The following is a 144,179-nucleotide window of genomic DNA, read 5'->3' as shown; positions in this document are numbered from 1 at the left end:
ATAAAATGTAGAAGAAGAGAAAGCCAGTGAAATCCAATGACTGATAGGGGTGAGGCAGAAACATGGGTCAAAAAGGACATTGGATACTGGACAATTAATGATGTATTTAAAGAAAATGTAGACTGAGAAAGTTTGTATGTGCAATGATGATATTTCATGGTTTTAACCATTACAGTTTTGTGCATAATTCTTAAACTAGTTTCATCATCCAGCTCTCTGCTAATTACTAGTACTACATTTCTAATTAGCTCATCCTAGATGCTTTGCTGTCACTTCAATCTCAATAGAATATATTGAGTAATATATAGTGAGTACTAGAAATTATACTAAAACTTAGAATGTCCATGATTTAAGAGATCATAAAACTCATGAAATCCAGTTCTTCTTCACTGACTGAACATTAGAAGCAGCTAAGGAGTAATGTTTCAAAATACTGATGTTTGTAATCTGCTACATGAGATTTGGATATAAGTGGTCTGGCCATGTATCTATTTATATTTAAGTTTTCCAAGTCACATGAAATGTAGTCATATTTAAAACCCCTAAAACAATTTGTGACTTTTATTTTTATTGTAAAAATTATGCTGATATTCAACAAGATTTGGATCCCATTGAGAAGTTTCCATTTTATGGTGGATCATGGTGCTGACTCTTCTTCCCCTGCATCTGACTCCCCTTCTTCCTTCTGTAACCATTATTAAAAAAATGTTCTTTTTAGTTATTCATGATGGTGAAGTATATTTTGACAAATTTATTCAAACATGGAATGCATCTTATTAGGATCCCAGTCTTGTGGTTATACATGATGTGGAGATTCACTCTAACCATTCTTTTTGCATGTGTACAATGACTCTCATCAGTGAGGTGCCAAGTATTGTTTAAAAAGTAAAAAAAAAAAAAATGTGAAAATGACTACAGCATGTCTACTGTTTGTATATGAAATGGTCGTATTTCATGGTTTTCATGGTTTTAATCATTACATTTTGGTGCATAATTCTTAAATTATGTCCCTCCTCCAGCTCTCTCTTCTAATTCCCAGTTCCACATTTGTAATTTGCTTGTCCAGAATGCTCTGCTGTCACTACAAACTCAATAGTTCTAAATTAATTTATCTTCCTTCCAAATATTCATTACTAGTTACACAAGGATAAAATGAGCTATTAACATACATCTTTAGTCATGCAAAACCATCCACATATTCATTCAAATTTAAATGATTTGAGTCATTGTTGCCTGTCACCTCTGATATGAGTCTACCTTCTAGGTTTTCCATGGTACTCTGTATTCAACAGGCATGTTACTGATTAATATTTCCATAGGTTTTTCTCTCAGAAGCATGATCATGAATTCAGGACTATTTTCCCCTTCATCCTTTCCCCTTCATCTTCTTCTTTTGCCCTTCATCTTTATTTTTCATTCACTATATGTATACAAACATCTAAACTGGGATAATTTTTCTTTAGCTGACATAGAGAAGTGGAGAGTGAGGGATGGGAAAGCATCCTCCTTACTCCTAATTTTGTTATTTTCCTCACCCCCCAAATCTAGTGGGGTTTCTGTAACCATTATCTGCTTTATATATATTGAGCTTGAAGTGACAATAGAATATTATCTTAGGTGGCCTCTCACACTGCATTACTATAGATTTGAGGACAAGAAAAAGTCTAAAGACTGCCTATTCCTTTCTTTTTATTAAATCTCATCTTACAATGATGAATATATTGCTTGATTTGGAGGACTCAGGTGGAAATAACAGAAAGAAAAAATTCTAAAAATATTTCACTTTTTAGAGCTTTATTTTAACCTCTTTCTGTTTTACATTCTCAAAATTAAAATAAGGATATTTGTGCTTAGCTCTCATGATTACTACAAAGATTAAATAAAAATAATTGATCAGCATCACTTATTAACTGTTAACATTATTATTTTTTCTGATGGTCTCAGATTTCACCATCTAATCAACTGGTAGTTGTTTGTCACGAAAAGAATCAGGCAAAGAACATGCACGTTTAGGAAGAAAAATATTAGCTATGAGTAGGGTTGCTATAGAATTGTCATTAAAATATATTTCCTATAATATTAGCAAATAATGACTCTCAGAAGGTCTGGGAGGGGCAAGTGATCCTGGAAAATACATCTTCAAAAACAACCCTGGAGGACTTGTCAGATGTCATGATTAATTGCTGTTTTTGAAGCAGAAGTAAAAGCATCACAAAACCGTGAACAAACACCAGACATCCAAATAAGCTCCCATCCAGCACAGTTCCACGCTAGCCAAGGTACTCAGCTGTAAACTGGAGGTACTTGCTTGCCTTCTAAACTCATCAAAAAGCTTAGCCAACCAGTAAATGATAACAATAAACAGTTAACCATGCATGAAACAAGAAATCACAGTTTTCTACTTGTATGCATGCTTAAGGTAGGAGAGATGCCAGTCAATGAGCTTAAAAAAAAAAAAGTCTGAGGCAACAACAAGATGACTATTTGGAATCTCTGTCAAGACCTAGGAAAATATGTCTAGTGCCTTACATAGTGGAGGGGAGCTGTGGCTCCTGGAGGTCCTATGAGATGAGCTTCCTGCAGTAAGCAGGGCAATTAACCTAAAGCAGATTCTGGTTGTTAAGTGTGGTAGAAGGGTCTCTGGTCAGCCAGAGACTTCCTTGGTTCACCCTTTTGAACCACTTTTTCACACAAATATGAGTTTCCTGGGTTCAGCATCTTCCTCACAGAAGAGTTCTGAAGATCTCACTTCTGCCATCCTGATTGCACAGCTGAATTGAGAGGACTGAAGGAATTTGAGGGTGGATTGGCCTTGCAGAGAGCTATGTTCACCTGGGGAAAGGAGAGGAGATGTGCTTTCGTAGTTCCTTCAGATTCTGCCTTTTTCTCACAGTTTAATTATTTACTGAAAGTGAGAAACAAAATCATGTGTTTTAGCCCTTGATTAAAAAGAGGATAATGTTTTGTTAGAAAAGTCAGCTGCAGAGATTCAGTCTGAATGTGGCGGCTGCTGCTGCTGAAAGGTTTTGATTTAGCTAATCACAGAGGTCTTTCTGGAATACTAACTAAGGATCCCAAGCAGAACAAATTCATTCCTGATGAAGTCTTGCAGCCGACAACGTGGAATAATTTGAATCACAGACCTGTGAAATTTGATCAGGATGGAATTAAACGACTTTCCGAAGTGATTTGCCAAGTCTGTTTTAACCAAAGTGCTGCGGTGAACCTCAGTAGCTGGTGAGGGACAATTTTCATTGGCAATCTCACCTGTGGTTCTGCTACTACGAGAAATTGTGAGATGCATAACATGGAGGTCATTCTTACTTGTCTGAGTCAAATTTGAAGATATGCTGCAAACTCACATCTTCAATTTACTATCTTTTATGACCCCATAATTTACTAAGATGTCTAGATACTTCCAGGACTATTTATGCTAGATCCACCTCTTGGAGATGATTGTTTCTTGATGTGTTTTCATTGTTTGAAATATAATTTATTTTTTTCCTCATAAAATTTGCATCGTTTACATTTTAAATGGTACAAACTACATGCAGATGGAGAAACACTCGAAACTAGCACAAAACCCAGTCTAATCTTGAATTACAATGCCCCCAATGTAGGAATTATCTTTAAGTTTAATCTTGATGAAATATATTGAAACATTCACTTTTGTTCTTAGTGCTTATTGATCAAGTGTTATCAGTTTGGCCTTTTGAGGATAAGGTGGGGCTAAGGTGAGGGTGGAAATAAGAGAATGAAGGCAAAGTGAGACAGAGGCTGAAGTTCTATAATATCAGCTGTGAATTCTGCTGTTTAAATGAAAGAGTTTGTACCATGATGGTCGAAAGATGTAAGGATCTTTGCAAGAAAATGGTATAAATCATTATTAAACCATTTTTATCATAAAAGAACATCTGAAAAAATATTTTTATGTTATATTCTACTACTGTTTTTTTAGATACTAGGCATAATAAGGGAAGTTTTTAGAGAATGATACATTATACATACAAATCAAATTTTAAGAGGTTAATATTACAGATATTTTCAAAGGAAAGAATGATATGAAAGGGAAATATTTAGGGGCAACTGTGAAACTTAGTGGCAGTGTGTTTATCCAGCATGTGTGAAGCCTTGGTTCAATAATCAGCATGGGAAAAAGAAATTACTGAGTTTCAGAGAAATAAAGTAAGTAAGATGATTCAGGAAAATATAGCATTCAAATTACTATATTTTTGCAACAAACATTTTACTGATTAATCATAAATGTCATCAAGTGTGGTAACAAGGGGAATATTATTGCTAGAGCTAGGCACCAAGCAAATGGTTGGGTTCTCCTTGCAATAAGAAGGTTTTCACTTTAATGTACTTGCACAGTAGGATGGTACATCTGTTCTTGGTGGTGTTTAGGGGGACATTATTGGTAGAGACTGAAGGGTGCCAAAGCCTACAAGTGTGATATTAACCTACAAATACATATGAATATGGCCATGATTTATGTTTCAAACATTTTCCAAATTCAAAGAGAATTCCTTTTTAACTGAGCATTGCTCTTCTAAAGTATTTCTGAGTGGAATGAGGTTCACTCCTCCTTTGTTCATTAGGCAATACTGTATTTTAATAATAAGGAAATTAGGCCAATTCATGTGATGTATTTTCTTCCACATCATGTAAAAAGAAATTATAGCACACAAGTTAGACTAATTCCATACTTTAGTTGAATTCACACATTAGTTTCCCTATTTTTCCCTGAGGTTGAAATGATACAGATGAAGAAACAAAAGCTTCTTCCTATCATAAGTCTATTCTATGACTATCCTCTATGGATTTAAATATTTTTAACATCTCTGATCGAATATTATACACACACACACACACACACACACACACACCTCTGGTCTATAGTATTCTGTTATTCTGAACTAAGACATAATTACATTTAACAAATCATAATTTTCTTGCTATAATTTCATATATTGTATGTACATATTTCACAAACCATAGTTGTTTGTAAAATATAAGACACATACAAGAAGTGCTTAATGAAGAAGTATGTGTTGCTGACTCACAGAATACACTACAATCTTCTTGAATCTGGAAAATGTTTGAAACATTTTGAAACTGAATTCTAATATCAGCATTACTTTAAGGGAGAGAGGAATACCTTTAGCACGCTTAGTAGCAACTATTTGTATGTTGTTATGTATTGAATATGTGTCGCCTCCAAAATTCATATTTTGAAAACCCAAACAGCCATGAGATTATATTTGGAGGTAATTAGCTTATGAGGGTGGAGCTTTCACAAATGGAATTAGCACCCTTATAAAAGAGACCCTAAGAAGTCTCTCTCTCTTTCTTTTTCTCTCTCTTCCATGAGAGGATATGGCAAAAAGAAAGCTGTCTGAAAATCAAGAACGGGGCCCTTACCAAACACTGGATCTGCTAGTGCTTTGGTTTTTGATATCTCAGGCTCCAGACAGGTGAGAAATCAATGTCCTATGTTTACGTCTCACAGTGTATGGTATTCTGTTATAGTGGCCTGAACTAAGTAGGATTATACACAGCCATTATTTTTCTCAGCTACTTTATTCAAAAATAAACTGTGAAAAAGTAGAAAAAAATAAAAATCTTATTTGGAAGCAAATTGCAAGACAATCCAAGTGCTACTTATATTAAATTATGCATATTATGTCTCTGAATTATTTGAACAAATATGGCAAATCACTTGGTATCTCCTCCTTTTAAGAATATCTAACTGGGCATGAAGATGATAATCCTTATGTTATTGGAGTACTGCTAATATTTGCATTAAATGTCATACATGCTGATAACATCTTTTGATCCATAATAATGGCAAACATCTGTGGAGAACATTTTTTTTTTTAATATTCTCATGTTGAGTGCATGAGATGAATGTTATTAGAAAAAACTGGATCCCTGCAAAAACAACTAGTAAACATTTGAGAAATTTCTATACACTGTACAAATTCCTGACTTAGACCACATCATTTCCCTCAAACCTGATAAAAGTGTCCATTTCATGGAGTGTATCTAAACTCTTCTCTTTGTTTTTTCTAGTGAATTTTTAAAATGTTCATTAGCTCTGTATTCAACAACAGCTCCTCAGTAGCTTCCTGTGAGTTTGTCTTTGGTTTTTCTCCTACTGAATCATGCCTTCATTTCCTGTTTTGAGTCTTCTTTGCCCTTCTGCTCCATAAATGTTGACCACTGTCAAGTTTCCATTCTTTTTCTATGATTTCTTCTTCAGATGTTTCATATGGCTTCAAATTTTACTACTAAGTTGTAGTTTTTTATACTCATTTCTTTTGCATGAAGGCTCTGTTAAGATTTCTGGTTGAAATTTCAGTTCCCTAGTCTTAGGCTCCATTTATGCCTCCTATGTATTATTTTGGCTTCCAATTTTTCCTAAACATTTGGACTTGGGAAATATATTTTACTTGGTGTATTTGCTTCCCTCTTCAAACACCAACTACCTCTCTGATTTGAATATCTCAGCTCCAAATCAATACTTTGAATATATTCAACAGACAACTTAATAGTTTTACATTAATGTCAAAATGTTACAGCAATTTAACTTATACATAGAGCTCTTGCCTTAAATCTCTCTCAATCTGATCTTTTTCTATAATTCTTTGTTTCCATGAATTATATCACTATGCACATTGTTTCACAAGTCAAAGACATAGAAGTTCTCTTTTCATTACCCACATAGGCAATGCAATCCAGCCACACTGCTGACTTAATAAAAGCTATCATTGTCTTTCTTTGTATTACCACACAACTTCCTATTTTCTCCATATAGGTATTTTTTTTTCTTCTTTAATCTGCTTTCTTTATTGCAACTAGAGAAAATCCTCATTTTCTTTGTTTATCTGAAATTCTATGTATTCTTAAAATCTTAGCTGTGGTTGAATGTTTTTTTCAAACTCTTCCATGATTCCCACTAGCCCTGAAATAATATTTTAGTTTTTAAAGTAGCAATATGATGGAAAATGTATGTGCATTGCTCATACCCACTGAACAGAGAAATCAAAGGCTTAAAAACAGAAATAATATGTCTGAAGTCATCTACCTAGTTGGTAGCAACAGGGTTTTGAAACCAGATTTCTGTCACTTAAAATTCATCCTTGTCTAAATTACTATGATGTTTAGTGTTCAGTCTTGCCTCTTAATATTAGTGCTACACCGTGGTACTCATCTTGTACTTCCATTTGCTCATATTCCCACCTGAAGTAGAAACTCCTTGATAGAGCAACTGGGGCTTCATTCAGTCACTTATCAAGTGCTTTTGGCTAAGTACTGGGCTGTCATGTAAGATTTAATAAATAGCAATTTCCAGCATAAAACGTGACATTTGGATGATCTTAGTAATAATAGACTAGGAATATAATCTGCTTTCATTTTAACATTATTAATAATCTCCACTAGACTTTGCCCTTCTAGATTTCAGTCACTGGAATCTTAGAAAGTAACTTTTAGTTGTTTGTAATATAATTCAGGTTTTGAAGATTCAAATTCTTTCAAAGAAATATCCTTATAAAATAAATACTCAGAGGTACAATTAATTTTTACAAACCCTTTAATATGTTATATAATGTTTAAAATAAATGGTACATTTAATAGTACATATTATAGCAACTCACTGACTAAATTCAGAAATAATTAAATAAATGGATGTCAGTATTTGTAAGATAATGGGCACAACTTTATTGTGAATAATAGAATGTAGGTTCAAATGCTCAACAAAAAGCACTCTTGCTAAACCTAGAGGAGACATGAAATCGTAGGGCCTGCTAAGTATTCTGGAAGGCCTAAGCTGCTCTTCCTTATCCCTTTGCCCATGGGAACGTAAAACAGATGAGATTATTTAAATATTAAGGGAAAATAAAGGGGTATAAATTAGTCTAGCACACTTGATATATCTAGACTGTGAATCTGTCTAGGAATCTCAGTATATTCTCAGTGGCCAAATCATCCATGCCTCATATCAAAAAAAAAAAAAAAAAGGAATAAAAGAAAGAAGAAGAAAAAGAAAAAAAGGAGTCAGTGCTTACCAAGTAATTAGTATAGCTATGCTGTCAGTGTGTCACTAGTGGGCACCTATGTAAAGTGATCAGCCTGTCTGGGTCATGAGTGTGCTTGACTATGTCATATAGCTAGACCATTAACGTATCTAAATTGGTCACTATGTTTGGGAGATGTGTTTGCCTGAAGTCATCAGTAAGTTCTGTTCTTGCCAGATGTTGGCTGTGCCTTTGTATCTTAAATTGAGGGTAAGTAGAATCTCTGGTGTCAACTGGAATCTTGTCAATTTATTGTACCACATAAGCAAGATGACTGATATCACCACTCTGGTCGTGTAGAGAAATTGCTAAATTCTCAAAGCAAAAGGAATCAGCACCCTAACATCCAGTCTGTATCCTAAGATCACCTAAGAACAGGATTATAAATCACCATGATCAGAAGGCTGATGGTGGAAAAGCAAAGGGTAGTCAGGCACAGTTTCACATAATTGTAATCCCAGGAACTCATTAGGCTGAGGCGCAAGGATGGCAAGTTCAAAGCCAGTCTCAGCAATTTAATGAAACCCTCTCTCCAAAAATAAAAGCAAAAAGGACTACGGATGTAACTCAATGATAAAGCATCACTGAGTTCACTCTCCAGTACAAAATAATAATAATAATAATAATAATAATAATAATAATAATAATAATAAAAAATAATAATAATATCATCAACAAAGTGTAGATGTTATCAGCCTTGACTTTAAATCTTCCTCTGTGTGAAAATTGAGTAGTGGCTGTAGGGAGACCTGCACAAAGGATCTTATAATTTTCTAGGCAAAAGATTATATTATCATGAACTATTACAATGGCAAAAGGGTTGGGGAAAATTTTATGTATTCAGTAAATATTGAGAATTGCAATGAATGATATTTAATTTTTTGTAGGGACTGAATAAAACAGATGACTCAGTCTTGGTATGAGTAACTAAGTAGATGATAAAACAATTTAAGATAGGAAATATTAGAAGAAGAAAATGAGTAGAAATGGTTAGGGGTGGAGTGTTTATGAATGTTATACTTCCTAAACAGGCAGTTATCTATCAAAGTCTTAAAGTGAGGAGACGGATTTGGGCTGAAAGATCAACTTTATTTACTTATTTTTTCAGTGCTTAATATTGAAACAGGTGTCTGGAACACATTCGCGAGCTCTCTACCACTGAGCTACCTTCCCAGGCAACATTAGCTTTTAAAGAAGTTGGTATAAAGAGGGTGCCATCAAAGCCATAGAAATGGGAAGGGAGTGCCCATAGAGAATACAAAGAATGAAAGATAGGAGGGGGATTAGCTTGTCTATAATTTGTTACTGGCACACTGTACCCTACAAGTTCTTGGTACTCATCAAATCCCAATTAAAAATTGATAAAAGATGAATAAATGCCTCTAACTTTAAAGGTCTTTTCAGAGCAAAGACATATTTTCACATATCAAAAATGTGGAGTTTGGCATGTGCTTCCCATCTGATGTAGTCTTTCCCTGCTATGTAGAAGTTCATGGTGATGACCTGATTTCTTTCTACAGCTTTAAGGTAAGGGCATTTACACTCTTTCCCCCTTGTCCTAGGCTATAAAATCCTGGGGAGAATAGATGCTTCCAGGAGTGGCCACTCAGAGAAAATTTGTCCAATTAAAAATAATAAGCTTATGATAAGCTAATTATATAATTTTAGTAAGAGCTTTCTAAATATATAAGTGCCTGAGAAAATCCTCTGCTTTTTGGACACTGGAGTGGAGATAGAGAAAAATGGAAATAAAAAAATCAAAATTCCTGGAAGACAAAAGAAAATTAAATTATGTGAAACAGAAATGACAATTAGGTAGGTCCCTTAGACTTGAAACAAAATGTCAATCATTGCATTTGACCTACTTATCTTATAGTGTTATTGAAATAACACTATAAGATAATATGAATGAAATGTGAATGAATCTCTCTTTAGTTAGAAGCCAATGCTTCATTGCACATCAATTTTAATCACAGTTCCTATTACCTACACATTAAGTCTTTTAAAATGCTAGAACCTATTCTTTGAACTCTGTCAGGTTTTATATGCCATCTCGGGAAATTTGTGTCTTACTAGTTGCTCCATCTGGGATAATCAAACCCTCCCCATGTGATAGTAACCTTTCTGACCTGATTATGCAACAGACGTCCTCCTTTAAGAAACAGTCTGTCCCTAAAGCATGGCTAAGGAGGTGGCTGAGACACATCACCTATTGAAGGTAAGTTTTCCTCAGTGAATTCACCTGCTCAGAGTCTCTCAATCTCTTGGGTGCACTGCAGTACAACTCTGAAATGGTAGGTGACATTCTACTGCTCATTGTATTTTCACACAATGCAGCCTTTGATCATGTTGTCACTTCACATGAAGAGATTCAGGTAGACAGTAGATTGACTTCTGCTGTGTTCTAAGAAATGAACAAAGATGCTCTCTCTGGGAATGTCAGATCTTGAATTTTTTAACCTGATGGAGCAATATTTCACCCAGCCACAAAGCTACCATACACTCTATATTTTCCAATTGCCTTTAGACTTGCTAAACACATTCACAGGCCCGAATGAGCAATAGGAAATACGTGGTAGGTGAAATGCAGTCTTTTCCACACTGCCCCTTTTATTATTGTGTTACAAAAACCCAGGCTTAAAATAGATTGAGGTAGATTTATCTTTTAATGAAAATCGCTGGGAGGTTTAAAGTCAAATATTCTTATCTTTTTCTCATGTCTCCAGTGCAGAGCTGACCTTGCAGTACCATCCTAGAGGGAGCTACAGTGATTATTGCAGACTGACTTGCTTCAGAAGGGACATTTAAAAGAAATGATGGAGCCAGCATGCCTCTTTTAAAGCTCCATTGTCTGAGGCTGTGGGTGTCAACTATTCTAGAAAGCAAGGACAAAAAGTGCAGGGGCATTGTGTGAAACAGAAAGGAGTAAGTTCTTAGGACATTGTTAGGAAGCTGGCCTCAAGCGCTCAAGAGGCCATCTGCAGCACTTATTTGGTGGCATCAGTGGTAATGTGAACTGAAAGCTGGAGGCAGGGCAGGTCTGTATCACACACCACACAATGTATACTCCCACTTCCTCCACGCAACATGGGGGGAGACTCAGCACAACAGTGGAGCCTCTGCAGACAGCAACATAAATGGCTCTTTCTGTAGTCATTGTGGTCTCAGGATACCGGAAATATGTTCTCAGAAACCTGTGTAGAATAAGAGTAATTTTACCAGTCACTTAGTTTTTCTTCTTAAATAGCCCAGTAAAGGAAATTACAACTTTATGCTTTTTGTTTGTTTGTTTTTAGACCTTTCTTGCATGAATTTCAAAATTTATAATGGAGAACAATTGAGAATTTGTGTTGGGACAAATGATGAGTCTTTTATGTTCTTTTGTGTATTTTTATTTTTTCATAAATTCTACATATTTCTTTTTTTAATCTGTATCTATGTAAAATATCACGTGTGATGTTTCATTAAGAAAAATAAAGATAAATAGGCAAGGACGTTTAAGGAAAGATTTATTGCCAGTCAACATTTAACAAATATCTGCCAAAAAAAAAAAGAAAGAAAATTAAATTGGGGAAATATAGTAATGAGAAATTTTTGTCAAAAAATTGTAACATTTTTGCCTAAATAGGCTCAACATGAACAAGAACTCTCTTTATCAAAATTAGAAATAGATGGGGGTATTTCAATAATCTTTTCCAAAACTGAATAACTCTTAGAAGTAATCCCTTTCCAAGTTGAATAGGTAATAGAATAATTAGGATGACTAGTATGTTGTATGTTACAGGGAACACAACTAATATCACACTGATTTTCTGAACTTCATGAACAGAGAAGCATCTCAGTGTAGCTGGTAGTAAATACAATTCTGTCAGAATAGACTTTTATATTTGATGTATATTACTATAAAATCACCTTACTGTAAGTGAATTTCATGTTCAATGGCCAAAGCATATCTAAAACATTTATTAGGACAAGTACATTTTATCTATACCCTTAAATAACAGTGTCAATGAATTTGTATGCCACTTAGCATTTAAGGAATTTTATAAATTGGGGGAACAAATATATCACTATAAATGTATGCTTATAATTGGAGAAACAGATATATCTGCTATAAAAGTATGTTTATCTGGAACTTACTCATTATACTACAATCTACCCATTACCCTCATTTAATGCTCATATTTTTCATTGATTCACAGAACCACTTAGCATCAAGGGAATTGTCTTGTATCTACATATGGTTTTAAGTAGTATGGTAATTTTAACAATAGTAATTACTCCAATCTGAGAGCATAAATATCTTTCCATTTATTTATTGTCCACTTTAAATTCTTTCATTAATGTTTCTTAGATCTCAGTGCACAGACTTTCACCTCCCAGGTTGAATTTATTCCTAAGTATTTCTTTTTTAAATATTATTATAAATGGGATTCTTCTCTTGTTTACTATTTCAGTCTGATTGTTATTTGTGTATAAAAATGTCACAAACTTTTTATGCTAAATTTATATTTGGCAAATTTACTGAATTCATTTATTAGATCTAACAGGTTTTGGGAGGACACTGAGCAATTTTCTACATACAGGATCATCCCATCTGCGAATAGAGATGATTTTACTTCATTTCTGATTTGGAGCTCTTTTATTTATTTATCTTGTCTAATTGCACTTGATAGTATTTTTAGTACTATACTGAATGGATATGACTGAACAATTATGTTGAGGAACTATCTTTTTTATATACAAACTATTATAAATTTTTGCAAAGAAGAATTTGAAATTTGTTATAGTTTGTATATATAGTGTGTGTGTGTGTGTATCCTCTAGTGCTTCCTCTGCTAGAAGTGTGATCTCCTGTGTGATGATGTGAGAAGTGATACTGTTGAGGACCACAACCAAGTCAAGATGGCGCCTGGCACTTTGCCAGGAGGAGTGGTTTGTGAAGTAACACCAGCGAGTCATTAAGATGATGAGGATTCCATAATGACTGACTGCTGTATCTAGATGATGTTAATTAAGTTAAGCTGAGTGTAATTAGTTTAGTATATATACCTCTGCTGTCCCATAATAAAGCAGCTCCTGCTGTTTCAACATTCACAAGTTGTTTGTCACCCCCAGTTATTTTGCCCAGCCAGACTGAGGCATGATACAACTTTTAACAAGATGCATGGCCTAATTACAAGTATGATTAAGTCATTGAAGGTGCTTCCTTTGGAAGGAATTAATGCTAGTCTCCCTGAGTTAATCAGTTTTTATGAGAGTGAGTTGTTATAAAACAAATAATGTGACTTCTGAATCCCTCTCTGATTTTCTGTCTCACCATGTTATCATTTCTATATGCATCCCATCATTGCAATGCAATCCCCAGTGATGGAAAGCAGAGTCCACATCCTGCCCTCGGCCTTCCAAAACTGTGAGCTATGTAGAACCCCTTTCTTTTAAAATAATTTTTATCTCAGGAATTTTATTATGGCAATAGAAAATGGAATAATATAAACTTTGTTGAGTCTATTTTTTGCTGTGTCAAAAGGTATGATCATATGCTTTTTGTCTTTCAGTATGTAAAGGTGATATATCACATTCCTTGATTTGAGAATGTTAAATCAGTCTTGTATGTTAGGGATATATCCCATTTCACCATGATATATAATCTTTTTGATGTGTTGCTGAATTTGATGTAGTAATACTTTATTGAAGATTTTGACATCAATGTTGATCAGAAATATTGGTCTATAATTTTCTTTCCTATGGTGTCTTTGCTTGGCTTAGTTTCAAGGTGATGTTGGTTGACTGAAATGTCGTAAGAAGTATTCCCTCTAGTTCTACTGTCTTTTAGAAGAGTTTAAGAAGTATTGGCTTTAAGTTTTCCAGGAAGATCTGATAGAACTCAGCTGCTAAATCATGCAGTCTTTGGATTTTCTTTGTTAATGAGAATGTAAGTATCTCAATATCTTTTGGTTTGGGTCTGTGTAGGCTTTCTATTTATTCTGTATTTCACATTGACAAATTGTAAGTTTTTCCTAGGAATTCATCCATTTCCTTTAGATTAAACAATTTTTGGTATGTATTTGTTCATAATGGTTCCTTATAATCTCTTCATTTCTGAGTTATCAGCTATAAGGTTTCCACAATGATTTCTAATTTTTATGTATTTGAGTCTTTCTTCTTTTTCTAAAGCTAATTTAGCTAGGTGTTCATTACTTTTGTTTAGATTTTTCAGAAAACAGTTTTTAGTTTTATTGATTTCTTTCTGATTATTTAATTTTTTATTTAATTTCTTTCTGTTATGATTATCTTACTTTTATTTCTGTTAATTTAGGTTTGGTTTGTTATTTTTTTGTATTTCCTTAGGTCTGATGTTAAGCTATTTAATTTTGATATTTTATTGTATTAAATGTAGATACCTATGGCAGTGGATTTTCTTTTGAGGACCACCTTTACTACATCTTGCAGGTTTTGGTAAGTTGGATTTTCATTGTAATTTCTATCAAGGTACTTTAAATCTCTCACTGTTTTGTTTGTTGTTGTTGTTTTTCTTTTTGTCTTTTGGCTATTGGTTGTTTAGGAAAATTTTATTGAATTTTCACACGTTTGTGGACTTTTAAATTCTTCTGTTGTTAATTTTTAGTTTCATGCCATTGTGTTCAGAAACAATATATAACATGATTTTAGTCCTCCTAAATGCATTAAGAATTGTTTTGTGGGGCTGGGGTTGTGACTCAGTGGTTGAGCACTTGCCTAGAATGTATGAGGCACTGAATTTGATTCTTAATATTGCATATAAATAAATAAAATAAAGGTCCCGTGGCAACTAATTATATATGCGTGTATGCGTGTGTGTGTGTATATGTATATATATAAAATTTTCTTTCATATGGTGTCATTGCTTGGCTTAGTTTCAAGGTGATGTTGGTTGACTGAAATGTCTCAAGAAGTATTTCCATTTATTTATTGTCCACTTTAAATTATTTCATTAATATTTGAATTATGGACAATTATACACACACACACACACACATAAACACACACATGCACTGTGCAAGTGCATGTCATTTACCAGATGGTCTATCCTGAACAATGTTCCATGTGCACTAGAGAATAATATTTATATTCTGCTGATGTTGAATCAAAAGTTCTATATACTTTGGTTAGGTCCATTGTATCTAAAGTACAGTTCAAGTCCAGTATTTTATAGTCAATTTTCTGTCTGTTTGATGTGTGCATTGTTGAAGGTGAGATATTGAAGTCTCCTACTATTGTTGCATTGTTCTTTATTTTTCTCTTTAATATTTGCTTTACATATTTAGATGCTTTGACATTGTATGTACAGGAGTTTAGGACAACTAAACTGGTCTGTCTCATTGATGAAATGAGTTTTATCATTAAATAATGATAACATTTGTCTCTTATCACCAATTTTTTATCTGAAGTCTGCTTTATCTGATGTAAGTTTAGCTATTCCTGCTGCCTTTCAGTAGCCTTGTGCATGTAATATTTTCCATTCCTTTACTTTCAACCTATATATGTATCCTTGAGGCTAAAGTGGGATTCATATAGGCAGAATATAATTGAACCTTATTTTATTATCCATTCAGTAACTCTGTGCCTTTGGATTGGAGAATTTAATTCATTTTCATTTGAGGTAATTATTGCTATAGTAGGACTTACCACTGCCATTTAGTAATTTTTCTGATTGTTGCATATATCCTTTATTTATTTTTCCTCTCTTGTTTATGTTTGTGATTTCCTGAGTATATGCAGTGCTAGTATTTTTTTCTTTTATAATTCATGTTTTTACAATTGTTCTTTGCGTTTTGGTTACCATGAGGCTTATAAAAGTATTTTGTAAGAGGCTGTTTTACTCTGATAAAAAAGTTAATTTTGGTCACCAATAAAAACCCTCCCCCTCACAATTTATATTTTTGATGTCATAATCTTTATCTTATTATAGTATGTATTTCTCAACAACGTATTGTAGATAGTTATTTTTTATTTTTGACTTTTCATATTTATACTAGAGGTGTATTTGATTTACACAGTGCCATAACACTACTGGGTTACTCAGGATTTGACTATATATTTACCTTTACCTGTGGATTTTATACTTTCATATGTTAGCATGTCAGTAATTAGTGGCCTTTTGTTTGCACTTGAAGAACTCTCTTACCATTTCTTGTGAGGTTCTTTAATGGTAATGAATTTCTTCAAATTTTTCTATTCAAGACACCACTCTAACAAATTTAATTGTGCCATGAAGATTATGCCTATAACTGGACTTGCTTGAAAATGTCTACTTTACTCAAATTAGTTGAAAACTATGAAGACGTTTCATAGTAAAAAAACATCCAGAATAATTCAATTAGAACTTGAACCTAATCAAAATCATCACTGTAGGACCTGGTTTTACACATGTGCAAATGGTGTGAAATGCAGCATGCTCTCCACCAAGCTACAAAGGAGACTTCTGTCCCATTCTTCAGTTTAAAAGATTTTGCAAAATGTTGGAAGACTCCTATGTTTTAGTGAGGAAAACAAAGGAGTTTCTGGTTAGGCGAACAAACTTAATTTAGTCATATTCATATGGTGAAGCCTAGTGACCATCAGGATGTCTGCTTTTGCTATTTGTTCTTTTTTTTTAATAAAGTTCTTTTTTTTAAGATAGGAGAGAGAGAGAATTTTTTTTAATATTTATTTTTCAGTTTTCATAACATCTTTATTTTATTTTTATGTGGTGCTGAGGATCGAACCCAGCACCACACGCATGCCAGGCGAGCATGTTACCACTTGAGCCACATCCCCAGCCCATAAATAAAGTTCTTTATGTTAAGCAAACTGACTGCTTAGTACCCTTATGTTTTTGAACCTATGATGGGGCATTTTATAATCCTATATTAAAGAAAGAACAAGTGAAAGAATACTAATACCTTGAATATAAGAAATTTATGAAAATCAAAATGAAGTCTGAATCAAACATATTTAATTGAAAGTTTTATTTATTTATTTGTTTGCTTGTTTATTTATTTATTTATTTTTGTGGTGCTGGGGATTGAACCCAGGGCCTTGTGCATGTGAGGGAAGCACTCTACAACTGAGCTATGTCCTCAGCCCAAAAGTTTTACTTTTTAAGGTTGCACTGAATTCCAATGTGTAAAGTTAATGAGTTTTAGTCATAAATAATAGTTTTTTTTTGAAGTAGGCACAAGATTTTTTAATGTTAATTCCTTTATAAGCTATCAAAATTATGGTTCTGAATATTGTTTTAACCCTGAGTCCTGTTATATCTTGCCTTAAAAAACTAATTTTCTTGATATCCACTATGTGTTAGACACTGTTTCAAATGCAATAGAAGAGTAGTGACTAATAAAACAAGACTTCCTGCCTTATTGAAACTAACCTCTTAGTAAAGAAAAATAGACAACAAGTATAAAGTAAATGGCAGTCATGAATGTTGGGAGGGGAAAATAAGCCAGAAAGAGAGGTGTGTTTAAATGTTATATAATATAGTTGGAAAGGGCCACCAAGAGGGTGACATTTGACAAAAGTACAGAAGTTGAAGAGGAAAGGAGCCCTGAAGATACACAGTGGCAGAGGGAACTCTAGGGATAGGGCAGATCAGTACAAAGGTTCTGGCTCATAACAGCAGGAAGCCAGTACAGCTGGGGTGGAGTGAAGGGGGACAACACTTGACTGGTTCAGGGTTGCAGCCTGGGAACAGACACTGTTAGGACTACATTATGTTGAGTGAGATGAGAGGGGTGGCACTTTCACTAAAAAAAAATCCCACTACTCTCATTTACATTTTTTTCTTGATATCAGGGTTGATTTGATGGTTTCTCTTTTTTGAGGATGAGTTTAAAATAAGGCTAATCTTATCCTTGCAACTTTAGCTTCTTCCTTGAGCCAGGAAGAAGAGTTTTGTTACATTTTGTCACCTAACTGTCCATATTATCAAAAAACATATGTAATAGAGGTCTAAATTGCACCAAAAGACCTAAATGTGTTTTCCATTTTTAAAATGTCTAGGTAGGATCAGCTACACAGAAGGCTGAAGGAAAGTGTGGGGTCATATGGAATGTGAGACCCGACGTGCAAGTGTCCAGAGCCAGATCCCATCTGTGGTGGACCACTTGAAGTCTTATTCTTTAGAAAAACCTGGAGACCATTGAAAAGGCATTGACAGCTCAGAATAAGGAGCCTGGTACTTCCTGCCCACTGAGCAATAGAGGCCTGAATTTTATAACAAGGTATTGGCAGGTGCCCTTCTCTTTTGGCACTGCTTTATTCAGTATGCACAAGCAGAGCCTGTCTCAAACAGGAGTTCATGATGTGTACTTCAGATATAATGATATGTGTCATGGATCATTTGCAGGTGGTTTCTTTCTATCTTTTTTTAATTCTTTGTTTCTTCTTTGTGTCCTTCCTCCTTTCCTCCACCTCTCTCCCTCTCTTATTTATTTATTTATTGGTCATTATTGAAAATAAAGAAGATTAGATTTAATACACTTTGAAATTCTTTCAAAGGTGCCTAAATGTGTGACCAATGAGACTACTCAGTAAGAGGATAACCAGCTTAATAGAGGCATACATTTTTTAGGAACTTATAATCAATTTTTTTGAAAATGGATAAACACATCCTGAAGACTTATTTTGCTTTTTTCCAATTATTATACTACATAATAGAGTTACTGTTTTTTATTATATATGGCAAGTGATATCATATTTTGTGGCCAAGGTGTCTAAAAATTTTACTTATTGCCTGACTAGAGCTAACTTGTTTTCTTGTCTCTAACTACAAAGATTTTCTTTGTGGAATTTCTGGTATGATTTACTGATTTGGCTTATAATCAAAGTATTTTAAATTCCTTTGATCAAATTTTGGATTATAGTAATTTGTGTTATTCCAACTAGTTGATGGTGCACTAAAGAAATAGTTCAGCAACTTGCATTGAGAATACAGATGTGACTGACAGAAAGGCTCTGGTCAATACAACTTGACAGTTAATAATTAGGGCATTTCACCTTATTATTATACTATTTATTAAATTTCAAATACAATAAGCAAAAACTGATTTCAAACTTCAAGCACTTTCAACATTAATGACCTTTTTCTTTTTTTTAGAACCAAAGACATCATCAATTGTCAGACACTATCAATTGGGTGAAATGGAAACAAAAACAAACCTTCCAAACAGCCCTATGTTGTTGATCAATGTCTGATTTAACACCTCTGATTTTAAATTATTTGAATATGTATGTCTTGGAGTTGGCAAAACACAGTAATTAAATTACTTATCCACATAAAGATATTGAGAACCTACTGTATGCTAGGTATTGTGATAAGCAGTCTGGTCATAAAGTCTTGAACTAATAAAATCCAACCTATGACCCTAAGCTATTAAAAACTATGAAACATACAATTAAATAAGTGATAATGATAAAAATTTTCACGGAATTCTGATGAGGTGATGTAGCCTAATAGTTCAGCTAAAACTCAAATGTTAAATAGATGTAATCCACATAACATGGGAGCAGGGAATCAAGAGCGATGTTCTAATAGAAATAGACCAGGATGGTGCACTTAATAGTCTGAAAAAAAAATTCTATGGCTAAAACATACTTTTGGCCCTGATAAAGTTAATGGAACCCTATCCCAAAATATGGCACCTTGACATTGGAGAAAACGGTAGAAGCAGGAAAGCAGCTCTCCTTTCTCTCACTTTTTTTTTTTTTTTAAATCAGGCTATAAAATCTAGGAAAGCCATTCTGATTTCTCCTGACTTTTTCTCTTGAGGCAGGTCATAAAACCTTCTTTCAAGAGATACCCTCTCTGTACTCAGAGGAAAAGAACCTCCTTACTTCTGAAAATACAGGGCTATAGAGAAGAATCTGAACCAGCAGATTGTGCTAGGTCTTCTTATCCCTGCTCTCTACCACCATTAAAACACACACTTTTTTATAATCATGCTTCCCCTGACTGATCACACATTATTAAACCTGAGTATAAAAATGCACATATTTTCCCGTTTCTTTGAGTATTTATTTCTAAAGCCTCTTATGGCATATAAAACTATTATTAAACAATTTGTATACAGTTTTTCTCTTGATAATTTGCCTTTTCTTATAGTGGTCTCGGCCATAAACTTACCAATGAATGGGGGAATGTACTCTTTATTCTCCTCTAGCCCATAACTTTAAGCATCAAGAATTGTGATAAAGTATATGAGAAGACATGAATACCTGAAGGATTGATGAGCACAGAATAAGAGAAAACTACATTTAGATCTATAATAGCTATCATTTAATACAGTCAGAGTTCTTGTCACCCTGAGAGCATTTTCTCCTAAAATATTTTATTTACAGGCAATGGATTGAAATGTTTGTGGTGAGGGAAAATGTTTACCTGGAGGATCAACCTGTAATTAAGAGAACTTTATGACTTGAGATATACAGGTGTGCACATGAAGTATGTCTTGCTACATGCAGAGAAACTAGCTTTGCTGGAGCTTGGTTCTTGTCTGAGAATTATTCTTTATTTGAATATTTAAAAGAAAACACTTTAAAATTTATATTCATACAATTGGATACTAAATAATAGTGAAAATGTATCAAATGGTGATACATGCAACAATATAATAAATAAAAATATGTTTTTAAAGATTTCGTGGAAAATTCAAGTGCCCTCTATAAATATGTTAATATGTTAATATTTTTGTATTCTAATAGTTTTGGGAAACAAGATTCTTTCAACAATTTTCAATATCTAGCATACTCTGCATATTACAATTTTTTTCAAAATTAGAATTATTTTCTATAAATTGTTATAACTCATCATTTCTCTCAGAATCTATGAGGATATTGTTATTCTCTACAGTTATCAGATGCAATAAAAATCAGAGATTTTGCCTTAAATGAGAAAGGGGACCAAGACTAAGCCTTTTGCCTTATAGCCATCATCTTTGGCCTACGTTAACATAAACCTTTAACCAGGGTTACAGGATGTAAAACTTATCCTACAATTTATCAAAGAAAGAATATGTTGAATTGTGTCTCCAAGTTGTCTTCTAAATCTTGTTCAGGAAAATTTAGGAATTCAGTATTTTGGAAGGCATGTAACAGAATCTCATTTTTTAATGCCCCCCCCACACTTTTAAAGTTATGATTTGACATAACAAGTCCCTTTGGTTGAGAGTTTTATCTTTTTTGAAGCTAAGCTTTCTTCTATTTAGATGGTTAAATAAGGACTTCCTCAGCTTTCTCTGCCTTCTCAGTGCAGAAGAATGTCTGTGTTGTCAGTGTTAACTCTCTGAGTGTCCTTTTATCTTTCCTGCTACTCTTCAATTGCCTATTAAGTCACATTTAATTTTTTACCTTTATCTTTTTCTAGTGCATCAATTATTGTGCCTAATAGTAGCCATTCAGTCCTACGATCCGATCCTTCTGTTTACTCTTTTCCCTACGTCAATGACCTGTACCATCTGAATTTATAGTTATTATTTGTAACGATGCAACACCAATTTAAGCTAGCAGCTGTCTGTTTCGCCCAGCAACATTGGTTAAATGGATTCCCCATTTCCAACTAGGTGACATCATATTGTTTAATTTTTCTGCCACCTTTAGCATTGCCACAGGTTTAATTCTATTGAAACACACACTGTAAGAAAAATTTTTAAGTTGGGTTTTTATTAGAGACTAATATCTGGGAAATAGGTGGAGAGGAAGAATGACTGGGCAAAATGTGTGGGAGTCAGCTTTTCATCCAGGGCATGTGTTGGTAAGATGTGGGCTCCAAAGGGCTGAGGCAGCCCTGCCCCCATGGACTGGCTGGTGGCAGCACACATGGGCTCTCTCTTGGGCTGACTCTGCTCACTACCTGCAGCATTCCTGAGCAGATGTTCCATGTTCCTGGCATCTCTAACATCTTTGGGTCTTCAATGCAGCTTTAGTTACACTCTCACAGCTTCATGTATCACATGCTCAGGGCCTGCCTGCTTCTAGCTGTGATACCTATTACCTTACTTTACAGGACTACCTTTAAAATATTGGTGCAAGAATCTGACTAAATGACATTCATTCCTTGTGCCTACAAAACTAGCACCACATGGATGATGCCTTGGTCTACTGCCAGCAGTAATAGTAACTTGACCTAGTTGGACCATGACTGCAGCAACCTCTGAGTTCCTGTATAGTGGAGTGTTTTGAAAAGAATCCTGAGAAACAACTTTTAAGATGAACCTATGTGAGCAGGGTGCCCCACCAGCTGTTTTATTCTCAAAGAAAAGTCTTACAAATGAGTTTATATTTTCACACACTTGAGCCTGAGGTTGGAAGAGTTGGACCAATTTCTCAATTTCTGAGAAGTCCTCAAGACATCTTTCCTATTGTCTTTGATAAAAAAAATAGTAGTTATTTTCTCTTTAATGGTACTAATTTTTTTCAGCAATCATACCTTCCTTGGCCCCAAATTTACAAGCACTATTCTGGTCAAATTATTATTATTATTATTATTATTATTATTATTATTATTACTCTGAATTCTCACTATAAACTTCACTAAACACTGCCAGCAATACCCAATCCACATTTTGAAAGCTGTACTTCTTTAATATGTGTTCCACCAAAGTAATTAATCTATAACCTTTAAATTTGCCCTCATGCAAAGTCTCAGGATATGGGCAAAATGAGGACAAGTTCTTTACCAGAATGAGCACATGTGGCTTCTAGTCCAATTCCAGATAGAGTTCTCCTTCTCATCTAAACCTACAGTCTTAACTATCTGCATTCCTATCAGCATTCTGGTCTTCTGAGCCCCAGCAGAATTGTCCATTAAGCTCCACTTACAGAATTCTAAGGATTATCTAGCCTGAAGATCCAAACTTCTCTAAACTTTTCCTGTAAACCAATTCCAAAGACTTGTGAACCACATGCTTATATATCATCCCAGCAAAAACCTTATTTCTCAGTACCAGTTTTCTGTGTTGGTCATCTTCTCATCTCTGTGACTCAAATATCAGACATAGACAAAGGAGAAAAATTTTATTTGGGGTCATGGTTCCAGAAATTTCAGTCCACTGTTAATAGACTCCATTGATTTGGTCATGGAAGAGGGTATGTGAAGGAAAGCTGCTGACCTAAAAGCATCCACAAAGCAGAGAGAGATGAAGAGAGACAGAAGGGGGCAGGAGGAAAGGACCAGAAACAACAATACCCTTCCAGGGCATACCCCCAGTAACCTACTTCTGCCAGCCACACTTTATCACATAGTTGTTACCTCCCCTCCCCAGTAGTCCACTAATTTATCAATGGGTTAATCCACTGATGAGGACATATTGTTTCCCAAAAGTCCCATCTCTGACTATTTGCTGCTTTGAGTACTAAGCCTTCAACACATGACACTTTGTGGGACATTTCAGATTCAAACTATAACAGAAGCGAAAGTCAAATTCTATCAGAGATCCTCAACTAACCCTGTGAAAACATAAAGGGAGCTCCAGAACTATCATCTAACATAGTGGTCTCATATCATCTCAAGATAGTGGAACTTTTATATTCTTAACCTCAATTAGTTCTTAAATGTGAGATGTTCTGATGTTGGTGTGGCTCTGAATAAGGCAGATATTTTCAGCTGAGGTAAAATCTGAAGTATTGATTACTAAATCTGTCTGGTATAGCTGAGATAACACATCCCATGCCCTGAGCTGATTATTCAGTTCTGCCATTCTCTTTCATTCCAGACTCATATTTCCAACTATCATCTTTTTAAAATATATTTTTTAATTGTAGTCAGATACAGTACCTTTATTTTATTTATTTATTTTTATGTGGCACTGAGGATTGAACTCAATGCCTCACATGTGCTAGGTAAGTGCTGTACCCCTGAGCTCCAACCCTAGCCCCTCCAACTATCATCTTGATGTCTTCATTCTCCTAGAATTCTCAGGATCAACACTGATTAGTCTTTAACCTGACCCAGGTACAGTCCTGTGGGACAGCAGCTATGGGAAATCTTCACAGTAAACAGAGTTAGTGATATTCTTGGTCATTAACTTTATATTGAAGTGGCAAATTATTTTTACTGGTTTGATGTATAAGGGTATAAAGAGACAAAAATCAGGGTGACCTTATTTTGGAGTATTATATGCAGATATATAAGAGATAGAACAAAAAATTTTGGATTATTTTGTGTTTCACAAGAATGTCTTATAGAGAAATTTTAATAAGGAGGGAAATCTTAACCACCAAGTGGACAAGATCACTTATTCTGCAAGATATCAGTCAGCTTTCATCTCAGCTAATAGGCTGTCTGTACAATGGGTTCAGTAACAGGCTGTGTAAGGTGGCAGGGTGTATGCATGGACTCAATAGTATGGGTTCCCTTTTATTGAAGCTGATTATCTGCTACCATTACTGAATGGACAAACTACAGTTATAAAACTAACTAATTTAGCTTTCTGGAAATTTGACTGACTTCTAGCACGTTGGTGAATTTGTTATAAACTGGAATTAATGGTGAGAGTATGCTTAGGCAATTAATGTAATAGAAGGATAATATCAAACACCTCATACATCACTTTGCTTTCCTCAACCTCACCAATGAGTCCAGTCATTAACTCAGTGAACAAGATTGTGTAGACAGTGTCTCATGTCAAGCATTCATTGCTTCTCTTAGCAATGCTTGGATGATTTTTTGACACATGGTAAGTGATACATTCTGGGAACTAACTAAGAATTTACATGTACAGAAATTGAGAGACTGAATGACTTGTGGGGAAATTCTTATTGAAGATATGATTTAATGGATAATATTTTCAATCTTTCTTCCCTTGTATCCTAAGGTCTGTATCTCACTGTGAACTGAAGTTCAGGTGAGATTGAATACCCATTATTTACAGAAACAGTCAATTTGAAAACATATTTTTATGTAGGCTTTCTATCCTTTCCCGTTATACTTTGTCTAGTTCCTCACTGCCAAATAATTTTCATGTAAACCCATTCAAACTGAGTTTTAAGAGTAACCTATAGTATAAGAATGCACACTTTTCTATGAATAGATTGCTTGATTTTTCTATCTTCTTCAGATGTCCATATATCTACCACGATTTACAAAAGATAAAAATAAATAAGACCTTTAGAGTGGAAAAGAGAGAAGAAAAAGATTAAAGAAAAATCTTCCAGAAGCACATTTTGGAGAAGAATATAAAAAGGGAAACCTACAGAGGAGAGACAAGTAATATTAAAAGGTTTCCAAATAATATTTTGAACATTTTGTCAGTTTGATTTGCAGGTTCTGGAGTCACACTAAAAGAAAACTTTAAAAAATAATGATAATTTAGAAACTGCTGTTAAAGTGATGAAAAGAAATCATTTAATCAACTTGTTATTTAGAGTCAAGTACAAGACATTTTCTTTTATGGTTCATTTCTTCAAGCTAGTAACACAAAGTAAATATTAAGACAGTGATATTTGGCATTAGAGGTATTACACAATGGTTAATTTCAGAAGTATTCATTTAATTGGTTTTTGTACAAAGTCCTTGGCTTAAGGAAGGCTTCAGTTTTATTTAAACTTATAATTCAGTAATGAATCTGAGAAATTATGGTCAGGATTGGTAGTGGTGATTTCCATAAGTAGAAATTGTAAGCTATTTTAATTTTCTTGGATAATAAAACTTTTCAGACTCTACTGTTTAGATTAATTAATAAATAAATATATCTGGTTTCTAATATTTGGCTTTTTGTGTTAATAAAAAACTGTTTTCTTATTACCAGGATATGGTTTGTCTTGATTTTATCATCCAACTACAAACATGCTCTGCTTGGCCCATGTCCTCTGTCAGGATATTTCATGATTGCAGAGGAGGTACCATTGTAGTTTATCAGGAAAAAGGGGTGTCATTTCACCAGACTGAGATCTTTCCTGAAATATTTCTGTTTTATGTCCTGACAAGTCTGTGGCTGAATTCATTCATGGATGATCAGAGGTCTTATGTTGCTTGTTATTCCAACAACTGAACTAAAGCTCATAGATGTAAATATTGCTTACTCCTGGTGAGTACATATCATCAGTCATTAATGAATACTTGCTGAATTATATTAAAAATGTCCTTTAACATTCAGTTCAGTAGCCACTGGTCCGAAGATGCTTTTTTTGACTATATATTTCTAATGGACAAGACTGCTGATTTCATCCACCAGTTCTTCTGTGTTCCTGGATCTCTGGGCACACTAGAGTAAAGTACTTGTCACCAAATAATATTTTAAAAATTTCTTGTATGTCTCATCTGTTCAAATTTTGACAACCATGATAAAAGGTATTCCAAATGTTTAATATTTTTAGGTAGTATTACTTGTTACTTTATATATTAAGTAAGTGTAAATATTTTATAAGATGAATAATTTCTAAATTTTGCATGTCATCAAGATTTGCCAATACATACATACAACATTAGTTTATAAACTCGCATAAGAGAAACATGCCATAGGGTCTATAGAATGAAATACAATGAATACACATGTAAATGCCTAGTATTTTGATAAACATGAGGACCGAGAACTACAAATATAGACAATTATTAGAACATCACACAAGAACACTAGGCAAATTACGCTGATAATCATAGAAAAACAGGAAGGATATTTTTTCTCTCACTAAAGCTCATATTTAATCTTTAAAGTTCTCAGTAAATATGTCTTAAAGTCAAATAAATTCCCATTTTTTTAAAGAAAAATCTTGGCCTATTAGGAGAGACATTAATAAATTTTCTCCATATATTGTATGGTCAATACCCAAGAGTTGAACTAGTACTTACCCTGTTAGTGTTCTATTCCTGAGAGGAACATGATCTATTTGAACAGAATGGCCTTAGGCCCAACCATAGAGATTAACTAATGTAGAATCCAAAGCAGCACAACTCCATTGGTCGCGATCTTTCCTGGAAAACATCTGCTACCAGCTGAGTGTGTTTACATTTTGGCAGTACTAGCAGATGTGCTAGTTGTCAGCCCATCTGTGCGGTGTTGGGAGACTGGGGCTAAGGAACCTGGGAGGGGCAGGCAGCAGTGAGTGAGCTTACTATAATATCCTCAGTTGTTCCAGAAAGTGAAAATTAGTACCTTAGAGCAATTTTTTTCTTCCTGTGCCAATGACTTAAAGCTAACTGATTTATGTGTATTGCCTAGAATGAGCAATAGAGTTTAGCAGTGGGACCTCTACTAGAAATGTAGCCATGGTAAGATCAATATTTTAGAAAAGTAAATAATTGTTTCTGTAAAAAAATATTAAAAATTTGGAGAGTAAATGTCAGTTTTAATATTTGTAAATATAAAATATACGGTCTATGGGAAAAGAAAACACTGAGTGAAATAAGCATCAGTTTTTGTAAGTGAAACTCTTATTTTGCTCTCTTGTATTTTTGTTATCTTAAATATTATCCAAAGCAAGTTCTTTAAAACATATTTTCATAGCTAACAGAAAAGTTACTTAGAGAAATTTTCAAGAGAAATCTACAGTTCTCATTTACTGAACACATTTTTTATTTTTTTCCTGGAACACATCGTGGATTGCTATATTTTTTCTTTTACTTGAAAAATTACATTAGCAATTGAGACAGAAATCACCAATTTGGAAACAGTGAATATATAAATAAATAAACAAATTACCATATATTTACATTGATATTTAATTTTTTCACAGTGTGGTTACTGGTGTTCTAGAAATTAAGCAACTAAGTGACTGAAATCTTTTCTCTCTTATATAGGGGAAATCATTAAACTGTCCTCTTAATTTGAAGATTAGGCAGCCCCCAGGCCTAGAAAGAAAGAGAAACCCCAGTTTAAAGAGAAATCAGTATTAAATGATGAACTTAGCTATCTTCAGAAGTCAAACCTTAAGACATTTCTATAAAAAAGTTTCTAGTGGAAATGAATGAAACTCTCAAGTTCAATCAAAATGTTTGATAGGAACTTCAACTTTAAGATGACTCTAATATAATGATTTTTTTAATACATAAAATAAAATTTCACATAAGGAAAATACAGGGTGCATGAAAAACATATACACAAGTTTGAAGCAAGAAATGGCAATATTTATTTAACACTGTTTAGGGGAGAGTCACTGACCTGGCAGGCATAGATATTCTTATCATTAAAAATAATTGTGCTGTTTTGAGGCAGTGATCATTAATACTTTCCCAAGTCTAAGTTACATATTCTCTCTCTATATGTACCTATACTTCTAGTTTCTGCTCATTAAATAATAATCTGTTGGGTAACTTAGTTTGCCAAGGAAATTCTTGCCAGTTAAGAGGAGGCGGCATCAAATGTGGCAGTTAAGAGAATGGGCCCTGAAGTTAGTGGGCTCTAGTTTTGGTTGTCTCCCTTTTGAGCTGCATGACCTTGAATAAATCACACAACCTCTTATAAAATTGGGATACCTGCAGCATTCCTGTCATAGTTTTGTTATTGAAATTAAATCTGTTACTATATGTAAATAATTCAGAATCTATTTGATCAGAGTGTGGAAAATTTTAGTTTTGTTAACATAGAAGAGAAAGATGTGCATTGGTCTCATAAATTGTTGGATTATTATGAGTATGTAGTCAGTCTATTTTACACTAAAAGTATAAACCTTAATACATTGAATTAGTTTGATTCAGTCACTTAGAGCTAAAAAAAATTCTTCAAAAATTTAGAAAAACTTATTTCAATAAATTGGCAGAATTTGTGCTTAATTAAATGAGCACAAATTATTTTGTATTTAATACCTGTATTTTAAATCAATACAGGCAAATACAAGAACAAGGAAATTTATTTTTATACAAGACACTAACAATAAATACATTATAAAAAGTGTCTGCCTAGTTTTTAATTCCAGGAAAAAATTGCAAAAAATACTGTATAATTACACTTCTTAAAACATGCATTGAAGGTGTAAAAATTGAATTTGTTTGGTCATTCTTACTTAGAAAAATTAATTTTGTAATTGCCCTATTTCTTAAAGTTTGCAGTATGCTATAGTGCCTTTTTAATCCCTGAAGACAAATTGGAATTGTGTGAGAAAATATCATTCCTTTGGAAAGCCTGTTGAACAACAGCACACTATAGAGAAAAATCACAGAATATCTAATCACAATTTCAGAGAACAACATACCTACATCTATTCAAAATAATAAATATTTAGTGACTGCTGGGGTGACTCAGAAGTAGAGTGTATTCCTAGCACGCATGAGGTACTGATTTTAATCTCTGACACCACAAAAATAAATAAATGGATAGATTTTTTAAATAAATAAATAAATATTGTATATAATATTTGATGGTAGGAAAAAAATTAATATTGCCTTTTTGGGGAAGTATTGAGAGTGGAACTCAGGGGCACTTTCCGACTCAGCTATATCTCCTTCCTTATTCCTTTTTATTTATTTATTTATTTATTTTGAAACAGGCTCTTGTTAAATTGCTGAGGCTGGCTTTGAACTTGTGATACTCTTGCCTCATTCTTTCAAGTAGTTGGGATTACAAACATGTGCCAGCATACTTGGCTTAACATTGCCTTTTTGAAAAATAGCCGAAAGTCACCATAACTCACCAAAATCCTGAAAGATGCTCTGTAACATCAGAAAATGGAGTTCTATGATGAGATATGATTATACTCCAAGAACAGAGAGGAATAATCCACTGTTTATGGATCTTTGAAGGTAAAATATAATAACACAAATATAAAAATAGCATCTATGCTAATTTTTCATTGTTAATAATTACTTATTGGTCTATAGCAAATTTCAAAATCACAGAATGCTGAATTTACAGTTAAAATTTTCTTTAGAAAATAGTGTAGTAAATGAAAACATGGCATTGGCACATATGAAAAGCCATGAAAGAAGATTTAAATATATAGTCTTTCAAAATCATCCCTTGGAAGGCCACCTGCAAAGAACTGCAATTTGCAGATGAAATCACAAGTCAAGAGGCAGTCCTTGAATATATATGTATAAGGAGTCATTGTCCTCTTCAGCCCTAAAGCTGAAATGACTCAGTTACTTTAGTCAGTGGGAGTATAATTTGGATATAAATGACCATCATCTGTGTAATGCTCCTCCAAAAACCAAAACCAAAATGTACTATACAATAAATTGTTAATGATTTTCTTATGTTCTTGTTTCTACTGATTTTATTCATATTTCTATGCAAACACTTTGAAATAAAATGGTTAGCCTAATTTTCAATGACTGAGGCTAAAGGGAAAGGAAGTCAAAAACATCAATAAAAAATTACTAAAGGATATTGACATATTAAGTAGAACCAAGGTCTTTGATATAAAAGCAAGAGAAAAAAATTGAAAAAAGAAATTTAATTTATTTTACAATTTTACAAATGATAAAACAATAATACCCAGTTGCTATACACAAATGATAGGGAAACAGTGTTTAACAGAATGAACCTGACAGAAAAAAAAACCTCATCTCTTAATTCCACAAATAAATGATATAAGAAATTCTCAGTAGCAATTATCCTGTGCAGCAACACTATCTCTGTAAACTGACTTTTTTCCTGCTATATACATTTGAAACACTTGTGCTTTCGCCTACACAAAGAAACAGCATTTATTAAAAGGTGCTACTTAAATGAGACACACAAGGCCTGGAGTCAAAATCTGAAAACTGCAATTCAAATACACTGCCAGCTTGAAGACTTTTATTATTTTTTTTTTTCATTTTTAAAAAAGTGTGGACATACTAGTCCCTTATTTTAACTCTAAGTATGAACATAGAATTCAGTTTTAAAGTAGGTCTCTCTTAAAGCAGTTTAGTCACTGAAGTTTCAAAAGAACTTCTTTATTCCCAAGTGGTCTAATATCTCCAGGGTAGTTCACAGTGCAGACCCTGAAGATGTTAACATAACACAAATCTAGTGTGTACATTTTACAGACTCAGTGTGTATACACACAGATACACATATATAACATTGTATATATGTTACACACATGTCTATTTGTACTATATAGATATATCTATAGCACATATATAATAAAATATCTATTTCTAGGTGGGCTTTATTTGGATTTTTTAAAAAATCAAATACAAACAACAACCCTCACTCATTTTTTTTAAAACATTGGTATATTAATAATGTTTGATGGGGAAACTTCCAAACTTGAAGAGATAACAACTAACTATACATAACTCTTCCCTCACCCCTTCCACAATTACAGATAGTCCTTATAATAACCACATGAAAACAATTCTTTCATGAACCAAATACAACATTATGTGCATTATGACTAACTGGCTCAATTAGAAATAAATTACTTAGTTCACCCTTTTCCTGTGTAATAGCTTAGTAACTAGTCGGTATGTACACTACCCCTAGCATTATTTAAATTAATCACTTCTATAAGCATACATGTAGAAATTCCCATTAATAATTGATATACAATTCATATGATATACAATACATGAAGACATTTGAATGCCCAGCACCTTCTTTCAGTTAGGAAAACTTCCACAGTAGTTTCATCAGTCTTGTGGGCTGAATCATTTAGATTTGCCCAGAAAATCTGTTACTGACTCACTTTTTATTTCAGCAATATAACATTAACCATAGAACAGGCTGGGTAATAATGATGCAATGTTTCCATGGCCTATTCATGTTAACAGCACAGTAACATTATGTTACCTAAACAGGAATATTTCACAATCAGCTGCCTGAGCATTGCCAGGTACATGGTTAAATCATGAAAAATAAGTTAAAAAAAATTAAAGCTGTAAGTGTAAGACAGTTTCAAAAGAAAGAAAACCCCCTATATTTCAAGTATGTATTTATAATTTGATTTTGCTCTGATCCCATTTGCCCCCTTGTTGTTTAAATTTCAGCTCTTTGTTAGTCTTGCTGTTAGCCTTCAATGATCTCCTTGCCCTATCCTTATAAGAAGGCCGCAGTAGATATCAAAGGGGGAAGACAGATGGATAGGTATATACAATAGGGAATGAAATAGACTTGTACAGTTGCCTTGTTTGAACACTGAATACCTTAATTGAATTCATTCTTGAGTATTGAAAGTTCCCTGAGATGAACAAAAATAGTCTCAGTCAATACTGAAGCCCTTTTTTTTATGCTGAACATTTTCAGAACTGGGCAAGTATTTAGAGAACAGAAAGTGTAGGATAATAAAGCAGAGCGAAGAAGCTAAAAAGGCACTACCCAATACATCTATGAGATAAACATCAATGCACAGAAACAGTGAATGGCTGACATGTGTTTGCTGTGGCCTTAAAATTGTTTAAGTACATTTGTTGAAAATGCAGTAAAAATGGCAAGGTACCTTGCTGTTGCTTTTTAAGACAAACTTTGAATGAATATCAAGTTGGAAGATTTACTTGTGACTTCTACATTTCTACTGAATTCAAGATAAAGGCTACTGTAACAATTTATTATGTGCAAATAGTCCAAACTGAGATACAATTTTACTTTTCATTTATTAAATAAATCATACTTTATGAAAAGATTCTACTTTTCATGTTAGATAAAGCATACTTTTCAAGTTTACCTTCAAAGCGTATGCAGTTTAAAAAAAAATTCAATAGATAAGAGGTTTAATGATAAAAGTACATTAAAGTTCTATTCATTTTTAGCTATGAATCTCCCATATGTATTCCATTTTACTTTCTTAGGGACACAAGAATCCTAGGAAAATACAGTCTTCTGTATCCCAATGTTCTACCTTATTTTTTTAAATAATAGCACATATCATTAAAAATATTAAAAATCATACTATTCTGAATATCTATACTGTGATAACATGAATATACATATATATTTGTGTGTGTCTGTATATATATATATATATATATATATATATATAATTCATGCTTTTATTCATCTCTCACATTGCCTTCTCTAAGAAAGAAACAAAACAAACCTATTCCTCATGCTATTTCTTCTTTCCTCAGATGCCTTCCCCAAGAAACAAGAAGTCATGTAAGTTGGTTCATGCCAAAGAAGAAGTGAGAAAAAAGTGCTTCTGCTTTCTGAAGAAACAATTTACCATCAGAATTACCTACTGGTGCAGTATAAATTATAAGAAAACTAACTTACTGACCCATTCTGTTATATTTTATACTTTTAAAAAAATCACCTTATGAAAAACTTTAGTTTCTTTAAAAACACATTTAGGGGTAATGTGATTAAATTTACAGAAAACTATTGGTCAATTGAATTCACTTTAAGTACATAACACTGACACAGTTTCATTGTTAAACCTCTTAACATTAATCATCTCTGCTATTAATCATGATATTTTTGCACTAAGTATGATACAAAGAGCATAACAATCTTTGCCTTTGAATCACAGGGGAATATTAAACAACTAGAAGTCACATTTCTGCTATATCAAACTTTATTCTAAACTTATGCTTTTATTATACGGTTTCTTTATTTTCTTGCTTATTCTTGATGCCCCTCTTTATTCTAAAGAGCAAAATGTTTCCACAGAATTATTATGAAATGAAGAGAATATGGCAGATTTCCCTCCAATAAAAATAAAATTTGACTTTGGAAATTTAAAAATATTTAGAGACAACTTTCACGTTAGTAGCATAATACTATATTCATCTTAATAATGTATTACTTTCATGAGAGGAGAATGGTATGTTGTGTAGAAAAATGAGTATAATCTTTGGTACCTAAAGTGCTTTTTTTTTTCCTGTTAATTTTACCATTTTAGATGATCTGGAATGTCTTTCCTTTAAAATGGTCCACTATCACTGAGTGGTACAGTTTAGCTGGTACCTTCTACACCACTGGAAATTAATCTGGAGGTCTAGAGTTGTGCAAAATAAAACTTAAAAAATAGAAACAGTGTGATTGTTTTTGAAAATTATGAGAACTTTAGTAATGATTATTTGACATTTATTTCTCATTCATTTGTATTTCCTATTTCTTTATCTCAGAAAGGATTTCTGAGCATCGCAGTATCTAAATCAAAAGAGACTTCAGAAGACATCCCCCCACCCCCCAAAAAATTTAAAAAAACACAATCAAAAACATAACATTCATGATCAGACTCAGAGTCCTGACTGAAGGCATTTACTTGAGTTGTCTAATCTTATGGATTTCACTGCTCAAATTGTTCCATCTTGATTTCTGCTGATAAGGATGATTTAATTTCCCAAGGGCTGAGTTGTGTTCCTGGGTTCCTCTTCTCATGTGCTTTGCGTTGCAGCGGCAGCCCAAAATTGACGAACATATTTGCTTTGCTAATTAATGACAAATGCATTGTTTGATCTTGTAAACACTACTGATTATACATTCAGACTGTATTCTTAGTGGAAGTGGCACTTACTAGGACCCTTGAAGTCAAAATATTTAATTTTTAGAGCACTTTGCAGGTATTTCATCAGCTGGTAGTGGATTTCACATGAACTTCCTTTATCATCCTTTCAGTTAATTGGTGAATGCTGAAACCCAGCCTTGTTTTGGATCCTGTTTTCAAATCTTCAGAATCATCTTCAGAACAGAAGTGCATATTCGGTTTGTTTGTATGTTTTAAAATGTGCTTTATTGCTTTATACACTTTCCTGTTGTCAATTTTAGAGCTCCTCTATTATGTAGCACATTTAACGTTTTGAATTCTAATGGCATTCTGTGAGGACTTGCATTGGAAAAGTACCTATATTTTAAGTCATCATAGTAATGATATTTGACAGCTTTTCCATTTAAATCCTTAGGGAATGGCCAGAATCCATACAGGTGAATTTCATCACAGAATCTTGTGGCGAGTGTATACATGAGCAGACCTGTGCTGGGTCTTTTGATGGGAACTTTGTTTGTTAGCCAGTAACTGGAAGAAAAAAAAAAATACAAGTGTTTAGAGAGACAGGCAACATATTCTCAAGCAAGTACTTTCTATATAGAAAATTTTAAAAGCCCTTCATTTACCAATATTTTGAATGATTACTGAAAAAAGTAGCATTTATGTATTTAGAAACTTATACTTTTATTCTACAGTTTCTTTATTTTCTTGCTTATTCTTGATGCCCCTCTTCTAGCTGGAGAACCTAAAATCTAGGTAACTATTATTCTAGAATCACACATTCAAAAGGAACTACTAGCAAACAATATACTGAATAGAATTTTGTCAGAAAAGGTTAAATATTGCTGGGAATAGGCACAATTTTGGGGTAGAGAATTATCTTTTTAGGAAAAATAATTTGAAACAATCACCTATAGATTTCAAAATATCTAAAAATCCAATCAAAAAATACTTTATCTGCACTATGCCAACTGATTTTTTCAACTCCAATTATAAAAATCATACTTTAGTAAAGCATTCTAAAGCAAATTAAAAGTATTTTCTTAATGGAAGTAAGAATATCAAAAAAACACAAATAAAATATAGTAGTAGAATCACTGATAAATACCACTTAGGCAGTTTAACATCTTGTAAGTGTAAATGTAGGTAAAATGTATTTCAATGTTGATAAATATTTTATAGTACCAACTTATGGAGGCAAAGTATTCAAAATATTCAGATCAATCACTTATACCAAACTTTATTGGCTTGAAAAACATGGAAACTCTCAAATTAATCAGTACTTCTGGAAGACAGGGAGTTTCCAGTATTTCTTGGTATATTCATTTTCTTAAAGACAGTGTCTACTGTGAAAACAGCTGAAAGGGGAAGAGTGTGGGTTTTCTTCTCTTACTTCAAAAGTTGACTACTTATACATACAACAAACTTAATAAACAATTTGTTTGTTAAATTTTTGTTTTCACTATTGTGTCTTCAGTGGGGGAAATACATATCCTGCATATAAATGTAAATGTAAGAATACATTAGATGCTGGTAATTGTTATATTTCATATACTTGACTTTAATTTCACAGAATATACTTTTTCTGGTTTTAAAACAATTCTTGGGGCTGGGGCTGTAGCTCAGTGGTAGAGTGCTTGCCGTGCAGGTGTGAGGCCCTGGGTTCAATTCTCAGTACCACATAAAAACAAATAAATTGATCGATAGATAAATATATCATGTTCATCTACAACTTAAAAAATTCTTATGAAGCTTACAAGAGAAATCAAATATATCTTGAGTATTAAATAAGAACAATTTTGAAATGTTATTTTACACCAATTTTTTTTTATAAAAAATACTTTCAAACTTTGAAACATCCCAGAGAAAACATATTTAGTTATTATGATACTTTGTTTTATCACCCCTTTTATTCCAACCAGGATTGAACTTACATGTTTTCTATTTTTTTTCTCTTTTGAGAATGCAATGGGCTAAATATTTTGAGCTTTGAAAAATTTATTATGGACATTTTTTTAATCACAAAATTGTTTTGAGAAAGTCTGTTCTCAGTAAAGATTTATAAGAAATGTTTAGAGAGGAACAACTGAAAATTTTCTTATCTAAAGGTAGCTGAGTAAATAAAGTATATTATATGTTGAAGGTTAAATGAATGAAGAAATCACAGACAGAAATTCCATGCAAGGAGCATAGTTAAGGTCTAGTTTGAAGACTTTGAAGAGACCAATGTGGTCAGAAGATCCTCTGGCACTAAAATGTTGGTGTTCTTAACATGAAATCGTTATAGAAAAGTTTTACCAGTGATTTGTGTATGGTTACAAATGTCCAGTGATGAAGTTGGTTAGTTAAAAAGTGCATCCATTTATAAATTTGTAAGGTAAGCTAAGTCATTTCAAATGTAGAAAAAATAAAATTGATTATCACCATCATGGAATGTCAATGTTGGAGATAATCTGCAGTATTATAATTATGCTAAATTATTTCCAAGGGGGAAAAACTATTATCAGGAAATAACATGGTGCCTTATTATTTGTATGGAACTGTAAGGTCTTATTATCATTAGATTCTTTCCATTTCTTAATTGTAGAAATTTCCTAGAAGTCCTTGTAACTGTGGCTGGATATTGACAAACACCAAAGCAACTTTTATGTGGAATACAAGATGGTAACTACAATGTCACACAGAAATATTCAAGGCAAAGTATCCATTTAAATTCTTCACACCAGTGTCAGAAATGTGCAATCACTCAGCCTTTTTCGATCCATGGCATCTCATGAGATATCACAATCAGAAAGCCAGCAAAGTGTCTTGAAAATGAAACTCTGGTGGCAAAGCACGCTATTTTAAAATAACAAGTAGAGGGGCTTTATAAACATGGAGTATTGTTCCAAATATATTGGTCTGTACATTTATTGCAGGAGATTATTAATTTAGCTTTAGACACACTAACATAAGAAGAAAGCAAATTTTATGATGCTTGGCTTACAACAGTTTGTATAATTTCAATGTAAATCACTCTAATTCAGTACAATGTGTTCTAGTTTTAATCTCAATTTTATGTCTTTTACATGGTTTAAAATTTAGAAATATTTCAGTAAATAATGTAGCCATATATGTATTTATGTTATGTAAATTGGTTTTGGAACTATTAAAACAATATAGGTTCCTTGTAAATAATTTAAAAGAAGAAATGTATGAAGAAGAAAATATAACTATAATACAACTACTTCGAGATAATTGCTGCTACAGCATCTCTGTCATTTCACTTCTCCAGCTGATTTGAATCTTACTATGTGTTTTAGTCATTCATAGATATATACAGGATGCTTTTCCACCAACTAGGCTGTTTTATTTCTGCTAGTATTGCCTTCATTTTCTGTCTCCCTTTTTTCCTGCCCTCTCTTTTTTTCTTTCTTCTTTCCTTCCTTTGTTCCCTCCCTTCTTTTCTTTTGCTTTATTATTATAATAGCCTCTCCTGATGGATGAAACCAATTTGCTTTGAATTTTGTGTGTCAGTAGAACACTTATAACTTTTTTTAAAAATGTGATATCCTCCATAGAACTTATTATTCCCAGCATGGAATCTCTGTCCTTGCTAAGCCAGATGATTTATCTACTCTTCCTCCAATGTGATAATCCCAGCTCGTATTCAAACAAACTCAAAACTTGGAATGCCTCTACCTTCCAAATCACTGTTTATGGTCAGAGAACATGGGTTTGGATCCCTTCTGTGATGGTTATTAGTCCTTGGAAAAGTTGCTTCACTTCCTTGGACCTCAGTCAATGGCATTTTATGTAGAAGATTTTTGCAATAATGTAAAAGAGATAGTAAATGTGAATAAATACAGCATAAACTTGACATGTCGTGACAGTTGAGTTCTGACATGTCCTATAACAACCCATTCATCAATCCCACACATAAATCCCACTTCTCCCTTGAAGTATATCTTGGAAGAGAATTGTGGTGATACCACTGAACCTCAAAGAACACGTTTCCTTTGTTCAGAAACATAAGCATTTGTTTCTATGTCTTGGGGTTTCCTCCAGCTATAAGATTTGTTTTTTCAACTGGGAATTGAACCCAGAGGTGATTTGTCACTGAACCACATCCCCAGCCCCCTCTTTTTTCTTTCTTTTTTTTTCTTTTTTTTTAAATTTTGAGACAGGGTCACAGTAAGTTGCTTAGGGCCTTGCTAAGTTGCTGAGGCTGGCTTTGATCTTGCAATTTTCTTTCCCCAGCTTCCCAAACCATTGGGATTACAGGTGTGTGCCATTAAAAAAAAAAAATCTTATTGTGGTTTAAAATCTTCTTTCTTCACAAAACTGTAAGAGAGTCTTATTCCTCCTCTGCTTCCACCTCATCCTGCTGTTCCTTTATTTTCTTTTAGGTTTTAATATAAGGCAAAGCCAAGAAGGTACTTAATAAATCTTAATCTTAATAAATTTAATAAATCTTGATTTTTAAAGACAGACTGTATCTCATCATAAAATCAAATAGTAATCACCTGATGAGTCAAAGTATCAGATGGTTTCAAGCAAGCACAATTTTAGAAAGAAAAGCAAAAAATGCTACTTTTCACAATACCGATTAGATTGGTGAGAATTTATACTCAAAATATTGGTAAGGGGCTGGGGATGTAGCTCAGGTCGTAGCGCGCTCTCCTGGCATCCGTGCGACCCGGGTTCGATCCTCAGCACCACATACAAACAAAGATGTTGTGCCCGCCAAAGAACTAAAAAATAAATGTTAAATGTTAAAAAATTCTCTCTCTCTCTCTCTCTCTCTTTAAAAAAATATTGGTAAGAATGAACTATTAATTTCAATTTGTATTTATATAAGGAAGCCTAAAACTTTATAAATAAGGTAATTTTCCCTTGTAAAATATAAATGTTCTTCAAAAAATATGAAAATTCCTAAGAAAATTCAGATATAGAGGAAGATATCTTACCTTGCTAGCAGTTATAATTCAATGTAATATTACATGTAAGTTTCTCTTCATGAGCTAAGAAAATCTTTCTGGTATATGAGATGAAGCAAAAAACATAATAAATATGTGTGTTCTTAATTCATAGGAGTCTCCTTTATTTCTCTTCTTGTGTTTATCTCCCACAACTGAACTTTATCTTTGGTTGTATACAAAATTCTGTCAAAGTTAATAACATAGTTTCTGACTCTAATACATCTACAGAAACTTGAGATATGACAAAAGAATTATATTTATACATTTCACCTTTACAGGAGATGTCCACATCTGCTCAACTCTACACTCCACCTCCAGAAAGCTAACAGGTCCCATCTATTTCATAAGAATGGCATCATGGAGAAACAAACCAAAAAAAAAAAAAAAAGTAATAATTCTGTGAGATTTCACCTTCTTTATTTGCCAATATATTTGTTCATATAAGGAGTATAAGTGGATCAATTCTATAAAATAAAATGTAAGTCAGTTATTCCTCAGTATACTGAAATGCAATGTCTCTGCTATCTTCTTCCAAACTGTCAAAATAACCATTTAGTTGGGTACTGCACCATTTGACACTGGGCAAATGGTGTAATCCTAGTAGCTTGAGAGACTGAGACAGGAGGATTACAAATACAGCCAGTCTCAGCAACTTTGCAAGGCCCCAAGCAACTTAGGGAGACCCTGTCTCAAAATAAAAAATTAAGAGGGCTGTCCATGTGGCTCATTAGATCAGTGCTTTTCAGTTCAATCCCTAGCATCAAATAAGTAAATAAGTAGCCATTTAATTACATTCCTAGTCTGCAGTATACTAGACAAGATGAATGAATTTTTAAGTCCATTAAATAATACTGTTTGGAAATTATTTTGGTAAAATTCATGATACATTTAAATATTATTAGATGGCCATGCTACCACAAAAAAAGAAAAGATTGACAATCAGTTCTTTAAGAAAGATAGAAGCTCCAGTAATCTGTTTACTAAGAATAATCCAGTCAATCATGAATTAATCCTTACATTATGCCTGAAAAGCAAGAATAGATAGATCCAAAATATTTTTCTGATGTAAGGAAACAAAGGGAAATGGCATATTTATTGTGACTTGGAAAACTAACAGTAAACTCAGGGATAAAATGATAATAATAATTAATTGAAGTGTACCAGACATATTTCCTCTGTACATATGTTCCTTTCCTTTCTTTTCTTTTACATTTACTTCTCAGCACAAGCTCATGAGTAGCTGTTATTTCACAGAGGAGGAAACTGAGGCTTGGTGGACAGGGAAGGTTAAATAAGCAGAATATGCTTCTAGAAATTGCAAGTCACAGGACCAGAATGTAAGTTTACACCTATCTGCTTGTAATGATTTCAATTTTCATTAACAAGAATTTGGACTCTTCAGCTTCTTGAGAACATTCAGTTTGAAATAGCAAGTCTTTTGCTACCATTTTCACATACAGTTCATTGGGTAAATAATAAAGATCCGTGTAGCATTATGATGATTAACAGACCAGCATCAATAGTAATGCTCTTTATATATAGGGCTTTTTTGACATTTTTATTTCAAAGGTAAATATGACCTGACTAATACAAAGGACCCGTTTTTCCCAATGTACACACTCAGAAAGTGTTTGAAGTCAGATGAGGATTTTTTGGTTTCAACATATAATTTGCTTAACCACATTGCAAATGCCAGGGGCAGTGACATTGTATCAAAGCATAAGAATTTCCCTGTAGATATGAATAGTGTTCCTTAAAGTATTTTGAAGTGTCATTGAAATGAAAGCAGACATTTGTAACCTCACAAGTCATTTATCAATATTTTCCTGTATGCCCTTTGTATGCAGAGCTCTGTATTAAGTAGGAGATAAAAAGAAAATAGGCAGAAGCCCTCCATATAATGTACACAAAGTTTTATCAAACTTTAGAAGCCAGATTCATCAAAAGTAGAGGATTCAAGGAATGGAGAAAGGACTAGGGATATTATTTTACACTCAGTAATCTGTATATAGTCTATATTAGAATGTGAATTCTATAGAACAGTCTATTCATAGACAATCTCTACATTGTATTTGGTAAATATGTAAGCTATTTGATATTTACCATAAGGAACCAAGCTTTGCTCTTAGCTCTGATAACACTCCTCTTTTTTTTTTTTTGATGTTACTGTGAACATTGTCAGGTTGACAGCAGATAAAGGGTTAAGAAATATCAGATAGGCCTATAGTCTACTGGTTTTACAAAGTGCCTCATTTTTATTAGTTAACACATAATTCTCATTATTGTAATATTAATAATTTTTTCATTATCATAGTTTCGAAGTACCTTTACATGATCCTCATAAAATGTTTTGATGTACACTATAGTATACACATATATTCTCTGTACTTCACAGAGTGTAAATTTGTTGTTCAAGAAGTGGAATCACTTATCAATCTGTTCTGCCACTAAATTGTATATTGACAAGCTGCAAAGGGCTTAAGAGCAGACACTGGGTAGTGGGAAGAAAGGGTTACCAATTTGTAACATTTTGGTTTCTGTGGTGTGTGTATGCCTCCCTCACACTGCTGATTTCAAACTACTAACCTGACCTCAGTGCGCACTTCCTTGGGAAGAGACACACAATCAACTGTAGCAAACTAGTACATGTCAGCTTTAGCCCACCACTGACAGGAAAGAGATAGGAAATCTTGCTTCCGACCCATAGCACTACAAATTTTGAACGACTACAAAAAAAAAATCAACATTAAGTAAATTTTCCATACAAAAAATTTCCACGTATTAGTTGTTTACCTCATTTGTAAAGAGAGAAAATGAGGTGGATGGTATAACTATCTTCTTTATAAACATAGTTTTACTATATATTCATAGAAAGTTTTAATATTATCACCTAAAGTAAATGGAGGAGATGCATGACATTTCTGTTTTTTTTTTTTTCTGATAATGGTTAGCACAATGCTCAATACACAAGAGGTACTTAATATACAATTATTTATTCTAGTTGACATTTTAGAGATTCATAGTGTTAGTAAAATGGAACACACACAATATTCAGTTGTAGGAAAACATTGGAAAAGGTAGAGTCTGGGCTGGCTCTAGTTGTAACTAAACATGTAATGTTGATCAAGCCTTCAAAGCATATTCAGTTCCATTTTACCCCAAAATAAGATGAGTTTCTTAGTATGGTGTCACCACATCTAAAACTTTCATTTATAAAGAGTCATAAGGAATCCAAATTTATATTGTGGGAGTTTGGAGTTTATGCAACTATACCTGGAGTCTAATCTTTTTCTTTAAATATTTTTTTAGATGTCTATAGACTTTTATTTTATTTATTTATATGTGGTGCTAAGACTCGATCCCAGTGCCTCACACATGCTAGGCAAGCACTCTACCACAGAGCCACAACCCCAATCCCAGGAGTCTAATATTTATGTATTGCTCCTACTACCTAATTACTCCTATTTTATCTGACATAATGTGCAATATTTTTCCTCAGTCAAATTATATAGGTATTTGATAAAATCATTCCTACTGCAAAACTTTCAACAGTATTTCCAGCTTCTTATAGCGCTTGTAACTAAAGGTCATTAAATATTCTCCACTCAAAAATACATGACAAATTAATTTTTTATTTTTCTAAAAATTGAAAAATGTTTCATTACAACTTCAAGTATAAAGATAATGAGAGAGATTGATGTCACAGGACTATTGAATCTTTTTGAGAAGTGAGAGAAGTTAAATAAAAATACCCACAAGGAATCCTCTATACTTCATTTACATGTCAGAATCCTGAAGGGAACTAAAATGGATCTCTCCAAACTACATAAATGACTTAAGTTATCATATTTTGGCTAGATTTTGATAAAAGTTTTTTTTTTCAATAGTCATCATTCACAGATGGATTCTAACTATATTTAAGAAAATATCTTTGGGGAGTTCTCAAAGATAATTTCAAAAAGACGAAACTGGTAAATGGCAGCTCCAGCAAAACATAAAATAGATGTCAAAACCACAAGTTTTAATGACCTTCTCTTTTAGCCCAGTTTATTCTTAAGAGAAAACTAAAACTCATAATCTAAACTACCAGAATAAGGAAGTAGTGACGTACAAAAAAAAAGAACTTCTGGAAACAGAATAGGCAGGATTTTTTAGAGCATGCTGAGGGAGTTAAATGGGACTCACGCTAAAGTGTCTTGTGCACATGACTCTTGTGATATAGGTTCACTTTTTAAAAATCAGAGATTCTAGAGACTTTATATTTTTCCTATTAAGATTGAAAGGAAATCGTGTAATCATTCCTCATAGGGCATGGAGGCCTACAAAGACAAAAAAAAGGGGGGGGATTGAGATGTAGGAAACCCAAAAGCTTAAAAAATAGATTAGACACTGGAAGCTGGAAATGATGGAGATGTATACACACATGCACCCTGTTCCTTACATTAACATTTAGTCCATGCTGCTGATTTCAAGCTACTAACCTGACCTCAGTGCACATTTCCTTGAGAAGAGAGGCAAAATAAACTGTAGCAAACCAGTACAGCCAGCTCCAGCACACCCCTGTCAGTAAAGAGATAGGAAATCTTGCTCCTTCCTGACTCTTAGCATTACAAATTTTGGACAAGAAATTCAGAAAGTAAACTTTTCTTACAAAAATTTGCACATATCAAACTTTGAGATTACACTTCCACATTATCCAGTTAACAAAAGGATACTGTCTTAATAAAAGTCTATTTTATTATGAAAACAAAGTATAAACAACTCTTCAAATGGCCTGATGATCTCTTTTTTTTTTTTGTTCAGTTTTGACTACTTACAAATAGACCTGCCCAATTTACATTAATAAGTCAGTTTACATTAACCTCTCAGATAGGAATAATGCAAAATTCCTGCTAACAAACTGTGCAAACTAAATATCAGCCAAACCCAGAGTTATCAAAACCAAGTAAAAGAATAGAATTCTGATAGCCATAAGCAAATTCTGAGTAATTCCTTATGGCTTTCCAGCAAGTATAAGACTAATAGCATTTGAGAGGATAGATGAATGTAGACATTATTATCTATTTCTTTCCGACCATAAAGGATCAGGTGCTGAAGGGACTGCCTATTTAGACAATTGTCTTGTCCTTTGCACAATTTTATGACTCAATTTCAGGGCTTTCCATGAACATATAACTTGAGAAAGGGGCTTCCAGCTGAGGAAAAATCCCTTAAAGGAATGATGCTGAGGCCAGAGATGCAGGTCTTGAGATCTAAATTATATTACAAAGCTGCCTGTCACTAGAAATACAGTAAATTCTGCTCAACAAATTTATTAGGGGATAGTTTAAGTTGTTATCACAAAAAAACTTTGATATAAAATATGACTCAGCAAGTCAAATATTAGTAAAGACATATTTTCCTGCCCCCAAGTCAATCTTTATTTGATGTTATGTCAATCTAATAGAACCAATATTAATCTTCCTTATATTTCTCCTTTTTAGTCAATGCTGGTATCTTTGACATATTTTATGTAGAATCATTTAATTTATAAATAACATTTCTAAAATCGTATCTGAATAAAAATTATAGAGAATTTTTTGAAAGTAATGTTCTTCTGAAGAAAAAAATTAAACATGCAGCTGAAAATACAATTGCATTATGGAATATGCCATGTTTTACAATGAAAAATAACAAAAATGAAATAGTACTGCAACAATCAGACACTATGTAACAATCAGACACTATGTAACACTATTATTTTTCCCATTATTACATTTCTCATAATATTCAGTTAAAATGTATTGTTGAAAAATAAAGTTTGGCACTTTTATCATGCTATTTACAAAAGCTAAAATAGATCATAGACCTAAATTTAAGGGCTTAAACTCTTAACAGGAAAATGCAGGATTGAAGCATTTTGTCTTTAGGCAAAATCTTCCTAAATATGACAATAAAAAATCAAACAACAAAAGAAAAAAAAGATAAATTGGAATATTCAAAATTAAAAAAAAATTTCGCATGCTATTATAAAAAGGAGAAAGCTCATGGAAGGAGAAAACATCAGTAAACACATCTTGTAAGAAACTTGCCTCCAAAATACACAAATAACTTTTGAAAATAAATGATAAGAAAATATAAAAACACAAATGTAAAATGAAATGGAATCTGAATATATGTTTACCAAGATAATAATAAATAAATGGCCAATATGAACATCAAAAGATATTCCACCTATCAGCATCAAGGAAGTATAAATCAAAAACAACCCTAGTTATTCCACATCATGTTCAACCACAAGAATGCAATCCTAATTAAAATAAATTATACTATATATATATATATGTATGTATATATATATATATATATATATATAATATGTCAAAATACATTCTACTGTCATGTATATCTAAAAAGAACAAATCAAAAAATTTAAAAAATAAATAAAGTAAAAAAAGAAAACACAATGAGATATTATTTCATGCTATCTAGAGTGGCTATAATAAAAATATTCAAATAATAAGTGTTGATAAGGATATAATGGAATTGAAACCCTCATACATTGCTTGGTGGGAAGGTGAAATGGTAAAAGCCCTTTTGGAAAATGGTCTAGAAGTTTCTCAGATGATTAAAAATAGAGTTAAAATATGACGCAGCAATTGCATTCCTAAGCAAAAATTCTCCCATTGTCCAAACTCTAATTAAGCTCCTATAAGCCTCTTCTTAACTAAATCTCAACACTGGCCTTCCAGCTCCATCCTTGCAGAGTCCAGTTGTAGCAAAAATCTTGCTAAACTTATATAGTGAGAACTCTTCTACTCTTGATAACTGAACATGACTGATCTACTGTCCAGTTACTCATTTCTTGTCTAAATCCTTTACCTGTTTTTAGAAAGAATTCTGTTAGGCCTGTTTATTAAGAATCTCCCTGCCCTCCTTGTCTCCTCTTAGTGATTTTTTTTTATCCCTCTTTCTATTCCTTGGCTATAAATCCCCACTTTTCCTTCTAACACATGAAAGTGAGCCCAGTTATATTTAACTAATCTTTTCTTCTGTTATTTTGAGATTTTTTTTCCTCCTTCACAAGTCTCAAGAAAATTGAAAACTCAAGTCCAGCCAAAAATATACACTAAATATTTATATAAAATTACTATTAATAGAAAAAATCAATCCAATTTTTTATTAACTGATGAATGAATAAATAAATTGTGGTATGTCCCTAAGATGTAATATTATATGATGATTACAATGAAGTACTCAGCCCTGCTAAAAAACATACAAATCTTGAAAACATGATAGCAAATGAAAGGAATCAGCTATAAAAGAACACCTAGCCAGGTATGGTGGTACATTCCTGTAATTCCAGTGGCTCAGGACACTGAGGCAGGAGGATCATAAGTTCAGCAACTTATCGAGGCCCTAAGCAACTCAGTGAGAGCCTGTCTCTAAATATGATAAAAAATAGGGCTGGGGATATGGCTCAGTGGTTGAGTGCTCTTGAATTCAATCCCCAGTACCACCACCACCCCCGCCCCCCACCAAAGTGAAGAACCCACCTCATAAAAATCCATTTATATGCAATATCTGAAATAAAATAGTTCATACAAACAGAAAGTTAATTACTGGTGGCTAAGAACTGGAGTTGAAGCTCAGGAAAAATGGGGCATGATTGTTGATGAATACAGTCTTTTCTTTTTTGTAAATAAAATGTTCTAAAATTCATTATGATGATAGTTAAACAACTCTATCATTAAACTAAAAACTATTTAATTAGACAATTTAAATGAATGAATTGTATGGTATGTGAATTGTATGTGAATAAAGTTAATTTATAAAATTAATTTATAAATAAAGTTAATTTATAAATTTATAACTTTACAATAAATAAATTTATTGTAAAACTTCAGTATTGAATATATAAACCTCATATTGGTAAGGAGATAAATTACTGGATCAAGTATTATTTTCTCTTGATGTTATTAAATGCATTACAACTTTCAGAAATTGCTTATAGGGAATTATAATCCTTAAGAAACTGAACAATAAATAGTGCTAAAATTGAGATTATCCATCTTTCAATTATCTCTATATATTACATGCATGTTATATGTATGGTTTATTTAATATTAGAACATTTTTTAAAATGAGAAATGGAAAGATTAACTCAGAAGTATGAATGAAATTGACCCTATTGTACTGTATTACTTGCCAGCTTTTGTGCATGAAAAACCCTAGAACTCAGAATGAATTCAGCTGTTAGAATCCAAACTGAGCCTCTTGTTTATCTTCAGAGACTTGGCTGGTCCTTCTCATGTGTGTGTGAGATTCCTGAGCTATAAATTTTGGTTAAAACATCTTACCTTCTGGAATGCTGGAGGAATCAAAAGTTAGCATATAAATAATAGTTCAGTGAATTATCAATATACAAATGAAATTTAATATGTCATGTTACTATGACTACATTAAGAAAATTCAAGCCTGTTAGCTATGTAAACGTTCATATAATATTCAACCAGTGAATCTGAGTTTAGCTTAGTGTAGCTCTTGTTTTTGTTTAAAAATTTTAATGAATTACTGCCTACATTATACAACCAGAGCTTGAAAATCAGCTGGCAAAACAAAACAAAACAAATAAAACAACAAAAAAACCAATAGTTACTTCTTTTAGACTTGATGAATTTTAAAAGGCAGGGAGACATTATCATGAAGTATCTATCTTGAATGTGAACTACAATTCCACTTACTCTAGCAATCATGAAATTCACATAAACTTGGAGTACTAAGACAACCATCTATTTCATACAATTTGTTTTCTTTCAGCTACACTGATATAATAGAAATTCAGCAATGAGAGCCACAAAGTTTTTTCTCAGACTCTTTGAATAAGAATATAAGTTGATGGAGATAATTAGCTTGGACTTTATAACAATAAACTTAACAAGGGTGAAACACAACTTTCTTCAAAATGAAAATGTGGTTGAAATTGCTTTTTGTTATTTTTATTGTTCAAGAGGAATATTTCCATAATAAAGCATTTCAAATCACTTATTTGATGATTGGTTCTACATAAGGGGAAAAAAAATCTGAAGGCAGGCAATCTGTGGGAGTTGTCTTACAAAGTGTGTGTACAGTACTCTTGACCATCTGTTTCCCTCTGTTAGTACATTCATGTAATATTGTTTTGTATGCTGACTCAAATTTATTGTATAAACTTCCATTTTGCATGCAACATGCATAGAGTGCAGAAAACAAGAGATGAATCTGTAGAATAAAGAGGTTCAGGGAAAAAATAGACTGTCAAAGAATAAATTTCATTTAATCATTAGAAAAAGAGATTAAATTCAAAATATTAAGAAATGTCATGTTGAATCTCTAATAGCATTGCTTAACTAATAAAACATCGCTAAAATCTTTTTATTGCTGTCCTAATATCTCTCCTTTTCAAATAAAAAGGATAAATGAAATTCAACACCACAGAAGACTGAAAAAACTTAACATTAGTGGGAACTCTAAGAACAGTCCAGAAAGTCTTTCATTTTGTGCAGTGAAGAAAGCCTTTTCATTTCTGGGCTCATAATTGTATATCAAAGCCAACTTAGAAATTCAGGGAATAATTTATGTATCTGAGCAATATTATAGAATCTGAGGCAAATAACAAATGAAGGTAGGCCACCCCATTCAGTTCCTTAATTAACTAGAAGAATTCACACAAAGAGTTTCTCAAAATGGCATGTATATGAGAGATTTTGCAAATACTATCATTGTTCAGCTTATTAGAGCCAGTGATTATTCCCTGAAAAAGGAATAAACATATGACTTTCTAGAGTAGAAGTGAAGCAGCATGATATATATGGTTGTTTTGATTAGGTTCAAGTTATACTATTTAACTTATCTTAAAATTCCAAATATTATTAAAGAAAGACATGAGGTTTTATGTTTCCCGAAGAGGGAAAGGCTTAGAATAACTTTGAAGATGGTTTATGAATTCTACATAAACTCATTTTGTAATATTTACATTAAACTTTCTAAACCAGTGCTGTTGAGATAACAAACATAGAAATAAGGAGTGCATTAATGGCTATCTTTGATCATTCACATTTTGGTTATTAAATTTTTTTTTATGTAGCACATGGAGTTTACAAATTCTCAAGTGCCCTATAATTCAGTTATCTCTTCTAGGCCAATCAGCAATTAGATTTGCCTCATGGGAAAGCTAAGAATACTTACTATGACAGTTCTTTTCAAATCAAGAAAAACTAGGTCAGTAACAGATTCTAGAAGTGCAGGACAGTTACTAAACTCTAGACATTAAAGGGTCTTTAAGCTTGGGAACTGATTATTGTCAAGAAAATTATGCTGTTTATAAGTGAGGTATCAATTTATGAATAAATATACATTTTCCAACTACAGAATTAAGATCTGTCTTAGGTGGATACTTTTGTTATTTTGTATGTTTTATATTTTGAAAAGGGGTCCCGCCATGTTTCTCAGGCTGGTCTTGACCTCATGGACTCAAGTGATCCTCATACTTTAGCTTCCAAAGTAGCTGGCTCTATTGGTATATATCTCCACACCTGGCTTTTCTGTAGTTTTTGTATTTTGTATTTTTGTTTAAAAATATCCTTTACCTAATTTGTAACTTGTAAAGAGCATTTTTCAATCCTGAATTCCCCAAAAGCCTCAATAGAACTTACTGTATTTGGGTCAAATAATTCGTATAATTATATAAAATATAATTCAGAAATATAAACATCTCTTCCAGGATAATAGTCCATTTGTTTTTCACTCACCATTTCACCAGCACTTCCTGCATTTTCAGCACTCTAGTGTTTTGGGAGACTATTCTTACCAGAGTAAAACACAGGCTATCCGACTAAAGGCTAGGGGAAATCTAAACTTTTTTTTATATGTGGTATAAACTAAAGAAATATGGAGCCTATTAAAAAACTAAATGGTGATCTTCCAGTTTTTTTTATTGTCATACACCCTGGCCAGTTTCCCTGTTTTCTGTTTCCTTTCTATTTTAAGAGCTGACTGCATATTCCAATGTGGGAAAACACTGGTCCTTTACATCAGAAGTTCCACATAAGTTTCAAATTCCAGTTGATTCATCAAAACAAAGCTAGTTCAGAAAGGGGAAAAATTACAAATTGCTTACATCTGTTCAACCTAAAATATTATTCATGATCTGCCAGTGATGATGGCTAAGCCATCTGGGGAATATGATAGGTGTTAAGGGGGAAAAAAAGCTGTCACACTTCATTGAAGAAATAGCATGTGTAATGATCTCAATGTTATTCAAGAGTTCAGTGATGGCTTTCAGGTATTTTGGGATATGCAATTTCTACATTTAAATTCACACAAACTACAAGCACTTCTTTTTTTACAAGCACTTTTGTACTGAATAGTTAATCGTAGCATAAAAAACATACTTTTTAAATAAATTAATGAATTATCGATTTAAGATTTAGGAGATAAGTGAATCAAATGGCTACATATTATCATTAGGTAGTAGGACATTTCATTTAAATTAATAAAATTGATAAAAATATATTACAGGTTTGCTTTTAACTATGATTATAAAATATGTAGTATATTATATATTATTTTTACATAAATAAATATGCATAATAAAATACTTCACAGAATGACATGTAAGTAGATATAAACAGATATATATGTCTATAGTTTACTATCTAAATGTATATATACACACATATCTCTTATGCATATTATAAGCTACATAGTTGACAATAATTAGATAATTTAGTTAAAATAAAAAATAGTTTGGAACATTGAAATATTTTTATTTGTAGTGTTAGCTGAATCAAATGTTCTCTCATCCTATTTGCTTATATCTATTGGTTGACAACGTAGGTATGCAAAATTCTAGAGGAAACCCTAGCTAAGATGAGGAATTTTTATTTGAGATCTATTAGAAATAGTTTTATAAAGAATATGCTTCTACATTTCAGGAACTTTTAATATAAAGCTTAAAAATAAGAAATTGCCACCCAAATTGCTTCATTACTACTAATCTGGGCACATCTGTGAAAACATGAGTATTAGTTCTTTATTGGGGAGAATAGTTCATGTGAATCCTAATTTTATTCACTCATTATGTTGACATTGAAAATACAAATTAGGAGTTTTGAATCTTTATTATAAATTTTGTGCTTGTGCTATAAATTGATAATAGTATGGAAACAATAAGCTCAATATCAATAAATAATCTCTCTTTTTGAGATGTTCATTAGAATAGCTTGAAGGATCTATAAATTTTTTTCCTTCATTGAAGGAAGAGGATAGAACTGCATATCTTCAATCTGTTTGTCTTTCAAATGTTCCCTATCCTTCTCAAATATAGAGTAGGAAAAATATGCCTCCAGAAAATGTGTGGCAATGAATGACTTGAGGAGAAACTGGGGTCACTTCCACTCATCTGCATATTTAATATAGAACCTAATGTTGAAAAAAAATCACATTGAAATATGTTAGGAGCTGTGCATTTGTATTCATTCCACCATGGAAACAGTTTGAATGTTTTTCTCTGCAGACTTATGTATCAGTGGCAGCTGCATTGCCACAATATGCTGAAGTGGCTCATCTTGACAGGTCATATCCTGGATTTCACATTCTGAATGGCAGCTGGGGATGCCAGAGAGTTTCTCACAGTGGGTTGGCCCTGCATTTAATAAGTCCCTCTCTGGCCTCAGAGACAATCTGCATGTACAGCCACAAGTAACTGCAAGAAGTCCAGGATATCCCTTTATCTCTCTACCTAGTCTCTAAATAGCAGTGACATTCATGACAGCAATCTCTTCAGGTCTGTAAGAACAGCCTTGAGTGTCTTCTAAGATCACAGTTTTATTGTAGTACTCTGCCTGTATTTTATTGTGGTACTGGACCCTGATACTAGGTTCAATAACAGCATCATGTACACAGTTGATAATAACTGGCTAAGTTATTCAAGTTTCAAATTCAAATCATGCATTTGTATGCTTTTATGCATGCATATACAAAAATGTATAAATTGAAGCACAAATAAACCATCTAATGGTTCTCAGAAACCTCACCAATCAAAGCAAATCTGTGCTTGCAACTATAAAACGTTAGTTTACTTCTATTTACTGGTAAGACAATTACCTATACTAGGAGAACCTTTGATTCCTGGTACATTGTGACTGTTAGTTTTCATGTCATGGAAACAGTACATTGTCCACTGAGGTCTGCATAAGCCAAATGCCTTGCAAATCTCTAATGGGGAGATGGGTAATAAATTGATATGTATTGACTTGAGGAGTATTTCCCTCACTCTTTTAGGGTTCCTACTTAGTGCCTGGCAAGCAGCTTTTGAGGCGGTTCACCCAGAGTGCCTGAGAGAGCAACTCTGTCAGTGATTTTGCAGCACCTAAGTCTCCACTTTTCTTTTGAGATCTCAAAAAGCAATACTTTTTTGAAAACCTCTCTGAAAGCTGCTCATAATGGCATCAATTTTTTTTTGTGTGTTAGATGGAAACAGGTTGAGTTTAAGTACATCTTTGCAAAAAGGCTCCTCTCAGACGAAAAGTATAGATTGTGTCCTAGGACCCTGTGTCTGCAGGATTCCAGAGACATCTAGGATCACTTTCACTGGTTAAACCTGTACTGTGACTATTGATAATTTAAGCAGAAAGTTTCCAGAACTCTAGAGGAGTCAGTGGTTTACATAGGATCTGATAAATTCTTAGTCCATAATAAATGGTTCGGGAAAGGCAACATACTGCTGAATTAATTGAGCAAGTGAAGTATTCAGCTTCTTCAAAGGCCCTGTGATGCTTTCTTATCAGGTCTGAGACAGAAAATAATTTTTTTAATGGCCGAATTACAATAGTTAGGAAAAGAACAAGCTCTGCCAAGTGAACAAGGAAATAACTATGAATTTTGATACAGACAATATTTGAGCCCAAAATATAGTCCAGTGACCTTTATAAAGGGTGTTGGAGTAGGCATTTGTATGCTCAGGGGTATTCCTATGTCACACACCTTTACCTATGAAATGGTTAATGTTCTGCACAATGATCCTCAGTGGGCATGTGCGCTTGCTCTAGCCTCACTGCTGTACTCTAATCTCTTAGGATAAAAGCCCAAAGAATCCTAGGGCATGATAGAGCTCATGAGCCTCTGTGGAACTCCAAGTAAAGCAATCTTCCCTTTTTTAACCCCCTAACCCCCCAAAAAAGAACTAAAGAAAGAAACCAACTATCTTTAGGCATGGTCCTTGTCCTTTGTCTTTTTCTTTTTCTTTTTTTTTTTCATCACATGGATTAGAAATGTAAACACAATTCTTTTTCAAATATAAACAAATATATCCTCTTTGATCCACTTATTCCTTGTTTCCTCCAAACTATTGACTAAATACTTTGGTAAATCTTTTAATTTATTTGAACTTTCTTCTTAGCCTAAATTCTATTTGGCAGTAATAAAGAAAGGTTAAAAAAATAAAGGATATTGACAGTGATCCATTTATAGTGAAGGAAAAAAGTCATAAGTGAATAAGAAAACAGACATAATGAATTCTTGTGTCCTTAACCTCTAAAGTTTTTGACATACCCAGAATATCTTTTGCAATTAAAACAACATTTCTATCTGCAACCTATTTTTCTCTAAGGAAAACTGACTTTGCTAAAGCACAATTAAACAAGATGAAAAAGTACTATTATGTTGTATTTTTATTATTTATGTTATATTTTTTATCAGTGCAGTCATCCAGTTTTTTCCACAAACATGCCACAATGAAGATAAAGTGTTCATGTGTCCCAGTCTCAAAGCTCTGCTACCATTTCTAAAATTGTTATTTTAGAAGACCTTTTCTAAGAAGCAAACAAGTAAAAGGCAATGAAGCTCAGCAAGATGGATTCTTGCACAGTAGTTATGGGTACTCTTACTGGAGCCAGACTGATGGGGTTCAAAGCCAGTACCATTATTTATTGTGTGAGCTTTGACAAGGTATTTAACTTTATTGTACTTCATCCCATCATCAATAACATTGGGACAGAATTTAGGTAAAACAATTTTTATGGAGACTAAAAAAGTTAAAATAGTCATAGTGCTTCAAATACTGCCTGGAGCATAGTTAGCAATATAGTATTTATTATTGACTATAACAGCAGAACAGCGGGTGCTGTCCCATTTCAGCATCACATTTTTTAAGCCCAATTCATTTCTAACTTATAAACTAAGCATATGAAACAAATATCCATACAAAACCTATTTGATTATTATGAATTCAGTATATGCCTTCAAAGCTTCAGTGAAACTATTTTATGACTTATAGTATCTCTCGGTGGGAATATATTATAATAAGCTTGGAAGTTCAGTCAAATAGTCAAAAATGACATGGCAACTCAGTATTATGCTATTTAGACAACTCTGTGCATTTTGTTTGTGTGATGCACGTGTGTATAGGTGCACAGATATCTGAGACATACATGCACAAATACAGCTAAAATTATTCTCAAAAAAGATACAAGACTGGGAATGGTAGTGCATGTCTGTAATCCCAGCAACTCAGGAGGCTGAGGCAGGAGGATCACAAATCTGAAGTCAATGTCAATAATTTAATGAGACTTTCAGCAACTTAGGGATACCATATCTCATAGTAAAAAAATAAGAAGGGTTGGAGATATAGCTCAGTGGTAAAGTGTCCCTGGGTTTGATCCTCAGTACAAAAAAAAAAAAAAAAAAAAGCAAACAAAAAGATACATACAATTTTTTTTCTAAGAGGATTAAGCAAATAGTCATATCTATAGAACTATACTTGCATACGACTTCTAATATAAATATTCTATTTTATTAAGTTTGCTTAGGTTGTAAATATGTACAATGTTTTAGTAACAAATTACTAAAATATATTATGACCAGTGTAGTGTATTACTTCTTAAAATTTAGACCTGTAGTTTCTCAGAACAAATCTGACTCGACTCTGTATATATAGGACTTGTATTAAGTGTCTAATGACAACTCTCTTTATCAGTACTGATTGAAATTGAAATTGCTGGTTTACCAGTGAATCATTAGTTACATTACAGTATTGTATTTAAGTATATAAATTAATTTTAGAATGATTTCTTTTTTCATTTATTGCTTCAGTCCTGCAGCAACCACTATAGTTTTGAGAGTTTGGAATTTTTCAGGTCTGCTGGTGAATAAGCAAAGACCTGGACAGACACAGTTCTGAGAGACATAGTTACGACAAACTCCACCCCGGAACTGAGGATTCAGCGAGCTGATCATAAGCTAAAAAGATACTGTATGGACTGCCTTGATGTCCCAGATCAAGAAAAGCTCCAAAAAATAACTATAGTAATACCAGGAATGCATCTTAAGAAATAAAACACTTTTCATTCTATATACTTCCTATCTCTAACAAACCCCTGCAAACCTCAATTCTCATCTTAAAAAGAGACTTATCAATTAGGTCTAGGTTATTAATAGTGTTATTGAGTTCTATAGTTTCCTTATTCAACTTTTGTTTGGAAGATCTGTCCAGTGGCGAGAGAGGTGTGTTGAAGTCTCCCATGATTATGGTGTGGTGGTCTATTAGACTCTTGAACTTGAGAAGAGTTTGTTTGACGAACATAGCTGCACCATTGTTTGGGGCATAAATATTTATGATTGTTATGTCTTGTTGGTGTATGGTTCCCTTAAGCAGTATGTAGTGTCCCTCTTTATCTCTTTTGATTAACTTTGGCTTGAAGTCTATTTTATTTGATATGAGTATGGACACGCCTGCTTGTTTCCGAAGTCCATATGAGTGATATGATTTTTCCCAACCTTTCACCTTCAGCCTATGTATGTCTTTTCCTATCAAATGCGTCTCCTGTAGGCAGCATATTGTTGGGTCTTGTTTTGTGATCCATTCTACTAGCCTGTGTCTCTTAATTGGTGAGTTTAAGCCATTAACATTTAGGGTTATTATTGAGATATGGGTTGTTCTTCCAGCCATATTTGTTTATTTCTGTTACTAAACATTGTTTGTTTTCCTCTTTGATTGTTTCCCCCCCCCCTTTACTGTCCTACCTCCCACTGTTGGTTTTCATTGTTATTTTCCATTTCCTCTTCCTGTAATACAGGGACACTGCTACATCGATGTTCATAGCAGCACAGTTCACAATAGCAAGACTGTGGAACCAACCTAGATGCCCTTCAATAGACGAATGGATAAAAAAAATGTGGCATTTATACACAATGGAGTATTACTCTGCATTAAAAAATGACAAAATCATAGAATTTACAGGGAAATGGATGGCATTAGAGCAGATTATGCTAAGTGAAGCTAGCCAATCCCTAAAAAACAAATGCCAAATGTCTTCTTTGATATAAGGAAAGTAACTAAGAACAGAGTAGGGACGAAGAACAGGAGAAGAAGATTAACATTTAACAGGGATGAGAGGTGGGAGGGAAAGGGAGAGAGAAGGTAAATTGCACGGTAATGGAAGGAGACCCTCAGGGTTATACAGTGGAGGGGGTAGAGAGAGAGGAGGGGAGGGGAGGGGAGAGGTGGGGAGGGGGGAGGGGGGATGATGGGAAAGGCAGCGGAGCACAACAGACACTAGTATGGCAATTTGTAAATCAATGGATGTGTAACTGACATGAATCTGCAATCTGTGTATGGGGTGAAGGTGGGAGTTCATAACCCACTAGAATCAAAGTGTGGAATATGATATGTCAAGAAATTTGTAATGTTTTGAACAACCCACAATAAAAAATAAAAAAAAAAAAAAGAGACTTATCAAACCTACTTTTATGTTAACTCAATGACAAAATACATGGCCAATAACTGGAACTGTTATTGGCAAGGTACTTCTGCCCAGGCAGACAAACACCTCTTTTCCAACCCATCTTCCCACCTCTGCCCACTTCACAGCCCTTTCTCCCTCAGTGCCCCCAACTGCACTTGTCAGCACTCCACTGTAGCTGGCATCCTGTTCTCAGCTCCAGAGTACCCAGAGAAGTCACACCTGATCATCTCTGAACAGGTTTCAAAACAAAAACTTCATTTAATAATTTTCCCCATTTGACTACTGATCTAACTTTTGAACGATTTGGGGAGGGGGGGTGGGAAGGGATAAACAGGTGTTTTAAAAATCAGGACATGATAGGAATCACTATGCCAAAGTGAAAAATATTTGAGTATGTTCCCAGAGTCAAGAACCATAATATTATTTAAAACATTGATTCTGGAAAATACTTATCAATACTTATTAATCAATTGTAAACCTAAGCTAGTTTAAACACCTTTTACTCTTTGTTTAAATAGATGCCAAATGCTATGATAGAATTAATATTTAGGTAGGGTGAATGTGTTATGTTCTTTTATATTTAGAACAGGAACTTTAATACAAATCAGTTCAAACTTTAGGTTTTATCTTTTTATTTAGTTAATTCCACATGGTCTAGTTTTTCTTTTGGGGCTCTTATGGTGCATCACAGTTTTTTCAATTATAACTAAAATATGAAACTGCATATCTGGGACATATGCCTGAGGGAAGCCTTCCCAATACTTACAAAATATTGAAGATATTTTTGTATCACAGATGTTTCATTATTGAAGATATTTCAGTATCACAGATGTTTCATTGTCAAACATGCTTTGGACCACAGAAAGTGCAATAATAGGAAGAAAGATTTCCTATCCCCTTCAAGGGGATAAAAAATCAAGGGAATTGTTCTTATTTTCAAGGTGTGACTTTCCCTCTTTCAGCTAATGCAGGTTGGTACCCTAAAATGTGTTACAGAATTCTAAAAACTTAATACACCCCTGGTTGACTTCCTTTTTCTTACTTTTATTGGTTTGCTTTAGATTATCATTGATTTGCATAAAGTTTAGCAGACTGGCCTCTAAAATAAAGTTTAGCAGACTGGCCTCTAAAATATCTTCATGGGCTCCATTTAATCAATAAAACACGAGTTTTGTAAAAGTACAGCTCTGATCCTATTATTTCTTGCTCAAAAAAAATGTCTACTGAGTCTCCATTTTCAAAAGAACTGAGTTACTTCCTACAGCATTCAAGGCTTTTGAGAACTGAGTGTCAATAAAGCTCTTCAGCAAATCCTCCCACTGTACTCATTTGTACTCATTTAGGCCTCTGACTTCTCTACTCTAGTGCTTTTTTTCTTCCTCCCTTCTGTATCTTATTTCATTTTGTCTGCCCCTACATCACCTTCCATGATAGAAATCCAATCTACAATTCAGGGGCCCAAATGCCTCTTTTAATGAAATATTTCATGATTTACCCTGATGGAAGTGATTCTCTGCTTTATATTGCATCCTTATGTTCAGTTATTCATTACATGTTTAGGCAGGTTTTAGAAACTGTAAAATGAATTCTAAAGTGAATAATACCAACTCTATGCCCACATAGCACACAGGTGTGTTCTCAGTTGTATTTGCCTTAGGTATTATATATTCTTATTCATTTACACATCACTTGCAGGAAAAATTGTCACCTCATTGTAGGCAGAGATAAAACTAAATTATCTTCATATACCTAATTACTAGCAAAGAACCTTGTAGAGGAAGAAGACAATGACTCTCTGTGAAGAATTGAAGTGAATTCCATCTCATTGCTGATTTATGATTTATGATAAATGACACACAAGCTTTTTGGTGAGTTGTGTTATTTTGGCATTTGTCCGTTGGTGTCTATTATAAGTTTACCAACTTTATTGGACTGCAAAGTGAATACCTCGTATAATAAATAGACTTTTTTACTTCAGTGAATTCCCACTGTTAAAAGTGGCATGGAATTGAGAGAAAGACTTCAGATGATAGAAACAAGCTGCTTGGCTTGGATCTTGGCTTTGCCTTTTACTAGCTGTGTACATGAGCAAGTTACTTAACTAATCCATTTCTCAGTTTCTTCATGTGGAAAATGAGATTAATACCACAACTAGGTTGCAAAGTTGTTTACATACTGTGAAAATCACTCTAATAATGACTGGCACATAATGTTATAAGAGTGTTAGCTGATATTACACAATGAAATGGTTACACAAAAGCATCTGGTTTCACACTTTTCATTTGCTCTGCCTGAAACACTTCCTATTCCTGGCATAAATTAAAACATCAGTTGTTTCATCAGGTCTTTTTCTTTTAATCAGTTCCCACCTCAGTTCTGCTAGAAGGGTCCCTCTAGAGAGCATCCATTTCTCCCCCATCTTGCACTTATCATACTTCACTGTCATTTCCTGGTGCTGATAAAATCATCAAGTGAGGTCATAGCTACTTAATGCAGATTTGTGTAACCCAGATCTAGCAAAGTCCCTGGAACATGGCATATGTTCAATTAATGTATGCTAAGTGAGTAGATGAAAAAATTTAAAATACTGAAAAGACTGGGAAATCATCTTAACCAAGTTCTTGAAACAATAGCCAAATGTTGTTACTTACTAAAAAATACAAATCAAATATACAATATATAGTGTATTAATATTCTGGACTCCTTTTCCCTTTGTTTCCTCTTTTTTCTTTCTTTCACTATTTCTTTCATTTCTTCCTTTCTTTTCCTCTTCCTTCCTATCTTTCTTTATTTTCTTTTTCATTCTCTCCCTCCCTCCATCCCTCTCTCCCTTCCTTCCTTCCTTCCTTCCTTCCTTCCTTCCTTCCTTCCTTCCTTCCTTCCTTCATTTCTTTCATTCTTTCTTTTTTTTCCCCCCTGAGATAGGGTCTCTCTCTATTGGTCATGTTAGCCTCAAACTCTTGGGCTAACACTATCCTCCTGCCCCGGCCTCCTTGGTAGTGGGAACTGTAGGTATGTGTCTGCACTTGACTTTTGAGATTTATTTTTACTAGAATTAGAAAGATTGGAAAGGTAAATGAAAATAAAACATGTAATCCTTCAGTGACAACAAAAGGATCAAACTTTATTTTGTTGGGCATGGAAAATGAAGAGAGTGCTTAGGAATTAGCATTGTATAAAACTTCATTTCAATATTAAATGAAGTGATTTTATGATTATCTATGTCAAATAAAAAAGAAATAATTTTATTTGTGACAATGATTGTAATTTGGTATCTAAAGTGGCATTAAAAGGAAATATTATCATGGGATTTAGGTGGATTTGAGTTTCCAGATGCTTTAGTATTTTTCTTTCAGTTATTTCCTCTCGCACTTAAATTGTAATCCTTGATCAAATTAACACATTCTTTGTAGATTATTTTTTCTCAAAGCTTCAAGACAAGAATGGAATGGGGGAAAAAGAGAAAGAACTAGGGTGCAGAAGTCTTTCAACTTATATTCTTGCTTTTCAGATGTAGTGTTTTTATATCCCAAGAATGAAACCAAGACTCTTTTTCTATTGTACACAAAGTTGTCAATCACAAATTCTAAAGATACTCCTAGGTTCAGATCTATTATCAAATAGCATTTCATTAACTATACAAAGGAATATTTCATTACCATATGGGGAAGAAAGAATTATTCATGGAAATGTGACATATTCTGACAGCCAAGCTTTGCCCTCTATTTATTTTGTAAGACATTGCCATTTTCTCAAACATAAGCAAACTATAACATAATCATATAAATATAGATAAATGTGTAGAAAATATTTCTAAAATCCTCCTTTCCAGCTAAAAATCAATGTGGCTACTTGAAATCTTAAAATGTCCAAAGGCTATAAAACATAAACATTGGAAAATTTATGTAGTATTGAGATTACTGGTAGTTGAAATAAACTTTTCTACAAATTCATATTCTCTCATGGCAGATTATTTGGTACTCAGAAGTTGTAATTGCCACTCATATGAAAAGCTTAATATGAATTTTAAAATTATAAAAAGAAAAGGCCCTTATGGATGCTGTGGTTGTCAATTAGTATTTCATAAATTACATGGTTAAAGACAATAGAGATTTTACCATCAAATAATGTAGGGTCATTGCATCTGCCAGGTTTGAAATATATGTATTCCTTTGGGAAACACATTGGACATGTTCATCTATTATTAATATCCACCTGAGTGAAAAGATAAATATCAATTGACTTCAATCCAAATTGAGAGAGAGATAGAAGTGGAGAAGAAAAGAAAATTATCCACCTGAATTAGACGGATTTCTGAAATCAAGGTATGGCAGATGTAATCATCGCTTTTCTTATTTATTGTCCTAACCCAAACTCTTTTTTAAATTTACTTCAAGATACTTTATTAGAAACAACTGTGATTAATTTAAACAAAATAGTAGAAAGGGAGGTGGTGTCTGGAGAGGATAAAATACCTTGAGAGAGAAATGAGCTTTTCCTAATTACCCAAAGGAGAATTTACTGAATCTGCTTTTCAATGACGCACTAATAGGAGTTGAGCCTTATTTAGCATTTGTGATGTGCCAGACACTGTTCTAAGCACTTTACAAGTAGCTCAAGTTATCTTCTCAACAACCCTATGAAGTAAAGCTCTCAGAAACTACAGATGAGGAGACAGAAAATCCATGATAGCGAGTAACTAGCTCAAAGTAACAGAGTGGGCAAACTGCAGAAGTGTGGATTAAAAAGCAATCTGGTTTCAGTGTCAGTGCCCTAACACCAGGTTGAGCTGGAGCTCTGCAATAATATTATTTGGGCTATATTGGATTACATTAAATTTAAATTTAAAAATAAAATTACTAAGATTATTGAGGGTCTATGTTTTATGGTTTTCTTTTTGTGGTAGTCTGAGATGAGTCATTAGGTGATTTACCCTACTGATAAAAACACACACAGAAGCACAAATCCCCCTAAAATCTAATGGATACAACATTAATATGCTTGCCTCATTAAATATATAGTACTCCTTAATAAATGTAACCTATAATTGAGCAGCTTTCTCTTTTCTACTGCAAATGTTAAACACCATGTGCACATCTTTACTTGATCCAAAGTGATCATTGTTTTTTTTCCAAAGGGCACAAATGAGTTTTAGAAATAAAAAATTAATTTAAATATTCAACTTGAACTATTACTAGGAAAATTACTTTATTACTTTCAGATTCAATTTTTACTTATATTTGGAAGAATATGTTTATACCTGGGAAATAACAAGATCCCTCAAAGGAAATTGCTACCATTTTGTGCTGACATTTAAACGGAATACTTTGGAGACTTAACTTTCCAATTTTCGGCTAGAAAATTCCCATGTCACTTATTATCACGACTGACTTTACTCACAGGAGCTTTAAAGGAAGCCTGGGAAATTCTCTCATTGGCGCTCACACACATGTACATGCCCCTCCCCCCCACACACACCCTTTATTACACAAGGGAAATACAAAACCATTCTGATTTTTAGTTCTACTTTCCACTTATAAAATCTAAATCTGTCAGAGATGCTTCAGGAAAGCAGTTTTGAATTGGTTTATAAAAGAAAACAAGAAAGATGAGGGAATAGATTGATTCCTCACATTTTATTTCCCCTATTGCAATTTCTTTAAATTTGTGGGCAAAAATAATGAAATGAGAAGCCAATTTATATGTTGCTCTCATGCAGCTATTGCCAAATTCCTTCTCAAGGATAATGCTAGAAACTTGCATACAGACTATTTTACTTTTCTTTTATATTTTTTCTTTGTTCGTGTTCTGTTTGTTCCAAACTCAAGGTACTAACTTTCTCCAACTCATTGAAAAAAAAAATAAACAAATAAAAATAACATTTTCACTGATATTATGGGTAAAGAACAATAACTGCTTTAAGTGAGTCTCCAAATACACACAGACACACACACACACACACACACACACACACTTTTTTTTTCATTTTGCCAGTCTTCACAGTTCATATGTCCTGTGAGCATCAGCAACCTGATACTAGTATTGGAATATTTTTCAGGATATTCTCTTTTTCTTGCTTTTGCTAAATTAATTGTCACATTTTCTATTACCTTATTCTTTCTTTCAATACAGGGAAGTTAATGGAAGCAAAAAGGGCAGATTCTCTATCTGTAATAATTCTGGAACTTTGGGAAAATCTTCATACAAGAAAGGTAAAATATTTTTGATGAAATGATTGCAAATGGAACCACATTCAACCATAAGAATGAATTTAAAAGCTGTTGGATTACGTAACCACTAATTTACTTTGCCTGTTCATCCCCACAAAATCAATTTTTGATTAAACTATTTTATTTTATTATAATATTAATACTGGTAGAGACCAGAATATGGTCTTGACTATTGTTGCAAATATTTCCAATTCACTTTGTGAGATTCTTTTTATTATGGAAAACGGAAGAAATACTATTTCAATTCTTAATCTAATTTTTTTTTCTGAATTGACAGTGGACAATAAAATATCACAGGTGAAAGTTGAGCTGCTACATTGCACACAGTGTTTTTGTTTCTATTTATAAATGAATCTTAACCTTTATTAACAATTAGTTCACTAAAATCTTAGGGTTCTGAAATTAGAAACTGAATTGAGGGCATAATAATTGATGTGTTTATATATGATATTTCTATACGTATATAAACTGTAATATATATGCATGCACACAAATGTGTACAATTAAATAAATATTATTATTATCATTATTATTAATAATTTTTATACCAGAGCTTGATCCCAAGTCCCTTAACCTGAGCCATATTTTTTTATTTATATTTTTCATTTTAAAACAGGGACTTGCTAAGTTGCTGAGGCTGGCTTTGAATTTGCGATCCTCCTGCCTCAGCCTTCTGAGCCATTGGGATTATAGGTGTGTGTCACTATACCCAGATAAGACTTATTTTTAAGTGAAAATTTTGTCATAAATTATATCTCATGCTATATATTTAATTGTGATTAAAGGAAATGACAGTGTAATTTTACTTTATCAGATAAGCTGTGATTACTTTTACTAATGTCCTTTTGGATTTCACTTAAAGTGAAACCACTTAAAGTGGTTAAGAAATCTAATTTTTCCAATTATGTAAGTAAATGTGTATTTTACTGTGGGACTCAAAGTCATAAACATAAAAATTTAAATTTATCACAAGCATTTATAATAGAGAAAATAGAGTAAATGAATTGCTCTGTCATAAATATTACTAATTATCTCATAATTTTTTACATTTTAGAAAAATGATGAACATTTCAGTAAATAATAACAGGTTTAGAATAAATATCCATCTCTGACAAATACTATGAAATTTGAATGCTATTCAAAAGTATTTAGTCAGACCTAGCTCAATAGTAGAGTGAAGAATTTAAGTTCTTCTTTAGTCAATAACATTTAGACACTCCACTTTAAGTATTATTATATAAAATGTCCATTATGCATGCTTATATTTAATTGGAATAATAAACCAGAAGAGGCTAATTAAATAAAAGCTATTGATTTGCTTTTATAAATATCACTGTTGTAAGTGCATTTGCATTAGCCAATCTGAACTATGATGACAGATACAATAAAAAGAAAACATTCTGATAAATGAGATAGTATTCCTGATAGAGCTCTCTGTGTGATAGAAAGGATTTCATCTAATAAGGCTGAATGTAAGTGGCTTCATTTTTTCTTTACTCAATACAGACAAAAATTTCCTTTAACTATGTACATATTTGGGTGTACTATAGCTGGAGCTTATTAATACACAAGGGTTGTCAAATTGTCTGAAATTTTGCAATCCAGTTAATATTTTATCATTAACTTGAAACTGGATATGTTGGGAGTATATACACTATGAAAATCAGCAAATATGAATTCAGATTTTTTTTTGTTTACCCAGACAGCTCATTGTTAAACATTCACTAGCACACATTGCCTGAAAGAAACTTTCATTGGTAAGATGCTGCCTAACTTTCTGCAACTATTTAACATTTGGTTTCTTAAACTGGTGACAAAATATGTGCATTTGAGACAAAGCTATTGCATATATATTCTTACTAAGTCACTTAACTGGCTCAATAATATCTTAATGTGATTATTTTAATATGAAATCTTGATTGATGTTATGCAAAGTCTTATCTACTTCTATGAGTGTCTGAATCAATTATCATACAAGTTTATACCTTTTCCTACTCCTCAAAGGCAGAAGAATGAAACTAAGGGTTAATGATCTGGTGTCAGTGTGGGAGAGACAAAAGGGTACCTGGGTTGTAAAGGACTGGATGGCAATAACCAGGCCACAAAAGAAAGCACAGTTAGCTGTTATTACAAGGAAAGAAAGATCTATTTTAGATAGATTTTCAATTTTAAAATAAATTCTTGCAATTTGGAATTTCTTTTGAAATTTCACTATTTTTAAATGTTGGCATCCAATTTAATTTTTAAAGTTATGTGTTCCTAAGTAGGTCAGTAGACTTGAAATAAACTGTGAGTCATTAGTTTGCGACTCCTATTCTATAATCAGAAATAGGAACGGAAATGGCAGTAGGGTGTCCTACAAGAGAAATGAGAGAAATCAGGGAATTTAAATAAGGACCAATGTTATATTACACAAAGTAGTAACATCAAATAGACGCTGAATAATAGCATTATAAAAATCTGTCTTGTTCATAAGTAGTATTCAATTTATACTTTTGTAATTAGGTCCATACATTAGTAAACTGATTAAAAAGAACATGCTATATTAAATATTAAAAGTTCAACACCACATGTATTTCCTTATTTATTAATGAGAATGCAATTCATTCAATCTGAATTTTTAAAATGAAGTCCCTCCTACCCTACCATCTTGTATTCCAGACAACCAACTCTCAACATTGTAGACACTTAGAATATAAATATATTCTCTGGTAGTTCTTCAAGTATATCCTTGACAATATCTGCTTTGAAAAGAATAATAAATATGAACAAGGAAAAACAAAATTATCAATAGACAGTGACAGTATGCCACAAAATTCTTTTGCTAATACCATGTGACCCACATTAAACCTTCTAGTAAAATAAAGTAAAAAAGTAAAACTGTTGACAAAGCATGCCCTAAAAACTAAAGTTTTTTTTTTCTTTTATTCCTATAACCCTTTACCAACTTTGAATTTGTACAACTTAATATTTAGTTTTAAAATGAATTCCATTTGTTCTTTGGCAAAATACATACATTAAGGTCTCTGATTTTGTTTCAAATTTCAATTAACATAAAATATTTCAAATGTAGATGGTTTGAGTTTTACAAATAATATGGTGCACCATCAATCAATTTTCCAGAAGAGATCTTGATTTTGCTCTGCAGATGTCAGCTGAAAGCCTGAGTAGATAAATGAACTTAAATTAAATGAAATGCTTCCGAACCCAGCTATAGAATTTGTGCTATCTTTTTTAGAGTTGAAAAAAAATTGGAATTCTATTTTAGAACTATTTAAAACTTAGACTTGCAGTTTGGGCTATAAATCCATAGCTAGATAAGCATTTTTTAAGGTTTTTTTTTCCTCTTCTAGTCTGTGAAAAATAATCTTTCTTTAAATTTGTCCAGGAAACACAAGCCAGAAACAGCTTCAGATCTGTGATAACTTATAAACTGAAATGCATTCAGTTTCTGAATATTACTTTGAAAGAGTAAAATGGTATATAAATCAATACTATTATATTGAAAATCATTTATAAAAAGGAATGATAAAATGGCACAGATATTGTTATCCCAATATAAAGCTGCACTGTTCTACAGAAGGATTGCTAGAAAGATAACCTGGAATCAGCAACTCTGGTTGTGCCACTAAATGAGTGTTTATTCTTGAATGAGTCTGGGCTTCAAAAGTGCCCTACGTAAAATGAGAAAATTAATAGATTACATAAGAAATCACTGAATTATTTTCATATATATTTATTAGCTATGCATAATATATACCTATATTTGTATGATAGTTATATCATTTTACTATTTTATATATATATATATATATATATATATATATATATGATTTTTAAAATATTAACTCCTCATCCTGAACTTCTATATCATATCATATCATATTTGCTCTCACCAGGGAGACAGAGTACACTTGCCTAATACTTGAAATGAAAATCTCCCATGCTTTCCAAGTGACTCATCTTAAGTGACTTAGATTGCTTCAAGAAGTCATAAGTTTTCTTTCAACTTTCCAACATTTTTCAACATTTTCTACTTATTTTATGGAGTACTGTAGTGCTTTACTGCTCTCTGAAGTACAGTGCAGTTATTTAATCAAACACATACACACACACACACACACACACACACGATCAATTCCAGACTTTAGGGTGAAAATAGGAAAAGTTGTAAAAGACTATGAAACTAGTTTTCAATGTATTGCTATAATGGAATAAATAACAAGCTATTTAATTTTTTTCTAATATCATCAAACAACAGCTTGGCTAGAAAGTCCCCAGTCAGCCATACATATTAACAATCGAAAGGTCCAGAGCATTCAGAGGCATCCAGAATTCCCCCAAGCAGTTCATTTAGTCATGAGTCACAATGCTTGGATAACACAAAGTCATTTTCAAATATGTGAACCACTGGAGAGAAAGCTGGATGTCAACATCATCTGTTTCTCAGTACTGACAAAATATCATTTTACCAGTTTTTCATTGGGAAAAATCTCTTTCTTATGTTTCATCTGGAAAAAAATCTCTTTCCTATTTCTCTCCTCAGCCTATGTTTGCTCATCTTGCTCATCTAACATTTCAGTCTCCTGGTTACTCAAGGATATATATATATATATATATATATATATATATATATATATATATATATATAATACTATTTTATATATATAATTATCAAAATTTTCTTGTTATGAATATCTTAAAGAATACAACAAATAAAGATAGTTCATTCTTTTTGTTTTGTTTTTTGTTTCTTCTTAGTTTATCCTTTTAATTTTTTTTTTCTCTATTCCATTTGTTCTTTGGCCAAATACATACATTAAGGTCTCTGATTTTGTTTCAAAAGGGTCCCTTTCCCTGGCTCCCACTTAATCTTTGTGATCACAGTATGCTTCCTCATTATCACACAGGCTGTCACAGTAAGAAACCCAAGAACTTATTTCCTGTGTACACCAATTTAAATGAGAAAACCAGAGTAAGGGAAATGCCAAATGTACAGTACTTCATAGTAGAGAGAGAAAAGACATTCATAAATCTATTTACAACATACTTTTCTCATCTTGAATTATTTCTTAAAAGGTTAGTCACTGCAGTCATCATATAACTATTTACTCTTATTTTCTTCTAACCTTTGTATCATAAATTTCAGCATGCAGGATATTTGGATCCTGAATCTTTTTTTTCCCAATGTGACCTTGACAATAATACCTTTGTATTCAGGTCATAAGATACTAGAATCATGTTTCATTCTTTCTAAAGAAGAATGTTATGTAATATACAGTTATGACCCAACACAGGGATGGACCACTGTACATTCTTGGTGTATACTATTAGCTGACCATTAATGCTTCCTGGAATCTCTTCTGTGAATTTCTAATTGGTAACAGCAATATCTCACTGAAGATATGCCAAGTTCTTGCCAAATACCTTGGGATACCCATTCCCAAATTATCTTGCAGCTTCTTTATGGAAACCTTTGGAATATCAGGCTGGCAATTCTGTCACTTGAGGAAGCACAAGTTTTTGTTATCTTCTAGGCAGCTCCTGGCTGAGCCCAGCTCCTGGCATAGAACAGCATTCTATAAATGTTCAGCAAAGGAATGAATGTGCTGTAGCAGAAGTGGGTCTATTCATGTTTTCCAAATGTTGTAGAATTATGTGATTTCAAGTATTTTGTTGCTTCAATAAAAATGTTTAAAGAAAAAATCTGCATTTCATTTTTTATTCAATCTGATAAGCAAACCATATTTTGTGCACTACTAAACTATTTGTATGAATATATTCTGAGCTAATTATTTCCTGTAAAATAATCAGTTTACTAATTTTGATACTGACAACAATTCTGTTGTAGGCATATGTTTCAGAAAAAAATAAAGAAAAAGAAAATATTTGCCAGCTGAACAAACTTAAAAATATTAGCAGCTCTGATTCTTCCTGATAGTGACAGTTATTAGTAGAGATCTGTGGTTGGATTATTTGATTATAGCATCTATAGGTGACTTCCACAAACTATTTTTTCCCTAAAAAAAATTCTGACGACTAAGAAGCAAAAACAAAAATAAGAAATCTGGTAAAAGTAAGTCATTTCTAATGACTATAGTATTTTCCCAAGTGCTGTTGAGAAACTGGTATTTTGGTGTAAGATTATTGTATCATATTGTAAATATTTTATATGTTGCTATAGAACCATTTTGATTAAATCTTTTAGAATTCTACTTTGAGCAATAAGGTTATCAGTGAAAAAAATGCAATTTCAGTTCTTTAGCTGCAAATGATAATCTTAGTTTTACTAAGATCCACCAGAGAAGATGAAAGAGAAAAAGAAAAGTAGGTTCCTAATAGACTAAATTATCAAAATATCAATAGCATAGCACACAATTCCTGGCATTTTATATTTTGTTAATACATACGAGGTATTTGCATGATTTCTGTAGCTATTAAATGTCATTTGAATGTGTTATTGGTCAAAATATCATTATCTAAAGCTAGGAAGTTCTAAATCTAAACTCAGTTGCTTGTTGCTACAGATTAATTAATTCTGGCAACTTTCACTAAAATTGTTTTAAAGACCAAGGAACCTCAGTTAAGAAATGTTATGAACAGAAATCTATACAAGCTATGGTCCTAAGAATACGTAGTTAGTATACTATCTCCTTATGATTTTATTTATTATTTTGCAGAAAGAGAAATGTACCCTTCCTTCATTTTATCATCTCTGGGATGGCATCGAAGATTTATATTTTCTTCAGGAGTGTGCTTTAACTGATGGGACAAGTAAAAAAAAAAAATCTTTTCTTTTATTATGAAAACAATTTGATGCTCACAATGAAAATGTATACTGACTGAAACAAAACCAGTTTAGTATCGGAGAAAAAAGTACTAAGAAGGTAGCAATTACCAGCCCAATCTCTCTACTACCTACTGCATTGTAGTAGTAGCCACATGGTTACTGAATGATGGTGTGGAGGATCAAAGTGGAAGCAGCATCAAATTCATAAGATGTTGACATTTGGCTGATTTTCTCACCAACTAAAGGTATCCAGGAAACAGGTAAACAATACCATTGCTGGAGTAATGAATTCTTTTGTTGAAAACCCATGCGCAAACATAAAAGCAGCAAGTGTACACCCAATACAGAACAATGTTTCCTCTCCTACCACTTTTTGGAACTGAGCTTAACTGTGATGCCTAACTGGAAACCAGCTGCCTAAAGATGCCCAGAGCCCAGGATCACATGTGCAACAGAAGGCAAAGATGATGAAGCTTCATATATTTTCCCCTTCTTGCTCCTAACTGCTCAAAATTGATTAATAGGGACTTTATGATTCCTTTCTTTTAATCCAAATTTGTTTACTTTTAAGTAAGAATTAGCTATCAGTTATTTATACCTAAAGCATATTTAAGTTGTTTTGTTACCTCTCTCATATATTTGAAGTTTAGGTGGTGATTCTTTTGAGTTCTGAAGAATCCTTCATGACATGTACAATATTCTACTGTATGTCTAATTTATCCACAAATAGTAATAACTATAAGGCCACAGCTTCTAAATTGTAATGGCAAGGACCATTCCCTAAGCATTGAGAAAAATATCTTAGAATTTTATTTTTATTTTGACCTCACAAGTGACAACCCCAACATAAGATCATAGGAAGAAAATTCACTGGATTTTAACAATGACCACTGATCTGAAGAAAATGTATAAGAATTCACATTTTATATAATCTGATTCCATTGAACAATATTTTCCATATACATACATGTATGTGTGTGTGTGTTTGTGTATATATATATATATATATATATATATATATATATATGAATCATCACATAATATATTTAAGTATCAACTCCAGAAAACCAGTTTAAATCACAAATGCCCTAAGTTGAAGTGAGTGCACAGTTGCCTTTTAAGACACAAACAAAGATTGTCATTTGGTATATTTGTATGGAATGCAGAATAATCCTGGCTGTTGGGCACACGTGTAGATTAAGGCACTCTCACCAGGGTGTCATATCAGACCTCAGCAGTATGTTTTCTTTTCTTATCAATGAACCTGGTGTTGACCAAGGCTTCACATTGTGATTATTTTCTTGCCTCGCTGAATGCTTGTCTTCACTTATTTCATCCATGGATTGTGAAAACATAAGGGACTAAATTAAAATTAAAAATATTTTTGTAGCCAAATTATTCAAACTTATTTTTGCTACAATGTACTTTTACCCAGATTTTTTAATGGTTTGGAGTAAGGTTTTAGGGGAGAGAGATAAAGGAGAAACAGAGGTATTTCCTACCTATTCTCTTTCCAACAAGAAACATGATATGCTGGCATACTGGTCTTTGATACAGGCAACAATAAGTAGCTTGTTACCTACATGATAATTCTAATGTTCTAGCCTCAAGTCTTTTCCCTTATTCTTTTATTTATTACTGGCCTATTGAGCTGGCATTACAACTATCAGTAGCCATAATTTGGAAGCTGTGGCCTGAGGCTCTGACCATATTGTCAACCACATCAGGGGCTGATTGACTATGATCCATCACAAGGAAACACCTAATCTAAACTATTTCTGTCAAGCTAAACTACATCTAAATTATTTCTAGGAGACAAGAAACTGTAACTTTTTAAAGATTTATAAGATTCCTGATTCAATAACCTTTCTCAGAAACTCAAGTATCTACTCATGCTTGCTGTCTAAAATTGCATTAAATATATTTGCCATTTACTTTAACTTCACAATTAATTATTTTAATATATGTGAAAAGTCTCTGAATAGCTGGACTTACAACTGTTTTATGCAGATTAACTCAATAGAAAGTGTTCTTATTGATCAGTCTTCCCCTTTTTTCCTGAAAGGTCAGAGATATAAGGGGATTTCTGAGGTTTACTATGTATTTTCTGCCACTCATTAGAAAAGTGAGTCTTAAAAGCAGAAAGATCATAGAACAAAAGCATATAGTGAATATAACTCATGGTAAGAATTCATGATTTTTTCCTGTAGCTCTTGAATATAGCAGTATAAACCTTTGTCCTACTTCCTAAATTTCAGCCTAGAAATTTTTTAAAAAGTAGTGAAAATCAAGTTCTTTCCCTGGCTAGTGTGTTTGAAGTAATCACTTTCCTCTAAAAAGCACCATGTTAAATTAATATTATTTAAAAACTGATTCATACATTAATTAAAAATTAATAGATCAAATAGACTAACTCTGAGCTAAACATCATAGTCTTACTTTATCATAGCATTCTCCTTTTGAACAACTCTAATCTCCATCCTTTGCACAGATTTCAACATAGCATATTCAGAAAATTTATGCTTTTTTTAGGTTTATGCAGATAGGAATAAATCAGTCTTTGCTCTCATGAAATTTACCCATGGGGAAGAATATGAGCAACAATGACATATTTTGATCACTGCTCTAAGAGAATCATGCATCACTTGTGAAAAGAATATAAGAACAGCCAAGTCAATCTAAGAGAAAATACAAAGAGTGAGAAATTGTGCCCAATTGGAAAATACTTTTAAACTGAAATTGAGGAGTGAATAAAAATGATATATGTAGAGAAGGAAGAAACCAATATGCCAGTGTCACAGTGGTGCCCTTTGGCTTTATCATTCCTACAAAGAAATTCTGGTAGCTTTGTAAAGAGTTTTCAACTCAGTGGAGATAACCAACAATTGGAAGGTGTATTGGACAAAGACATCCTGCAAGCTGTTGTACAGGAATTCAAGTAAAAGTCATATGTGTATGAATGTCTTCTCAGCTACAATGTCCTTTAAAGGATCACATTCTACAATGGAATTCAAACAAGAGGAATTAGCAGGAAATACTACTGTGTCTGAGGGTAACCAAGTTTGACCCTGTAGGTTAGAATGGGAGAGGGCCAGAGTGTACCTATAGGAGTCCTCTTGTTAGGGAAAGAAATACAGTAACAGTGTTTCTGGTACAGTATTTTATGCCCTTCGACATAAAATACCTACTATGTTGTGTCTCAATAGTCAAAAACATTTAACTAGGACACATGCTTTATGAAGAAGTTTTTGCAGCTGTGTTGCTCATAGGTCAAAATAGAAACTATACGGAAATATTTTTAGCATAAGACTAATTTTAAAGCAAGTAAGCCATTTTCAGAAAACACTTGGAGTGAATATTTCCATTTTCAAAGTTATTTTTAAAATTGCTTTTCCATATGTGTCTTTGAGTTGATTCAATACTCCAAAACAATCTATTTGAATGACTGTAATGAAGTCAATTCCCTGAAGTCTACTGATGATATATGTTGGCTTATATTTTCACTGGAGACTCTACTGGGAGAATAGTCTGATTCAAATTCTTCTGCAAGTCCATGGCATTCAATGAAGTTAGTTTGGCATGGGGAAAATATCTTAATTTAAAACAGAGTTTTACATTGAAAGATGAACTCAACTGAAATTCTGAAAAATGGTGTTTTTGTGTTAATCATAAAACTGCAAAGAGTTTAATGCTTTAATATCCAAAAATATAATGTATTTGTAAAAAATGACATAAAAATTAAATGTTCTAATTATGTGCATGTATGTGGAATATGTAGTATGCAAAATATGTGCATGTATGTGGAATATGTAGTATGCAAAAATATGAATTATTTGTAAAGAATTATATAAAAATTAAGTTTTCTGAGAATCTTCAAAATGTATAAATGAACCCCAAATTAGAAAACACTGCTATAGGTAATTATGTGGTTAAGAAGTATTTCAAATGAAAATTCTTAATTCCAAGAAAACATAAAAAAGTTATACAGTTGATTTCATATACTTGAACATTATTTTTGTAGTCATTCAGTTCAACTTGATAAGATTTTAAGATTTTTGAAAGAGTTACACATATTCTCCACAAAAAGATAAAGATATGTGAGCCTTGGGTTCTATCCCCAGCGCCGCATACATACACACACAGAATAAAGTGTGTATTGAATAAATAAGACTTATTTTGAATAAGTAAAATGTATTCAATAAATTTCTATAGAATAAAAATTTAAAAACTAGTTGTGAACTGAATTGAATATGCAGTGAATTATTATGTTTGTTGTAAATCTTTTTTCTTTTTCTTTTTTTTTGGTACCTGGTATTGAACTCAGGGACTCTACCACAGAGCCACATGTCCAGTCCAATAATGTATTTTATTTAGAGACACGGTCTCAGTGAATTGCTCAGTGCCTCACTTTTCTGGAGGCTGGCATTGGACTTGGACTTGTGATCCTCCTGCCTCAACCTCCTGGAGCTGCTGGGCTTACCAGCGTGCATCACTGTGCCCTGCTGGAAGTCATTCTGGTGAAGATGTTTGTTTGCAAAAATATTGGACATCTTTAAAATCATTATAATGGTCATGACATTACAAGAGATTGCATGCAGATAGGAATAAATGCTGATCATGTGGAAGTTCTCATTCCAAGTGTTTATCCTGTTTAATACACAGCAGCAGCTTCTCTGTTCATGATAACATAATCCATATTATATTAAAACAAATTAATATATATAATGTTGTTACAAAATAGGACAATTATATTAGTAGGGGACATGCATGCTTAGGAAATAATTGAGTTAAATATTTCATTTTAATTTATATAATTAATAATAACTAAAATAATTGCCAGGAGCAAAAAGATTCAAATGTAAGTGTTCTAACATATTTTTTACAGAACTTATGACAAAGAGATCAAAGTTCAAACCAATTAATCTCTTAAAGTTAAATATTTGATTATAGGCAAAAAAAAATCCGTCTACATTTATTAAAGTCTTTTTATTTGTGAAATGAAAAAAAATTCTGTAAATGTATTTGTAGATACATATGTGTAAATGCATATGTGTACATAAGCACAGACAACAAGAATAGAAAAATATAGTGCAAATCTTAACTATCATTAGCTCAGGGAATTGTATTTGAAAAGGAATTATAACATATAACATTATATATATATATAATATGTATATTATATATATACACACATATATGTATACAGATATACATATATGTGTGTATATATATTTTTGTTTAGAGTTATTATAATGAGTATACATGAATTTTATATTTTAAAAAATACTGTTATTGTATAAATTTAATAAAACCACAATTGTATATTTAAGCTCTCTTTCCAGTTAAATGTTCATTACTATAAAATAGCATTATACTAAACAGCAACAACCAAAAAAAAAATAGGGTTTAATATAAGAGTTTATCAAACTGGCTGGTTAAATACAGAAAAGTAAGCAATGGGGTAAACTTTCCATTGTGAAGATTGGGCTATATCTTTAAGTGTTGAGAAAACAACAAATGAATTTATATAAACAAAGTAAGGAAGAGTACATATGAATATAGTTGTGGAACTACTAGCATAACTACATGTTTACTTTTATAAATATAGAAATTTAAAATATTCTTATCAGTCTATCCATCTAACTGCTAAAAAATCCTTAAGAAATTAATTCTGATAGTTTGGTAGTACAATTGAGGCTCCACTTTGTGTAATGCTTGCTTTTGTGTTTTGTTTTAAGATGTTGCAAACTAGAAAACAAAGAATAATAATTCCACATTAAAAACTCATAACTATTTGGATATTATAAATAAAATATAGGAATTACAAAAATATAATGAGTTTTCATAATGAAATGTTTTTTTAAAATAAATTTTGACTTGAAGTATGTTTTCAATAGTAATTTAACATCATATAAAACTGTTTCTATGTAAAAAAATTGTTGTTTTGTTTTGTTTGTGATGCTGGGAATTGAACTCAAGGCTTACTACTGAGCTACATCTGCAGCCCCCCGGTTAAAAGTTTTTTAAAGGAGATTTTGAGTTGTACATTGATTATTTTATTATAAATGTACAACATATTCTTTTTTGTTGCATGTAAGAGTAATTCTGAAGTTTCAAAGTGCCCTCTGTATTCTTAAATCTTGTAATTATTCATTCTTCACAAAATGCTTTAAAAACCATAGACCACAGGGGGCTTTCAAAGAAGATTCTACAAAAAGGTTCCAATCCATCATGGATTTAATGTATTCTCTTAAACTCGTGAATATATATTTTATTTGTGTCCATTAAATTAAACTTTCACTATTTTGCAAGACTGTTCTTAAATCACAAATTTTCTATATAGTTTTCCTCTTGTTTCCCTTAATATGACTTTCAAAGAATTATACATTTAATCTTAATCCAATAATGCCATTAGACTTTATGGTTTCATTTTTAGAGCTTTAAAAAAAATGAGTGTTTAAAGTTAGTAAGCATTTACAATTTTCAGAGGAAAAAGTTGAAATAATGAAACTGGACCATGTGACAATAACCTAAATGATCCTTGTTGTGTTTGGGAATCTTGATGTTCATTATCACCTAAACTTTCCACTTGCAGTTGCAGTACTTGGAAAGGTCTTGACATTCAAGCACTGTCATCATGCCCACCCTGAAATGCGTGAGTTGGTATTCTAACCTTTCATGAGAATAAAAAAAAACTCCCAATAATCAACAGAGGATATGAAACTTTTTCTTAACAGTATTAACCACAAGGCTTCAGAGTGTAAATCAAGAGATATGAAACAAATACTTTAAAAAAACAGTCTAATGGGAGTTCGCTCTTGCTTTCATTTAATCTAAATTTTCTTTTTCATTGGTGTTCACACGTCCTATGATTTTTTAGAGTTCTAATAGCTTTGTAGCATACACATATTACATTGAAATACTACCTCGTATGCATAAATGTATCAGTTTCAATAATTTCATAAATAAAATAGCCTCTCACACGCACATATGTATTTAATTCTATCTCATTTGAAAAGGGATAGGCCACTATGGAGCTACTTTTAAACATTAGGCTATCCTTCAGAACTCTATTCCTTCACTTTAAGGAAGGGTATGCAGATATAAGAGGAAGAAAGTAGTTGAATGAGTTCTTTTTTTATTTATATATGACAGTGGAATGCATTATAATTCTTATTACACATATAGAGCACAATTTTTCATATCTCTGGTTGTATACAAAGTATATTCACACCAATTCGTGTCTTCATACATGTAATTTGAATAATAAGCATCACATTCCATCATCATTTATGACTCCATGCCCCTCCCTTCCCCTGCAACACCTCTGCCCTATCTAGAGTTCATCTATTCCTCCCATATTCCCTCTCTTTATTCCACTATGAATCAGTCTCCTCATATCAAAGAAAATATTTGGCATTTGTTTTTTGGGGATTGGCTAACTTCACTTAGCATTATCTTCTATATCTCCATCCATTTACCTACAAATGTCTTTTTTTCTGGAGAATTCAGAATAAGACTGGTCAGAGGTGGGGTTGTGGCTCAGTGGTAAAGTGCTTGCCTAGCACACATGAGGCACTGAGTTTGATCCCCAAAACCACATTAAAGATAATAATAATAATAATAATAATAATAATAATGAGGAGGAGGAGGAGGAGGAGGAGGAGGAGAAGAAGAAGAAGAAGAAGAAGAAGAAGAAGAAGAAGAAGAAGAAGAAGAAGGTCTGTTCAAAAAAACTAAACAAAGTTATCAAAACAAAGCATGCCATTAACTTCACCAGTAGTCAGAGTCTGACACTATTTTTATCTAGGATACAACACTAAAGGATCAGCACTGTACTTTATATGTAAATGATTATGGAAGAAAAGAAGATAACACAAAGCATAAAAGAAGAGTATTGGAAAATCACTCAAAGAATCCCCAAGTTTTACTGTTCAAAATGTCTAAGCCAGGTGTGGTGGGATATGCCTGTATACCAGGTACTCGATCAGCTTAGGCACAGGAGTTCAAGTGGAGCTTGGGAAACATAGACTCTTTCTCAAAAAAAGCAAAACCAAGCAAAGAAAAACAAAACATCTGTAAAAGCCTATATAAATCCACTGTTCATCATTATTAATTCTACCTGGATCTTACCTTATTGAAAGTACACTATTTCAACCATGTCTCTGATTTCATGTTTAATTGCTTTTTTAAATTTTTATTTTTGAATTGTGAAACATTAAACAGGATCTAGCAAACTAAAATATTAATTCAGCATACTGTTAAACAAAGTATTTACTTTGTTTTCCATGGTTAGGGGTTTACTTACTCATAGCATTTGTTTTTAAACTTATGCATCTATCTCTGTAATGTGTGTTTCTAAAATTGAAAAGTAATTTCTCCAAGTTTGTTTTCAGAACCAAATAATACTCAACTTTGTCATCTCAAAAAAGTGTTCTTAATACATGCACTTGTAAAGTTGCTCTTTGATAAGAATATATAATATTTAGAGTCAAAATTTAAATATAAAATATTTTAATTTAAAAAATGACAGTTACTTGTCCTCCAAATGTACACATTCTATCTTATTTTGTTGAAATTTTAAAACACAAAGATATGAATGCTGAATAACTGTGATCTAATTATAAGAATGGACTTTAACTGTGTGAAGTATAATACAATACAAAACATTATCTGCAGGTTTAATCAGGAAAGGGAAAATCCTTGCAGGAAAGGACCTCAATACCAAAACAAATAAAACAAAACACCTTAGCCTCCCATCTATTACAGTACATAAAGGAAGTTATTTTTAACTCTGGGCTTGGAACACTGTCTGTTTTAGGAATTCTATCTATTGTATTTAATCGATCCCCTGAACCTGTCATGCTCAGTGCTTCTGTACTACATCTCCATTAACCTATGAGTAAATTAATCAAAAAGGCTAGTTGGCCTTTGCACTTTTAGTGTTTTACTTCTCTTAAAAGAATCTGCAGTCACAAGTGTACCTTCTCAAATTGATACTGTGTTTATACAGGGTAAAACTAATTCCCTGCCCAACCATATTCCCACTTAGTTTTCCAACTTCATATTCCAATTCTCCACAATGGACTCCATTTTTCCATACCTTTACTGTGCACGTAATCATTGTCTTGTGTCAGTTTCCCCTAATGAGGCAATGACATTTCCTTCTGTTTGGTTCTGTCTCTCACTTTCAATTTCTCCTATTTTTGCCCAACAATGCTATGCTGTTTTTAAAGTTCAGTTCAAAATGCTAAGCCCACTAGAGGGACAATTCACCCCTTTCCTTTACTGCTAGAGTTGTATACACCTCTGTTTCTACCATGAAGCCTACGCATCTAAGTAGTGAGATCCTCACTTTTGTGCTGACAGTATCTGAAACTCAGCATACATACATTCAGTAAATAAACATAACTGCTTATCTGCTTATGTGTTTTATGACTGAATTTGGCCTTCTGGTCACTTGTCACTTCTAAGAAAGAGATAATTTCTTATACTTTTTCCTTGAGAATAAAAAGCCTATGATAATAAAAAGGAAATGTTGACTTAATTCATGATGTTGGCATCTGTGACTTTGGGGTGAAGTGTTAAGCCATATTATTTCAGTCAGTCTTTTCTCTCAGTAGTAGGCCTCTTGGCTACAGATGGGACTTAATTGCTCCTTAAATATGTTTAACATTTATGTTTCGATGATATTACCCACTAGTCATTTAGCACTTCTGTTGTAGCTTTGTTATCCTAAACTCATCAATTTTACTATGAATTCTTATTACTCTAGCTCAGAAAAATATAAAAATCTGTAGTTTGTTCATGAGCAGACATAAATAAGTGTCAGGTTCAACAGCTTGCTTTTATGAGAAAAGGATGAGTTAAAATAGTAAGTACACAAACAAAAATTCATGATTGTGAACAGAGTAACCATTATAAAGTAATGGAAACATATATTAATTTGGAGATTTTACTGAGTCTCCTTCCTGTCTAGCAAAAATGTTTAGTTATGTGTTCCATTGTGCCAAGGACAGACTAGTCCTTTCCAGTAACTTACCCTCTGACAGCGTGAATAAGTCTCAATGATGGATAGGCAGTTCGCACTTTCAGTTTATTCTTAAGGATTAATGCATTAACCCATTCCACATGCTTCTCTCCTCCTTTGACCATGAAAGCAGGAATCCAAAGGACACTGTCATTCAGCATGGAAAGTCTATGCACAAATTTTTCTCTGTCACTCTCATTCCGAAAGCCTCCAAATGCTCTTTGCACAACTGATGGATTCATGGTAATAAAATCTGATTTAGTTCCCACATCTGCAGCAAACTCCACCACAGGAGCTAGGTTACACCTGAAGAGGAAAAAAAATAATGGACAAATGACAAATAAATATGAAACATTCACTCATAAAATGACATACATGAAAAGAAGAATGAGGAACAAGCATGTTATTTTTTGTTATTTTTTTTTCTTTTCCTCTTCTTTTTTCAACAGGTGAAGGAAAAATTCCAAAGATAATCTGCCTGGTAAAATTATGTTTTCAGTGAGTCACCATATTTTCAAAAATATTGCTACCAATAAGCATGCACACTACCATTATAAGTCTCAAATTGCCACTTCTATTCAATCTGTTGTCTAAGAATATTTTTACTGTTATTTTCATTAAACTATATGATAGAATTCACAGTAAGTGAATTTATGATGACAAATTCACTATGGCTCTGTTGACATGCAGTAGGCAATATAATCCATATGCTGTTTGTGTAAGTACGTAAAATACATTGGACTTGGTATCTCAATTTGTACGGCTTGCAAGCTTACATCTTTTCAACAATTTCATATATATAACTGAATGAATTCAACTTCTGTATGCTCTGAGTTAAAGGGAATAGTACAATTCTTTACAGAATTTTGCACAAACATATTTGTCATCTGTGGGTCAAGTGGGGAAGAAAAGAAAGAAAAATGTAGACATAATATTTATTAAGTCTTTCTGGGATTTGAAGTAAAAACAAAATAACAACAACAACAACAAACAAACAAACAAACAAAAAACCCTTTGATGTAAGGTCAAGTATCCTCCATTAGGTTTCTTTTGAGGACACCTTAAAGGTACCTTCTTTCCCTGTTAGGACTTCTTCATCCCTAGGAAATGTTCAAGTTAGAAAGAGAAAGAACTTGTGGTTCTGAGCCAAAAGGTCTTGAAAAATGCCTGACCTGATTTTATTCATGTAACTAGGTTCTATTCTTGTATTATAAGACAACTTTGGAAAGCATCATTTGTGATGCTTTCTTGATTCCATCATATTAATTTTGGGATATTTGATGTAAACTATAGCCTTTTAAAAACTCACTATGTTTAATCTGCTTAAAAAAGCAGGCTAAAATCAAATGATGAATGAAAAACTAGATTTTTAACAAACATGAATTTACTAAGAAAAAATTCATTTGAATTTATTCAATCTAAATCATCACAAAATATAAACATATCCCTCACACACACATCCACATGCATACATACACATAAGTAGAACTTCTCTCCCCCACCTCCTTTCCTTTTATCAACCTTTCAAGGGAAAGAAACATTAATAGATTTTCTTTTTCAGTATTTTTACAGATTTGATTTCATTATGAAAGCATCTCACATTTCTCTTTCTCATAATTTGTACTGCATTGATTACATTTTTCCAACAGCTAAGTTTTAATTAAAAATTAAGCATGTGTTTTATTAAAAACATTGTCTTGTATATTGTTCTTATATCTCTTAATTAATACATTTTATTTCTTCCCAGATCTTGTATAACACTTAGCTATTGAACAAATCTCTTTCATCTCACACTGTTGGGAAAATTCTACAGTGAGCTATTAAAAGAGAAAAAATGTTAATGTCAAGACATTATCTGTAAATTATAGATTAATTATTATCTTTCAATTTATATATCTTTATACCCACTATATCGTATGACAGAGTATTTGCTTTCACCACTACTTGAGATTGGATATTGCTCATTTCCATCCTGATAATGATATTAGAAAAAGGACTGCCCCGAAAAATAATTGTTACCCATGAACAGATACCAAAGTGAACATTCTATTGTGAATTTCATAGGAGATTAAGATTTTGTATTTTTGAAGTTCTAAAAAAATGTGCTGCACACAAAAGTTAAAAAAATCTAAAATTTTAATCAAGCTTATTATAACATGAATTTGGATACTGTATAAGGAGGTGTATTCTGAATATCATTATTGCAGTCACTTCTCCTTTTTGATGTAAAATGTCAAGAACACTTGTTAACATTACAGTTAGCATGTTTCTGCCAGGGGAGATGACAGCATACATATTTTTCTGCTACACAGCAATGCTTAGCAATTGCTTTCAGATGGTGCTCACTGTAGAAAAACAGTATCTAAACTCTACTTTCTCCATAACATAAAAGTAATTAGAGCAACCCCCTTGAAGAGAATAAAAATTATATTCTGTTGAATATTGTTAAGAAGAACCTTACTTAAGTACATTATATTTTAGTTGTTTTTCCTCACCTCATGCTTAAACATCCTATGTCTTACGCCATGTTTGTCAACACCTACTCTTTCAAGATTGATTACATATATTTCCGACACATGTTTGTCTGGGCATTCATCTTCTAAGAAGTGACAAAATGTTCATCAATTAGAGCTGAGGGCTAAACTCGGGTGCTTTTCACTTTGGAAACAAAAGGAAGTTTATCAAATATTTTTGGTGAACAGGATCGATCTAGGAGACAAACACATTTGATGCAACTAAACAATGATAAATGAGTTTAATGACAAGGAGGAGAAACTGGATATCAAATGGTATTAAATCCATGCTTATATACATAGGACATGGAGCAGAGGGGATTTGAGCAATCCGAATCAGGTCTTGTGAGTTATGGTAACTGAGGTATGGAAAACAGAAAGACAGTGACAAATCATACAATATACACTGTGCCAGCTCTTGGAGTCCACTTGTCATGTACGTGGGAAGGAGTATGTGTAATTTCTCACTGGAAAGAAAGAGTAATACCCCGGTCCACATGTGGCCAGTAAATTGCTCTGTGGTTGAGTCAGATATTTTGTCATATAATTAGCTGAATGTCACATAATCAAGGAAAAGAACTCAAGAAAGCCAAAATAAACCACCAGCTGTGCTGTACTCGGCAGTTCAGTAAACTCAAGAACTAGAGAACATTACTTGGAGCAATATTGCTGATTCAGTAAGATTCTAAATGCATTCTCAATCTCAACACTTTCATCTTTTTAAAAATTTTAGAGGTTATAATATTCAAAAGTAACTGAAATGTTTCTCAAGGATTTATGAAGTGAAACATGATTACTCATATTAATGTTAACCTCATAAAATAGATGAGTGTCCAGTTTTTAAATGGTGGATTTTTGTGATCCAGAGCTGCTGAGTGCATTTAATAGACTCAAGCTCTATTGTCTTCAGCCAAATCAATTGTTTTTTGTACTGTCAAACTATTTGACAAAACAGAATCAGGATAATGTACATGCAAAATTAGATGTGGTGAGCAAACCTTCTACTTATTCTAAACTGTTCTGGACTCCATTTATTGAGGTTGATTTCTCAATGTTGATTAATTGCTCACAAGAACAAAGCTAGGTCCCCTTGTATTCTAGACCTCCGAATTTTCTTCTGCACACACCATAGCATATCACGCTGCATATCATCACTTCTCAGCATTCTTTACATGCAGAAATGAAGACATTTCCTTTAAATTTAAGGCAATATACAACACTTATTTTAAAATTCATGTGGAAAGTAATGTTTACTTCATGTACAGATACTACAAAATCATAGAATTTCCTTAAAAAAAGTTTCTAGGATTTGTCAATGTTCTCTGCATTTCTCTTAAGTTATAATTCCAAGGTCTAAGCAAGTAGGAGGTCTCTCTTTTATTTACGTAACAGTCATGCACAATTGGTGGATAGAATGCCTTTTCTAGTTATTTTGTATTTCATGCTACCTTACAATGACAGAAATCCGTCCCAAGTGTAATCACAGATATTCCTAATAATATTGATGAGATATGGCTCATTCATTTAGCCATCTGCTTATTCATTCTATGGTATGTTTCACATATTTCTGAACTAGTTACCAAGTTTCTGATGTAAAGTATAGATGGTATACTGAAAATTTTGGAATTTGTACATTCTTACATATTCAATGTAGATTAAATTAAATTAGAAGAAAACAATTCTAAGTGGGTTATACCCACTTTTTGGTTAATATTCAGACAAGTCCTAACCACATAATTATCATATTTCCTTTTTCTTCTTTTGGCCAATCCGCTATGTCTTTCCTTGTACTAACACTGAAATCTTTCAACCTAAACTATCATTATCAATGGGACCACATTTGCCAGTACACTGGAAAATAGGAGAGTCTCTTCTATTCACAGAGGAAACTTCTGGAAGCTTACTCTCTTCTTGCTTCTTGGCTTCAAGAGCCAAGAGAATAATCTCTGTTACTTTTTTTTTTAATCTTTATGGTTACATGCTCAGAAAAGAAGTTGGAATATGCAATCTGTTCATCTCTGACTTCTTGAGGTGAAAGGTAGTAGGGCTCCAATCATCCTGAAACCAACCATTTTTGGATGAGGTCAGGAATAGAATTATCTATATATTTAAGGATGAACCGCAGTAAAGGTGATTAGGAAACATGCCCAAGGGCATGGAGATTATGAAAGAAAAGGACAATCAGGTTTGGAATGGCTCCAGGACTGGAGTTTTAACTGACTTTGTTTGTACATATGATTTCTTTAGAAATGAGGGAAAATGTCTATATAGTCATCTTCACACAAACCTTCATATAGAAGAAAGTCTGCTTTGTCTTTCTTACCTAGGTTTTAGTCTTCAACACCCCACATTAAAGCAAGGCCATGTTATACTAAGCCATTATGTCATGACTATCCCCAATTCTAAACAGTTACTAAACAAAGGGTTTTAAATACCTACAATATTAGATTAATGTCTGTACATCAGATCTTTTGATGGAATAGGTTACCAAAATGTTAAATAACTACTTGGTAAGACTGTTTGACACATAAAGAACAGGAATAGAAGTTGATTTACATGTAGTCTGGCATTAGGTAGTAAACAAATTACAAGAAATAAAGATGCAAATCATGTTGAAGATTTACATTCTCAGTATACCAGATGAACAGGGACACACACACACGCACACACACACACACACACCATATATTATGACTGCTTAAACATTGATAAAATCCTCAGTGTTATAATTGAATACAAACACCACATTTTGTGAAAATAATGATGTGACTTAACAGAAGAGGAAATTTTTCCACAAACCCAGGTTTGTTTACATTACAGGCAAGGGTGGGAAGAATACTGTCAGATAATTTCTAGGGAAATCCACAGAATGAAAAAAAGTCAAACTCATTTTACAAAACAGATCTTGTGCTGAGAAATATGTCAGACTATGTCATTACAGACTTTGGTCAAAACAGAAGTGGAATTAATGGTCAAATACACTACAGCAGCAAAGTCACTTTGATTCAGTGACTCCCAGGGGAGTGGGAAATGGGGGGAAGTATACCAATGAGTGGTATAAGGTGTTTAAATCAAATAAAAGTATTAAATATACACTTAGAATTTATCCAACCTTGAGTACAACTTTTAGGAATAAAAAGTTTCCGGTTACATTTCTGTCCTTAGTCATCTCTAGTAGCAACATTTGGGTCACCTATGTTGCCATCCATATATGTGTGACATCAGGTAAATTTCTTACCTGAGATTATAATTCTTTTCTGTTTATTGGGATATAATTGAAAAATAAAATATTTCTTGGAATTTTTTTTTTGCTTTAAGTAAGACTAACACTGAAATGCTATAGAAAAAAATTAAATGCAATAGTGAATTTCCCCTCAAATTTCCTTTCCCTTTGTTAATAGTGCTTGCTAGAATAAAGTTATCCTTTTTACATTATGCTTTTTCTTTTATAATATATCTTGATTGTAAATCTTTGAAATTCATGAAGGAATGTTAAAAGGCATGTCAAAGAAGATCATTTTGAGATACAGGATGAGAAAGCCCAGCCTTTATGACATTTAGTAAGCCATTTTAGTGGAATTTAGTTTCAGTCTCCTAGAAATTGGGGCTTTAGTAGCGATGGAGCTTAACTACAAATATCTTAATTATTAAAGAAGGCAAATTTTATTCCATAGGCTGTATGGAAATTTTAATAATTCTTTGACATGGTAAACTGCATTTAAAAAAGAAGAATGTGGCTCAAGTGTTCAGGAGAATAAAGCCATCCAATTAAATCTTTATAATGTAATGATTCACATATAAAACAACTAAAATGTTTTGTTATGATTGCAAAAGGAATTGTAGCCAAGTTTTCTTGAGCCCTTATTATGTGCCTTTGCAAGCAATATCACATATAATTACCACAAAACCCATGAGAGAGAAGTACTGTTGTTATACTTTACAACTGATGAGAAAGCTGAGTTGCAGGAAAATTACACAAGATTACATAGCTTGTAAGTACTACAGGGAGATTTTTAAGTCCATATCTTTAAGCCTTGTGTATCAATCAATGGGAATGAAGAGGAAGCGCCAGAGCAAAAATATACAGAATAAGGCTCCAAATATGTGGCTATAAATTCTATCACCTTATGGATTCTAACATCTGCTTTGAAAGCCTGTTTGGTAAAGGTGAAGGTTATCCTTCCTCACTTTCCTATAAGCACCCATCCCCAAAGTTGGGGTGTTCGATGGGAAATGTGTTAAGTAAGACTGAGGAGAGAAGACTGCCCATTAAGTTTAATATTAAAGCAAACAGATTGGAATATGTCCTCTTTTTTCTTTGTCTTCTTAAGATTTCTGTTATTAAAAGTGTGTCCATCATGAAAAACTACAGATGAGCAAATGTTACTGCTGGAGGGCAATTCCTTTACCATTGGAACTCAGATATTTCTAAAAACAATGAGGCTACTGTAAGTTTTATCTCAGATAAGAGGATACTAGAAGATCACTAGTAGTTTTAATTAACTTCAATATAATATAAAATACAAATATCTTCTTTTATATAAACAATGGATTAAGTAAGGTCTAAATTTATCAGTTTTCCAAAAACAACAAAACCTTCTATCCTATACGATCACTACTAACTCCAGCACACCAACAGACAAGAATCTGGGGATGAGTGAAAATCATTACAGTTGGATTGTTTCATTGCTAATTCACATTTTTAATCAAGCTCAAGCTTCACTTTTATCAGCTTTCTCCTTGGAGCCTACTTAGTTTTGAGTGGTTGACTAATTACAAGTCAGGACTTGTTTTTCAGGAAAGGATTAAAAAAAAATATAGAGGACTAGGCAAAAGGAAACACGGGAGGAGTGAATGGGGAAAATGTAAGACATCATAAAGACAACAATTCACAAAGTATTTTTCCTCTCAATTAAAAGTAGAGTTTAACAGCCTCTGGCAATCAACACATGATTACATGCACTAAGCAATGTAGAAAATAGAGCTCTAACTTTTGTTCTCAGACAACATAGAAGATAACAGAAAATTCTGAAATGACAACAAAATGCAGGTCCTAATAGTGCAGGCAGCTACTTTTTCTAATTCACTATTGTAGTCTCATTGCCCAAGAACATTATGCAGGTGTTCAATAATAATTTTGAGTGAGTTAACTTCCTTATTTATTAAATTCCATAAGCCCCTGAGGGTAGTGACTCATATGTGGATTCCCAGCAGCTGGGGAGGCTGAGACAGAAGGATTGCAAGTACGAGGTCAGCCTCAGCAACTTAGTGAGACTCTATGCAAATTAGTGAAAGTCTATCTTAAAATTAAAAAATAAAAAAGGGATGGGGATGTGTATCAGTGGTTATATATCTGTGGGTTCAATCCCCAGTACAAAAAAAAAATCATAATCAGCAATATCAATGAAACCTAATAGGTAAAAGCTACAATGTAAAATTTTTATTCCAAAATTGATCAACTATTAAACTGTTCTTTATTTAATTTGTATTCTCTTTCTTAAATTTCAGTGCTGTATATTTCTCCTGTTTCTATTCTTAGCTCTTCTGTATGCTTGTAACCAATAGTCAAAAATCAACTTTGGCTAATTTGAAAGAAAAGTGATTTGTTGTAAGGGTGGTTGCAAAAAAGAAATCACTAAAGAGATCACACTAACAAACCATTTTTAGGTGTGGATGTGGTTGACTCTGCTATTTCCCTATGTCTAGGACGCTGTTGGGTCTTGCTGTCCCTGAACCTTTCTCTCACTATCTAAGGCCAGAAACAGGAACATCTTGTTGGACTATAGTTAGCCACATTCCATTCCCTTGTTGCCTAGACAAGGAGGAGAAAATATCTGTTCCATTTTTTTTTCTTTTGCAATGGACAAAAGTGTTCCTTCCCAGTGTTTGTGGATTCTGCTCAAATAACAATTATGATTGATCAGTCAGTTGTCAAATAGCCAAAAAAGGCAGAAATGTTCAGTTAATCATTAGTTATCCTCAATTTTAAGATGCTGATATTTGCTTGAGTTTCAGTTAGCAGCCATTCCTTCTGTCTCAGTCCACACCTTGCCTCTTGGCAAGTTCATCTACTCCCTTGCCTTCAGTCATCATGGTTAAGAAACCCTCTGTCTCCAACTGTGCTCTTTTACCTTAGATCCAGTAAGTTACTGAACTCAATAATTGCTCCAAAGATATTTCAAAACAGCAAGTCCACACTAGAAACCATACCTGTAGTGTTCTCTGTTCTTTTCCATAAATCCCCTATTTATTTTTTTTATTTTCTAACACTGTGTCAACTGTCACCTCTGCTGTCAACAGAATCGAAACATCTGCAAGCCTTCTTATACTTCACATTTTATTCCTCATATCTACTGGTCACCACATTCTGTCTCATGTTCCCCTTCCCTCCATTCAAATAGGAGCCGTTTTACTTGGTCTCATTGACATTGTTTCATTTTAATAACATCTTACCTACATTTTTCTATAATCTAAATTGTTTTACAATCTGTAATCACATAGTCCTCTATTCAGTCATGAACATTGCTGCTTATGAGCATTATGGTCCATAAGACTGAAAGATTATGAAATTTTAAATCTGATATTTCACGATATACCTCAGTCTGCTTTGTAATATATGCATGTTTTAAGGTTGAACATCCCCTAGCATGGTCAACAGTAATTCTTTGGACCTTCAGAGCCAAGTACCCAATCTCAGAATATAGAATGTAAACACCGTTTTGTTTTTTTTTTTTAACAAGGTGCTGTCTTGCCTTCATTGACACAATGATAACATAATGCATATTTATCTCTGCCATTTCATTTATCACATTGTATATTAGTTACATGGTATGTCAGTTTCTCCTAATAGACTGCATTTTCCTTAGACCATATCTACTTTCTTTTCATGTCTCCAATCCCTGACAGTTCACATCTAGTGTATACTAGTAATGTTATATTTGGTTGTGAGGTGTCCCTTAAAAGCTCATGTGTGAGACAATGCAAGAAGGCTTAGAGGAGAAATGACTGGGTTATGAAACTCTTAACCCAATCAGTGAATTCATCCCCCAATGGGGATTAACTGAATGGTAACAGAAGGTGGGTAGGGTGTGGCTGAAGGAGGTGAGCATTAGGGATGTGGTTTGAGGGTATATATTTTGTATCTGGCAAGTGGATTCTCTCACTCTGCTGCCTATCATGTGAGCTTCTTCCCTGTGCCACACTCTTTAGCCATAATGTTCAGCCTCAACTCAGGCCACAAGGAATGGCGAGCCGTCTATCTATGAACCAAGACCTCTGAAACTCTGAGCCCCAAAATAATCCTTCCTCCTCTATAATTGTTCTGGTTGGACTTTTTAGTCACAGAAGCAAAAAAGCTGACTAAAACATTAAGGTAATTAAAATATTTGTCAAAATGAATGTTTTTTGATAAATTTAGGGTTAATTTTTCCACAATTTTCTATCATGTATTGCACCTAAATTTACTTTTAAAGAGTAAACTGAGCCTGGTGCAGTGGCACACACCTGTAATCCCAAAGGCTCAGGAGGCTGAGGCAGGATGATTGCAAGTTCAAAGCCAGCCTTAGCAACTTAGTGAGGAACTAAGCAACTCAGTGATACCCTGACTCTAAACAAAATACAAACAAGGGCTAGGCATGTAGCTCAGTGGTTGGTTGCTCCCGAGTTCAATCTCCTGTACCAAAAAAAAAAAAAAAAAAAAAAAAATGAGTAACTGAAAAATATTGACATAGTTTAAATTAATGAATATGAAATACATTTTTTGTATGTGGCTGGAAGATCAAACCTAGGGCTTTGTGCATACCAGACAAGCAATTTATCACTGAACTACATCTGCAGAACATGAAAATAAACTATATTTTTTAAAAAATTTATACAAACACATGCACACACACACACACACGAATATATATACAGAGTTGCCCCCAATATCAATTATTCAGTCAACTTCAGGTATAATATATTTTTTAAAAGTTAAATCTGTATTGAACATGTACAGACTTCTCATCATTACTATTTCTAAAACATCACATTATAACTATTTATCTGGAATTTCCATTGTATTACGTACTATAAATAATATAGACATGATTTAAAGCATATAGGAGAATGTACATAGTTTACATGCAAATACCATATAACTTTATATAAGGGAAATGAGAAAGTAGAGAGTTTGGTATCCACAGACAGTCCCAGAGTCAACACCTCATAGATACTGAGGGATGACTGTGTATATTCACAAGGACATACACGCACACACACACACACACACACACACACACACAATCATTTAATCCTCATGTCACCACAATAGAGTAAAACCATCATCAATATTTTACAAATGAGTAAATTAAGGCTCAATATATGCAGGATAGATGAGAGTCCAAGGTCATTGGGTACAAACCAATGTGTTAAAAATGTTGTATACATGTGCGACATAGCTGGAGCTCTAAACCAAGCAGTCTAATTCATGATTCTACACTCAAGCATTTTTAACACCTGGAATAAATAACCAAATAAATATGTAGATATAAACAAAACGTGTTTTATTTTGTATGTCTTCAACTTCATAATTTTCCTAAGCATTGTCAGAAATTTTTCACTAGGCTGAATGAGTTATCAAAAAAACTACAGTCTATAAACACAATGGGACACTATATAGCAATTAAAAAAGAACAAAATCATGTATTCACAGAAAAATGAATGAAACTGGAAGTCATCATATTAAGCAAGATAAACGAGACATAGAAAAACAAGTATCACAACATGGGGCAGGGAAGGGGAGAAGATGATCTAATATTAGAAGAATAAGTTTTAGGGAAGAGGAAGTGGACTGGGGCTGGATAAGATGAAAGGGTTAGGAGGGTAGTAGGGAATATGACATGAATAAAGCATAATATATGCACATTTGGAACTATCTCAGTGAAAACCATTGATTTGTACAATTAACATAAGTCAATACATATAATAATAAAATTATTTGCAAATATAGCTAAAAACATTAAATAATTCATTCTAAAAATAATTAAATATGATCTATTAAATTCACCATTTATCTCAGGCCATTAAAAACTAAAATGTGGTTGACTGTCTTCTTTTTCACAAAAGTCAATATGGATGTATATGGTAGCAAGACCAATATTTATTTGAATCATTACACATATCATATTCCTTGAAATAGCATATAGTATTAACATCAATTGAATTGAGTGAATCCTTCCTTGGTAATTACAAATTGGAATCATTTTATTTTTCTGAAGGGGTACAAGAGAAAACTCTCGAAGTTTTTGAGAAATCCTTGTTTATTGTCTCAGGCAAAGTTTCATGACTGGGATATAGAAAACTAGGGATTCTCAGGACATATTTTGATATACTTTTGCAATAATTGTGTCATTTAACTGGAACACTCCTTGATCTGTCCTTGCTGAGCAGTTACTACTATTTCACAAAAGGAAGAACTGATTCAGTACAAAATTTATATCCTTAAAAATTATGTTGTACATTAAGGGCTGGGGTTGTAGCTCAGTGGTAGTGCACTTGCCTAGCACATATGAGGCACTGTGTTCAAACCTCAGCACCACCTAAAAATAAATATATGAATAAAGGTACTGTGTTCATCTACAACTAAATATATGTATTTTAAAATATGTTTTACATTAAAAATCAAGAAACAAAATGAATACAATATTATGATTGGTACTTTAATCACCCATGCTAGAATAAAAAGGCAGAAAATCTGTAATTTTTCCTTTTATAATTCATGATACTAAGAAATTATGTAATGGGGTCATTGCAGGGTTTATAAGAAAGATATTTTTGAATTCTATAATTTATAGCAATTATACCTTCAATGATGTCACAACAACATTGTTTTGCCATTTAATTTTCTTATTTAAGAAAATTTTAAAAAACATAAAACTGTTTTGGTTTGCCATTCTTAAAAATAAACTTTTCTTCTTTTTAAAGTACAAATCAAAGTTAAGAAATGTTGTCTAACTTAGTATGTGTGATTTGTTTAACAATGAGTCTTGCAAAGAAAGTACACTGCTCAGAAGATTTGGCATTCTGATGCCAATCAAGTGTTCAGAAAATTATCATAAGTGTATAAAAATGAAGACTTCAATTTCTGATATCACAAGGTAGGCCATGGCAACTTCAAATTAATTGCCTTGAACTTATTCTAATGAGATCATTTTCAATCTCTGTTTTAAACAGTCACACATTAACTTGGTTGAAAGGCCTTGATTCCCAGAACTGTCTGTCCTCCACACCAACTTATTAGAGACATCTGAAAATTTATTTTAGGAATTCATCTGTATATATTCTCTCTATTTCTATTTTCTCTGCTGACCTCAAATATACCTATGTTTCTTTGAAATATTCTTACAATATTCCCCTAATTAATTTTCCAACAATTAGCTAGACCCATTGATGGAATAAGGATTATTTGGGGACTCATAGGTCAGATTTTGAAAGGATGAAAAAGAATAGAAAATGGCAGTATTCTCTTCATGTAATTTTAAGAAAATTTGCTTCACATGTCTATGTGTGTTTCTGAAGAGAGTAATAATAGTAGTGGAAGCAGTAATAGAAGTTGATAATAATATAAAAATACATTTTTACTATGTATCTGTTCAAACATTTAAAGACATTGAGTTTTCAGTTCATTATCTCAAGAACTCTTTATCGATTCTCTGTTTTAGAGATGGCATTGGGTTGTTAAAATTTACATTTGATCATATTATTCTTACCAAAAATCTTAAGCAGCTTCAGTTAAGTCTCCTAATCAAAACACATAACCTGTCTCTGTCCATCCCATAATTTCTTCTCTATACATCCATTGCTTATCTTAAATTCAAATGACATTAGACTATTCCATGAATTTTTAAAAATCTATATCCCTTTATTTATGCCATTGTGTGTGTCTGAAATGACCTAACATACTGTAGCCATTATACTGAAAAAATATTTGTTTTTAAACATCAAAGATTAAAGTCTATTATTACTACACTTTTTATTTATTCTCAGTCAGATCTAATTGCTTACATTGCTCTAGTGTAAAATATTTACCTATATCTTTATTCTACAAAGTAAAACATACTGGCAAATTTAGTTACATGGATAGGCTTGATATCTGTAATAAATTAAGAGTTAAATATAACCACATTTGGAGTTATCCTGTGTTTCTGTATGTGTGTGGGTGTGTGAATTGGAAATCTGTTCATACTAATTTGGTCTTTCAGTCTTTCAGGAGTACTACTGATGCTCCTAACCAAGTCCTAGAAATACGCAGGACACTGGACCACAGGATAACACAACTCTACAAAATGTATAATTTTGCTTGGATGGTCCCTATTGTAAAGAAACACCAGCCTTTTGGGGGCTTGTGATAAAAAATACCAAAGAAAACAAAGCTATCACCAGGACTGGGTCCCAAGACTGTCATCTGGTAAGCTTTGACTGTATTTTGGTTCTATGTACAATTGCTTCAATTTTTATTTTTAACATGTTGGTTCTATTAAAAATGTTAAAGGTATTTCTTTAGAAAACCACTATTGTATTGTGTGTTTGAGGAGGTAAGCTAAGAAAAACACCAAAGGTAAATAAATGGGTCTTAAGCTGAAAATAGCTTTTAAACTGCTTCAGAAGTTACACTAACTAAAATGGACTAAAATTTTTTTAAAAAGTAGGTGATGGTGGAATTATTATATTTAAATATGAAATGTAGTTGCTTGAACTGATGTAAACATTCTAAATAACTGGTGTTTTCCTTAAGCGGGTACAGGACCATTCATAACAGTTAGAGACTAAAGAAATTTTGAAGAAAATTACTCTATTTTCGCAAACAACCGTAAATAAAATTTACTCATAAGAATTGGCATGTAGGGATGATAAATGGGCAAAACAAACTATGATATTAAAATCTCCTCTAATTGTTAGAATGCCTGCCCACTATTCATCAAACTCTAACACCTTAAACTTGAAATCTATATTAAAAACTGCATTTTTACTTAATCAATGTAGTATTCTTTTTTATGTCAAATATCACATAAAATCTGGAGATATGCTTAAATGTATATTATATAATAAAATTGCCTGAGATTTGGAAATCTTCTCATCAGATAATTAAAGAGTAGAACAAAAATAGCTTTAATATAAAAAATGCCAAATTAAATGTTCTAATATTAATAATTTTTTAAAAATTACATGTAGATGATCAGGTCTGAAGAATCTGAGAAAGTAAAGGGCAAGCCATGTGTTTAAAAATAAAGTGAGTTAAGCCCTAACAGTTTTGATATATTGCTAATGATCTTAATCTTCGAGGTTAAAATTCTTGAAATGCACATGCCACAATACTGGGTTAAGATGATGTGCGTAAAAAATGAAGGCAGGGACCAGCATAAATTGAGGACATTCTTGAAAGGGAATGACTTTTCCTTTCCGTAATAGAACTACCTTTACACTTAGTTTAATTCAGCCTTGTAATGAATTCCTTCTGTGTCACTGCCAACAATGTTTTCTCCTATTTCTATTACTACTGTCACTATACTGTGTTGTTATTCTTCTTTACATGTCTGTTTCCTCCTTCAAGCTACAAACTACAAGTAAATAGAACATATAATTTACCTTTCTATCCCTATTACCTACTGATGTTGGCCAGAAGTTGTCTCCCTGCTGGCTGTGCATAACTGTTCATTGAATGAATGAACTACTTGTTGAATTAATGTAATAAAGAATTAATAGAACTTATGATTCTATTTTAAAACTTCAAGTAAATGATTTTTAATGTTTTATATTACCTTATTTAGAGGTTAAACATTTATGTCAAATGTGAGATCACTACTCAAAAAGTAATTATAAAATAATTTTGAATATTTTTCCAAAGAATTTATGAATCATAGTACAACATTTAACCTCAAATCCCTATACAGTCACCACATTTTTACTTGACTGTGATGCTTATTCTTATCATTCGTGTAACTTAGTAAGCATGAGGATTATTACTTAATCACTACCTTGTGCCAGGTACTACACATATCGGAGTTATTCAAATTTTAAGGAATATTTGTATAATCAAATATTAGTAGTCACTTTTCACTAATGAAGAAGAAAACCCCTTCAGATTACAAATCTTTAGAGCTGGGATTGAAACATACTTTGAATCAAAATACTGAACCCAAAACTGATCAGGCAGAATTGCCTTTTCAAATTATTGAGTATTCAAGATATAGATTTTCCCTCATGAAAATAAAATAAAATAAAAACAGTAGCAGCAACTCCAATGTCAGCACTTAGGAGGGACTATGGAAATCTATAGGTTACAAAATCTCACAAATTAAGTATTTTTGTGTTTTAGAATGACATTCTAAATTTCACTCAGTCTTGTAGCTGGAAGATAAACACAATTCTCTTTATAGTCAGAATAATGTCACACTTCCCATTCTTCATATTTTTAAATTAAAAAAAATTAATTAATTTGCATTCATCCTCTATCTTAAAACACTGTGAGTATTCACTTTAACTGCAAACTGGTGCGGCCAATCTGGAAAGCAGTATGGAGATTCCTAGGAAAGCTGGGAATGGAACCACCATTTGACCCAGCTATCGCCCTTCTCGGTCTATTCCCTGAGGACCTTAAAAGAGCATACTATAGGGATACTGCCACATCAATGATCATGGCAGCACAATTCACAATAGCTAGACTTTGGAATCAACCCAGATGCCCTTCAATAGATGAATGGATTAAAAAACTGTGGCATTTATACACAATGGAGAATTACGCAGCACTAAAAAATGACAAAATCATGGATTTTGCAGGGAAATGGATGGCATTAGAACAGATTATGCTAAGTGAAGCTAGCCAATCCTTAAAAAACAAATGCCAAATGTCTTCTTTGATATAAAGAGAGCAACTAAGATCAGAACAGGGAAGAAGAGCATGAGGAAAAGATTAACATTAAACAGAGACGAGTGGGGGGAGAGAAAGGGAGAGAGAAGGGAAACTATGGAAATGGAAGGAGACCCTCATTGTTACACAAAATTACATATAAGAGTTTGTGAGGGGAAAGGGGAAAAAAAAAACAAGTGAGAGAATTAAACAACAGCAGATGGGGTAGAGAGGGAAGATGAGAGGGAAGGGGAGGGGGGATAGTAGGGGATAGGAAAGGTAGCAGAATACAACAGTCACTAATATGGTATTATGTAAAAATGTGGATGTGTAACCGATGTGAATCTGCAACTTGTATTTGGGGTAAAAAATGGGAGTTCATAACCCACTTGAATCAAATGTATGGAAGATGATATGTCATGAGCTTTGTAATGTTTTGAACAACCAATTAAAAAAAAATAAAAATTTAAAAAAAAAATAAATAAATAAAAGAATCACGTGGGTGTGCAGGTGTGTGCATGCGCATGCGCGCGCGCGCACACACACACACACACACTCACATACACGTTGAAAAGAAGCCTACCCCCAAAACAAGGTAAGTTAATTTTTAAATATAAAACTCTTGTAATATTCTTTTGAAGGATAAGATAATCACTGTTAATACTTGGCACTATAAGACTGCATATGTATGTACTTTCAGGTTTTTTATGTGTGTATGTGTGCATGTGTGTGTATGTGGAGCTATATACACATATATAAAGCAAATATATATATATATATATATATATATATATATATATACATATATAACACATTACACATAATAACATAAATACATACATATGTTTCCTGTAATAACATTAGTCATATAATATTTAAAGATCATATTCTGTACTTCCAGGAATTTGGGGGTTTACCAGTAAAGTAGATATAGGAACTGGGAGGTCTTATCTCCCAGAAAAATGTCAGGGTCTTTCCTCCAAAGCTATACCGAATGAAGTTGATGTAAAACAGTTTCTCTCTTTTGATATTTGCACTTACTGTTTCTCCTTTATATCTCTTGTACATCCTGTGACTTCACAAGGCTCTGGCCTTATCATATTTCCAGACAACTCTATGACTCACTTAAAAATAGGTTTGCTTTTCTAAGCATTGATACTCTTGGCCTGCTTTACATCTTAACACTTGCTTACTCTCATCAGGAGGAAGGGAAATACTCCTGGACCAAAGGAAACAAAAGGCCAGGCTACAGGACATAGAACTAAGTGGAAAATGTTATTTCCACAAGTTCACTGATGAGCAGGAAATTTATTCATAAAATATGGCAACCAAAAGGGAAAATATATCAAACAGCAAATGAAGCTGACAGTACCCACTCCAAAGGCATTTATGAAATTATAAGGATATAGAATCATAGAGTTTCAGAGTCAGAAAGGTATTTATTTATAAGACCATTTAGTTCAACTGCCTTATTTGGGAGATCAGACTGGGAAACTGAAACCCAAAGTGCTTTACATCTTTTGTTCAAAGATAACTATACTTATCTGCAATACTAACAGGAGAATAAGGTTCCTTAACTATCAAATGACTATTATTTTTTGACTATACAGCATGGGAGATTATGTCCTGCTTAGGGATGACCGCCATATAGTTATAAAGTTTGCATCTCCTCTGTGCTCAAATTAAAAATATAATTTTCACACTCTGAATATACTGAAAGTTAATCCTAAATAGCAGCAGGGAGATTTGTTTTTACTGAATAATAAATTTCTGCTGTTTATATTTGTGGTGAGCCGCTTCTGCCGTTTCTGCAGACTATGGTCGCCATTACAAGATGGCGCTGGCTCCGCTGTGGTCTGTGACAAACAACTCCTTATTTGGGAGAGTTGGCGCATGGTTTTTCACCACCCTATGAGAAAGCTCCATGTGGCAGCTTCGCATTGGGGCTTGAGATGCTTTATTAAGGCTGGGAGGGGCATCCGAGAAAGAGAAGAAGAAATATCAAAGGCCTGAATAAACTGCTGAAAGAAGATTCCTGAGTTGCGTCTTCCTTGCGGGCAAGGGGTCGCGACATATATTAGACTCCTTCACCCATATTATCTCGTTTTTAACACTACAAACTACACACACACACACACACACACAAACACAAATAGAAGATATGGATCACTTTCATCATATTATAAGAGATGAATTTGGGGCTTAGAGCAGGTGTTATCCATGTAAGATTGAATTCATATTAAATGAAATAGCTAGCACTTAAACAATAGATTTAATTTTTTATCATACCTTTTGATTAAGGTATGATGTGATAAGGTAAAAGTCATAAGTTTCCTTCTTATTCATCTTTAGGATGTTCTGATGTGTTTTTGATACACAGTATAGACTCGCTGGACAAAAGAAGTTCACATATAATAGTCCAGAAACCACAACTGGAGAAATTGTTCAACATTATAACTTTCAGTGCGGTTTTTGGAGGTTATCTTCCTTTGATTCTTTCACATTTGGTTTATTAGCCTACACTTTGGAGAATTACTGGTACCTCCTTAAATTATCAGATGTTACAATGGTATTGCCTCTTCTTTCATGATAAGCTATTAAAATTTGGAATAGGGCTGGGGTTGTAGCTCAGTGGTAGAGTGCTTGCCTTGCACGTGGGAGGTATTGGGTTGAGGTACTGGGTTTTACATTTATGTGACGTTCATCTTCAACATCACATAAATATAAAAATAAAGGTATTGTGTCCATCTACAACTAAAAAAATATATTTTAAAAAATGAAATTTGGAATATAGACTGAGAAAATTCTTGCTTTATTTTCTGTTTCAGAGTCATTGTACAACAAAAAGCCTCTCAATTGAAAAAAAAAAAAACTACTTTTTTCTTTATAAATGAAAGCCATAAGTGCTTTTTAATTTTTATTTTAAAATAAAGTATTGGATTTTCAGTTGGAGAGAAGAATGCTGTTTTGTCATTCTTTCACCAACTTACTGGGTACACTGAAGGAAGGCATACGAAATCCTGTTCTGTGGAACAATGCATTAGATTTGCCTAAGCATAGCTACCTTAGAGAAAACAAGTAGAACCAATGTGGATTATTCAAAAGTAATTTTCTGTTTATTGTCTGTAAAACAACATGTCAGTGTTTTTCAAAGCAGCATATTCATACAAATGGCCATTTGCATGTTCCATGTACCATACAAATTCATATCACTTCTGCCTTCTTGACTTCTACTTGTCTTTCAAGTCCCATTCCCACCATCACTATCTTAGTTTACCCTTCATTATCATCACATTTCAGCTGTTTTAGGTAATATAGGTTGGTCAATCGTAATACAAATACAAACACAAATCTGAAATATTCCGAAGTCTGCAGATTTTTGAGTGCCAACATGATGCCCCAAGTGATGAGTCACAATCAAAATGCAGGTGTATGAAAATATTGCCTAACATTAATTACTGTCAGACCATGTCTGTAAGGTGTATATGAAACACGAGTGAATGTCTTGCTTAGACTTGGGTCCCATCAAAAAAATATGTCATTATGAATATGCAAACCTGCAAAACCCAATAAAAAATCCCAAACACTTCAAATCCCACGTGTTTTGCATAATAGATATTCAATCTGTACCACCTAATCTCCCTCTCTTTAATCTATTGCCTCAAAGATTGCCTTACTGAATTTCATAGATCAAAATAATGAACAAACTATTAAGCAAAATTGTGCACAACAAATATTATAAGTAATATTACTATTCCTAAAATATAAAGTTGGTATTAAAATTAATAAAAAAATAAAAAATATTTCTCATGTCTGGTGCCTCTCTCTCTATGAAAAAAATTTCATTGTTTGTTATCTACTATTCAAATTAATATATTAATATATATAATATTAATATATTCTCTGTGAAAGCATAAGGGAAAGAATTAAAGACAATCTTAAGAACACATAGGAAAAAGGTCATTTTTACCATCTCCCGGAAAAGAATCTGTTTTGTTGTAAAACAGTTAGCATTCATAAGTCAAAATTATGATTCAAAGTTTGCCATAAATTATCCACCAGTGGAGAATAAAAAATTTATTTGAGTTATAAAAATGTGTTGTATCAGTCAAGGATAGTCAATTCCTCCATCTTTTTCTTTTGTGAAACATATCATCCCTTATCATAGGACTATAGATCATCATAAAATAATACATCTTTACCATGTTACTTTAGTTTCCAAAGACATATATATCTTCACTACATTTACATCTAATTTTATATACTCAGATTTTATAGATACTGCTATCATTTGAGCAATATTGTTTTTGTCTTTGTGTATCATGTTGCTTCGTATGTTATTCAGATTCACTTATATTCAGTCATTTTGCATGAAGTTGATACACATTTCATAAATTTGGGGAAAGTTTTTCTTTTTTATTTGTATTAGATGAGGATTTGCATATCTTATCAATGGGCTTCCCTTTTAGCCATGACTGATGGGCAATGTAGCATTGAATTTCATTTTCACCTATAATTAATTCAAAAAATATATGCTAGTCAAATGTTTTCTCTGAGAGGCAGAAGTTAATACAAAACAAAGGATGGATTAAAGAAAAGAATAGAAGAAAGAACAGTGGAGTAGACAAAGGGGAATGAAGGGAAGAGGGAAGAAGTAGAATCCATCTGACCTAACTTTCCTGTGGATATATATGAAATATATGAATATACCACTGTGAATCTTACAAGCTTGTACATCCACAAGACACTAAGTTTAAAAAAAAAGAAAAGAAACTATAACTAAGTAGCACAAATGTCAGTAGAGTGGGGGGGGGAGGGAGAGGCAGGAAATGAGGGACAAAAGAAGTACTAGGTCTGAATAAGAACAAATTATATTTCATGATTTCATAATTATGTCAAAATGAATCCTACTGTTATGTATAGCTAAATATAGTCAATGAAAATATATGTTTTAATATGATTCATCATTAGCTCAGATTTATAGTTTATGCTTTATGTGTTTATATGAGTATGTGCTATATAATTTATATTTATATCCTTTATATATTCTACCTGATACCTTATGAATACACTATGTTATTGATAGGACTGTTAATATTAACCTCATTTTAAAGGAAAAATCATATTTATTTAATATTATATTTCTAGTCATTGTTAGGAATCCAAGTTTTGATTCCCAATATCTGAAACATTTTACTATATTAGTATTTAAATTTGTGCATTTTCTGGCAAGGGTTTGAATTACATTTATATCTGACTCCTTTTAAATTTTAATTTTGGAATTCAGTAAATTATAAAGTCTAAGACAAGAAATACATGAACACAATCCAATTTGTATCAAATCCTACGTTAATTCCTTCAGTCATTTATTCATTCAACTTATAAATGCTATATGCCTCAGTGTATCAATCTTGTTCAGTCCTAGAGTTACAGGGTAAGTAAATCAGACATACTATGAAATGAAAAAGGGAAAGATGGGGAGGTAGTTCAGTAGCAGAGAGCTAGCCTAGCACATATATAGCCCTCAGTATAAATCCTAAACAATTAAAAAAAATGAATGAGTAGAAGAAAGAAAGTGTTTTAGGATAGAGGGAAGATGCGGAAAAGGTAGAATGATGGAAGAAGAAGTAAAAAGAAATTAAGAAAACTAAATAGAAAAATCTGACTAGTTATCCAGAATATACGCATGAAAGTGTTCTGAAGCTTTTCATTGACAATTTCTGAGTCAATTACATCAGACTCACTATTTTTAAAATATCTGTTCAAGCAACATGAGGAGTGTGAGGACTGATATTTGATGGTCACAGAATATTAGTTACTAACTGCAATAGTTAATTATCCTCTACCCCAGAATCCACCACATGATGCAAAGTCAGCACAGTGCAGGACTAGATTCACTTGTGACAGAGTCTAGACATTTCTTTTTTATGAAAAGCCAGCATTGAAATACTGCTTGATATTTCCTATAATCTCCAGTTAGTCCAGAGATGGGAAAGAACCCACACTACACTTTCAAAAAAAAAAAAAGTGGGTGAAATCAGACTAGAATCATTTCACTTGCATAAAGTAAAAATATCAACAAATGTAAACTACACTGCTTGGGAAAGAATATAATGAAAGAAAGGGAGCAAGGCAGGGAATTCTGAGGGCTAGTACTATATTTGTTCCTGTTCCTGGTCACATTCTTAAAGAAACAATGTGAAAATGGGTACTATCCTTATTATTGGTTCAAAGTTTAAATTGTGGTATTAATAAAACAATACACAAAGAAACAGAAGAGAATCAAGAAAGAGATGTACATTAATGTGGACTACTGATTTATGACCAAAATCATTACCTTCCAGTGGTGCAAAGAACATTCTTTATAATTTATAGTGGTGTTTTGATTGACTATCTTTTGGAAACATGATAATTTTATATCAAAATAAAAAAATTATAACTTTGAGAAAAATGCTTGTAAAGAGGTAATAGGGAAATGGAATGAAAATTTATTATCTACCATTTCTCAGGGATCTATATTAGGAAATACATGAATAATTTTGTTCTCATCAGAAAATCATATTTTTAAACTTTTGGAATCTGGAATATAGACACAAATACTAGAATAACATTTTTGTGGATACAGATTGGAGTTAATTATATGAAAAACTTGAAAGATAGCTACAGAAAAATTTTAAAATACTTTAAAGGTTTTTTTTTTTTTTTTGAAGAATTCAAAACATTTATTACCATTAAAGAAAGTAATTCTTTCATGGAAGTTGTACAGTGTTACAAAGTGAAAAAATAACCAAAGAAAGGATTCAGTGGCACTTTGAACAGATTACAAAGCTTCTGTTTTCCTTTACCCATCATGATATATAAATGATGTATGCTGCCTTGCACTCTCCAAATTAGTGAAATGTCACAGCACATTTTTGGATAAATAAGTATACATGATGGGGTGAACATTCATCAGGCTTTGGGGTGTAATTCTATCATTCTGTGATCTCTGTGAATATTGTAATAATGTAAGTAAAGAGGAAGAGTGCATACAATAATCTCAGTTTCTAATTCAGAAAATAAACTATAGAAAGGCTAAACACCATCTATTATCACCTAAAATAAACCTGGTTAGACTCCAGGAGTTTATAATGAGTGATGATTTTTCTATGCAAGCACAGAATTGATACTCATACTGTCTGTCTGTTTCTCTATTACTTCTATTATTATGTTTTATCTTCTATCATCTATCTGCCTCCATATATGTAACTCTAATATTTCACAAATCAGATAATCCAAATATAAAGTTTAGGAAAAAATACTGATTGGACAATTTTTCTAATAATTGCTAATTTCTGTTAACTTAATGACACTCTAGTGTTAACTTTAGTTTTGTTTATATGACACTAAAAATTTTTTTATTTAAGTTAAATTTGGCTCAAAAATTGCACTCTTCAGAGTTTTTCAAAAATTGTATAAAAATTTGTTCTATATATGTAATAAGAATTGTGATGCATTCTGCTGTCATGTATTTAAAAAATAAAACCAATAAAAAAGAAGTAATGTATGAAGAAACAAATTGGGTGTCAACATACTTTATATACAGAAATGTGAAAATTGTGGTATATATGTGTAATAAGAATTGTAAAGCAAAAAAAAAAAAGCAAAGTACATCTGTAAAGACATGAATTGGCATGAACATACTTTATACACAAAGATTTTCAAATCTTTGTATATCTATATGTGTAATAAGAATTGTAATGCATTCCGCTGTCATATATTTAAAAAAATAAAATCAATTTTAAAAAAATAAATAAAATAAAATGTTCAAGAAAACTAAAACTAAATTTAAAAAAATTTAAAAGTACACTCAACTATTCTAAAGTACCACTAGAGTAGAAATAACCATAAACTTGGGGCTCTGTTGAATGTTACTTAGTACATTTTAAAAGTTAATCAGTTAGTAGTTGACTATTCCTATAAGCTGTGTATATGTTTGCTGTGTTCTGCTTGGTATGTGGCAGGACAGTTTTGGGCACTATCATAATACTTTAAAATTATCAATGATATCTTCTTGAAATGCATTACTTGTAATATCCAAAGATTAGTAATCTATCTAGAGCTATCCTGGAATATCTAAAAAGACTAGGTAAAATTCCGACTTTCAGGATTCCTGTGCTGTACTGAAATCATATTTACTTTCTTTTCCTAACATTTTATAAATCCTTCAGCATTATTTGAAGTAACAGAACTGTTCACAGACAAATATTTTAAGTTTGATGTGTGTCTTCAGAGATATTATTTTAGTGATTATTCCAGATTGCTAGAGTCTGTAAACAAGTCAATTATCTTTAAACAGATTAACTTTAAATGATTACAAGTATAAAAAAAAAAAAACTGATGTATTTTAGTCCTTATAATTTCAGTTAATGTGGAACTTGGGTAGAAGATAGATATTATGGAATCGTTTCTGGGGACTGCCAAATTTACTAATGTTGTAAGGAGTAGCAAAAGTTAGTGTTTGGTCATTTACAATTTTAACAATTCATATTTTAGCTTCTTTTGTCTATACACATCATTTTTATTAATGTTAGAAATATAGCATCGGTCAACCAAATATCTGGATTTTTGTTTCTTTTAAAAAATAAAAAGAACTAACAGGCCTAAAATTCACTTTTCTGTACTTAACTGTATCAGAGACACAGATTGTGTTTTAGAATAGAAGAGATTATCCCTGAGAGGAAAAAGAGAATATTGAAGATGAAATTGTGCATGGCACTGACTTCTTCTGTAAAGATCATGATCTGTGCCTACTCTCATGATGAGGAATCTCATCTTGTAGAAGGAAATCATGGTTTCGCACAGTTACAATGAAGTGCAACTGCAGCATTCAAAATTTTCATCAATTTTTGAAGAAATGGGTCTGGGAAATAAAACCAAAATAATATTTCCTCTCATGATTCCATTTCCTCTTTTTCTCAAGCAGGTGGGATATTACATATAACTGATACATTAATGCTAGACTAAGTCAAAATTTTGCTTCTCTGGAGGCATACCACAGAATCATTGACTTCTTAAAAATTTTATCATCCTTTGTAAACTACCCTCATCAGAGAAGATTTTAGGCCATGAAATAAGATATATTCAACTTGAGTCATTGATTTTTCTCCTATCTGAGCTTCCTTAGATGCTTCAGGGCATTTTTTTTACTGAGGAAACACATGCAGATGTCTTGAGGTTTGCATATATTTAAAAAAACATTGATCACAGTTTCCTTAATACTGCTGTGTGCATTATGATTTTGGAAATTTTTACTAAGAAATATGTATTTCTTCTTTCTTTATTACTGAGTACCAGTATACATTAGATTTAGATTTTGAAAACCAGTTAAATATTTAATTAGTCATTACACAATCAAAATTAGGTTTTAATTGATTTTCCTATTTTCATGATTTGTTTCACAGTTTTAAGAATCAAGTAATTATATGATAAGGAATACCTTTTGTTTAATATCCCACTGAAACAACAATTTAATGTAATTCATTAATGATACAAGCAGTCACTGAGAGAGTTCCTTTTATAGGAAATGAATTGCATTTCCATGTGCTGTCTGAAAGTCTACAAAAACATCCAAGCAATTTTCACAGGCATATCTTTAATATTTTTTTGCAGGATATTAAAAATAGTTTTCAAAACTACACTTAAAAAGATAATAGTGCAATTGTTATGCTCCATGTCCCTTTTCCCTATAGAAAAAAAAAAAATGTTTGGAGCAAGAGATTCCCATTCACAGACAACAATGTATTCTGATACATTGGTAGAGAAGATTACATTGTGTTTATTTAAATCCCCCCCAAAAAAAGTCAAGCTAAAAATCTAATTAATGTTGAATAAAGATTTTATCTAAAAATAGTGATTACATTTGTCAAGTTAGAGGTTAGCTTGAACATAGTCTCTGGATGAATCTGATCCTAGAGGAGTCACTGTAAGCAGACCCAACACAATTTATATCTCCCTCAAAAAAATTTCTTTTTCCAATAGAAAAAGTAGGAAACAAGTAAACAAACTGGGAAGACAATGAACAAACAATAAACAAACATTGAAAAGACCAACTCTGTGTATTGCCAAGCAGAAATACAAACAATACATTTCCAAGAAGGTAAGATATTTGAAATATTCTAAATGTTATTACTAAGAGCATGTGATAATTTTAATGTGCTCAATGTGGATAAGAAACTTTTTCAAGCAAGAATGACGTTTTGATTAAATTTTTAAACAAATACTTTATGGACTGTAGAGGCTCTAGGAGACATATGCCAAAATAACAATTAACAAACAACAAAGTCCACATGCATTTAGGCAAGGAAAAACTATTGGGTACACAAATTATGAGCCAGAATGTAATGGAAATGGCAAAAATTGTTAGGAGGGATGGGAGTCTGGCATGATTATATGTTATTGAAGACCCTGTGTCCACAATCAAGTGATGTATTTGTTGATATTCATAAAGAAGATTAGAATTTTATCTTTTCAAGGGTTAGCAGAACCCCCAGATCATGAAAATAGAGCACAATAGAACTAGGTTAATAGAAAATAATCGTACTAGGGAAAAAGGTATAAATAATAAAAATTCTATACGTTGAACACATATACATATCTGAAGGATTATCTATTATTAAAATATTGCTAACTGGATCTTTGGTCTCTGCTTACATGCTCATACTTAAGTAACTCATGGTCTTGATTCCTACTTTTGAATTACAAATTAGTATTTCTGGAATGAAATCAACTTAATTTTTCTCTTGGAAAAAATGTGGGTAACACTGAATTGTATTTTAGTCCTTCCCTATTATAATTCAGATATTCATATGTCTGCTAATGAACCTTTCGAAAGGATATAACTAACAACTAGTTTAGGCATTGGGAGAATTTGGCTTATCATTAAGACTGCCAGACACAGCAGCAAATTTTCTAGTTCACTAGTTTGAAAGATGTTACATTCTCAGGAGTGTTCTAATTAATAAAATGAAAGAAATGGTGTCACATTCTCTTTGGCAAGAAGTGACAGTCTTTATTAAGAGGTGACAAAGTTTTGATTGACATGCATTACTTATCTCAAATTTTTCCCCATGTAGAATGATAACTCTTAAGTACTAGTTAAATTTTGCCCCCAAACACCTATTGATAACCAAGTGTTAAGACTTTGCTTATTACATCATTCAGTGGAAAGAGACACAAATTTTTCAGGGTATGAGTATTGAGAAAAGCTACCAAATATGTCCACTACTGAGTACTATAGGATGTAATAAATAATCATACAGATCCAAAATACAAATAATAAAATTAAACCCAAAGGAGTGATTTCCCCAACTAGCTATTAAAAGTGAGGATGGTATTTCTGCATAGATTTTTTTTTTCAAAAAATGAACATTTTTTCAAAAATATTTTCTAGAAAGTCACATTTTTTTTTCTTGGAAAAAATCAGCACCAATTTGTAGTCCCCAAAGAAGTACAGGAATTCCTCAAAAAACTAGGTGTAGAACCATAATTTGAACCAGCTCTACCACTCCTCAGTATGTATCCAAAGATTTTCAAATCAGCATACTACAGTGATGCTAACATATCAATGTTTATAGCTGAACAATTCACAAAGCTAAGCTATGGTTCCAACCTAGGTGCCCTTCAATAAATGAATGAATATAGTATGTGTATATGTGTGTGTGTGTATGATTTTTATGACATTTGCCAGTAAATGGATGGATCTGGAGATTACCATGCAAACTGAAATAAGATAATCCCTAAAAAAAACAAAGGTTGAATGTTTTCACTGATATGTGGAAGCTAACCCACAATAAGGGTAAGGAGAGGAAGAACAGAAGTTCAATATTTTAAGAAAGTGGAATGAGGTGAAGGGAGAGGGGAATAGGAAAGACAGTGGAATTAATCTGACAAAATTTTCCTATGTACATATATAAATACATTACAGTGAATCTCACCATTGTGTACACCTATAAGAATGGGGTCCTGTTAAAATAAGATATATGCTATGCTTGTACAATCATATTAAAATGGAATCTACTTTCACGTATAACTAAAAGAACCAATAAAAAAGAAAACTCAGAAAAAAACTTGGGCTACATATCCTTAGTGTACACTTTTTTCTAGAAAATCTCAAATTCTATTTTTGAAGAATGGTGAAAAAGTAAAAAAAAAAAAATAAAGAAGAAGGAATGGTATAAAATATACAAATGTGTCCTGTACTTTTCCAGGTACTGAATCTAAAATGAAGCCATGCAAATAATGTTTTTTTTTTTTTCTCTTATATTTTAGTTGAGGAGACAAGCAATGAAGTGGTAACCGTGGAATGGAAAAGTTCCAAAGGTCAAGTGGAAGGTCACAGATGATGATGGTGGCAGACTGTTTCATATAATGCAGGCAAGGAAAACTCTGGCTTCAGGCAAGTATGCAACCAGGATGATCAGTTAATGGACTACTTCAAGGTTCCAAGCAAGAGTTGTGTTAGGGCAGTAGTAGAATTCATGAGAAATCATTAGATTCAGCATATATTTTGAAGGTAACATCTGTAGAATTGGCTAACATATTGTCAATGACATTAAGCAGAGAAAAGGATCAAGTCTATCTTAATGATAATTATAATTTCTTCCATGCACATTTAACATAAAAATAACTAAAGATATTGTATGTGCCTGGGATGTGCAGGTGTGTATATGAATATAAAAAAGGAAAGAAATTCATATAAGCTATTTCCCACATCATAATAATTTAAGTGCTAACTTCCCACAAATATGCCTTTTTACACTTGACCTTTTACTCTGATCTAAAGTCTCTAGTTTCATATAAAGCTAAGATTTATATAACAAAATCATTAACAATGTAATATAGGTTCTAGTACAGTGTAGATTTGCAGAAATACATATGAAAATGTACAAAAATATTCCAAAGTCATAAGTATATATTAAAACTCTAATAAAGATAATGGTTTATTTATAAACTGTGGTCTTCATAACTCTTATTACAAATTACAAAAATAAGTTTACTATCAATTGAGACTATAAGTATTTCCTGTGACATATATTCATATATAGTAACTATCATTTTAGTCCATGGTAGGCCTTTTTTTCTCTTGGAAGAGAAATCTTTTGGAAACCCCTAGCAAGAAAAGACACTAGGTGATCAACTATTTCAATATTATTCTTGAAGTTTTCAAAGTGTTTTTTTTTTCATACTACTTTATTTTTGCTAGTTATGCAAGCAAAGATTTTTACCTTTAAAAGTTTGGTTATATAAGTAATAGACTCATGGAGTCTGAAAGAAGGCAAAGTATATATATTTCATACAAAGTGTGATGTTGAAATGTCACTGTGGATTCAATGAGGTTACCACAAAGGAAGTGGTAAAGGTATTCTTCTCCTTGTCCTTCTAAAGCATTCGTCTTGTGTCCTGTGTTGATGGAGACCGGTTACCCAGGTATCAACAACACACCCTCACATCCACCCAGTAGTTATTAGGTTAAAGACACAGGAGCCACAGAGTGTAGAGTTAAAACAAGTAGACAGGTGTAGTGAGTATTTACTGGAGCATGATTGTTGCAGGAATAATTAAAGAGTATTTCAAAATTAGAGTGGAGTTTATTAATTTAAAGCAGAATATAGGGTTTTTTAATCCTAGAAAGAAGACACTAGATAATTAAAGGAAAAACACATATATATGTTTGTATTATCCCAGTGCCTAGAACCTCAGTATTTTGCTGGAGGAGCCCCCAGAGTAGCTTAATAGTGATATAAATCTGCAGTTGTCCACAGTAGAGGACCTTGATAACAGGTAGCCTGCTGCTCCTGTTTACCAGCAAAAGAGAAAAAAAAATCCTTAATTTTAGAATAAAAGAAATGGCCTGTATGATTCAGGGAATCAGAATTTTATTTACAAATGGATGAGGGCCCAAGAGTCTCGAAACCTACAGATTGGTCAAAGCCAACTACAGGAGAGTGAGCTACAGTGCAGAATGTATAGTTTCTAGGAAACAGATGCAGGAAAAATGAATATGAAAGACTGTCTTATAAAATAAGGACAGTTACTGGTGATTCTTAGGGCATTCCAGACATAATATAGGAATCCAATCACTAGACATTTAATGAAATGAAAGATAGGTAATTGGGCTGGGGATGTGGCTCAAGAGGTAGCGCGCTCGCCTGGCATGCATGCAGCCCGGATTCAATCATCAGCACCACATACAAACAAAGATGTTGTTGTGTCTGCCAAAAAACTAAAAAATAAATATTAAAAAATTCTCTCTCTCTCTCTCTCAAAAAAAAAAAAAAAAAAAGGTAACTCAGTAATTTTTGAATTGGAATAATGCAAAGAACCCAGCCAATACAAATTGAAGTAAAAGAGTCTGAGTAGAAAATAATATTAATAAACTGATATTAAAGGATAACTTCCATCAGGCCCTTCTCATTGCCCACAGATAATAAGAGTTTTCATTCTAGAGTCAGAAGTAGGGTTGAATCTAAAAGCTTAGCTAGGCCTCATTGTCAAAGCTTAAAGAGACACAGGAGCAAGAAGTGAGCCACATTTTGAGCGTTTTCATCCAGTAATAATCACATTTTAAAATATCATTCTTTATTTTGCAACAATTTCTAATGTACCTTAAAATTTTGCTTCTTTATTCTAGCTGCCCTGATATTTTCTTCATTTCAGAAATCTAGAAGTCTTACATTTTTGTCACTTACCACAAAGACATGTATGTTTGAAACTCATTTGTTCTACTTCCATTTTCATTTCCTCATCTAAAATTCTTTCTCCTTTTTGTAAACAATTTCTTTTTGCATATTTACATGTTGATGGAATTTTTCTCAGAGTCCACTCAATTTAAGAGTTTATATGTTTAAAGGTCCAACTCATTACAAATCAGTATCTGACCAGGCAATCGACAGAGAAGACAATAAAATAAAATGTTCACAGCCATGTTTGTTATTGTAAATTGTGCTCACCTGATAATGCTCAGTGGGATTGTTTCACAGCTACTACTGTTTTTTTTTTTTTAAGTAGTAGCCTAATTATGGTCAATGCATATGTAATTAATAACTATATTTTAAGTAAAAATATAAATTTTTAAGAGTTATATTTTCACAGCATATTTTTAAAGGGATTCAAATATTTGTCAATTTGTCAGCTCAGCATATTTTACTATATATCTTTATGCCACACTCTTGCATATTTAAATATATATATTTGTATGTGTGTCACTCAATATATTTTTTTAAATATTTATTTTTTAGTTGTAGTTGGACACAATACTTTAATTTTATTTACTTATTTTTATGTGGTGCTGAGGATTGAACCTAGGGCCTCGCACATTCTAGGTGAGCACTCTACCACTGAGCCAAAACCTCAGCCCCTCACTCAATAATTTTTATAAACAACTTAAACAAGTCAAAACCCATACAGATATAACAACTGAAAATTAAAAAATACTAGTTATGATGTAATATAATTACTTTTCTACTGTTATTTTTTTCAGCTAATAAAAAGTAAACCATAATTCATCCAATATTTAATAAACACCAATGAAGACCAAACAGACATGTTCAATTATGTGAGAAATCTCAAAAGCTAAAATATGCTAACATACACAAATACTGCAAATAATGAATAAGAAGCAATTTCTCTTGGATATCAAATATAAACCTGATAATGACTATATCCTTAGAATCCGCTAAATAAAAAAGTAAAAATAGCTTACATCTATCTCATCACTGCAGAGCAATGTTCATAATCAATAAATGAACTTATACAAAACTAATGAATACAAATATGAGTGATTAAGAAACCATTGTTATGTTAGTTTTAAATTTAATAAAATGGTTACTTGCTTTCTGTCTCCCCAAGCTGTTGTGAATCATTGCTACAATGAGATCACCTCATTGAATATTAAAATGAGTACAGTCATTTTAATATTCTATCCAAGGTAATTATAGGTTAGGATACAATACACAAAATAATATTTTAGATAAATGTTTGAGTTCTCAGTAATACTTAATATTAAATTCCAACTTTTCATCATTTTTTTATTCTTAAGTAAAATGAGGAAGCTCACCTTATTACAAAATCATGACTGTCAATCTCCTTTCCACATTCACTGTCTAGCAGAATGCCAGAATTTCCAACAACTGCACAAGTCTTAAACCTGCGGTTTTTCATTGGCGAAACTTCAGGTAGGAGGCTATGTAGATCGTGAGAAATATTTAATGTCCGGCGCCTGTCAAGCACATAGTGAATGACATCACCAGGCTTAAAACTGCTCTTGACTACTGAGACATCTCGTTCAGCATCTAAGAAACGAAGAATATTCTTCCTGCATGTGAAATACAAGCAAGATTTAACATTAATGACAACATATCCAAGAACTGGTTATATCATTTGCAAAGTGACATGTGAAAATGTCAACAGGTATACTACTAACCTTAAATTATTAGTGGTAATCAAACCAACCAATTAAGTAGATTTTATAGGAAGTGGAGTACATTTCTTAAAATCCTTCATGCAGAAATTTACAATGGTTTTGTAAAGATGTATAGTATATACACCCATTTGTGGAGCAAAAAAATACTTCATTCATCAAAATATGCTAAAAAAAACCAAACTATTAAATACAGCTGTCACTTGATTTTACAAAATGAAATATTCTACTAGTTTTTTCTAAATAGTCATTTATTTTGTTTAATGTTGTTTGGCTGTGAAGAATAGAAATAACTTGAATGTACTTTTATTGCGATCATAGATTATACTTAAGAAGAATAAACTTTACAGTAAACTTATGTAGTTATCCAAGACATTTGTATTTTATAATATTTGAAGAAAAATAGCACTAAATTTATAGGAAAAATTTCTTCTAAGCTTAGGACCCCAGGAAGTAAAATGGGTAAAGGAGAAGATGAATTGACATAGCACTGGATTATATATGGCAGAGGTAGCTTATTTTTCCTCCTATCTGTCTTTTAGTATTGAACCTTCAAACTTTCACATGTCATGGATGGTCATCCAGAACATCTCCAAGTTTTTAATTCCATGTACAGCTTGGTTTGGTCATAAGAGTTAAGTTTCCTAAAAGGGGGATATGAGTGGATCATGGACATGATTATATAAGAGAGAAAGAAACTTCCCTTCCAATTTGTTTGGCCACTGTATTAGGTTTCCTCATCTAATACCTAATCTATAAATTAGTCACAATGTGAGCTGTTATACAAACATAAATTATATGCATATGCTAAATACTTAGAAGATAGAAAATGAAAAAATGCATGCAGATCACTTCCTAGAAATTGGAAAACCTTGGCATGAGCAGACAGTGCATCATCTGCCTGTCATATTTGAAAGTTGTGACTTATATCTAATAAATTTGTTGTCCTTGGAAAACTGATTAAAAAGAGTGTATTTGTTGCACTGTGCTGGTTTCTCCTTTTAGAAAAACATTAAAAGAGATGAAGTCAGGCTAAGTCATAGCTAAGTTGGAAGCTGAGATGAAAGGGAATGTATCTGGGTGTGTATTCTGAAATATATGAGAGTCTAGTAATTTGGACCTCCCAAATGTTTCTGTATCCCAATTAGTGAGAGATGTGACTATAAATTGTAGACATCTCAGCAACACAAAGGGTATTGCCTTTCCATGTAAGACTATAGACTCAAATGAAGTAAGGATGGCTATCATTAAATTGAGGAAAAGGAGAGAGAGTTCAGAAGAATTAGAGGAGAGTAAAAGCATAAGAACCAGGCTCAGCAGATATTTAGAGTTATTTATACCTGAAACTAACTAGAAGAAATCACTATAGGACTCTAGTAAATGTTTTAGAATATTCTATTGTCAAAAAAAAATTATGAACCTGGTCTTCAATAATTTGACATTATTTGATCCATGGACTACAAAGCATATACTAACAAGAAAGTATCAGAAAATTTCACTCCTAGGTTGCATATTGGAGAGTATTATAAACTTGCATTTTCAAAGTGATAAAAAAAATATGTTAACAACTAGCACCTAACACCAAAAGTGAAATCACAAAGAAGCTTTTATACATACTTATTAACTAACATTTATTTGTCTTTTTGGAAAAGTAAGTAAATACTTTGACACCTGGATTTCAACAAAAATGTTCTCATTTCCTGTGAAAAAGACAGGGCAGCCTCTAAAATAAAGACTGCACGGATGTGGGGAAATCATCTAACTAGGTGATGCTATCATTTTCCTTTGAACATACTTAAGTAGGTTGCTGTAGATGTATTTGAAGATGTAGTCTCACAAGTACTGACATGTTTGCAAGCTTGAGTTGAGTAGGTTAGAAGTTCAGACATGAAATTCTTTATCATGGAAATCCAAAAGGGAAAATTCTTTTTATTGCATCAAAAAAGTTGACACATATCTATCAAGTAGTAGAGAGAGGGACTTTCCAATATTGGTACATTTTCCATGTAATAAAAAAATTAGCAAAAAAAATGTACACATCTTCTAAATTATTAAGTATAATTAAACATCTTTGTTTTATTGGAAACATAAAACATTTTGGAAAAAAATTATACAAAAAAATCAGACTATAAGAGTTGAGCAAAGTTAAAATGTTATTTTAACTCACAATTGGAAGAAAAGAGTGTTTAATGAACTAAAAATATTAAGTACAAATGGTAATATATTATGTATCCTTTCAATTTGTATCATAGGATCATCAGTGTTTTATTCCCTTAATGATAGCAGTAAAAATAGTGAAAGTGCTTTTCAAAGCAATAAAAACTCAATTCATGTAGATTAATCAAAGAATAAACATGTAAAAGTTGCTTACATAAAATTCAAAACAATTTTTTTTTCTGGGTGTAGAATTGAACTTTTTAAACCAAAAAAAAAAAAAAAAAAAAAAGGAAAGGAGACCTTAAATAACTGCAGCTTGTTCTTATACTGACCCACACTTTTATTAACTTTTAATTTTTATTTTAGGGCTTTAAGCAATGCAGAGAAAAAAAATTGATATAGATTCCTGATATAACTGTATGAAAGACTAAAGTAATCACTAGGAGTGAGTAATATCATGACTTAAGTGCTTAATACTCTTCAGAAACAGGAGAGGTTAGTTTATTTCTTCCCTGTAGCAGGCTGAAGGCATTTTTTAGATTATAGATGCAATGGACCATAACAAGCTCTGTGGATTTGCTAAGTCTAGTTGTTGTTCAGACTATAAATATGTGAGGAGAAAAAAGAGAAATAAAAATAAATAAATAAAACTTGTATTTACATATATTAGCTAAATGTCATTGGAAGCATTAAAAGTTCTTGTATTAAGGTAAATGAAGCAGCACTCTAAGTATCACCAAGGAGATATATATGCTTTTGTTCAGACAAAAATGATATGAGTTTATCAGCAGGGTAAACAAAATTACTTCAGAGCAAAAAAAAAGAAAACTCATTTAACATCTGAGCATTAAAGAAACATGAATCAAAAAAAAAAAGAAAAAAAAAAGAAAATGTTTTATAGGCTGTACCAGTACAAGTTTTCCTAATATGTGGTCAAGTTACTATCAGGTATTCAAAGCATGGGTTGTGCTTTCTGTGGAGGCCTTCAAAGAACAACAGGAGATTCCTCTTAGGTCTTCTGTGGTCATTTGGTGATCCTTATGAAACTTTTGAAACCTCTTTAGATAAGTAAACATCTAGATTCAGCAACTGTTTTAATGTTAAAGATAACTGAAAAAAAATCTGAAACCATGTTTCACTTTCAGTGGGACTAAAAATCTTAGTCATCAAAACTATCTTTCGTTAGGCAATGTTGGCTTAAGATGAAGGGCTGGTTTAGACTGTTAAACCGACAGGAATAGATTCTATACTGAAACTTTTCAACTGAATTTTCAACTAGAACTTCCCTTTCAGCATCACCCATCATTGAAATAGCAGCTGCAGAGTTCTGGAGCATTAATTTACTAAACCTTGTTTTCACTTGTGAAATGTTAAATATAGCTAACCTATCACCAGATGCCATTCTTTTTTTTTCTGTAGGTTTCTTGTCAACAACCATGCATGCTCTAGCATCTAAAACTTAGAATAAATGGCATAAAACAATCAGAAAGTATTTTGTGACAAAACTTTCAGATGGAACACATCACAAGTTGAAAATAATATATATTATATATCATAATACATATATCAAGAATCAGTTTTTGTATACTCTATCCAGTGACTCCATGCATACCAGCCCCCCAAATAAAAATCACTGAATGAATTCAATCAGTAATGCAACAGTTCAGTAAAAAGAAAAAAAAAAAAAAACCTTAAAAAAAGGATTAATGGTTTATTATGCCTATAAAAATAATTAGAACACACATTTTTTCAAAGAATTATTTCTACAAGAAAATTTGCCCCAGAGGTCTAAAAGAACATTCTGTAAATAGTTGATACTTCTGAACTTAAGGTCTAGCTGTTATAGGGAAGATATTCCAGTATCAAAAGAAATATTCTAAACAATTATAACCAAATAAAATGCAAAATTGTCCCCAAAACCTTGAAGAAAAGCATTTTCATTTAATTTATACACTAGACCATGTTTTGACACTTGACACAGAATATTGGGTAAATAATATTCTATTATTTCAGCACAAAAAGTGCCATGATATTGTCCATAAATATGCATGCTAATTGTTCATATTTTTATTATCAAAACATAAACTTCCTAGAAATTTGTTTTATAACAAGACTGGTTCAATATGAACCTGTCAGACAAGATAGAATTTGAGTCTTTACTTTGTTACTAATAAGCTTCATGACCTACAATTACCTATACAGATCACTCAATATGAAAACTAGGAAATAGATAGTATAATCCTTTTCCTAAAGCAAACATATGCATGCACTACCAAATTATTTTTGACAGGTAAGCAAATATAAATTTGCTATCATGTTTAGTTAACCCATATGTCTTACTTGTTTGGAAAACTTGATATATATTATACTAAGAATTTAAAATAGTCTATAAATTGTTGAAGTCCTAATCTCTTCTCATAATTAACTCATACATTTCTACATATCTATATTTGGCATTTGTATTTCTTTAGAATTTATTTGATATATAAAAATGAGAAAAATATGAAAAAAGTGAAACCACAAGAATTGGATATAATCAAATAAATCATCTCTCAGTACAAACTTCACAGATGCATTCACAACATCTAATGCAACCCAAAAATATAAATGTAACTCTCATGAATTTGTAAAGTTGCAATAAGTGTATTTCTTAGGTCAGTTTATGTTTAACACCTTTACCTTGAGTATCTTGATAAGAACAAAATCTATAGTGTCATATGAACATTTATAAGATTCACTTTTTATAGAAATTAGGAAGGCATAGCTGAATATACTAATCAAACCAGTGTCAACTCTTTAATTCACTTGCTAGATTTTAATTTACCCAAAATTATTTAGCTTGGCTATATATGTTATTTAAACTATTATAATTTTCTTATTTTACTTAACTTTCTTTCACTATTTTGCTTTACTTGATTTGTATCGTCTAACCTAGTTGGCTTTCTTCTTGCTAAACCATTCAATGAAAGTTCTCTTTCCAGATATGCTTATTCATCAATCATTTTTCTTTCTTTTTATTTAACCATATTTATGGTTTTTTCCAATGTGCCTCCAAGAAATATGAATCTTTTTAATTATATCTGGTCTTATGGTCTTCTGCTACCTAATTTCTCATAATTATCTCACTTCTTGCAGAGTATCTAAATTCAAATAGGAGCTGGCGGTCTGAGGCAGAAAGGAAAACAGTATGCAGGGATCATGAGAGAACAGAGCCAAGGACATAAATATGTCAAGCTGTAGACATCCTGTTCCTCACCACTTCAACAAAACAGCTCTCAGGAAGAATGCGGGTGCTTGGAATCTCTTGATCTTTAATATTGGCTTGAAATTACTTTCCCTACCAAGTGAAAACAAATTGTCCTTAAAAGCCATGATCTCACCAGGGGGCACTAATTAATAAAGTCATTAGTCTCTACAAATCTCCTCATTTTATAGTAGATCAAGAAAATATACAAAGCTCCCCCTAAACTAAAGCAACCAAACTTGTATCACTGGGCAGTACTGTAGATTGATTCCTATTTCCTTTCCAGTCACTTCCAAACCTTTAATACAAAGTAGCCTAACTTTTTCTGCATTTCCCTGTCATCATTTTTTAAACTTCCAGATATCTTTCAAGTATACTTCAACTTACAGTGAGTGTCTTTACTGAAATGCATTCTATGAATGGCATACTCTCAAGATAGTTGTAATAGACTCTCCCCTAACATTGTTTACGGTCCACCTTGTGTGTAGTTAGGAACCAAGAAGTGAGTAGGTAGAAACCTAGGTAGATAAACCAACCCATTTTCTTCTAATGAACAAGCTACACTTACAAAGTATTTGCATTAATATTCAGCCATTGTGTAATAAACATTTGATACTAAAAAAATTCAGTGGTTTTATTATGTAAAGGATGTATTCTTTGGAAATTTGAGAGTTATGGTTTACTGAAATACTCTAATTTAGACTTCATCTAACAGAAATGTAATGAAAAGATAAAGAGAAGTAATATCCATAATTAGGATATTTCTTACTAGTAACAGGATTATAATGGAAGAAAATAATTTAATGGATACATATAGGCCCTAAGCTTGATTTCAAGTCTATTTTGGCTAAAATACCATGTATTATAAAAAATAAAACAAAATCTAGAAGTTTATTTTCTGGTTTTTATCCATTTTATACTCATACAGATGTAACCATTTAAAAGATAAAGTCAGATCTATTTTTAATGATCACCAAAATAGGAGTTGAGTAGTCTCTATTTTCATCTTGATGAGAAAACACAGGACCAAATGAGGTCTAAATAGAGATCAGTATTCTCAAAATATATTTCCATCCTCAGTAATTAAACATATTAAGTACTTGTACCTTATTGACTATTATGTTCCATTAATATAAAGACATATATATTTGAAACTTACATATTTACCTTTAAATTTTTGACTATTATTTTATTTTATGGTTTCAAGTTCTTCAATGAACAGCATTAAATATAGCTGTAACACTCTTTTGTTAAAGTAGTCATACTTACACTATAAATCAAGTGTTCATATTAGTTTGCAAGCCCAACCTATTTGAGAACATGATGTGAAATTGTGCCTTATTAAAGAAACTCACCTTATCTCCAGGACTAAAGAGGAATTGATTTTCCAACCTTCCACAGAGTGCTGGAAGATTGTCGTTCCAGCCTTTCGAATGATTTTATCAGAACTATTCACAAGTGATCGGCTCAAACACAATTCACCATCCCTGAAACAAAACAAAAATGACAGTTTTATGAAAGTTAGAATTCTGTCTAAGACGCACAATACCTAATTTGATTAATCATAGTGGTGAAAAATTAGATATAATTTTTTTCTGCAGTTTAGAAGGAAAGTATAAGCATGATGAAAGATGTTACAAGAATAACTGTGAGAAACAAATGGTTCTCTGTATTAAAAAGTAATTTATAAAGCATTATTGAAATGCTAATTTAAAAAATTGGTATCAAAATATTTTCTCAACAATAAGATAATTTCCTGATAGTAGGTAATGGTTGAAAGACAGGGATTGTAGTAGGAAGAAACCCATCAGTAAGCATAACTTTTGATAATTTCTGCTGTGTCAAAAAAAACAAAAAAAACCTATCTCCTTTCAATCAGTATTGTCAGCTAGTATCACATGGGGCATGGTGTGTTGATTACCTGGAGGTAATGATGATGGCGTGAGACAGCTCTGTTATCAGTTATATCATTTAGACATAGCTAAACAACTCATTTTTCAATATGCTATTCTCTTGGCACTTTATATATGTATCAAATTCAGAGAAAAAGCCAATTATTATGGAACATAAAAAAAGACATAGCCAACTCAGTATGTAAATTTATTTATTTACATGTCACTTTTAAAATTTCTTAGAATCTCAAAAGCATAGTTAAAAAGTAACATGACTATTTGTTCAATCACAAAGTCTAAATTTGTGTTTATTATGTAGGCAATCCTCTCCTACTATCAATGGAAACATTGCTTGTGTAACAGCTGTTGGATGAATTCCATAATTGGATGCTGATACTTTGGTATTTTGGTTTGCATTCTTTTTTAAACATGTAGTTTAAATTTGAAGCATCTCAAAGCATCAGATGAAGCCACTCCTTGTGAAATTTGGAACTCTATAAAAACTAATATTTAAACTCTCCTACTGATGAAAATGATACATTTGCATGCCTGAGCATGGCTAATAGTAATCATTTTACAGAGGTCATTTAGGATGCAAAGAAACAAGAGTGTTTTCTTCACTACTCCGTGGCCCAGAAGTCAGTCTTCATATTGCATGTTTAATGATAATAATTGCATGTAAATGATAATGTGAACATGTACAGAAGTTAACTTTTACATTTTTGAAGATGTGCCTTTAAGAGCATAAGCATAAATTATCATTTTTTTTTTTTGTGGAAGGAGGGATCTTTCCAATCTTCCTCATTAACAATTACCCTGTCAATATCATCTTTCTTAGTTGCCCTCTGCAGAGAATGACTGCTCAAGAAGAATAATGCTACATAGTTTGCTATGATTATAATAATTATTTCTGATACTAACTTATCTTCATAGAAGTACAGATACACATGGTTGCACTTTTTTACATCTATAGGAGACTGTTGCATTGACATGTGGATGCATTTTTATCTGTACAATGATTGTTAGGAGGTACTTACTTACATGGAACCTTTTCAGGACCACCAAAATTTCAGGAGCAATTTTAAAAGTTTAGATTAGTTGTATATGAATAAAATGTTACCATCTTGCTCTGTTTGAATTGTGTATATTTAACTGATGATAGGCCAAACATCAGATGTTAATGACTGGGAAAGAAATTTGAATGGGATAATCTACAAGTAGTAACACTTTTCCCTTATAGTCAACAGAATTCATGTGGGAGATGGCCAAGCTCAGTGTAGTCTGAGATTCTAGGGCAAATTTTTTGTGTATAAAGTTCAATAAGTCCCAAGAGATTTTTCACATGTGGCCTTGGTAGCATTCTGTCTTAGAAAAGACTTCCTTCCTGTGAATGTAAGGCATGAAGGATGTCACCACCCACTGCTTATTTCATATTCCAGATTGGACATGACTTTTGAACAGCTGCACCACAAACATGTTTTGCATAGGACTATCTACCAAAATATTTAATATGTGCTTTTAAAGGCAAAATAGAAAACACATCAGATAAATCACTCATAAAGCAATATATTATACATTATTCTTGCTTATAACTGAGAAAAACCCAGGAAGACAGTCATCTCTAAGATGAAACTAATCATTATTTTGTTACCTAGGATCTAAAATATTTTTTTTTCTCTTTTGATATGAATTTCCAGGCTTCACCACAATTTATCCATTTTCGTTCTGCAGTTCATAACAAATATGATTTAATTCTTTTCTGGAAACTTGATCCCCAAAGCCCTACATTCAAACCTGATGAAACTCTTCATAACTTGGTTTCAAAATGAATATTTTCCCTTAGGGCTAGGCTAAACTTCCTCCCTAATTTAAAGTTTTAAAAGTCATTTAAAAGAAAAGAACTCACATCAAACTAAGGTTGAACACAAACAGCAGGCAATTTGGGGTTTTTATTTATTACATAGGTACCAAACAACTGAAAATAAAGATGAGATGCTCTACTTTAACTTATTGCTTATGGGTTTTGGCAGAATTGCAAATGTAACATGTGAAGTAAGTGCAAATTCTGGAATTCCTAATTTACAAGTGTATATTCTACCCTAGAATAAATTGAAACTACCTTGGCTGACAATAGTAATACTCTGAATACTTGTCTTCACCATCAATTTTATCACGAATTTCACAATATGTTTGATAACTTAGTAATATAACCTCAGTAATAAGCCTATTATAAAGGAAATCTCCAGATAAGAAATATAAGTTAAAGTGTCATTTGTGGTCAACCAGGAAAATAATGTGTAGCAAGTTTTAAGTATAACAATCAAACATCTATATCACATTAAAGTTTGTTACAGTTTTTGTCACATTAAATGAGCATATCATGTATTTTACCTGTGGGAGTCATATTACCCCACAACTTTCAGTACCATTAAGGTGTGGGGGCGGGGGCGGGGTAGAAGCCTGTCAAGACTAGAATACTAATATAACCAATGCCTTTTGACTTAAACTTTATTAAGTTATAACAATCACATAAGTTCTTTGCAATTCTTTGAGTTAATCAATCACATAAGTTCTTTTATCACTTGACCTATTCTAGAATAATTCCTTATTAAAAACATACTGCTAGTGTTCCTTTGGACATATGAAAACGTGGATGTTTAATCGAAAAGTTGTGCTGGTCTTCTTTTTCCCTCTGCAGAGAATGACTGCTCAAGGAGAGTAATGCTACATTAACTCTAGATGGGACTCCGTTAAAAGAGGAAAGGGGTAGAATAGATGCTTGCCTATGGGTGGCGGGGCGGGGGAATGGTAGCAGGATACCTAAGTATATATTTGGTGGGATGTTGTAATATTAAAGGGCTATGGGAGTCCTGTAACTGCAACTACTGCCAACCTGCAAGGGACGCAGTGCCCCCCAAAGGCCAGAAACTGACTGTTACTTCACTTTGAAATTAAGTACTGATCTGAGCTTTTGGCACCAACATCCAGTTTAGTTTAAACTCATTTAAAAAAATAAAATAAAGTCCGGCCTCGCCTCAAGGCTTGAGTAGAAAGAGTCAATGACATTATTAGATAGTCTGATGAGTCAACTCCGCTACCAGAAGCACTCTTTGGGATTTGAAAGAAAACCACGAGTTTGTATCACAAGCTTTTCTACTGAACGTTTCATTCTGGGGAAAAGGCAATGGGCGCTCAGGGACACTAACTACCGTTCTGGAATTGCTCAGAGCAATGTCTGGGGCAGGAACCCGAGGCGGCACAGCAGCCCGGACACTTAGGGGCAGCAGTATGAGAGTGACGCCTGCGGCCAGCTTTTTGCCTTGCCCCGAGGGACTGAAATTGCAGGTTTTAATTAAGGAGGACCGACTGGGTTGCCGCCAAGCACTGAAAGTGATTTTTTTTGTTGTTGTTTTAAACGAAGGGAGTCTGATCCCTACAAAAACAGATTTCCCCTGTTTTCTCGCTCATTCTCCGACCCTGGCTGCTAGCTCACTGGGGATAGATCCAATGCTCACCACTCTTCCTGTTTGGTTAACTCAAGTGCCCACCCCATGCCTTCTCAAAGAACTGAACCCTCAGCTCTGCTTGGAAAGGGTGCGGAGAAGAGCTCAGTCCCGCTAGCCCAACCGCTGCGCCGTGCCCGCCTCTTCTTCCTCAGCGCCCAGGGCTGCGTCCACTGCCCTAGGCATCCAGTAAAGGGCCACAGAAGAAACGTCTCCTGTGTCATATGAACTGTAATGGGTCTGTCAATTCCCCTAAAAGGACTGATAGCGCGCTCCTTCTTCCCGCCTGCAGTTTAGGGCGGCTCAGAAAGGATGCTTCCCTAGGATCTGGCGCCCCCCTTCCAACATCCACCCCTCCCACTCCTGCTCTCCAGGGTTGCCATCCAAGGTCCCAAACCCTCAGAGTCCTTGCTGGGCTTGGCCGCTTTGTCTCCACACAGATTTATCTTCAGAGCCCACCAACGTGGAAAGGAACAAAGAGCCTCAACCTTCACACTCCAGCCTCCTCCTATTATCAGAGCCCCCACGCGCGGGATCACCACCTTGCTAAAGACCTCTTTGTCTGCCTGGCAAGCGCAGGTCACCAGAGATTGCTCACCCTGCAGCCCAGTCCTAAGACACCAAAGTCCTCCTTTCTGACAACTGTCATGACTGAATTTTCAAACCACCCACTCCTGTGTAAAGGATCTCAGAGGGTTCTTTTATTTAATTTTTTTTCTTTCCCCGAATGAACAGATCCTGAACAGATTTGTTGATGTATAACAACCATTCAGCCCATTCTTTATTTGCTTTTCTTTTTTTCCAGTCTCTCTTGGCTGTACTACTGTTATCCCGGTTTTTATAGAATAGCAATGCCTTCTGTAAGGATAAATGTGCATTTTGCTCTTAAATGCTCATTAGTTAGGGAGGAACAGGAATATTAAATGGGCTGCATGAAGTTTAAAACTATATTCTGGCAGTGCTATACAAAACACACACACACACACACACACACACACACACACACAGGCAAGTTCTCATTCTTCGTTTCAATAGTGTCAGAGAAAATAAAAGCCAGAAGGGAATCTCTGCTAGAGTAGAGTTTCCCACAGTGGACGCCTCCGGACTAGGGAGGATTTCCGAAACAAGACTTTGAACAGAGTTGACAACCAGGTTCACATCCTCAGAAAATCGCTTCCAAGCTATGTCCCCAACACAAAGTTGCACCACCCCCTGGGTTAACTTCAAAGGCACAGAGCCCAGAAGGAGGGAGGAAGGAAGTGTGATATTTAGAGAACTTAATGGGGTGGGGAGATTCTGAACTCAATTAGAGACAAACTAAAGAAATAACAGAAATATTGCCTGTTAAGATGAAGTACCCAGTTTCCTTCTAAAACTCTATCCAGAACGCTTATGCGTTTTACGTGGTGGTGCTGGATTTACTAATTCAAATTAAAATGCACAAATCTGTCCAATGTCAAAAGAAAAAAAAAAGAAAAGGAAAGAAAAGAAAAGAAAAAGAAAAAGAAAGAAAAGACGGATTTCCTCCTTAGTGGGATTTAAACTTCATCTTTTCAGAAAACCAGCTTTCTCTAGTATCTCCCTAGATTTACAGGGCAGAGAAAGAAGGAAGGGCAGCCGTTTGGTGAATAAAGATATCTCCCTTGAGTTTTGCCCACGGATTAAAAGGACAAGGGCACGTTCTTTGTTGACACTTCTGCAGTGACTTCTCTTTTGGCGTGCGAACAACCGAACAACCGGCAAGGATAACAATTGTCACTACGGAACAGGGCAAGTTGAACTCCTACTGGGAACAGCGTAGAGAAGCACACACACACACCTCAACAACAGCCTTTGTTATTTAAATCACGAGAAAAGCCACACACAAGCTCAAATACTCACAGTATCACAACCATCACTTTATGCACATTTCATTTATGGTTTGACTTTGGGTCATATCCTGAAATGAAGCTTTGAATTTACCCAATGAGTTGCGTCTCCTGGTGCTCCTCAGTTCTTGCTATTTCTTTTGTCTTATAAAAGATCAGGAGCAGACTTATAGTGCAGATCGTCCACCTCTTCCTAATGGAGCGCATCTTGGGTGCCCGCTAAAGTCCTGGTTGCCCCAGCTCCCGAACCTTCTCTCGATATAAAGGCTCCGTTTTGGAGAATTAGACCGGTGGGTGGGGGGGGGGGGGTCTGAAAAATGCGAGGAGAGCGTGGAGCCGGGATCCTAGGATCAGGTCGCTAAGGTCCTCTGCGACGGAGCTGCCTCTGGTCCTCCAGCGCTGCCAGGAGCCCTCCCGCGCGGTTAGCGCCAGCCCGGCCTGGGAAGCTCAGCGCCTGCCTCCCTGGGGCTCAGGTTTCTTTTCAGATGTGACACCTTGTGCATTGGAGGTGGCGGCCGCTTCTGCAGCTGGGTTCGGGGGCGTCACTGGCCCTTCCCTCTTGCTAGCAGGGAAATGATGAGCAAAACCAGCCAATCACTGGGCTGAGTGGGCGGAGGCTGCAGTTGCCTCGCGTTGCTGGAGGCTGCTTGGATAGTAATGTCGCGGGCTCTGTCTGCACTGTGCTTGGAGAGGAAGCTCACGGTCGTGTGCGCGCGCGCTCTCGTGCACATACATACACACACACACACACACAGACATACGCGCACTATATCCTAGGACACCAAAGCGTCAGCTTTCTGGACCCGGAAGCTGGTGTGTTGGTATTTACATGGAGAGAGCACCTTTACAGAGAACAGATTAGGAAAGCGTCCCGCCCAGGAATGCTGTGAATAGAGCTGGGCGGCGGGGAGGGGAAATTTGCCAGAGGGATAGCTTCTTCAAGCGTCTTTGCTAAACATACACACTCGCACTGGCAATACACGCCCTTTGAGGTAGTGTGAAACCGAGCAGTAAAGAGGAACAAGGAGGACGGACGCTTATTATTCCATGCACAGCTCGATGTAGAAATCACAAATACAAACGACTCAATTAGCTCACTCAGAATAAGTGGTGGACAAAGACCCTGGTTCAAGATCTTCAAGAAATAAGTGATGACAGAGCTGTCATTAGAAACTTTATAGATATTTATGTGACTCTCCCATTGTCATTTGGAAACTCCTCACGAAGAAGTCAAGGAAACTCCAATACCACTTAAACTTCATTGCGGAGAAACAGGAATCTGAGAAAAAAGTAGCTACCATGGATCTATCTTAAAATCAAGCACACCTACAAACACATTCACAGTCTCAGGAAAGAGGAAAGCTAGGAAGGAAAGAAGGAAGGGCAAGATCCTCTCTGAAGGTCTCATTGGTAATTATTTGATCTCTGGTTTTCACCCTGTTCTCCTTCCTACCATTTTCCTTATTCTATTGTATTGTCAGGCAGATGCAGGTCATTCTTGGTCATTAGAATTTACATGTTTCCCTGACTGGAAATGGTGAGGCCCACCACCACTACTTTACCAGCAAGGGGTAAGAGAGGATGTTCTAAGTTACTCCTTCCCAGGCAGCTTGAAATAACAATAACCATCATCTTATTAAAAATTCCCAGGTCTTAGGGATATAGATCTGTGGTGGAGGTCTTGCTTAGCAAGTGGGGGAGGGCAGTGAGGTGGAAGGAATAAGATGGGGGCAGGGGACTCTTAAAACCTGAGGAAGTTTCAGCCAGTGCTTGCCATTCTCCACCCAGGGTTTAGGAAGTTAAGAATCTCTGAGTTCTACAGCTGCTTCTGTGCAATAGAATGAACTAAGGGGTTGGATCTAAAATGCTCAAAGGAGCAAGTAATTACTAGCCTTTATTGACACTACAAGTAGCCCACAGGGAGCCTTTTGAGTTTATTGATGTCTAGGCAAATCCCGCTTGCATTAATGCATTTCTATTACACTGACTCCTCAGCTAGTAGAAACTGCATGCATAAACCAGGTTCTTATTTAAGTTAAAGGGAACTGGAAAGATGGAGGGGGAATCATGGTTAGGACATTAAATTCTCTGTTAAATTTTGATTTTTAATAAATATATTTTGGATTTTAAATAAAATATAATTCTCTCATTGAGATGAAGCAATATCCCCATTTAATTTTTAAATTCATCCAATATTTCCTAAACAACTACTATGGGTCAGGGAATGTATGAGTTCATGGGAACACAGTGATAGAAATAAAGAAAGAAGGAAAGAAGGAAAGAAAGAAAGAAAGAAAGAAAGAAAGAAAGAAAGAAAGAAAGAAAGAATATCCTCTAACCAGACAGACATGAAGTTTACTCACTAGGAAGAGTATAGCTTTTAAAATAATTTTCAATATGGTACCATGAACTAGAAAGTGTAATTTGAAATATATACCTGTTATCTGGGAAGCTCCCACATAAAAACAGTGGAGGTTTTCAGCATAAGGAAGGTGAGCTTCCTGATGGAGGAGACACAGACTGAAGATTTCAAAGTTAAGAAGTAACCCAGGAAGAGAGGACAGAACATTACAAGGGGAAGAAGAAATGTATGCATAACTTCAGACAGGAATAAGATACTAGTATCTTAGGGAACTTTGAAGCAGTTCCATACTTTTGAAACATGAAGTAGGAATGGAGAATGGTGAGCCATAAGTTTTCTGTGTGATCTTAATATCCTGTGTTGAGAGCCACAGCCAAGTCGGAATGGCCCCTGGCATTTTTGCCAGAAGTAGTGGTTGAGAGGTGATGCCAGCGAGCCATTAAGATGATGATAATTAAGTTAAGCTGTTTATACTTTTGAGTTCTCACAGAGTTCCGGTTGAGTTCCAGTTGAGCTCTCTTGGGGATTCCTGGGGAGTTCATGTTGGTCTGGTGCAGGCAGTTCAGGTTGGTGTGTGGTGTTCCTGGAAGGGCCGCATGGGTGGCATTTGCAGGAGTTCAGGCAATAAAGGAGTGCCGCAGTCTGGCTGGGCACAATTCAGTAGCCACTTGTCAAAAGAAACAAACTTTATTTTTAGAACACACACACCAAACCACACAGCTCCTCAGGAAAAACCTTCAGAGCCCAACTGCCACCACCGGCTTCCCACAAGCCTCTCCACCTCCCCCACTCCTCCTGCTCTTGAGGCTGATTGGCTGGGTCGCGTGGGCAGAGCCAAAAAAAGTCCCCCAATGAGCAGCTCCATGGTCTGAAAGGGCGGGGAAACAGCCCTATAAGCATCACCGCAGAGGAGCCAATCAGTTGGCAGCTAGAAGTTTGCTGGGGCCACTGTGAGCCAATCATCAGCTGGCAGCTGGAAGTTTGCTGGCAGCTGGAAGTTTGCTGGGGCCCCTTCAGCTGTGGCTCTCAACATCTCCCCCTCTCTGTATAAACAACAAACATGTGGCTTAGGGACCATGCCTGCCTTAGGTTGTCCAATAGTACATATGGTCCTTATCCTTTATAGGATGAGCTGACCTCAAGGCGTCAGCCTCCTGTCTTAGGTTGGTACCATTGCAATTGGATCTTACCCGTCATTGACTACAAGTCCAGTATACAGCCACACCTGTGGATAGGTCTTTGTACCAGCAGGGGGTGAGGTTCTTTGCCTCACCTCTGTTGGCCCCCAAATTTTAGCTGAACGACCATGACAAGCAGAAGGGAGAAAGATACACCAAGCCAATTGACGGCTCATTTTGGAAAAATTGTACCACGGATGACACCATCAGCAAAAATACCCCAACACTACCACAAGTTGCTGCACCAACAGATAGTTCACAATGCATACAAGTGAGTTCACAATGCATACAACTGATATATAGTCCAGGCAAGTTCTGCAAGCAGTTCAGTGATGGCTATTGCAGAAGCTGTAGATTGGTTTTATTTTTGTCTTCACCGGCACTGGGATGAAGATAGGAATTCTGGCAATAATGGCTAAAGAAAAAAATTATGTAACATTCCCGAAGGCACTAAAAGAAAATAATTTTCTTAATAATTTACATTATCTTGAACAGAATTATTAAATATAATGAAAAGGAAAGGTGAAAGTAAACAGATCTGTTAACCTCCTTTTTTGTTCACATATTAAAACAATCCTCAACAGCTGTTTACCCAATTTAAATTAAACCATTTAAATCATGTGAATAAAAAAAAATATATTTGGATCCATTTTTTCATGAGCGCTCATCATATATGATATATGGTCATACGTACATACAAACATACAACATAAAACACAAGTGTGCACACAACACATAACATAATAGTAAAGGCCTTATAACTTTTTACAGGTGAAATCTCCATTGCAATGTTTAAAAACTCTATAGTCAAAAAATAGAACTGATCAGCAAAACATTAACCTAGGTCTGTATGAGCTCAAAAACAAAATAGAACTTCATGATGTGGGAAAGGGTAATAATAAAATAGATATTGAAAAAAGCATCCTGGATCTGTCGCAGATGTAAGAATAGCCAAACTGGAGTTTTGGATATCAGTTGTTATGGATTTGAGCCAAATCATCTTCTTTTTTGGTCTGTAGAAATCGCTTTAGTTAAACTTTCTGGAATCCAAATTGGCTGCTGTTCTCCCTGTGGAAACACACAAACAGACTCCAGACTCCAGACAATTACTGGGTCAGGACCTTTCCATTGTCCTGTGAGAATATCCTTCCAAAGTACCTTGGGCTTATGTAAATTTTTTGGACACATATGCCTTTCCGCAGCACTAAGCCCTGATGAATCCAAATTTAAAAAATTTAGAGTAAAAAGAGTTATTTTAAGTTTATCTTTGGGGAATATATACCCCTTCCCAATTCCCTCTTTTTGCTTTAATAAGTACATTTTAATAGTTTGATGAGCTCTTTCAACTATGCCTTGTCCCTGTGGATTGTATGGGATTCCTGTTATATGATTAATGCCAAATGATGAGCAAAATTGTTTAAAAGAGGTAGAAGTATAACCAGGGGAATTATCTGTTTTTCACTGTTTTGGAACGCCCACAGTGGCAAAATTTTGTAAGCAATGAGCTATAATATCTTTAGTTTTTTCTCCGGCATGAAGGGAGCCATCAAAAATCCAGAAGAAGTATCAACTGTAACATGCAAATATTTTAGTTTTCCAAATTCTGACAAGTGTGTGACGTCCATCTGCCAAATATGGTTAGGTATCAGTCCTCTAGGATTGACTCCAAGATTAACTTGTGGTAAAAAGGTCACACAATTTTGACATTGTTTTATTATTTGTCTAGCTCATTCCTTAGTTATTTTAAAATGCTTTTGTAAAGTATTAGCATTGACATGGAACTTTTTATGAAAATCTGTAGCTTCTTCTAGTGTAGAGAAAATATGTATGTCATGTGTAGTTTTATCTGCTAAATCACTGCCCAAACTAAGGGCTCCAGGCAATCCTGTATGTGCCCTGATATGTCCTATAAAGAACGGATCTTTTCTGTCCCAGATTAGAGTTTGTATAGTGGAAAGCAAAGAGAAAACAGTAGAGGAAGGGGAAATCCTACCAGCATCTTCAAGGGACATTATAGCATTAACTATATACTGACTATCGGAAAATAAATTAAATACAGAATCTTTAAACATCACAAAAGCTTGTAATACTGCATTAAGCTCTACATTTTGAGCTGACTGTTTGGGTACTAAAAATGTAAAAGTTTGATCAGGTGTAACTATTGCTGCTGTACCATTATTTGACCCATCAGTGAATATATTTGGAGCATTCATGATAGGTGTTTTTCTTGTCATTTTTGGAAAAATTACAGGATGCGATGACCAAAAAGACAATAAAGGATTAGATGGTAAGTGGTTATCAAATGAAACATTAGATTTGCACATGATTATTGCCCAAGTATTTAACTCATTAGCTAACTCATAAATTTGATTCATAGTATATGGAGTAATAATTTTATTGGGAGAAATTCCAAACACTCCCTTTGCTGCTTTTATTCCTTTGAGTATTAATTGTCCTACAGCCTCAGGATACCTAGTAAGAATAGTGTTAGGAGAATAAGATAAATGTATCCATAATAATGGACCTGCTTGCCAAAACACTCCTGTAGAAATATTTTTTGTTGGTAGTACAATAAATAATAAAGGCAAACATATCAATTCTATCCAAATGCATATTTTCCATATATGTTTCAATGATTTTTAATGCCTTTCTTGCTTCAGGCGTTAACATTCGGGGTGAATTTGGATCTGATGGACATTTTAGGATATCAAATAAAGGTCCCAACTCTCTTGTTGGTACACCTAGATAAGGCCTTATCCAATTTATGTCTCCTAATAACTTTTGAAAGTTGTTAAGTGATTTGAGTTGATCTACTCTTATTTGAATTTTTGGTGGATGGACCATGGTTGAGGATAATAGAACTCCTAAATAATTAATTGGAAAATTTAATTGTACTTTATCCATTGCTATCTCTAGATTATAATTTTTTAATAAGTTTGTAAGTGTGGCATAACATTCTAGCAATGTGTTTTTATCTTTATGTGCTAATAATACATCATCCATATAGTGAAATATTTGTAGTTCAGGATTTTGATTTCTAAGTGGCTGGATTACTTTGTTAACATAAATTTGACACATAGTTGGGCTGTTAGACATCCCTTGAGGGAGTACTTTCCATTCATATCTCTGATCAGGACCTTCAAGATTTAGTGCAGGGATAGTAAATGCAAAACGTGGACTATCCTCAGGATGAATTGGAATTGAAAAAAAAAACAATCTTTAATATCTATAGCTAAAACATACCAGGTTTTTGGCAAAGCAGACAATTGAGGAATCCCCGATTGAGCAGGTCCCATAATAACCATCTAATTATTAATGGCTCTTAAATCTTGCAATAATCTCCATTTACCAGATTTCTTTTTGATGACAAAAATGGGAGTATTATGGGGAGATACAGAAGGTTGTGTATGTCCTTCCGCTAATTGTTGTTTGACCAGGTCATGGGCTGCTTGTATATTTTCTTTAGTCAGGGGCCACTGAGGAAACCATACTGATCTTTCTGATTTCCAAGTAATTTTTATTGTCTCAGTGGCCCTTTCTGAATATCCAACCCATGTCTGTCTGTTCCTTGATATATTTGTATTGGTGCTGCTATACCTTGTTCTTGTTTTTCTAATCTTTTTTCCTTTCCTAAAACCTTCTCTAGTCATAATAGTGGGTGCATTTTGGTTGATGTAATTTGTTAATGTCAAACCTAATTGATCTAGGACATCTCATCCCCATAAATTTACAGAAAGATGATCCAATACATATGGCTGTATAGTTCCTTCACATCTTTCAGGATCTTTCCAATCTAATACCATTGCACTCCTATGGGGATTAGTTGCCACTCCTAGGCCTCGAAGCGTTTGAGTGGCTTGTTGTAATGGCCAATGTTTTGGCCATTCTTGACAAGATATGATGCTACGGTCAGCACCTGTGTCCAGTAGCCTATTAAATTCATGTCCTTGAATATTTAGTTTTGGCATGGGGTGAGAATCTAAATTTAAAGAAAGCATAGCCCAATCTACACCTGTGGAGCCTAATCCCTTGGAACCTCTTTCTACAGTACGACTGGAAAATTTATCATGTAGGCTGGGTATTATTAGTAACTGTGCTATTCTATCTCCTGGTGAAATTACTGATATACCCTTTGGAGAACTGGCTATAATTTTTATTTCACCTTCATAATCGGGATCAATTACCCCAGGATTTATCATAAGTGCTTCTAGAGTAGAAGAGCTGCGTCTCCAATACTAAGCCTACTGTTCCTTTGGGAAGAGGTCCTTTTACCCCTGTGGGAATGATATGAACTCCCATCTCTGGAGTTAGTACTGATCTGGTGGAGGCGCAGATGTCCAACCCTGTGTTCCCTCTGGTTTGTCTGATGAGGGATCTAATGGACAAGTGTCCTGGGCACTACCCTGATGGGGTTGCTGGGTTCCTCCAGTGCTCCATATATTTGTGGTCTTGGGCCCCAGAGCATTGGGCCCCCCCTGTCCATTTTTTGCCAATGGAGCCCAATGCCTTTCTCCACGATATCATAGATAAACACCTGGTCCTTGTTCATTTTTTGATAACGGAGTACCCTCTATGGTAGTTTGAGAACGGCATTCATTAGCCCAATGTCTCCCTCTATGGCATTGTGGTCAAATACCCGGTATTCTACTCCTTTGAGACCTAGTTTTGTTAAACCCTCCTCCTATGGGACAATTCCTTTTAAAATGTCCTGTTTGTTCACAATTGTAGCATGTTCTTGGCCTGGCATCTAAAGCCTGTTTTACTGCAGCTGCCACAACTTGCTCTTGTTCATTAATGTCTCTACATAATTTAATATATGTGTTTAAATCTTCATATTTCCATGGTCTAATGACTTCTCTGCACCAACGATTCGCTTGCTCATAAGCCAGTTGTTTTATTAATGGCATTGCTTGTTCTGTATTCCCAAAAACTCTGGTAGCTGTTTGAATAAGCCTATCTACAAATTCAGCGTGAGATTCATTAACTCCTTGTATTACCTTAGATAATTGACCTTGTAAACCTCCATGTCCTTGTAAAGTCTTCCATGCCCTCACCGAATCTGTAGCAATTTGTGCGTATATGCCAGGATCATATGCAATTTGTTGCTGCTGATCCTCATAAGGTTCCTTTCCTAACAACATATCTAGATTTCTCTGAGGATAACCAGCTGCTGCATTTTGCCTAGCCGTCTCCTTGCAAAATTCCTCATTGGCAACCTTCCATAACAGGTATTATCCTCCATTTAGCACAGCTTTACACATATTAGCCCAATCTGCTGGTGTCATGTTCAAGTTGGTAATGGATTTGACCATGCTTACAGTGAAGGGTGCTTGAGGACCATAGGTTGTTACAGCCTCTTTTAGCTGCTTCACTGTTTTGAAATTTAAAGCATTGTGAATTCGCTGCCCTCCTGCCTCAAATACAGGGCATGTTAATATTTGAGATCCTGTTTCAGGATCCCAACTATCAACTGCAGGCGTATGGAGGTGGCCTTGTTAGTTGGACACTTACGTCCTCTGGTGATAGAAAGGTGTTAGTAGCAGTATCCTGTTGTAACTTTCCCCCTGATGGCTTTTTCTGCTCTACACTTTCTTTCTCTGTCTGACTAGCTTGAGAGACCTTCTCTTTTACTTGAATATTTCTACTATAACTATAATACAACTCAAGAAGATAATGCCAAACAAAACTGAAACAGAGTGAAACAAAATTGGAACAACAAAAAATCATTATAGCCTTTCTATCCTCCTGAAATGTCCATCCGTCCTTTCTCCCTATCTGTTCCTCAGCTGTGAGTGGTTTTTCTTCCATCTTACACATCTCCAGGAACAGGCAACCTAAAACAAAAGTGAAGCAAAACAAAAGAAGAATCTTAAAATGGCTATCCATCCTCTCGCCCTGCCCTCAGGGGCGAGCAGTTTACCTTATCACTTACCCTCAGTCATTCCCCATGTGAGCCACCAAATGCTGCAGTCTGGCTGGGCACAATTCAGGAGCCACTTGTCAAAAGAAACGAACTTTATTTTTAGAACACACACACCAAACCACACAGCTCCTCAGGAAAAACCTTCAGAGCCCAACTGCCACCACCGGCTTCCCACAAGCCTCTCCACCTCCCCCACTCCTCCTGCTCTTGAGGCTGATTGGCTGGGTCGCGTGGGCAGAGCCAAAAAAAGTCCCCCAATGAGCAGCTCCCTGGTCCGAAAGGGCGGGGAAACAGCCCAATGAGCATCACCGCAGAGGAGCCAATCATCAGTTGGCAGCTGGAAGTTTGCTGGCAGCTGGAAGTTTGCTGGGCGTCTTCGGCTGTGGCTCTCAACAGAGGAGTTCCTGTTTGAACCTACAAGTGCCTCGTGGCGGCTTGGTTATTTTGTGCCCAGCCAGACTGCAACAATCCTGCAGTTCCCCAACGAGGAAATGTCTTCTCTAATGGAAAACCACACAGAAATTTTTTTTTCCAAGAGAAAAGTAGGTTTAATACATCTATTTATCTTTAAACCACATTGAGAGAAACTATTTACCTGGCCTAAATAGAAAAACAAAACAAACCCAACAGCAAAACTAAAGAACCCCAATAACTAGTTAAGAGAATACATGAAACAAATTTAAATGTCAAGAAGGGACAGTGTGATCTTTGTAATTTTGTTTCTGAATTTGACTAGCTATACCACTCCTCAGTTTCATCCTGAAGAATCAAAGTCATCATAATACAGTGATACATGCATACCCCTGTTTATAGCAGCACAATTCATAGTAGCCAAACTATGAAACCAGCCTAGGTGCTCATTAACAGATGAGTGACTAAAGAAAATGTGGGATATACACAAAATGAAGTTTTATTTAGCCACAAAGAAAAAAGAAATTATGTCATTTTTAGGAAAATGGTTGAACTAAAGACTATTAAGCAAAATAAGTCAAACTCAGAAGCTCAAGGTTAATTTGTTTTCTCTTATATGGAAAAGCTAGACAGGAAAAAAGAAAAAGATTAGTACAGATCAGTAGAAGAAAGGGGTGGGAGGTGGGAATGGAGGGGGAAAGTGCTTGGAGAGATATTGGAAAAATTATATTGTTATATTGTGTGCATATATGAATATGTAAAAATAAATGGCATCGATATATACAACTATAATGCACCAATAAAAATGTAGGAAAAAAATAAAGAATAGAGCTTTTTATATGGAGTTAAACAATTTGGGAAGACTACTAAGAGTTCCTTGAGATTCAAGAAATTTGTTTCCCATATTTAAACAATTTAATATTTGGAATATAATATAATGTCATGTGTTTAACATCATCATATTGATGAAATATGTGTTCATCCCAATTTTCAAATTAAAAAAAGCAGATAAGCCAACGATTAAGCCAGTGTGGTTCATCTCTACATGTAATTGGGTATAACAACTCTAAATAAGAAGTATTGTCCACATGGTAGGATTTGTGGAATCACCTCATTCTATTATAATGATCATTTTGATGTCTCTGAGCAAACAGTTTTTTCTAAATTTCCATTCTGTCTTTGGACAGTAAGTTCTTCAATAAAGAAATGCATTTGTCTTTATTCAGCACAATTCTCCAATTACACATTAACCTATGAATAAATAATGCAAGCAATGACAGTTGGCTTTAAGATGCTATTTTTTTTTCCTTTAACTTAATGGAAATTCATATTTTAATTGCTGATTTGGGCCTCAACTTTAGCTGATAAGAACTGCATAGATACTTGTAGTCTCATAAGTGGAACTTTTAATGACCAATGGCATTTGGAATAGATTCTTAAATCTATTCTTAAATCTTAAAGTATTTCGAGTTTACAGAAAAATTGGGGAGAAAATATTGCATTCCTTCCCTAGACCCCAGTGCCTTGCCCACTCAGAGCTTCTCTCACTATTAACATTCTTCATCACAGCGGTACTATTTTTTTACAATCAATTAACCTAGATTGACATGTTATTATCACCCATACTCTACAGTTTACATTAGGTTTCATTCTTGATGTACATTCTACAGATTGACAAATGAATAAGGGCATTTATCAACAATATTGTCATATCATTAATATTATTATATCATATTAATAATATAATATATTAATAATATATTAATCAATGCATTAATATATTATATTAATAATATAATATTAATAATATATTAATTATTGATAATAATAATAATTCCTTGTGCTGTGTCACCAGTCCCTGGCTACCACTAACTTTTTTTATTGTGCCCATTGTTTTGATTTTTCCAGAGTGCTATGTTATTGGAGTCCAGATTGGTTGCTTTGAATTAGTCATTTACTCATGGTGAAATAAATGAATCGATAGATTTTTAAAAACTCATTTTTTTCTTAACACTGTACATTGTATGGACATACCACAGTTTATATATAGCTTTAATTACTGAAAGACATCTTTGTTGCTTCCAAATTTCAGCAGACATGAATAAAGCTATTACAATGAATCATAATGCATTCTGCTGTCATATATACCTAATTAAAATAAAGATATTTTAAAAAAAATTTGTGTTCATAAAACCTTCAACTTATTTGAGTACACAGCAAGACACATGATTCTTGTATTATATAAAAATAATTTTAGTTTTGTAAGAAACTACCAAAGTGCCTTCCAATGTGACTGTAAAATTTACATTTTCACAGGCAACAAATGAAAGTTCTTGCTTCTCCACTTCCTTGGCAGCATTTGGGATTGTCAGTGTTTTGGCTTTTGGCGATGCATGTGGTATTATGTCATTGCTGTTTTAATTTGCAATTACCTATAACATATAAATCTGAACATCTTTCATATGTTGATCATCTTTGGAGAAGTATTTCTGAGATTTTTCCCCTTAGGTTTTTAAAGAAGTTTTTCATATTCTTCCTGTTAATTAAGATTTCTTTGTAAGGTTTCGATAGTAGTCCTTTATCACATACACCTTTTGGAAATATTTTCTCCAAGTTTGTAGTTTGTTTCCCTATTCCCTAACAATTTACTTCACAGAGCAAAAGTTTTAATTTCAATGAATTCAACTAATCAACTAATTTTTCATTGATTGTGCCTTTATTGTTGCATTCAAAATCCAATACTAATGTCATCCAAATTTTCTTGTCTTCTAGAAATTGTATTGTTTCATATTTTATATTTAGGTCTAGGATAAATTTTGTGTGATATTGTGTGGCTTTTTGTCCCCCCCCCCCTTTTTTTTTCTATTTTACTTGTGGATGTCCAGTGTGCTAACACTATTTGTTGAAAACACTGTCTTTTCTTTGTAGTAGTGCCTTTGCTCCTTTGTCAAAGTTATGTTGAATATATTTAGATGAGTTTACTTTTGGGTTCTATATTTTGCTTTATTGGTCTACTTTTCTGTACTGTCACCAATACCTCACTGTCTTATTTTTATATTTTATATTAAGTCTATAATTAGGGTATCATCATTTCTCCATTTTTTTTTTCTCTTTTTATGTTGTTTTCACAATTCTGAGGGTCTTTTGACTCTGTATAAACTATGTAATAAGTTTACCTACAAAATGATTTGCTAGGATTTTGATTGAGCTACAATGAGCCTATAGATCAAGTTGGGAAGAACTAATATCTTGATAATACTGAATCTTTCTGTACATGAAAAATGTCTATCTCTTCATTTAATTCATCTTTGATTTCTTTAATTACAGTTTTGTCCTCACCTCATGTAGGTTTTGTAAATATCTAGTGAGATTGATACGTTTTAAGCATATCAATGCTTTGCAAGCTAATATAAATGATTTAATTTTATATTTCAATTGTTATCTACTTGTACTGATGACATTTATAATAATGATGTATATGTTTCAGTAATGTTACATTGTGTATTACCTAGAATTCTCTTTAAAAAACAGAATAAAAATCAATAGAAATTTGTATAGAAGGAAAATAAGGAATTTTTTTTAAGGAATAAACACTCACAAGTGTGTAAGTTGCAGTTCCAAAATCTGGAGGGTAGGCTGTCAGATAGGGGCATAGCAAATATTTGATATTAAAATTTAAGTGTAACATTGTTTGTGAGCAGGATTTTGTCTTCTTTGGGATATTTCATTCTATATTTAATTAAGGCTTTCAACTGATTTGATAGGTCCCACCAACATTTTGGAGGGTGATATACTTTATTCGAGATTTACAGATTTAAAATTTATTTTCACTAAAAATAATACCTTCATGGAAATATCCAGACTAGTATTTGACCACATATCATGGTACCATGGTAAATTGACACATAAAGTTACCCATCACAAATGGGAAGGTTGAAGTTCTTATAGATGGTCTTATCCTAGTGAGGATTATTCATGATTGGCCTTTTACCTTTAAGTCCAATGACCAGAACAGGCAAGAATCATAATAATGAGAAAATTCTACTTTTTACCCCAGGCAATTTTATTTTTATTTTTACCCTTTACTAGACAAAATTTAGTTATCTACTTTTTTCTAAGTTAATTTATTTTTTTCTCATATGAATATCATATAATATTAATAGATTTTTTTCATTATGAGAATTTATTGGACTTCTGTTACATTTTCATCTATAAGTATCAAATGTAATAAATTTTCAATAGAAGGTTGGCCTTGACTTTACAGAGAACACACAATCCTAAACTTAGAATAATTTTGGAAACAATAGAAAAATAGTATCATTGCTAGTCTCAATTTCCCCCTATTATTTGGCCCATTTCCCTTAAAATATTGTTATTTGCAGTTTAGTCCTATTATTTCTATTTAAATGTAAATGCCCTTATAGTAGACATAGGTACCTTAAGTACCATTGGTTAAATATTCCTCAAATTCTAATATCCATTTGGAATGTTCTTTAAGAGACTCTTTTTAACTACTGCTGATAATTTATACCCCAGTTTGTAATATATATTTTAGTTATTCAATGTCTACATTTTAATTGCCTCCTTTAGTTCTATAGTCCTAGCTTTTATTCATTATCTTCCACTGCACTGCCCCGAAATGTTAAAAATACACAGATGTGCTGTTCCACACATGTTTTGGGATGACTTTCCTCATTACCTACTGAGATCTTTTTATGTTCTGACTAAACATCATAAGGGGAACAGTCTGGTAGGAACAGAGCAGCCTTCACTCTACTTGTTCCTCCTGTTTTTCTGTTGAATAGTGGTTGTTTACTGGTGATTTTCTGTGTCACTAACAATAGGGAGTACATTTTTCGAGGCTGCAATTTCTTTCATGTTTTGGACTTTCTAGAATTTGTTTGTTTCTGGTGTAGCCTACTTCTTTTTCCTCTTTTAATATATTTCTTTTCTCACATAGCCCAGTTTAATCACCAACTTAATTTCTTTAGTGCAACCCACCTTCTTTTTATACTTTTTAACCCATCATATTCAAAGCAAAAGAAATAAATGCATAGAGTTTTCAAGGCTACAATTCATTTGTGTTAATTTATATCTTTTGAGATCTCATTCTTGTATCATTCAATTAATATTTGAAACATATTGCTTCATTTTTTACATTTAATAAGAGTTCATATATATATTATTATATAAAATAATTCTTTGTAAATTGAATTTTATAAACCACATAACATTTTTAATGATTTTTTGGTATTTATTATTGGAAGACACTAAAAATTGCCATGGTCATTATTAGCTAGTATACTAGTGATGAATATAGCTATCAAAAGACATGTTTTCCTGAACAGTAGATTAAAGGTAAATGAATACATGTGTAAAGAAAATATACACATGCATACATATAAACACATACATGTGTAGTTGCTAGTATTCCAAATTTCTTTTTTTAAATTTGTTTTAATTAGTTACACCTGACAGTACAATGATCTTGACATATCATACATTTGAATCTGATGGGGTATAATTTCTCATTTTTCTGAGTGTACAGGTTGCAGAATCACATTGGTCATGCAGTCACATATATACATACAGCAATAATCCAAGTTTACTTTCAAAAACATCATAAGACTGATTAACATCAGATTCACTTATTCTGACAGCAGTATTAGGTGAAGTTGATTATGGATGAGTCATATTACTTTCTACATAACTTTTGTTAATTACAGAAGTTTATTTATTGCTTTTATCTACTTGGTTCCTACATTAATTTGAGTTTGTAATTGCTAAGTAATACTTGGGGGTAAAACCTTTATGATGTCTGTTTAATGGATTAGTTTTATACTAATCTCAACTATTATAAAGTGAATAATTGAAAGAATAATTGAACAAAGCTCTTATGAACTAAAACTTTGAACACTGAACTTCAAGATCTGCCTGATCTGTCAGTAGGAGAAAGCTTCTCTGAGAGAATGAATCAATGACACTTATTGGTGGGAGCCAGTGGGAATATGAAAAAAAAAATGTCTTAATTCACATCTGACCTTTGTCTTTCCAGCCTAATATAAATAATTGATCTGTCCACTGCATTACCACGATCATAAATGCCTACATTCTAACAGAAACTTTTATATCAATTCGTATGGGTAGCTATACATTGTGGTTAAATACAGCATGTTCACAAACATATTTTTTACAAATTCTGACAGTTCCTGCTAGTTGAAATTGTAATCCTATCATTAGAAAATCAAAGAAATATATTTTAAAATTTTACCAGGAAGACACTAGATATTGGAATTATTACAAGCATTATATAATTTAAATGTCAAATTATTTACTTTCTTGGCCCCATGTCTTAGATGGAAACATGAAGAAGAAAGTAGAGTGGATTTATTCACTTTAATCTTTTGGATAAAAGAATACATTTACAGTTAGTTCTCAGGAATAAATGGATTATGATAACATTTATTATGTGTAAAATTATGTGGAGACTGACCCAGAATTCCAGAACATTTGAGTATGTGTCTTCAGTGTTATTCCACCCAACATTTTTCTTCTAAGGGGAGCTTAAATGTTTGGTAAGCTGAGGATTCTTGTTGAGGATGCTGAAGTTTCTTTGAAGATGCAGTAACCTATAGTGAACATCAAATGTAGCCTTATATTGACAATTCTTTCAAGTTACCAGTTGATCCAACTACCCACCTAATCTCATGGTATAGTTATTCACAACTTGGGTTAAGGAGTGGACCACAAGCCCAAAGAATAATTTGGAAATCATGCAATTTCATCCTCTCAGTTTACAGATAAAAATGACTAAAATATTATCAAGAATTTTTCATCTATAGTTCATCATTTTATGATCAGAATCATATTTTAGTGCTTGGCAGGCACTGCACAAGGTAATAAGTAAATAGCTGAACACAAAACAGCAAACACCTCCTCTTTTTAGTTGTTGTTGGTTTGTTTTGCAATGCTGGGGATCAAACTTGGGGTCACATATGTGTTAGGCAAGTGGTCTGCCTTGGTGTTACAACCCTAGCTGTGTCTTCTTCTTTAGAAGTTTGATTAGATGAAGAAAGGTATAAAAGAGAAAGAAGGATGAAAGTACACACTGTAATTAATTCTGTAAAGGATTCAACAGAATATTTTAACAGCGTAATAAAGGAATTCTTTGAGCAAGATGGCCAGGCTAGGGCTCTCTGAAGGGGTGGTAATCTGAATTTAGATCTAGAGCATAAGGAAGAAATGACCAGGGTATGAGCATTACTGTCCATGAAAATAGCAAATGAGAAGATCAGGAAGTGGAGAATGGCTGGGCAGAAATGCCAGAAAATTTAGAATAAGCCAGGAGTGATGATGCACACCTGTAATCCCAATAACTAGGTAGACAAAATGATTGCAAGTTTGAAGCAAGCCTCAGTAATTTGTCAAGGCCCTAAGCAACTGAGCAAGACCCTGTCTCAAAAAAAAAAAAAAAAAAAAAAAAAAAACTGAAAAGGGTTGGGGATGTGGCTCTGTGCTTAAACATCCTGGGTTAAATCTCCAATAACCCTGCCAAAAAAAAAAATAGAAAATTAAGAACAAAGTGGAAGCCATTATTCTCAGCACAAGAAATTAAGAAAAATAGGAGACTATGTAAAAAAGGGATTTGTTAAAAGCAGAGTTATGAAATATTTATATCAAATCCCAGAAAAGAAAACTTAGGACACATGATATTATTTTGGGGCAGGGATGTTGTCTCTTTGAGGTCTGAGCTCATAGATTTAAGGATATATGACTATTTACAGTTAGCATTAGGTTATATAGATTTTAGACAAGAATGTATATCCTTGAGTTTACCCACAATTGAAATTCTCCATACAAGTATGGCAAAGGGAGAGAATACATCACTGAAAGTGCTTAAAAAACTCCTTATAATAAAAATGAATTATCAAAATGTAAGATTGTAAAAAGAAGAGTGAAAACAGAAAGACTAATGCATAAGGTTTACCACTCAATGGGGTAAAAAATCTCAATTTTAGGGGGCTACTAGGGCAATTAAGATGAAAAGATGAGAGATGGCACTCAATGGGAGCTTTGCAATTTGAATTTATGGTGAAAATAAGTTACAATGGTGCAAAAGTGTCTCAGTGGGAATGGGAGAAGAAATTTAGATGAAACAAAACTATGCTACAGGTGAGGAAGTACAGCAGCAAGAAGAGCTTGGTAATTTTTTTGAGGGTGAGTGTATATGATTATTTTAAGTCATCAAGAATGATGACAGGGGCAAGTGTATATTACATGAGAGACCATACCCTGAAATCTTTTCTTTTTTTAATTTGATTGATTCTTTTTGATTATATATAACAGCAGAATCCATTCTGATATAATTATACAAACATGGAATATATCTTTTTCTAGGTATAGTCCCATTCTTATGAATGTACATGATGGTGATATTCACTGTGTTATTTTCATATATGTACATGGGAAAATTATGTCAGATTTTTTCCACTGTCTTTCCTTTGCCTATGCACCCTCCTTGAATTCTTGAGAGTGAACAGGTGAATAGAGGACAGCAGCAGAGGTAGAGGGAGATGCCACTGTGAGCATAACTGCTAAAGGAGACAGAGACATTTTGTATGTTGTA

General features: G+C 33.3%; 1 protein-coding gene across 1 annotated transcript; it reads right to left on the bottom strand.

Annotated features, from left to right (window-relative positions):
- Positions 1–30,410: 30,410 nt before the first annotated feature.
- St8sia4 (ST8 alpha-N-acetyl-neuraminide alpha-2,8-sialyltransferase 4) lies at positions 30,411–126,239 on the bottom strand. Its single transcript, XM_046460288.2, has 5 exons — positions 125,774–126,239; positions 119,772–119,903; positions 112,653–112,910; positions 80,171–80,464; positions 30,411–34,913 (listed from the first exon to the last, which is right to left on the bottom strand). Exons 1-5 carry the CDS (start codon positions 125,884–125,886, stop codon positions 34,631–34,633), a joined length of 1,080 nt encoding a protein of 359 aa, XP_046316244.1. The 5' UTR covers positions 125,887–126,239; the 3' UTR covers positions 30,411–34,630.
- Between the last annotated feature and the right edge of the window lie 17,940 nt (positions 126,240–144,179).

This window comes from Marmota monax, unplaced genomic scaffold (assembly GCF_021218885.2).
Source record: "Marmota monax isolate L192 unplaced genomic scaffold, Marmota_monax_Labrador192_F-V1.1 WCK01_AAM20220418_F8-fsc00006, whole genome shotgun sequence".
Lineage (NCBI taxonomy): Eukaryota > Metazoa > Chordata > Mammalia > Rodentia > Sciuridae > Marmota > Marmota monax.
This window is presented reverse-complemented; position numbering and strand designations above follow the sequence as displayed.

Bases quoted from the DNA above. Each gene is read 5' to 3' on its own strand.
- St8sia4 (XM_046460288.2), bottom strand. From the start codon at position 125,886: ATGCGCTCCATTAGGAAGAGGTGGACGATCTGCACTATAAGTCTGCTC. The intron at 119,904-125,773 runs GTAAATTCAAAG...GTTTTGTTTCAG, and splicing joins CAGGAGACGCAACTCATTGG to GGATGGTGAATTGTGTTTGA. The intron at 112,911-119,771 runs GTGAGTTTCTTT...TTTCACATGCAG, and splicing joins TCTTTAGTCCTGGAGATAAG to GAAGAATATTCTTCGTTTCT.